Source organism: Protomyctophum parallelum (genome assembly GCF_964188405.1).
Source record: "Protomyctophum parallelum genome assembly, chromosome: 23".
NCBI lineage: Eukaryota > Metazoa > Chordata > Actinopteri > Myctophiformes > Myctophidae > Protomyctophum > Protomyctophum parallelum.
Genome location: NC_139715.1, coordinates 21,300,375 through 21,416,030, shown reverse-complemented (window position 1 = coordinate 21,416,030; position 115,656 = coordinate 21,300,375). Strand labels below are relative to the sequence as shown.

The following is a 115,656-nucleotide window of genomic DNA, read 5'->3' as shown; positions in this document are numbered from 1 at the left end:
TCATACTGTAGATCTACAGTATGAGTGGAGGTCCCATCATAGACTACTGTGGGTCCCATATGGGGCTAAGATCAGATAAACTTGGGCTACTTCTTGTTCATGAGGAAAATGCTTTATTCAGCTTAAAATGTGCAACACGTCTTATGCAAAGTGAAAACCACAGAATGACCTCGACCTCCCAGCAATGACGGGAAAAACTCATTATATTATCACTGTATTTCTGCGGTATGTGAGACGTGAAGTTTCACACGTTAGTCATATGGATTGCATAGGGTACCATTTTTTTATGTGGTGGGCAAGTGTGTGTGTGAGATGCCACAGGCATGTTTTTAATGCCAGTGTCAGCCAAGTGTGTGCAGCATTCAGGAAGTCAGACAGGGTGTATGGGGGTTTCAGAACACTGCTTGTGAAGTCAGACACTCCATTTGCTTGAAAAATAAATAAATAATAATTTAAAAAGGGTTAAAACATTTAAAACATGGTTCCAGTCAGTGGTACTCTATAACAGTGGTGTAAATTTACTTAAAGTATCATCTTATTTACATTTGTCAGTACTTTTACTTCTACTCCACTACACCTCAGTGGCAAATATTGTACTTTTACTCCACTACAATTATTTGAATTTTTTAGTTACCTTTTAGATTTGTATTATTATTACAAATCATACAGTAACCACTTCAGCGCCTCCTCCTCAGCTCCTGAGGCTGTTGTGCAGCAGTGGACTGGTTTATTCAACTCAAATTATGACATGTGCAACATGTCTTATGCAAAGTGAAAACCACAGAATGACCTCCCAGCAATAACTGAAGCACTTCCTCATTATATTATCACTGTGTTTCTGAGGTATGTGAGACGTGGTTGAAGTTTCACACGTTAGTATGGAATGCATACGGTACCATTTGAACGTGCATGGTGGGTGATTGTGGGTCAGAAGTTGTTTAGACTCTTTCAATGCAACATTTGCTGCAATCTACATTACAGTTCTTGTGTAGCTCAGAGCAGAGGAAGGAATGGTGCATTTGTATTTGTCCTTAGTCAGCAAGTCTGCATGGAAAATGCAATTTGTTTCTCTCCTGCAGTTGTGGAGTTTGTGTGCTGCAACAGAAGGTACAGTAATTAACTAATTATCGGTTATACTGCACAGATGATTTGTTATTTGTTGTTAACATACATACAGTATCTGTGGTAGATTTCCCAGTGCAATTTTGATTGACTCATGTTCTATTGTTTGCAGTGTCTCTTGTTAAAACCATTGGTGAAGAACCAGATGTCACTCCGATATGTGCCAATGAAACATTTGATGTCATCACAAGTATAATATGTACGATCACAACAAGGAGTGGAGGAGAAGAATGTCAACTGCGTTATAGCTATGAGACTGGGAATAACACTGAGAGTTCTTGTGACTCCAGGATCACACTGTTGAATCAGAATCAGAGAATGTTTCTACACCTCAACAAATTAACAACAGCAGATAATGGAAGCTATAACTGTGAGTGTGCATTCCATGGAGGAACACATTTTGTCAAACTCAACGTTACTGTGAACATTAAGTCCTTTTTTGGTATTTCCCAGACTACAGCGGCAGGTAATTTATGTTGTACATTCATTCACTTTTTGTCTTTACATTGTAAGATAATATCACATATTTCATGTTTATTCCAGAGCACTAGCATCAAATACAAGTGAAAAGTTTGGATCATTCCAAGGGTCTTGGATTGCCCATAAATGATGTTCATTCTATAAACCCTGTTTATAGGTCTTTATTGGTGTGATCTTTTGTTTAATAGTACCCACTGTGCATTTTAGACTGCAGCTAACAATGCCAACATAACAATAGCAGCAGTGATTACAGCTCACCTGAGCAAACCTTTGACATGTTCCCTGACTGAACATCGTCTGTTATGAATATGATCCTAGCTCATATGTTGCCATTGATGCCACATTGTTTAAACTGAAGCAGGATAAGGGATCTGTTTATCACTGTGACACCTTGGCTTTGGTTTACTAATGTATTTTCTATCGTACAGTTACAGGAGAGCATGCAGTGGATGATGCCGGTACTTCCCCCATCCCCATGTACATTCTTATATCACTGACGAGCATCACTGTCGTCATTGGAATTGCAGTTACCTTTGCTATCAGGAAAATCATCCATCGGTGAGAGTATTATATTCCAGCAAAAATGTGATAGTGAACTATATGCATAATAAATGTATATTTTATTTATGTTCAGTAGGAATAAAGTTATTTCAGCATTAGCTTTTAATTCTGATCAGCATTTTACTATATTATAGGGGATTTCCAAAAGGCCATATTGAAAGAAAAAAACAATTATCCTCATCATACAGTACATAGAAACTAAACATACAAAGAAGCAAGCCTTATACTGTACCAGCTGTCCTTGTATTTTAATACATTTAATGTAAATATTGTCAGAGTAAGGTCAGCACTAGGTCAGCTGGTGATCTTCATTCTGCTTTCTTCAGATCAACAACTGCTCAATTCTCCATCAAATTCAGAGGTCCTCACTCCTGGAATAGCTTACCAAACTTAGAGCATTCAGAGCAACTTTTACTATCAAACCTAAGTAATACATCTTAGCCACCCTGCTGTTCACAATTCATACTGCCTATTATTTATGTTTAATTATTATTGTTTGTCATTATTAATGTCATTATTGTTGTTGTATCACAATTATTATTACTTACATCGTTACTCCTATTATTATTAGTATTTTCATTATTAATATTGTCATTACTGTTTATTTCTATTTTGCTACTTTGTTGTTGTAGATATAGTCCCCATATATATTTATTGACAGCTTAATTCATGCTTGATTGTAGCATTTAGGAAGGCCACTCGACAAGTCCTTCTTGGTTTTTTTTGGCCTTTCCGGCACATCATGTTTTGATTTAGAAATGTATTTTCCTTCTTATCATGTTTTGAATTTTATGTGCAAAAAACAGGAGCATGGTAAAAATCCAGTAAAACAGCAAAAGAAACATGGTGAATGAAGATGAAAAATAAATTGTGTGGAAAGCAAGTTTTGATCACATCAGATCATAGACGTTGAGGATCAGGTTCATGCTTACTGCTGTAATATTTCACTTCCTGCTGTGGTTGTGAAAGATTAAACCTGTGTGCTTCAAAATGCTCTGTGCTGAACATAGCCAAAATGATATTTGTGACCCACTAATTCTAATTCACTCACTAATCTTTTGTCCAACAGAAAACAAAGACCACAGAGCCTCCAAAATGTGGTAATGCATAGAACTTTTCAACTCTTTTATGCTGTATAGGATGAATTAATAAAAATACTTGTGACTGCAGGTCGCATTTACTATGAAAACGTGCATTTCCCATCAGTTCGTCCATCCGTCACCCACCCCCTGCCTCTATATATGGTCATGCCTCGTGACATCACGTGACATAATCAGGGATGGAGATCCTCTTCGATGTCTCCCTTTTGACTGATACCTGTCCATTCAAACTCTAGACGGACCTGCCCCAAAGTTATTAGTGCAGCCGCGCCAAAATCTAGAATTCTCAACAGGCCCGAAAATTAAGCCCCAGCCCTACCTGGACCCTCCTCAAACCCTGTACACTCAAGACACTGCCCCCACTGCCACCCTTAAGCCCTAACCACACCAAAGGGTCAAGGCGGTTTTATCGCTGTCCCTGCGGTGTCTTGTTGCACGTTGACCCACGTTGACCCTAGTGATTCAACGCATGGAATTCAATGGCCAAAACCACACCAAAGGGTCGAGACGGTTTTAGCGTCAACTCCTTGCAACCGTTTGGACCCAAGGATTTGCAAGGTGACCCTTTGGTTTGGTTAGGGCTTTAGATCTCCATATATGGAACTGTCCTGTTCTGACATTCCATATGTTGATCTGACTTCATCAAACCCTGTACACTCAAGACACGCTCCATATATGGCCAGTACAGAATTAATTCCATATGTTGATCTGACCCCCCATGCCAAAGCGCCAGCAGTCGCCCAGCAGTCTGCAGTCACCCAGGCGGATGCGTGCACGCGACCTCTCCCCCATACAGTATACTGTATATGCGCAACAGATTATTGCAGCGGATGAGGAAAGGTTCAGCCGGTTGGGATGCCCAACAGGAAGTTACTGTAGTTATGTCAGCAGATGTTCTGGAATTATCATAATATAATGATTACTGGAAAGTGAAACCCCCTCTCCTAGCTCTCTCTCTCTCACTACTTATGCTTAATTGTAACTTACTGCATTTTAGTGGATACATTTTGTCGTGTAAATGGTAAATTTATATAACGCTTTTATCCAAAGCGCTTTACATAGATTGTGCATTGTGTACATTCACCCATTCGTACACCGGTGGCAGAGGAAACAATGCAAGGCACCAACCTGCAAATCGGGAGCAATTAGGCGTTCAGTGTCTTGCTCAAGGACACTTACTTAACTTACACTAACTCTGGGGGAGCCCAGGATCGAACTGGGACCTCACGGTTCCCATCATCAGGCCATTCTACCGGCCACTATACCCCGCCCTGAGACACAACTTGTATGCATGTAACCCATGTAAATACATTAGTTACACTATTGCTCTCTACATATGAGTAAATAAAGACTGCCGTTATAGCAAAGCTTGTTAGCCTAATACTTTCATGTCAGGGAGGGGTTTGGGTCACAGTGTCTGACCCTTGTCTGAAGGGAGGTCTCATGTTCTGACCTAATGAGCCTTATCTTTGTCTTTGCAGATGCCAGCGGATATTGAGCCGTACAGCACCTTCACACGGACAAACAACACGCTTTATTCAAACAGCTTCAGACAGACAAACAACATGCTTTATTCAACTGTCCAAGCTCATCCCGTCCAACCCCCAATTACCTGTTTGCCGGAAATCACACAATAATGCTGGATTTTGTACAGTGTCAAAGACTTATACTGTAGCAGTATTTATACATTATCCACTTCTTAAACTCTCTTCTAGACTTGGTAAACTGGACCTGAGTTGGCTCTGTAGCCTACTATGACAAAATCTCTTCATCAAACAAAAAATGCAATCTACAAGCTCACAACATGTTGCGCCGTGACATATTGTGAGCTTCTCTAGATTGCCTACTTTTGGCTAATGTTACCCCCAGATTATGGATGCATGGGGATTAAATGGTTACGACACTTTACAACCATGGGTTATATTATAGCACTGTGAAAAACATGAACTAATACTCTCCCTTTTTCTACAGCCAATGATCTTTCTCCTTATCAATACATTAATTTGGAGCTAGTGGTACCATCCTTCATCTTAGTATTTTTATTTTTACTGTGTTCTTATGGACTTTTTGTTGTTTTTACTATGATGATATTGAATTTTGTTGTTATTGTTCATGTCATGTCTATGAATTGATTGCATAGGCCAGGGCCTAAATGGATACAACACCGCAAGGACCGTTTTTTGGTGCTAGCCCATTTGGACTGAGTGTTTGACTAATAAACTATTCAATCAATCAATTCTTACTCAGATAAACATCACTTTTACCACAAAACAGCAGTCTTAATGCAATGCTGTGTGGTATGGCTAAAAGTTCCTCACTTTAGCTTGCAGCATTTTATTCACTTTATAGAATGATTTATAAATACTTTGGTTATTGCAGCCATAGCTTGGGAGACGATGTAGCAGTAGCACTCTTTTCCCCTTTCTCATCAACACACCAAACACATAAGAGCAAAATGCTCAACTTTCAGCAAATTGTGATTGGCTAGGTGTGATTTTTACTTTTTCAAAAATGTCTTGTACTTCTACTTCACTACATTTCAGGGGAAAATATTGTATTTCTTTAACTCCACTACAATTATTTGAAAACTGTATTTACTATTTACTTTGTAGAATTTGATTATTATTACAAAACATACATTAAACCTACCCTATCCTAATCTATCCTACCAGGACCTCTAGCACTGCCCAGGTATTCTATCCTATGACATCTAGTAACAGCTTGTTTATATCCTACCAGGTGTGTCACTAACCTTTAACCCTAACTCACAGAAATTACGTTTCCACCTACCATTACATAATCAACCTATGTTTTTCAGGCCAAGGACCCCCTAGCGTTGTGAGCTTGTAGATCTGCTATTCATTCTGAGGTTTACCTCAGAATAATGGGATGCTACAGTTGAAGTGGTTAATGTAAGAAAAGAGTTCCTATCACACAAACATTTGGCGGCCCCTGTGGTAACTCTGAGGACCCCCTATGGGTCCTGGACCCCTGCTGAAAACCCCTGCAGTACAGTATAGTAACTGACGTCACACCACTGGCTGGTTACTGAAAGCGAGATCCTGTTTAGACGTGTAGGCCTATATAATAAAAACAAAAACTGATGTCCAAACGTTGACTTCGTTTTGAATTAAGTGGTATTTATTTACCGTCACTCAGCAGGTTTAAACAACGACAAATTCAACAGCCTTTGTTCTCATGATAGGGATACAGTCAACAAACTGTTGCCTCTTTCTCTTCAGTACCTTGTTGCCCACTTCCTCATATAGACAGGGTACGTGTTGGCCTTGGCCTTGACCGTGACGTCAATTATAGAAATAAAAAGCATAGAAAAGAAATGGCTCTTACACCATGTTTCAAGTTAATCCTCTCTCTCTCTCTCTCTCTCTCCCACTTAGCATTTACTCTGCATGCAGCATTTGTATCTTGTATGTCCTCCACTTATGATATAGTATATACTTTACTTTCTAGCAGTGTAACTCAGGCCAATGACTCATTGTTTTTTTAAATCATGCCATACTTTTTCATCGTTTGCTTCTCGTTTTCTTTTTAATTCCTTGTGTGTCCTTTTTTTTGTCCAAGCATGTTCATGATTATTTTCTGTTTTTCTTCTAAGATAGTTGTTCCCTTTGAGTTATACATTTGATATACAACTGACTGCACAGTAGTATACTGTAGTTGATTGCTTATTTAGGGCGCGTTCGGAAATGCGCCGTGAACGCACTGGTGTGCTCTCTTGTCGTTCGTTTATTCAGTGCACTCAGTGCGTTGTCGTTCGAAAATCCAGTGCGCTGCACACCGGGTGTGCCGAGTGCACGCACTGAGCTGCTCAGTGTGAATGGTGTGTTGTAACTGGTCGTTCGTAAATAAGGCACACTGAACGCACTCTGTGACGTCACCGCCCACCACACTCAACAAACTGACCACATTCCCGGTGCGCATAGCCGAACGCGCCCTAAATTGCACCTGCTGCAGTGCCTTCTTAATTAGGCTTAGCTAGATTACCAACTCCTTGCAGCTGTAGGAAAGGTTTGTCAGGGCAGTTTATGACTTGAGTAACTTAACCTTTTCCACTGTGTGCGTTCCATTAAAAGTAAGTGATGTTCCTTTATTTTTATGTTAATGCAAGTTAATATAGGCCTATGCATCAGAATTCAATGTTTAAGACGATGCTGTACGTGTGACATGTGGTAAACTCAATGCTTTCTTTCTGGTCTGTATGCTTATAAATATAGAAAACCAAGACTCCAAGAGCCTGTAACCCCCTCCCCCTGTATTGTAGCCCAACATTTAGACTCTCATAGAGAGTTTTTCGATTCTGACGAGTCTACCACATGGCCTACCACAAGAAATAACTTTTTTTATTGATGCCCCACCGACGCCACCGTATGGCTGTGAATTGATCACAGCAGTTGATTCTCCAACCGTTTATCCGTAGTCGGGCAACGGCTCACCAGAGAGCTCCAAACCTCCTCCAGAGCAACATTAGTAACTTCCTCCTAGTTCTGGGGGATCCTACGGAGCCCCCTAGGGGACATTTCTAGGTAGATTATTTAAGAGATGGTGGTTTATGTTTTCTGGTATGGAAAAACATTTTAGATGTTGGCAGGAAAAAACAAGGCTATAACATTTTTCTTTTAGGAGATGGAAATGTTTTGAAAGGGGAAAGATCTTTTTTTTGGAGGGGATGACAATTTTCGAGGGGGTGACAAAAATAAATCAAGGCTGTGACTTTTTTTTTTAGGAGATGAAAATGTTTTTAAAGTGGAAAGATATGTTTTTTGGAGGGGATGACAATTTTTTTTTAGGAGATGGAAATGTTTTTAAAGTGGAAAGATATGTTTTTTGGAGGGGATGACAATTTTTTTTTAGGAGATGGAAATGTTTTTAAAGTGGAAAGATATGTTTTTTGGAGGGGATGACATTTTTTTTTAGGAGATGAAAATGTTTTGAAAGGGGAAAGATATATTTTTTTGAGGGGATGACAAATCTTTTTTAGGAGATGAAAATGTTTTTAAAGGGGAAATATATATTTTTTGGAGGGGATGACTTTTTTTTTTTTTCAAAGTTTTTTTTTTTTTTCAAAGTTTTTTTTTTTTCAAAGTTTGAAAAGAAAACTTGGAAGTGAAAAAAAAAAAAACTTTAACAAAAAAAAAAGTCATCCCCTCCAAAAAATATATATTTCCCCTTTAAAAACATTTTCATCTCCTAAAAAAGATTTGTCATCCCCTCAAAAAAATATATCTTTCCCCTTTCAAAACATTTTCATCTCCTAAAAAAAATTGTCATCCCCTCCAAAAAACATATCTTTCCACTTTAAAAACATTTTCATCTCCTAAAAAAAAAAGTCACAGCCTTGATTTATTTTTGTCACCCCCTCGAAAATTGTCATCCCCTCCAAAAAAAAGATCTTTCCCCTTTCAAAACATTTCCATCTCCTAAAAGAAAAATGTTATAGCCTTGTTTTTTCCTGCCAACATCTAAAATGTTTTTCCATACCAGAAAACATAAACCACCATCTCTTAAATAATCTACCTAGAAATGTCCCCTAGGGGGCTCCGTAGGATCCCGAGGCCAGTGAGTCGATGTGATTCCTCCAACTGCGCCTTGGTATGCCCTATATGTTCATGATTATTTTAGTGAATGTATAAACATGAGTTTATTATAACTCCAGCTAACCTAGCCTTTAGTTTAACTTATATCACCACCCATTATGATGTTGACACAAGACACTATTCTGAATTGCTAGACTAGAAGACTGAAAACGGCAAGTTTGGATGAAAAGGTGAGACGGAAGTTAGTCATACAGTGGCTGTAAATGTATTATGTTGGTATTAACATTGGACTGTTGTGGTTGATGATAACTGGTTTTCTATATAGCCTAAGGAAGCTATTCATTCTAAGAAGTAATGAACTAGAACGTGGTTCCCAAACCTTTTTGGCCGTGCACCCCCTATTACTTTCTGACCTACAGTAGCTGACGCACCCAGCTGAATATGGTGCATATCTATCTATCTATCTCTCTCTATCTATCTCTATCATAGGCTATATTCTGCATATACTTGCCATAATATAATATGGCATAATATATTTAAAACTAGAAAAAGTGCCCTTCTGGGCACAGGTCTCCACCAGGATAGGAATGTAGGGGAGTTGGCATACAAAGTTATCCACAGATCCGTGCAGTTAGAGGTGAAAACACTTTTCGGCCAGTTATAGCGCCACCTTGAGGCTGAGTTGAAATTGTTCATGTGGCATTTCGTCCTCGGCCTAGTGGGAATGTGGGTGCACAATTTCACGGAAATCACGCAATGTGTTCATGATTTGCAGCATTTTGTTTGAAACTGAGCACTCCTGTGAACTTTGGAAGCCAATCTTAACCAATCAGGATGGAGTCTGAGAAATCTGAAAGACCGGTTTCGTTGAATGGCTCTAGAGAGACTGTGTACCAATTTGCGTGATGTTTGGACAAAATCTGTAGGTGTACTGTGCAAAAACTTGTTTTGCACAAAGCGGCCTCCTGGTGGCGCTATAACAGGCCGTTCTGGAAAGTTTGGGGCAGAGGTTCATCGTTGGCAACCAGGGAGTGTGTGTACCAATTTGCGTGATGTTTGGACAAAATCTGTAGGTGTACTGTGCAAAAACTTGTTTTGCACAAAGCGGCCTCCTGGTGGCGCTATAACAGGCCGTTCTGGAAAGTTTGGGGCAGAGATTCATCGTTGGCATCCAGGGAGTGTGTGTGCAAAATTTGCCATCGACCGGGTTAACGGTGGCCGAGATTAGCTACTAACGGACACACGGACGGACGGACGGACACACAAACGGACGGACGGAGTGCGAAACATACTCTCCCCACATGCCTTCGGCCTGGTGGAGACAACAATAAAAAACAATTTATACCACTGCAAGTTGCTGTACTCTTGTCATCTACCCTACCATAAGGATAGGATAACATAAGGATATATGCAAAATAGGGCATTTGTGGGGCTATGGTATCATGAGGTGCATGCACAGTTGAAGAAACCTTGAATCACAAGTTGTCTCAAGACACTTTACAATACATTGTAGAGCAGAGAACCGACAGATCCCACCCTGAGCGGGAGAGAGAACGTTATAACAGACTTAACAGTGATGTGGTATATGAATGTTAAGATCAAATACAGTGTAGACTTGGTATATTATGGTAGCTGTCCATGGTCATGCTCTGTGAGGAGGCCAGGTCCACGGTCACACTCTTGATAGGCTCTATGAAGAGCACATAGTAACAAAATAAGAGACAGCATTTGAACATTGTACATTTATTTCTTTGTTTTAGCCTATTGTAGGACTATAGTTGTAATATCAGACGTATCAATTACAGAAGAGCTAGTCTCAAGACTGTGTAGAATCCATACATGACAGAGTTTAATAATCTTAAGGCTTGATGTAATTGTAATATAATGTGATAGTATCAATGGCGCTATATTTTATTGCAAGCCAATGGCACTATATTTTATTGCAGGCTAGTGCACCGCATTAAATTTCCTTTTATGACTGAAATACACATCAGTTAGTAGTTACCATAAGCAGCAGATGAAGAAACACAATTATATTGACCAGTTGCATAGCATCATAGCAGCAGCTGCATATCAGATCAGTCATGCTGCTAGTTCCATCATGTGTCATGACTGCTCTCTACTGGTGAAAACGTGAATTTATTTCTCAACTTCACTATGTTTATGTAAAGAGTCCAACATTTTGACTATGTTAATTGTGGTCTACCGTAAATGCAGATAAAAAATCTGACAATCACTGTTGGGATAGAGTCCCAGAAATATATTGATCTGTATCGTCCTCTGTCATCATCACTATCTAACCCTTCCATTATATGTGTCACCTTTGTGTTCTCCTCCATCAGGTCTGAAGTCTGACCCTCCAGAGTTCATGAAGAGACGCAACGCAGCAAGGCCAGGCAGGTAGAAACCTCCTCACCTCAGCTAAGTGAGGAAGAGGAGGAGAAGGAAGAAGATGAGGAGTGGACTCCTGGTCCGTCTGGTAATCCTACACTGTTACCACTCCCTGTATTTCCCTGCATTGATGATGGGACGTCATATAACAGTAGCTGTGCCCTCCAGGAAACTATACCCAGGATTAATTACACAGAAGATGAAGAATACTTCTGTAAGTATTTCTACCTCTGTCTTCTATTTTGTTTTTACCTTCATCTGTCCTGTCTTTTACTGTATTGAGGGAAGAGATATGAAAGATGTAGATGCATACTAGACGGACCACAGACTTATTATTAAAATATATAATCTATTAGAAACTGCAAAATATAAAAAATATAGACTTTGTTATGAGTAATTAATCACAAGATTAATAATAAAAGTAGAGATGGGTTAAATCACACATCACACACCACTTGCTCTCCCTAACCTATGGAACCCCTACCTGGAATTAATAATAATTTGGTCACTGGCTAAGGGCCGATTCATACTCCTATTTTAGAGCCGAATAAAAGTCGGTTTGGTGCTGAAGAGCCTACAATTTGACGTCATTTGAGGTTCGGGGGGGCGGGTACCGTCCTAAAGTCGGCTCTTCGGTGCTACTGAAAATTTCTGACGAGCCGAAATCATTTCGGCACTACAGCGCCGAAACAGCGGTAAAATAGGAGTATGAATCGGCCCTAAAGCAGTGACCACTCGTGAATCATAATCACTCACTTTGTTTTCACACCCATTAAAATTACAGATCAACACAGAGCTCTGTAAATCCCTGGGGATTGAGAGGAGCTATTGTACGCCATACCACCCCCAGACCAATGGGCTTGTGGAAAGAATGAATGGCACCAAAAGGCAAGTTATATTGGTTAAAATATGCAGCTATATCAATACACAGATGTTAATTAGCAATGTTAAATGTCCTCTACATGACATGACATTTAGCTTGAGAACTAAAAATCCCACCCGTGTGAACTGAGTGGTGCAACTCCCCTCTCCCCTGAGAAGGTAGAGAGATTGGCAGAGAAGGAGGTGATGAGTGAAGGACTGAAGGAGCAGGGGGGAGGTGTACAAAAAGGTCATCCACAATGTGCAGAAGTTCCAGGATAAAATCCGTAAGCAGAAACTTCAGGCGGGGCGCAAGGGAGGGAAGATGGAGAGTGACATGCTGGGTCCTATGCAAATGTAGTCAATTGAAGAGAAGAGTGTCATTCTGGTCCACAAACTGGGCACCCGAGTTGCCAATTTTGACCAGATAACACGTTACATCGAGCCAGAGGAAAGGATTCCAGCCAAGTTGCAGAAGCTTGGTTGCCCTTCTCCTCTGGCTTCGTGTTCCTCTACCCATCCACCTCCACCTTTCATTCCTGCAGAGTCCCCTTCCCCATGGAACAGCCTTCCCCCTGTGGTTGTTGGAGACATTACACCTAACAGTGTTCACACCTCCTCAGTATGTGACTGTAATCCCACAAAGCTCAAGGACTGTCATTCACCCAACATTCAGTTTACACATACTGTACGCCTGACTGAGTAGCTGCAGATCATTGATGGGCTCTTTCAATGTATTTTTCCCATAGCCTGTATCTGCTTAAGCTTAATAATCATTTTTTTTTAAATGATTGAAGTTGCCCCCCCAAGTAATTTTTTTGTGTGCACTGCAGGTCATAAATGCCTACATATGGTCACTGTCAGAGAAGGCCCAGGCCCCCCACCAACACATTGATGGTGGATTAATTTTACAATGACCTCAATATTGGAGGGAAAGTGTAAAACACTAAAAAAGGTAAGAAGGACCATTGTTATGCTTAATGCTTACAAACGAATAATGCTTAGTCCATCTTAACAAATGGAACGATTGCATGCAGGTGGACGTGACGGAGTACCACTCCTTGATTGGAGCTGTGTGTAAAGACAACCATTGGACTCTTGTTGTATGTAGCCTATTTTGTCCAAATACTCAATAATCAGCAGCAGCTGAAACGCTGTGAAAATTCCACCAGGTACGCCAATCCAACATTATGTATGTAATGCAATGATTTCAAGTGCTAGTTTGCTTATGTAGGTATTGTCCATTAAGTATGGATGGATTTAGTTGCACCACAAATCATTGTGAAAAGTAGATCAACACTTAATGGTTTCTCCTGATGCTTTTAGAGCCTTCATGAGGCAGAGGAAATTAAACATTTCTAGATGGACATGCGTCACTCCCCATCACCCACGCCAGATGGACTCCTCTTCGTGTGGGGTGTTAGTCTGCAAAGTAAGATGATTCCAACAAATTAGGCAATTTAGCAGACGCTCTACCAGAGCAACTTTCAGTGTATTCTCATGAACCCTATAATGGTAAACATTATATAAAAAAGTAACCTTATTATGAAGGTATGTTAATTCACCTGTAAATTTAAAGTGCACTGAAATAATCAATTCTTTGTTCAAGGCTGCAGTGGCAGACAACAGATCTACATTTTTCTGTTGACCCGGAACAGAATGAGGAAAGACATCGCCACTCATCTGGTTAACGGCTCTGGTAGGCTGCAATGTCACTTTATATCAACATAACCAAACAATTAAATGTACTGTATTAAATAGACATATCTTCAATAGATGACATGTCAGAGCTGTGCCACAGTTCTGGGGAGATGGACCGAGAGGCAGTTGATATCTGGTTATGAGGACTTTGAATGTTATCTTTCATGTATAAATAAAATGTATTTCCATTGAAATTGTTCTTCTTTCAGATTCAATGCCAAGTCTGTGATATGTGGTTCCACACGGCATGTGTTGGAAACCCCAACACAGAGGAGGACTATTGTTGTCCAAGATGTAGCACAGGTGATGGGGAGGCCACATAGTCACAACTCCTCCTCACCATGTAATGTTACAGGTTTGATGTTTAAATGGTCTAATTTGGAGCATTGTTTTTCTTTGCACGGCACTCTTATTTCATAATTTACCCTGGTCGATTGTTGTTCATGCCATTATTATCATCTTTTACTTTCTAGAGTGTCTGCCCTGAGATTGGGAGTTTGGGATCCAATCCAGAGTCATGCCAAAGACTATAAAAAGGGAACTCCCCCTGTCAGGTGTAAAGGAGCAACTTGGGCATGAAGGAAGCATGAGTTCAAGTCTGTTGCTCTCCCCATGTCCCCCATATATGGGGACTAGGTTGGCAGAGGGTGTGTAGAGCCCAGGATCACATTAGATCATTGACATGGTGAAAAATGGGTTACAAAATCGTGGGATAAAGAATTATATATTTCTAAAAAATGACTATAAAAATGGTACCCCAGTCAAACTTCCCCCTGCTCACTCATGCATTGAAGGAACCATAGAGCTCAGTTTGGGGCTCTCCCCAGGTTAGCAGATGGATAGCAGCACCCAGGATTACATCTTATAGGCAATTGGCACCCTGTGAAAAATGGGTTACAAATTTAATTAAATTAAATAAACAAATGTACCCCAGTGCCTGCCTATAGCTGTTGGTTACCAAGGCTACTCAGCCACTCAGGATAGGATTGCCTGCTAAATGGCCATGTAGTTGGTGCTACAATACTCAAATGTGCAATAAGTTATGTGCATCATGCTTCCATGCACTTGTCCCATTTAGACTACAGATTTCAGATTTGTATTGAAGGGATAGGCCATTTGAGGTTCTGGTACTTCAAAAGCATAACAGCCTGTGTGGCACTCAGGTATTTTTCTTATGAGTGTTGTGTACCGGTAGTAGCCTACTGCAAGAGAACAAGGACACTGGCCTCAGCATTAGTACAATGTCTCTTTGATTACACCTGCTTAACCTGGTACAACAGCTTATCTAAAAATACCAAAGATAAACTACAGACATCACAAAATAAACTAATGAGGGTAGTCCTTTATCTCTCCCCAAGAACCCACATTGGCGCTAACTGTTTGAGAATTAAACTGGCTCCCAGTGGAAGGCAGAATACAACAACTGAGACTCATTATGGTCTATACATTTTTAAAAGAACAATGCCCAAAATATTTTAAAGGTCACTTCCCGTATGTTAACCAGTTCCATAGTTTGAACACAAGGGCTAGTGTAGCTGATCTTAAATCACCAAACCTAAGACATAGGGTAGGTAGAAGCTCATTTAAGGGGTGGAGGATTGGAACAAAATCCCAAGGGAAATTAAATTTGCCCAGTCTTTGAACATTTAAAAAATATATATTGAAAAAGTGGCTGATGGGCAAGTTAGTATAGTGCTGTATATATCTATTTAGTTTATTGATCTATGATGGCCGGTTGTAAATTTCATTAGTATTGTAATGTTAGTACACATGTTGTTCTTATCATATGCTGTAACTATTTATTTATTTGGATCACAATGGAATTAAGTCCTCTGACTTTTTGTGCAATCCTGATAATTCTGTACTGCTCTTCTATGAATTATATCATGAATATATCAAAACAACGTTTGAATATGGTCTCCTTGTACATGTTGACACTCTGGAGTCGTTTTTTATGTGCAATGGTGTAATAACTTTGTATTTAGGGTTTATTCCTGGAGGCTGAGTAACCCTTGACAGTCCATGAGTAAGGCTATGGACCAGAGCTACATCCCTACCTGCTTTCTCTGCACCAAAAGACCAATATTATTAAGAAAAGATGTTAAGACCACTAAACTAAATAGAATAAAGTTTACCTTCAGAAAAAGCGTTGTTTATGGCTTCTAAATGTAGGTCTTTTAACTTTTAAATGTCTATGGAGTCACGTCAACGCCGCTAGGTCTGGAAAGGGGCGGGGAAGGGCTCCTGGACTGGTTGACTGTTGACAGTGACACCTCGCCACGCCCCCAAAACATATACACGGAAGTTATACCTACTGAGTAAAAACTACTTTCTGGTCTTTTAGTTGTCAGCCCATACATCCAAACAGAAAAGTCCTATTTGATTGCATTAAAATTACTTTAAACAACATTAAATTAACTTTGTCACTCGGTCTGCCATTCACTTTATGCATGCGCATACGGCATACCTGTTGTAACTTAATTTAGGTTACAGTTCATTTGTGTAATGGTTATATTGCATAACAGTTAAATGTGTTCATTGCATATTGTTATTATTATTACAGTTAAAAAGAGAATTGATTATAAACAAAAGAAGTCGATTTAATTCACAGTATGATTTATTTGATTGATATTGCTTAGGGGAGACGGGGGTAATGTGAGACACTGGGTAATGTGAGACACCCCCTGTATCACATGACCACAAGACATTTGTGTCATGTGACCATTATATGTTGAAGCCCCTCCCATTTCCTACCTGCCATGGAGGAGAGGACCTTATTGTGCTGTGGTAAGCATGTTTTTTTCACAAAAATATGTTTTTTGCATGTAAAAGTTAATTTTCTTGTCGTCAACATAATCAGCTGTTGTGTCAAAGCAAATTAATTCAGGTAGAAAAACTTAAATCATACATGTTGATGAACTACCATCATATACATCCATGAGATTGCTGCTAGCTGAAGATTAGCCTGAATTGCTAAAAGAGGTCCTGTTTACCAAAATGTGGGTGTGGGGTAAAGTGAGACAAATGCTCTGGGGTAAAGCGAGACACTGTCTCACATTACCCCACCATGAGGCACAAGTTAAGTTCAGTCTTAAACATATTTTAATCTAATATTACATTGCATATGTTTTATTTTCTATGTCATAAACATTGTAGAAAATGCCAAGATACACCAGAAAGACAACCTGGGGTGGAACCGCCCTTGTAGAGATTGAGAAGGCAGCCGCTGAGAGCAAGGCAGAAAAGAAGATAATACACCAGAAATATATGCACAATTGCACAAATTATCAGAAGAATCCTGGGAAACACGAAAGCATGGGAGAGACCCACATTTGCTATAAAGGAAAACGATGTGGCACATGTTCTGAAATGTGATGTGGCGAAGAAGCTGCCACAACCTAAACAGCGTGGAGGAACCACACAGAGAGAGCAAATCCTCACCTTTAGAAACCAGTGACTTCCAGGAAAGTCTGGATGGCAACCGAGGAAGGTCAGTGACGCTGGAGAGACAGCTGACCTCCAGGAAAGTCTGGCGGGGTAACAGGGGCCAGCAACCCCTGTCGCAGCACTCGCAAGAGGGCACCAAGCAAGCTACAGAACGTACAAATAAGCAATACCCCCAGAGTCTCCCGAGAGGAGGGGAGGAAGGGAGACCTGATAGGACAGATTCAACGACAACAACAATGCCAGTGACACCGACTCAGAGAAGGCTTCTTTGACTCAAATACACCAGAGTAAGGCTAAGTGTGGACACTGGACAAGGATGGACACATGCACACCGCACAGACGAACAGTGAGATGTAGGAGAACCCTAGGCATGAGGCAAACCATAGTCCTAGAGACCTCAGTGCCTGCAGTCCCCCAAGAACACACAAGGCCGAGGGAGCCTCCTGTTGGTTCAGGCATGACAGAAAGGACAGTGGGCGGATCTTCGGGGGGTTCCCTGGGCGAGGTGGTCGCTGGGGTGTGGTCAGCACTGGTTTGCTGCACCTGGCCAGCAGGTCACTGCGCTCCCTGTTGGCCGGGTGTGGCCAATGATATAGCTGGTTTCACCTCGGTGATGGCTGTGCCCGGGGCGCCCCTCCACAGATTTGTCTATAGCTGGGGGCATGGAGGAGAGGGGCAGTGACTTGGCCAAATCACTGCTGACCCGCCAACTGGAGAGTGTAGTTGTTGAGGGTTGAAACACTCTAAGACGTTTGGAGACCACCTGATAACCTCTCTTCCAGGCCAAGGCTTCATCCATTAGAAATGGATTATAATCACATCGTTGATGTATTTACAAACTGTAACCTTCAGGGCTGGAATGTAGAGTAGGCCTAGTTGTAGCTGTAGCTGTTCTAGCTGGTTCTGATGGTGCTGAGCCCCTACTAGCCTGCTCTAAGGGTCAAGTGTTCCAAACCCAATTGCTGTCTACTATGCTAAAGTGACACAGATACATTCCCGGTCTTAATGGGTTAAATGGGGGGAAACCTCGACCGAGAGAAACGTTTATCTCTTTTAGCAAATGTTGCTTTTTGTAGAGATGTGAATTGTGTGCGTGTGTGTTGTGTTCTAATCATTAAAATTAAAACATTTTGAATTACAGAATGTTGTCTTTGATTCTGTTCAGACTTACTTTCAAGTGTTTAGAAAGAAAATGTGGTTAATGACCAATTCCCATGATTCTGTTACTAGTCTGACATTAGTTTTGGAATGTGTGGTTGTCAAGCTAGCTGTCAGTGTTCTAACTGTTAAAACAAGTGTTTTTATGGTAGTTTTAAAGTGAAAAGAATAAGTGGTTCACTTTACCCCATTGATTTTGCTGGTCTGTCTCACTTTACCCCAGCCCTGGGGTAAAGTGAGACACCTGACCACTTTTTGTAAAACAATCATATTTTCACTGCCCCTTGTCTTGGATTCATTCTAATCATTTCCATTTTTAGGAAACATCCCAAATGAATGGGAAATATGTAAATTTGACTGATATATAATTTTAGCTCGCCTACAGGGGAGCAAATGTAAAAAAGTGTCTCACATTACCCCCGTCTCCCCTACTAAGAAACTCTCCTCGGCTCCGCCCCCAGCGAGGAGGAGAGGAGGAGGAGAGGATTCTATGCGAGGACAGAGTGGTGGTCGAATTTTCCTCTGGAATCGGAATGTACTACGCTGTCATTTCAAAGCGACGGCACAATCCGCGATCACTAATGACGTGTATCAATCTATTTTTTACAGTCTATGGTATCAATTCAATTCAATTCAAAGGGCTTTATTGGCATGGGAAAACATACGTTGCCAAAGCAAAAGTGGTGTCACACAGCTGGATCATCGAACAGAGCCGTACAGTGCAGAATAGACAATTCATCATTTTGTAACCGAGGCCAATGTGTATGTATTGGTAACATGTGCAAGGCAAGGCTATTTATTCCTGAAATAGTGAATAAGCGCCAGGATGCGCACACGTATAAATCACCCCCCCCCCCCTCTCCGACAGTCAGTCCTCCTCCGCGGTCTTTGCAAATAACGGACACTATAATAGGAATTAGGTATAGTCTCTCTGACTTACATATTCAGTTCAGTCCACTGTCCACATATAAATAAATATTTTTTTCATTTTTGTCACCGTCATTCATAGCAGTCTGTGCATTCAGGCATGCACAGAGATAAATTAACTATAGCTTTTGAGGTGCGCACAATATAGCCGGCATAATTTATATATCCTACTTTTATTATGCTTATATCACACAACGCAATAAAGCCAGTGGCTTGTTGTGGTCCTTTCACTTTCACATAAGTAGGCTAGATAGGCTACTTTATCATTCTGAAGCTCTATTCATTCAGCGAAAATGTGTCTCTTCAACAAACAGTTGAACAGTGCGTGCATGTGTGTGTTGGCCGTTGGGTCGGCGACTTCAGCCAGTCAGCCGGCCGGCAGCTAGTGGATGGGGGGGGGGGGGTGCACAGTATCGGGTTTCATCAGTGTTTTCTGTGCCACATGTGGAGGAGGCGGACTTATGTCACTGGAGAAGGAAAAAAAACATGTACACGTGATGCGGAAATCCGCTGCGAGGAGACAAAATACCCCACCGAGCCTGCACCTGATGTACACTCGCTCTATGCGGTCTCGGAGAGCTCACTCGGCTCCTCCACTCGACTCTCCTCTCCTCCTCGATGGAGCGCTTTAACAATCGGAACGTTAACCATTTCCGGGTCACGCTGGAATGACCCCGAGTGACCGAGTGGGAGTGAGCGAGTGTCCGAGATTTTGGGTATTGGAATTTAGCTAATAGCTAAATTCCAATACCCAAAATCTCGGACGGAGAAGAAAGAAAAGTCTCAGCCTAGTTTGCCGTATTAGCCATTGACTAACCAAACTAATCCATTGCATTTTTTTCTGTACCATTTCTTTTGCCTATACAAAATTCAAGCATTCTAGTACCAGCCGACGTCCTCTTATGTTCATTTTGACCGTATTTTAATCTACAATACCCTCTATAGTGACTGCGGTGAAAGGGCAAAATTAAGTTTGAATTTCAAACATTCTTCAAACCTCCAGAGAGAAATGGTTCATCTTCTCATAATCACGCGGATACAGTTTGCTGTTTTTCTACTGGTAGGCTTATCAGAAGGTAGGCGAACTGAATGACACAGACGCTTACACATAAATGTATACCGGTATGTAAAATGTTGTGTTAATGTCATATTTGTATAAGATTACACTGAGTGCCTCTGACTTTGTATTTAAGGTGAGACACTACAGGTGAATAGGGGAAAAAAGTTAAATAATAGCTATCACAATGAAACTTATCCAGTTGATTACTTATATTAAAACTAAGATTTTTTGTATTACAAGTTTTCTGAAATTATATGTTTAAATATGCAAATTAGGCATTATATGCGCTAATTTGCATACCTTTCGGGACGATAAATCTGAAGATCGGATAAAGCCAGGTTCAAAATTATCATTTAATTTTGTTGACACATTAGAGACAAAGAAAATTACAGATGGGATTTTAGATATCTCTAATTATCACTCCACAAATCAGAAAATAGTGTCAACAGGCATAAAAAAAAACAATTTTCGGCATGTTTTTAGGTATAAAATGTGAAGGCTGTGAATCTCTCTGTAAATTTCTGCGGAATATAGTTATGAATAAGACTGGAACGTTTGGTGTATGTGAGTTCAACTGAAGTGGAGATTCTTTGTCCCAGGTATGAGGAAAACTCATTTTGAGAAAACGGCCTTTAAAAGACGCGTATTCAGGGCGGAGTCACCACCAAGTTGTGATTTGCTCTCGTTCACTGCAATGCAATTTGCGGCATTTCCAAAACAATATTGCGCAGAGTAGCGATTATCAAACGTATTTGCAATGCCATACGTTGAAAGATCTGTTGCCCGTGGACAAGGCACGCTACCTCCGCAAGTTAGATATTATCGGCATAGTTTGTCCGTAGGCCTATGTGATTAAGGATTGGAAAAAGTTGCATTGGCAGCCATAGAAAATTCTGCCCAGGGTAAAAAAATAACCCGGATGTGACGTTTTTGGGCGTTCCTGTCTTGCTCCGTGTCAGTGGAATGGTCTGGACCCTTAGAGTATAACTCTATGTCTGGACCATCATGGTCTGGACCTTATAGTATACTCTATGGCAGTGGCGGAAGGTTCCTATAACGGCAGTGGGTGCAGCCACGCATATTTGCGCTGCGGCTGGCTGCTATTAGCTCTTAAAAGAGCCGTTGTGTTGTGTTATTATTTTGCCAGTGGGTTCTTCTGCTCCTGTGCACCCCCGGAGTTGACGCCACTGCTCTATGGTCTGGACCTTGTATGGTCTGGACTGGACCTCGAGCTGACTGTGGTCTGATCCAAATATGGTCACTTCCTTTGTACCAACAACCAATCATGAAAATAGAGATGGTGGATTTTCTCCCAGAAAAACGAGCTGTCATTGGCTAAAATAAACTATCAAAATAAACATCAAAATCTGTATTTTTTAATGTTTATTTTGCTACCATGTTGCGGGAAAACAACCCAAACATTGTATTATGCTAAATGCCATGGACAATGACAATATATTTATTAAGACTTCACTTATTTAACAATGTGTGTATGTGTGTATTCCCTTTTTTTTAACTCGAAAATATTTCTCGGCGAGAATGCGATATGCATAATAAGTATTGAGTACTATGTTCATGTTGTGTTTACATGTTTAGATGTTATTAATAATCAGGGGGGGCACACAACCGATGCGCCAGTGCGCATACGTCGTCAAAATGTTTTGCGTAGATCAAATGCATGCAAGGCGCATTTGCGCACCCAACAGCTGAGACAGTTATGTAGAGAAATCTGACAGGCATTCTAAAGGAACTCAGATGTGATGTTAATGTTCTGTAAGTAGACTTAGAAATAAAAACTAGTGTTGACTAATCATTCATTACGTGTGTGTGTGTGTGTGTGTGTGTGTGTGTGTGTGTGTGTGTGTGTGTGTGTGTGTGTGTGTGTGTGTGTGTGCAAAGTACCAAAAACACTTATCTTTGTAGCCTGTACCTAAGATGACAGATCGACTCGCACAGATGAGCACAATTAGGTTACATTTGGTAATTAATAATTATACAACATGGGCGCTGTTGTAGAAAATGACAGCTGTCGGTTGTACACTAGCAATGACACTTGTGTAAGATAGTGCCCTAAAAGTTGATGCCCTGCCCAATCTTGGCATGCATCTATGGTTGGATGCTGGGGAACTGGACGATACATTAAAGTGGCCAACTTTGGAGATTGTGTGGTTCATCATCTTACACACACACACACACATGCATCTCGTATGCAAATTATTTATGTTATACATTGCATGCACTTATAACTGTCACCTTCTCCACATACTAGGTCTGTCGGAGATAATACGAACACAAGATCTTGTAATGGCCTTGGTGGGAGAGGAGGCCCGTTTCACCTGCCAACTCACACAATCCAAGAACGTCCTTCAAGTTACTTGGCAGAAAATAACTCCAGGAGGAACAGAGGATGTTGCCACCTGTAGCAAACGTTTTGGCACCCATATCAACCCTCCCTTTCAGGGGAAAGTGGAGTTTGTAGACACAGGACTGCAGAATAGTACCATAGTGCTCAAGAATGTGACCAAAGCAGACAAGTGCTGCTACAGGTGTTTATTTAATGCCTACCCCGAAGGAGCCATCTATACAAAAACCTGTCTCACAGTTTATGGTAAGAACTTTGTGGTCCTTTGTATGTGTGCCCTTGTTTTTCATGTATGTAAAAATGACATGGATACAAAGGGGGTTAGGAGTTGGCGAGTAAATGTACAAAAGGCCTGTCCTCACAATTAAGAAAATGTGAAATGAAATTGAATTCCTATCAAATGTTTGAAAAATGTTTTCGTTTTCCAGAGCAACCTGAACTCACATTACGCGTCACAAAATCTAATGGCACAGAGCAAATGGTTGTGTCCTGCTCGGCTGTGTCCCGTCCCGCTCCGACAGTTATACTGGAGGTACCCAGGCATGAAGGATCTTCAAACTACTCCAGCGTCCATGCAGCCAACGCTGACGGTACCGTCACAGTGAACAGCACTGTCACGTTGGAAAGGTTCTGCTTCTGCAGTAACACCAAGCAGGTCCAGGTCCGCTGTGTGGTGCGGCTCCACTCCGGGGTTTCCAAGGAAGTGTCCATGGTCATTTATTCTGATAAACAAGCTCCATGTGGTGGTGAGTGAGAGATGTGTTTTTTCCACTATTTGATTTAACCACATGAACCATAGCGTCCTTATTCTAGGGTGAACATTCGGCTAAGGGGCGCCCGCTGGCCAAGTGGTCCAGGCTCATGCCACATAGGCTCTGGCCTGACAGCGCGTCGCGTGTTTGAGTCCCGTTCATGACGGCCTTTGCTGCATGTCTTTCCCCTTCTCTCTCCCTCTTTTCGGTCTATCTCCACTTGTAACTTGTAATCAATAAAGGCCAAAAGTAGGAGTATGAGTTCACAGTGGGATGCAAGACAACATCTTGTGAGCTTGTAGATCTGCTATTTTTTGCAGAAGAGATTTGGTGTAGACTAGAGACACCAGTCGACAGAGTATAGGGTTTAAGACAAGTGGTTAAGGTTCTAGGTCAATAACATAGGTTCATGGACGGTTAGTGACCTTCCTTTGCTATTTACTGTAGTGTAGCTGAATGGATTGTCAGATAGATAGATAATGTTACTAATTGCTCTATGATATGTACTTTCTTTTCCCAGGTGTGTTTGAGAAATCTGAAGCAGATAAGAGTGGTTTCAGTAAGTTCTTGTTCATCAGTGTGTTCGTTGATCTCGAGTGTTTTCATTGTAGGACATAAACATTCCTCCATATTTTCCCCCACAGTAATGGGTTTTGTCTCTGTTGCTGCCTTTGTTGTTGGACTCATCGTAGTTGGAGTTGTCTTCAGATATCAACAACAAGCAACAAGGTAACATTCTATGAGAGTTTTAGCTCAGCCAAGCCTGAGATGGTTTCTGAACATTACGTGGCTAACCTGTTGGGTTTTCTAATTTCTCTTTTAGGAGGATCAATGACCCTGAAAATAAACAGACACTACAAACAAACAAGACAAACAAACAACAACAAGAGTAAGACAAATTCTTACTGTCTGTCTGTCCGTCCATTGGTCTACTATACACACTTTGCATTTTGGTGTATTCGTTAAATCCTGGTCATCAGCAACTGATAAATTCATCACATGAACAAATATTAGCTGGACTAATGACATCACCCACTGCAAGATGTGAACAATTGAAGCCAGAGATGATATACTCTCTTTGCTAACTGTTACAATCATATAGACCGGCCGAATACACATTAGCTTTCTATTTTCAAACAGATTCACATCACTTGCCTCGCATGGAATTGAACTTTGATGAACATTTGTGACCGTACCCTAAGACTAAGTCTAAAGCTAGTTGGTGGGCTTGTTGTGGTTCTGCTGGTGATTGACTTGTTGCAGTCCAGTGAAGATAAAGCCTGTTAGCTGCAAACAATTTGATAGGTGGGCTGCAAACGGGTATAGGCTGCAAACAATTTGATCGGTAGATCATTATTATAAATGCATACAGTACAACCTACAGTACTGCAGCTCAGTAACTAACAAAATAACTAAAACTATAATAATAATAATAATAATAATAAAAACATAAAATAAAAGTTTTTGTGTGCTTACAAAACAAACTAAAATCAGAGAGAAATGTCCTTAGTTTTAGTCTTTATTATCTTTAAAAATAGTGAAAATAGCCGATCTACAAGATCATAGCACGTCTTCTCACAAAGTGAGCTAATTAGTCTCGTGTATAGTTTTGGGGGTGCTGTGTCATTAGTCAGAAGGTTCATTGTTCCGAAATTACTATCCCTATCTCTAACCCTAACCTAAACCTAACCGCAAGCACGGGAGCAAACCTAAACCTAACCGCAAGCACGGGAGCAGTGCATGTTTGGACTAACGGGACTTCGGATCTATGGGTAGTTCCCTTTTGGGATGGACTGAAAACTACTTTACCATCTTTGTCCTGAAGATTCTGTGTTCACAGTCACATTTCCCCTTCACTGCTGACCTGATATGCAAATGAATTCAACTTCTCATGCATGAAATAGATGAGGTGGTGGTTTATTAAGTTTTGGAACAGTTTTAACTTTAATGCCTCCCTCCCTTTTTAGGACAAAGGAGCCTTTATTCCCACAAGATGAGATTCGGCAACGTCCAAGTCCAAGTCCAAAGACCCATGTCCAAAGTCCAAAGTCCAAACTAGACAATGTCAAGATCAACTTGAGCAGCAGCTTTTACTGAGAGCAGCAGTGTTGTGGTAATAATCCACTAAATTCGAACAATACTTTGTATTCTTTATCCAAGTTTTATCAGTGTTGTGTAGGTGGTCTTTTTTTAACTATATCTTTTTGATCTAAACTGGAATTTTAATGTCTGGATCTGGATTGAGCCCTTGCTTGAGCCCAGCTACCTCATGGGTGAGGCCCAGGCTCATTGTTAGCCTTGGTTAGCCTGCTGCCACCAGGTTTCACCTAGGCAGCCTTCGCATTCAAACACCAGGCACTAAAACAGCCTGCAGCCAGTCAACACCAGGCTCCGCAAGCAGCCAGGCTACCACAGGGCAGGACTTCAGCAGCCAGGCAACATCAGGCTCCACTAGGCCTCCAGCAGCAAGGGTACTTCAGGCCTCCAGCAGGCAGGCTACCCCAGGGCAGCCCTCCAGCTGCCAGGCAACATGCAGTCCCCACAAGGCCTAAAACAGCCAGGCTACACCAGGCCTCCAGAAGCAAGGCTACCCCAGGGCAGGCCTACAGGTGCCAGGCAACATCGGGCTCCACAAGGCCTCCAGCAGCCACACATCACCAGGCTCCACCTGACAGGGATCTGTTTGACTCTGCATAAAACATAAGAGATTTTGTGTAGTGGGGAAACTGAACAGACCAAGTACCGAGCAGATCAACTAAGTATTAGTTTGCAAAGTTTCTGTGTTTGTGTGTGTGTGTGTAAAGTACAGTGTCTGTGTGTGGAACTAACATTTCCAAACCAACTGCAGTTCCACAACTCCTCACAAGAGGTCAGACTTAACATTTCCTCCAGGAGTCATTTGGAAGTAGGGTCCATAGGGTCTGGACATGACAAAAGTATCACAGGTGGTGAGTTGGGATTTTTCTCAGTTCTCTAGTTTCTGACAATCCTTGACTACAAAGTGAAAGAGGTTATTTTAACAAACTACACCAGCTGCCACTAATTAGCTCCACAATGTATTAATGAAATCACCTGAATCGTATTGGGTTGGACTCCCATATAGTTGCTCGGCACCAAATGAACATGTAAAGTCTCCTTTGTGTCTCCATAGGGAACCACTGCTGCTCATGCACCTTATATATTGTCTTAGGTACTGAAATTGTATTTTGTGGAAAAGAGACCCCTTGGTTGTACAGCTGTAAAGCCTGTAAATAAACAAAGAGACGGCTGTACCATTGTGAAAATGCTTGTGAATGTCTGAAACTCCTTGTATTTTAAATAAGATAAGAGCTGTGCCGTCTGTGAAACAAGCTTCTAAATATCTGAAACGTACCCTTTACTTGTACTTTTTGTGGCAAAAGCGCTCTAAACTTTCTTCTTTTCCTTTCTTTGTTTTATGTACAAAAACGAATTTCACCCACTTTTTTACTTGTAATTTACTCATAATTGAATTAATAAATGTTCTGAAATACTGCCCAGGTGTGTCTGATGTTGAACCAACTACACCACACAGACGTAGCCTACCTATTTTTGTTAGAATTCTTGTTAGAATCTTACTTGAAAGATATATTTAGATTGATTAAGCACATTTGCAGTGACACAATGATAAAATGACTGTCAGAAGTTATAGTTATTTTTTATTAGTGAGAAAAAAGAGTACTCAGTTTCTTGTTGTTCAATGTTCTTGGTTTTACATATATTAGGGTACATGTACAGAATATGCGTTTGAAAAACGAATTACTAATGTCAACAAAGTCCACACCCATAACACCAGAGGGAGTTCAACAAACCATGTGCAATCCAGATTAGGCACAAACAAGGGACTAAATTCATTTCACTCCTATGCCACCCCGTAAAATCTGAATCCCCACCGCCCACCCCTTTTCCCCTGTTTCTTTTACCTCCTCTATGGTGGGCCCTATTGTAAACAAGTGTGGCTTTATGGTGTCGTCCACTCACAGTTAACAGTTTTTGTATTGAGTTGTATTTGAAATGTAGGCTACTGTAATTCTGTAAACTGTTAATAAATGAATCAATCAATTGCAATTCCGCAACTCGCCACAAGAGGCCACACTTGACATTTCCTCAGGTAGGAGCAAGTTATGTTTAGGAGTAGGATCACACATCCAGTTGTTTTTTTGAAAATTTGATTGAAATATTTATTAACAGTTTGTAGAATTTACAGTACATTTTAAGCACAAACTCAATACAAAGACTGTCAACTGTGAGTGGACGACCCAATTAAGCATTACACTTGTTTACAACAGGGTCCACATTGTTCAATTCATCAAAACATTTAAAGACATACAAACATTTAGAGACATACAAATAGACATTTCTATGTAGCTAAAGAACAGAACAGTAATTCATCATAATGGGAAGCAAAAAAGGGAAAAGATACAATATACATGGGAAAATGGGGGGGGTGGGGGGGATTCAGATTTTACAGAGGCCAGTTTCGAATTGCAGCCATCCGTAGGTGCCCTTTGAGAGCGGTTTTGAAGGAGTCAAGGGATTCACATGTCTTAATGACTGTTGGTAGGGCGTTACACATTTTGGTGGCATAGGAGCGAAAATAATTTGTCAAGCACTGCCAGACGAGGAGCACTGATTTACCCACAGACACGCATTGACGCATAATTATATTATCGTTATATATTTTAACAATTTTATAGTCTTCCATTGGACTCTATCGGTAACCTCCTACTTGAAGCATGGATTGTTATTTGTTATTCTTCCGTAGCCTATAGCAGTGCATTCTGAAGGTTTTAAAAGAAGATCTTTCACATGGGTATTGGGTAAGTATTGACAGTTGGCGACGTCTGTTGAGTTGAGTTTGAGTTTTCAAACTTTCATAACTTTTATCTATGTATTTTATTATTTATTATTAAATATTATTATTATTTATTTATTATATTATTTGTTTATTTACACTGATAAAACGCTCGGAAAGAATTGCAAGTGGTGATATAGTTAAGTTTCATGCTCATTTCCAAATTCCAGAACAACCATCCACGTGTAGGCTACTTTCTATATTTAGTTGATGCTCTCATGTTGTGTTTTGCTCTTTCTTGTTATATTTTTGCTCTTACTTTAAAGCACTTTGAACTGCACTGTCTGAAATGTGCTATATAAAAAAGATTGATTGAAGGAACCATAGAGCTCAGTTTTGGGCTCTCCCCAGGTTAGCAGATGGATAGTAGCGCCCAGGATTACATCTTATAGGCAATTGGCACCCTGTGAAAAATGGGTTACAAATTAAATTAAATTAAATAAACAAAAATTGTACCCCCAGTGCCTGCCTATAGCTGTTGGTTAACAAGGCTACTCAGCCACTCAGGATAGGATTGCCTGCTAAATGGCCATGTAGTTGGTGCTACAATACTCAAATGTGCAATAATGCGTTCTGTGCATCATGCTTCCATGCACTTGTCCCATTTAGACTACAGATTTCAGATTTGTATTGAAGGGATAGGCCCTTTGAGGTTCTGGTACTTCAAAAGCATAACAGCCTGTGTGGCACTCAGGTATTTTTCATGAGTGTTGTGTACCGGTAGTAGCCTACTGCAAGAGAACAACGTTTGAATATGGTCTCCTTGTACATGTTGACACCCTGGAGTCGTTTTTTATGTGCAATGGTGTAATAACTTTGTATTTAGGGTTTCTTCCTGGAGGCTGAACCCTTGACAGTCCATGAGTAATGGACCAGAGCTACATCCCTACCTGCTTTCTCTGCACTAAAACACCAATATTATGAAGAAAACCAGATGTTAAGACCACTAAACCAAATAGAATAAAGTTTACCTTCAGAAAAAGCGTTGTTTATGGCTTCTAAATGTAGGTCTTTTAACATGGCTGTGAGATAGGCATATCAGCTTACCTTTATAGCCTACTTTCACTTTCAACACTGGACTGGTTGACTGTTGACACCTTGGTTGACGCACGAGTGCGTGCGCACCAATCTCCACGCCCCCAAACAACTTTGTTTGAATGAGCCATTCTCTGGAGGTTTGAACAATGTTTGAATTTCAAACGTCTAGCCCTGGTCCAGGGCTTACAGAGAGAGACTCGCTGTAAGCCCTGTACCAGGGCAATTCAAACCTCCAGAGAGAAATGGTTCATCTTCTCATAATCACACGGACGCAGTTTGCTGTTTTTATACTGGTAGGCTTATCAGAAGGTAGGTGAACTGAATGACACAGACGCTTACACATAAATGTATACCGGTGTATCCGATTTGGATGAAATCAGATCAAAATGAAATGACGTTATCCGTCGCCGTGGAAACGGCAGATGTTCTAACGGCGACAGAATGCGTAGCTGTCCTCGCAAATGCCACTTTTTTTCTTTCACAATGCCAACACATACCCAATCCGTTATCCGATCCGATTCTTGGGCAGACGGACACTCACATTGCGATAGCGGCAGATCAGTATAAGCCTGGGACCGAGGCTACTCAGGCTAGCCGTATGTTTTGTTGTTATTAAAACAGGAAGACAACCCCGTCTTCCTGTGACTGTCTATCTACAAACAATACTATAGCCTGGCTACATTTTAGAAATGCACCTATCACCATTGTTGGAGTAGCCTATAGTATGCAGCCCATGTAATGCGTAAGCAGCGTAACAATAAACGCATCGATGAATGAATGAATAAATAAATAAACGTTTGTTTCTGACGGGGTTCGAACTTTCTCCTCCGTTTGTCGGCATAAAGTTCCCCAGTCATGGAGCGTATGCCTACTACATTGAGCCATTCTAGCCATGACATTTTGTAATCATAATCAAATCATAGGTTATAAAAGAAGCCATCACAACTCAAAACGAACTGGGAACTAGATCAACTTGAAATCTCTTTCGTCACACCGATTTCCAAAACGGCTGTTTAATAAGCCTACAGAATTGTTTTTAACATCACCATCTCACCATCATCACCTATATAAGTTCACCTTATGGTAATTCATGTTATACAGGCCACATAGAAGTAGTAAATATGATGCATGATAGGTTAAAGTAACAATTTCTTTATAACATGACCTAAATATGCCCAAAAGCTACACTGACGTGACTTGGTCAGTCAATGTGCTCCAAATTATCAAAGCGAATGGTGTTAATGTTTCAGTTTCACACATAATATTCTGCCCATTTAAAGCGTCAAAATAAACGCATCATGAACGGATGACTGAATAAATAAATAAATAAATAATTGTCAACATCTCACAGGATTCGAACTCCTCCCAATGTCAGCAGGAGCACACCAGTCTGAAGCATAGCCCAGTGTGCCATTATGTGCACTTCATCTCTGAACAGTAAATAACTCATAGAGTACAAATCCAGTTATCACAACTCAAAACAACAGAATAGATTAACTTGAGATATCAACACCACTGAATGACTGAGGCCCCTGGCTCCTCTGTCTATAGGCCTACCTTTATTCCTTCTATCCCAATTTTATTTGGTCTTTGGCATCGTTTTTGTTTTCAAAAAGCAAGATTCTGTAGGCTACCATGTTTTTTTAAATATTTTATTTGTTCTCACTTTCTGATTGATTGATTGATTGAAATATTTATTTAACAGTTTGCAGAAACTCTGTCGTCGATCCTAAGCCATTCCAGCCTGTCAATGGGCAGGGGTGAGGTGGGTTCTAGGGGTGAGGCCAAGTAGGAGCCTGACCTGTTTTGGGAAGTCTGGAGCCTAGTTTGGCTGAATGTGTCATTTCCAACTCTATTGTCGGCGCATGGAAACTAAGGGCTACTAATATATACTATTCTCTGCCTATCGGGACGTAACTCGGACGGCGCTGAGTCGGGTCTGGTGGCCGTCGCAACGCTCGGCACGGCGACTCGCTCGGCTAGCGCCTCGCTCGGCGGTGCCTCACGTGGCTCAAGGCCACCAGACACGGCGCGCCTCCGTCATTGACATCAGTGACATTATCACATACTGAAACACTGAGTATGCCAGTATACCCATATTGGCCCTGTTGAGGTGCCGATAACAGATAGTGTGTATAGAATGGCGCACGTTGCTTCTGACTGGTGCACAGGTGCTGACAGTTCAAAACTTCGAATCCCATGATGAGAGCCTTTTATTTATATTCATCCATCCGTTGATGCGTTTATTTTGACGCTTTAAATGGGCAGAATATTGTGTGTGAAACTGAAACATTAGCACCATTCGCTTTGATAATTTGGAGCACATTGACTGACCAAGTCACGTCAGTGTAATGTGGCTTTTGGGCATATTTAGGTCATGTTATAAAGAAATTGTTACTTTAACCTATCATGCATCATATTTACTATTTCTATGTGGCCTGTATAACATTAATTACCATAAGGTGAACTTATATAGGTGATGATGGTGAGATGGTGATGTTAAAAACAATCTGTAGGCTTATTAAACAGTTTTGGAAATCGGTGTGAATCTGCTGAGATTTCAAGTTGATTCAATTCCCAGTTCGTTTTGAGTTGTGATGGCTGCTTTTATAACCTATGATTTGATTACGATTACAAATTGTCATGGCTAGAATGGCTCACTGTAGTAGGCATATGCTCCATGACTGGGGAACTTTATGCCGACAAACGGAGGACCAAGTTCGAACCCCGTCAGAAAAAAACATTCATTTATTTACGGTATGTATTTATTCTTTCATCGATGCGTTTATATTGACGCATTACATGGGCTGCATAGTTAATGTATGTGACACATATGTTTACTCATAGTTGCATTTATAAAACGAATTGTTGTACATAGACAGTCACAGGAAGAAGAGTGTCTTCCTGTTTCTCAACAACAATCACAACAACAAAATACAGGGCTAAAGGGTGTGCAACCACAACGCAATGTGAGTGTCCGTCCGTCTCCCCGACGCTTCTTAATCCAAACCAGAATCAGATCGGTATGTTTTGATAAGTTGGCATTGACGAGGACAGCTACGCAGTGTAGGGTCCGTGTAGGACCACAATGGAACATCGGCCGTTACTAGGACGACGGAGACGCCATTTCAAGTTGATCTGGTTTCACGTTAATCTTTGTCACCGGTATGTAAAATGTTGTGTTAATGTCATATTTGTATAAGATTACACTGAGTGCCTCTGACTTTGTATTCAACTAGCCTTATAAGTTATAACTGCTGCAATAGACATGTCAATATTGTCAATGTAAAATGACAAAGCAGCAAAACCCAGACCGATTGGGGAAAAAACCCAAACATTGTATTATGCTAAATGCCATGGACAATGACAATATATTTAATAAGACTTCACTTATTTAACAGTGTGTGTGTGTGTGTGTGTGTGTGTGTTCCCTTTTTTTAACTCGAAAATATTTCTCGGCGAGAATGCTATATGCATAATAAGAGTACTATGTTCATGTTGTGTTTACATCTTTAGATGTTATTAATAATCAGGGGGGCACACAACCGATGCGCCAGTGCGCATACGTCGTCAAAATGTTTTGCGTAGATCAAATGCATGCAAGGCGCATTTGCGCACCAACAGCTGAGGCAGTTATGTAGAGAAATCTGACAGGCATTCTAAAGGAACTCAGATGTGATGTTAATGTTCTGTAAGTAGACTTGGAAATAAAACTAGTGTTGACTAATCATTCATTACAGGCATGTGGCTCTTATTTTGAAGAGGAAGTTATGCATGGTGTGTGTACGTGTGTGTGTGTGTGTGTGTGTGTGTGTGTGTGTGTGTGTGTGTGTGTGCAAAGTACCAAAAACACTTATCTTTGTAGTCTGTACCTAAGATGACAGACTCACCTTATTTTAAGACCAACTTGCACAGATGAGCACAATTAGGTTACATTTGGTAATTAATAATTATACAACATGGGCGCTGTTGTAGAAAATGACAGCTGTGTCGGTTGTACACTAGCAATGACACTTGTGTAAGATAGTGCCCTAAAAGTTGATGCCCTGCCCAATCTTGGCATGCATCTATGGTTGGATGCTGGGGAACTGGACGATACATTAAAGTGGCCAACTTTGGAGATTGTGTGGTTCATCATCTTACACACACACACACACACACACACACATGCATCTCGTATGCAAATTATTTATGTTATACATTGCATGCACTTATAACTGTCACCTTCTCCACATAGGTCTGTCAGAGATAATACGAACACAAGATCCTGTAATGGCCTTGGTGGGAGAGGAGGCCCGTTTCACCTGCCAACTCACACAATCCAAGAACGTCCTTCAAGTTACTTGGCAGAAAATAACCCCAGGAGGAACAGAGGATGTTGCCACCTGTAACAAACGTTTTGGCACCAAGATCAACCCTCCCTTTCAGGGGAAAGTGGAGTTTGTAGACACAGGACTGCAGAATAGTACCATAGTGCTCAAGAATGTGACCAAAGCAGACAAGTGCTGCTACAGGTGTTTATTTAATGCCTACCCCGAAGGAGCCATCTATACAAAAACCTGTCTCACAGTTTATGGTAAGAACTTTGTGGTCCTTTGTATGTGTGCCCTTGTTTTTCATGTATGTAAAAATGACATGGATACAAAGGGGGTTAGGAGTTGGCGAGTAAATGTACAAAAGGCCTGTCCTCACAATTAAGAAAATGTGAAATTAAATTGAATTCCTATCAAATGTTTTTCAGAGCAACCTGAACTCACATTACGCGTCACAAAATCTAATGGCACAGAGCAAATGGTTGTGTCCTGCTCGGCTGTGTCCCGTCCCGCTCCGACAGTTATACTGGAGGTACCCAGGCATGAAGGATCTTCAAACTACTCCAGCGTCCATGCAGCCAACGCTGACGGTACCGTCACAGTGAACAGCACTGTCACGTTGGAAAGGTTCTGCTTCTGCAGTAACACCAAGCAGGTCCAGGTCCGCTGTGTGGTGCGGCTCCACTCCGGGGTTTCCAAGGAAGTGCTGATAAATTCTGATAAACAAGCTCCATGTGGTGGTGAGTGAGAGATGTGTTTTTTCCACTATTTGATTTAACCACATGAACCATAGCGTCCTTATTCTAGGGTGAACATTCGGCTAAGGGACGCCCGCTGGCCAAGTGGTCCAGGCTCATGCCACATAGGCTCTGGCCTGACAGCGCGTCGCGTGTTTGAGTCCCGTTCATGACGGCCTTTGCTGCATGTCTTTCCCCTTCTCTCTCCCTCTTTTCGGTCTATCTCCACTTGTAACTTGTAATCAATAAAGGCCAAAAGTAGGAGTATGAGTTCACAGTGGGTTGCAAGACAACATCTTGTGAGCTTGTAGATCTGCTATTTTTTGCAGAAGAGATTTGGTGTAGACTAGAGACACCAGTCGACAGAGTATAGGGTTTAAGACAAGTGGTTAAGGTTCTAGGTCAATAACATAGGTTCATGGACGGTTAGTGACCTTCCTTTGCTATTTACTGTAGTGTAGCTGAATGGATTGTCAGATAGATAGATAATGTTACTAATTGCTCTATGATACTTTCTTTTCCCAGGTGTGATTGAGAAATCTGAAGCAGATAAGAGTGGTTTCAGTAAGTTCTTGTTCATCAGTGTGTTCGTTGATCTCGAGTGTTTTCATTGTAGGACATAAACATTCCTCATATTTTCCCCCACAGAAATGGGTTTTTTCTCTGTTGCTGCCTTTGTTGTTGGACTCATCGTAGTTGGTGTTGGATTTCATGTCTTCAGATATCAACAACAAGCAACAAGGTAACATTCTATGAGAGTTTTAGCTCAGCCAAGCCTGAGATGGTTTCTGAACATTACGTGGCTAACCTGTTGGGGTTTCTAATTTCTCTTTTAGGAGGATCAATGACCCTGAAAATAAACAGACACTACAAACAAACAAGACAAACAAACAACAACAAGAGTAAGACAAATTCTTACTGTCTGTCTATCCGTCCATTGGTCTACTATACACACTTTGCATTTTGGTGTATTCGTTAAATCCTGGTCATCAGCAACTGATAAATTCATCACATGAACAAATATTAGCTGGACTAATGACATCACCCACTGCAAGATGTGAACAATTGAAGCCAGAGATGATATACTCTCTTTGCTAACTGTTACAATCATATAGACCGGCCGAATACACATTAGCTTTCAATTTTGTAGTCTATTTTGAAACAGATTCACATCACTTGCCTCGCATGGAATTGAACTTTGATGAACATTTGTGACCGTACCCTAAGACTAAGTCTAAAGCTAGTTGGTGGGCTTGTTGTGGTTCTGCTGGTGATTGACTTGTTGCAGTCCAGTGAAGATAAAGCCTGTTAGCTGCAAACAATTTGATAGGTGGGCTGCAAACGGGTATAGGCTGCAAACAATTTGATCGGTAGATCATTATTATAAATGCATACAGTACAACCTACAGTACTGCAGCTCAGTAACTAACAAAATAACTAAAACTATAATAATAATAATAATAATAAAAACATCAAATAAAAGTGTTTTGTGTGCTTACAAAACAAACTAAAATCAGAGAGAAATGTCCTTAGTTTTAGTCTTTATTATCTTTAAAAATAGTGAAAATAGCCGATCTACAAGATCATAGCACGTCTTCTCACAAAGTGAGCTAATTAGTCTCGTGTATAGTTTTGGGATGGACTGAAAACTACTTTACCATCTTTGTCCTGAAGATTCTGTGTTCACAGTCACATTTCCCCTTCACTGCTGACCTGATATGCAAATGAATTCAACTTCTCATGCATGAAATAGATGAGGTGGTGGTTTATTAAGTTTTGGAACAGTTTTAACTTTAATGCCTCCCTCCCTTTTTAGGACAAAGGAGCCTTTATTCCCACAAAATGAGATTCGGCAACGTCCAACTCCAAGTCCGAAGACCAATGTCCAAAGTCCAAAGTCCAAACTAGAAAATGTCAAGATCAATTTGAGCAGCATGCGCTTTGACTGAGAGCAGCAGTGTTGTGGTAATAATCCACTAAATTCGAACAATACTTTGTATTTTTTTATCCAAGTTTTATCAGTGTAGGTGGTCTTTTTTTAACTATATCTTTTTGATCTAAACTGGAATTTTAATGTCTGGATCTGGATTGAGCCCTTGCTTGAGCCCAGCTACCTCATGGGTGAGGCCCAGGCTCATTGTTAGCCTTGGTTAGCCTGCTGCCACCAGGTTTCACCTAGGCAGCCTTCGCATTCAAACACCAGGCACTAAAACAGCCTGCAGCCAGTCAACACCAGGCTCCGCAAGCAGCCAGGCTACCACAGGGCAGGACTTCAGCAGCAAGGCTACTTCAGGCCTCCAGCAGGCAGGCTACCCCAGGGCAGCCCTCCAGCTGCCAGGCAACATGCAGTCCCCACAAGGCCTAAAACAGCCAGGCTACACCAGGCCTCCAGAAGCAAGGCTACCAGGGCAGGCCTACAGGCCAGACAAGGTGCTTCAGGCTCCACTAGGCCTCCACCTGCCAGGCAACATCAGGCTACACTAGGCCTCCAGCAGCAAGGCTACACCAGGCCTCCATCAGGCAGGCTACCCCAGGGCAGGCCTCCAGCTGCCAGGCAACATCGGGCTCCACAAGGCCTCCAGCAGCCACACATCACCAGGCTCCACCTGACAGGGATCTGTTTGACTCTGCATAAAACATAAGAGATGTTGTGTAGTGGGGAAACTGAACAGACCAAGTACAGAGCAGATCAACTAAGTATTAGTTTGCAAAGTTTCTGTGTTTGTGTGTGTGTGGAAAGTACAGTGTCTGTGTGTGGAACTAACATTTCCAAACCAACTGCAGTTCCACAACTCCTCACAAGAGGTCAGACTTAACATTTCCTCCAGGAGTCATTTGGAAGTAGGGTCCATAGGGTCTGGACATGACAAAAGTATCACAGGTGGTGAGTTGGGATTTTTCTCAGTTCTCTAGTTTCTGACAATCCTTGACTACAAAGTGAAAGGGGTTATTTTAACAAACTACACCAGCTGCCACTAATTAGCTCCACAATGTATTAATGAAATCACCTGAATTGTATTGGGTTGGACTCCCATATAGTTGCTCGGCACCAAATGAACACGCAAAGTCTCCTTTGTGTCTCCATAGGGAACCACTGCTGCTCACGCACCTTATATATTGTCTTAGGTACTGTTATGAAAAGACCCCTTGGTTGTACAGCTGTAAAGCCTGTAAATAAACAAAGAGACGGCTGTGCCATTGTGAAAATGCTTGTGAATATCTGAAACTCCTTGTATTGTAAATAAGATAAGAGCTGTGCCGTCTGTGAAACAAGCTTCTAAATATCTGAAACGTACCCTTTACTTGTACTTTTTGTGGCAAAAGCGCTCTAAACTTTCTTCTTTTCCTTTCTTTGTTTTATGTACAAAAACGAATTTCACCCACTTTTTTACTTGTTTGCATTCATAATTTGTCTATTAATAAATGTTCTGAAATACTGCCCAGGTGTGTCTGATGTTGAACCAACTACACCACACAGACGTAGCCTACCTATTTCTGTTAGAATTCTTGTTAGAATCTTACTTGAAAGATATTTTTAGATTGATTAAGCACATTTGCAGTGACACAATGGTAAAATTACTGTCAGAAGTTATAGTCCCCTTTTTATTAGTGAGAAAAAAGAGGAAAGGAAATTTAACAGGCGTATGCAACTTGTTTGAATCCAGATTCCAGGCTATCGTAAAAGTCCAAATTAAAAACAATAAAACCATTGGCTTGTAGCCTATCACTTTCTAGCCCGATTCCCTCCTAAGGCCCTTATAGCTCTGACCCCCAGTGGTGTCAAGTAGAGCAGTTAGAACATTTACTTTTTAGGTATTTGTACTTTACTTGAGTATCTTTTCACACAGTAGCCTACTGAGACAGACTTTACAACAACTGGTCCACACTCCACAGGAAGAATAGTTAAAGTACTGGGGTTGAGTACTCAGTTTCTTGTTGTTCAATGTTCTTGGTTTTATACATACATTACAGGGTACATGTACGGAAAATGTATTTGAAAAACGAATTACTATTAAATGTCAACAAAGTTCACAACCACAACACCAGAGGGAGTTCAACAAACCATGTGCAATCCAGATTAGGCACAAACAAGGGACTAAATTCATTTCAGCGAACGCCCTACCAACAGTCATTAAGACATGCAAATCCCTTGACTCCTTAAAAAAAAACCCACCGCCCACCCTCCCCCCTCACTGTTTCTTTTACCTCCTCTATGGTGGGCCCACTGGGCCCTATTGTAAACAAGTGTTGCTTTATGGTGTCGTCCACTCACAATTAACAGTTTTTGTATTGAGTTGTATTTAAAATGTAGGCTACTGTAATTCTGTAAAGTGTAAACTGTTAATAAATTAATCAATCAATTGCAATTCCGCAACTCGCCACAAGAGGCCACACTTGACATTTCCTCGGGTAGGAGCAAGTTATGTTTAGGAGTAGGATCACACATCCAGTTGTCAAGCACTGCCAGACGAGGAGCACTGATTTACCCACAGACACGCATTGACGCATAATTATATTATCGTTATATATTTTAACAATTTCTTCCATTGGACTCTATCGGTAACCTCCCTACTTGAAGCATGGATTGTTATTCTTCCGTAGCCTAGCAGTGCATTCTGAAGGTTTTAAAAGAAGATCTTTCACATGGGTAAGTATTGATTGGCGACGTCTGTTATGAGTTTTATAACTTTTATCTATGTATTTTATTTTATTTGTTTATTTGTTTATTTACACTGATAAAACGCTCCGAAAGATTTGCAAGTGGTGATATAGTTAAGTTTCATGCTCATTTCCAAATTCCAGAACAACCATCCACGTGTAGGCTACTTTCTATATTCTGCAGGATTTCATTCAAAGAAATGCTGCAGTCATGATAATTGTGTTAAACCAGCTGGCTGGAAATGCAATTACCTGAACACTTTTTGTCTGCCTGAGCTACAGCCTATACGGTTCCCAAACCTTTTCATGTCAATTGTCAAGGACCCCAAAATTGACACTAATTAGCCCGCGGACCCCCATTTGAAAAGATATGCCAAGGACCCCCATGAGAGGCTCTATCAGTGATTCTCAAGCCGTTTAATTTCAATGACCCTCAGTTTGACATATACATTAGTCATTATAGTGTAGCCTACAGACCCCCATTTTGGCCTTTCTATCTCTGGGACCCCCAATTTATATTGTAAAATCAATGTTAATTTAACTCTGAGAGTGTAGCCTACAACCATAATTTGGTTCCATTGGTTCTCTATCAGAGCTACAGAGTACAGACCCATAAGTCCATTTGGTTCCATTTGTACACTCTCAGAGTTACAGTCCCATAAAGGGCCCATTTGGTTCCTAACTATCATTAGCTGGGGGGACCCCTGCTACTCCCTCAAGGACCCCTGGGGTCCCCGGACCCCACTTTGGGAACCACTGGCCTATACATTTCAGGTGTGTCTCATTTTGAACCCACAGCAGTCCCACAACCTGCTCGAATGTCAAGTTATTGGAGTGTTGATAAATCACGTTTACACTGTCTGTCAGGATGAAAGAGTGCATGGTCGTAGTGGAACTTGTGGAAGAAAAGAAGAAAGGTAATTGAGCCCGCATGAAATACGTGAGCACAGGCGGCTTGTTATTTGAATCCTGAGGGTTAACATTGTAAAAGTCCAAATAAAAATAACCTCTTTGGTTTGGTTCTTTTCACTTTCTCAATGTCAGTCCAATAAATACAGTCAATGTCAGTCAACCACTCACTTTATGCCTCATCCTGTGGTTTATTGCGTCTGAGACGAGTCTGACCCATTACTGCTATAGCTTTTTTTCCTACTCTGGTAAACATAGAAGTTACCATTTGTTAGGATGTATTATTCAAAAGTTGTCGGGAAAACAACTATTGTGGGACATACAGTAATTTCAATAGAACAGTTTTCTAACTGTGGTCCACGGACCCCCAGGGGTCATTGAAGTGGTTATTAATAACTATCCACAAGTATGTATGACCTATATGCAAGACAAGTTGTAGCTAGTTGTTTAGATAAGGGCAGACTTCATAATAATACAAATGTGGATAAAGACCTTAAAAGAACATCCAAATCCATGGTCCGTTTGTGGGTCCATGACTTAAAATATATAGGCATAGCCTACAATATGATGAATGCAACTGAGTACAATTTATCTTTCCCAGTGGTCTTTAATGTGGGACCACCACCACCACCCCCTCTCTGAAACAAGTGCCTTTTCCCGGCATACAGGAGCTTTACCACATGTGATGTTTTTATAGCCACTCAACCACTCGGCTCTGTACTCTCAGCACATGCATGCTGTGCTGCCTGGTTGTAGTTTCTCATATAATCCACACACATGTTCATCATACACATATTATATACTAGGTATAGTAGTCTAGCATGCTGTACTGTATGTGTGATCATTACAGTGACTAATGAAGATGTCTTCTCATATATCTTGCAACATGTTTGTGGTGGGTGGATGGATTGTGAAACCTTCAGGTGTCTGTCTAGACATCAAAGAGGTCGGCTGTTGCCTGCCAGGTTATTGTGTGGGCCTTTCTAGGCAGGGTGCATGAGGCGCCCCAGGTGAAAAACAGAACCTATTGTTGTTGTTGACACATCACATTGCCATGGAAATAACGTCTTGGATTGAGAAAACATGTTGGTTTGTGTGGTGTGTATGTATGGTCACTTTCAGATCTCTTCTTCCTCAAATGCTCAAAGGTACAGTGACGGCAGTAGTTGGTGGATAAGGGAGTGTTAGTCATTCACCCTGTATGCCCAGGGCTCCTTTACGTATCCAGTGTCCTCAGTGTTATTGTCCAAGACCATGTACCCTATGATCATCACATTAAGGTTAACAAGCTTTAAGTAGTGGCTTGTTGTCTCAAAAGTGTAGACTGCCAGACAGTGGACACTATGAATGTTGTCACTACCAATGTCATCTCCTTGTTTGTGTCTCTCACCACAGGAGCCAGTGTCTCGGCCAGAGGGATGAGGCTACTACGACTGGAATAGCCAAAAGTGTCCCCCAGTCATAACACTGAGCAACAACAGACAGGGTAATGCGATGTCTCTGTTCTTTTAGGTTCCTCCCTACTCGCATAAAGCGATTCAAATCCTGTTGTGGACATTCAAGGGATTGTTTTTGTTAAACCGCAACAATATGTCTCTGTTTGCAGACAGTCTGGATGTGATAGAGGGAGAGAGCCGGTGACCTCGCTGGAAATCTGCCATGTGTGGATCTGCCTCGTCTGTGGATCTGCTGCTGTGCATAGTGGGAATGATCGCCTCCGCAACGCAAGGTGTTGTGAGCATGAAACAACCTCCCTTCTTCAAAATGACACCTTTTCAGGAATCAACTACTTGATTGATTGATGGATTGATAGATCATTTGTAGGATTGCAGAATGGGTATAGTTCAAGAGGATAAAACCAGAAAAAGCACTAAGACTTGTTTACTTGTTAGTGTGTGTGTGTGTGTGTGTGTGTGGGGCGCGCATAGGCAGACTGTCGCGCACATGTGGAGGTGGAGGTGGAGCTTCTTTTCCATCCACCAGCTGTCTGAAAACTGTGCGCAGCTGCTGTGCGCAACCGAAAACGTACGCGACAGTGTGCCTCCGCTGTCTGTGTGTGTGAGAGAGACACGGCTTGGCCTGTTGTAGCGCCACCATGAGGCTGATTTGAAAACTGTCAAGTGGCATTTCTTCCAAATCCTAGTGGGAATATGCATGCACAGTTTCACCACAATCGGACGCTGCATTGAGTAGTTGTGGCGATTTGTACAAAGCGGGCTACTCCTGAAAAGTTTAGAAGCCAATCGTAGCCAATGAGGTTGGATTATTAGAAATCAAACAAACCCGTCTCGATCACATGACTATAGAGAGCATGTGTACCAATTTGCGTGAAATTTGGATAAAATCTGAAGGAGTAATAGGCTATTAGAAAATGTGTTTTACATATGTCGGCCTGGTGGAGACAATAAAAGAGAAAAAACATCATTACACGGTTAAAGTAAGCCGTATACCCAGTGCCGTCTCCAGGCACGAATAAGCAGGAGGCATACTTTTTTCCAAAGGGGGCACTTTATCTTTCATTTTTTTTCAATATGTACAGTATAACAAATATTAGCCTTATTAACACAGTGATGCATTAAAAAATAGGCTACAATTATGCAGCAGCACCTACAAAAAACAAACAAATACAATTATGTTAAGCAATTCATTTGAAGTTGAACATGTATATATTTATAATAATCATGAAGAACTTATAGATTTAACATTTGTAATACATAAATATTGGTTGGGTACTACTGGCCAATCTGGACTGGAGGGGCACAAAGTCCATTCTGGGGGGACAATGTCCCCCGATGCCCTGCAGCCCCCCTGTAGAGACACCTCATACCTTTGTACGACGGCGTCGGTGTTAGTGTTGACGAAATAGACGATTTACAAGCTGCGCAACGCATGGTCCGCACAATTAACCTGGCTAATAAGCCAGACTCAAATCACACTGTCGTGTGGTATTTGAGTCTGGAGATGCTGTGTATGGATCTTGTTTCCCGGGGGGTGGGTTCAAACATTTTCTCTTTGACGCAATTGGTCAGAGCTACTGTCAGTCAAAGGTCTCAAGCATTGAACGTCACTGTACCAAAGCCCGCCCATATTGCATACTGTGTCCCGATTGGCCACACCAGTTCTCTGGTGTAGGAAATGGGCGTACAATTGAGCCTCTCCAGACCGTAATCCGCCGGCAGGCAATGTTTTTTTGCCAACGGCTGATTCGGTCTGGCTTATTAGCCAGGCTCCCGCACAATGACGACAGAGTAAATGAAGCATAGGCCTATAGGGAATAAGCTATTTTTGCGAAACTTCGCCTATGAGTGACATGACAATAGGGATGTCAGGGGTGTTTAAATTGCGAAGGGGGAACGGCCCCAGTGTTCGATTGCAAACTATTTGGATAGATTGGATGGATGAAAATCAGTTTGCGATGTTGTATGTTGACTATATATTTAATTGTTATTGTGTGTGTGTGTGTGTGTGTGTGTGCGCACGTGTCTGTATGTATCAGGTGAGGTTACAGCTCCCGCCAGCCTGAGTGCCATCGTGGGCCTCCCGTTCACACTCGGCTGCAACGTCTCGACGGGGCCGCGCGACGCGGTGCGCCAGGTGCGCTGGCTGGACGCGCGAGGCCGGGTCCTCCTGGTGTACAGGCCCGGCGAGCCTGTCCACGTCACCGCGCAGCAGCCGGGCGTGGAGCTCGTCGCGTCCGGCGGCGACAGGAGCGCCATAACCGTCGGGCGGGCGCAACCCAGCGACGAGGGCTGCTACCGCTGCCTGTTTGATGTTTATCCCAGTGGCGTGCAGGAGGGGAAGACCTGTCTGAGAATCACCAGTATGGTTCTCTACTCCTCTTTATCTCTCTCTCTCCCTTTTTCCACCGGGGTTGAACCGGTTCAGTTATTCTTCCCCTGCCTAATATTGAACCAGTTCAGAGTGTTTCCACTGAAAACAACAATTGGTTCGGAACTGGAACCAAATAATGGCCGCCGGTTTCGTGAAAGCGCCACGGTTCCAATAATCTAGAACGGAACCGGTTCTAGAACCAAAGTAATTTTGGTGGAAAAGGGGCCTCTCTGTCTTTGTTTCTCTCCGTCTCTCTCTCGCTGTCTTTCTTTCTCTCTGTCTGCCTGTCTCTTGCTGTCTCTGTCTTTCTCCCTTTGTCTCTCTCTCTCTCATTCCTGAGGTAAAGCTATACAGTACAGTGCATAATATTAATTCTTGATCAGATCTGTTTTAAACCTGCGATCTGGATCTTTTATTTAATTTGAATGAATTCAGCTTTATTTCAACCAGTGGTTAGAGGTGGTCCCAATAGAGCGTCGCAGTCCCGCCCCCTACCAGGGCCCAGGAAATTATTCTCCGTTCATTTTCCTCATAGATATTTCAAAAAGTATTTATTTAAAGACGTTTACACTGCGGACAAATCCAACTCTTGTCGTGACAAATCATGACAACAAACACAATTTTTTGGGCCGAACAAATAATTAGAAAGAAGAAAGAAACGGCAGGTTACAACACATTTTTTGTTGTTTTTCTTCTTTGTCATTATTTGTTTGGTCCAAAATATTGTGTTTGTTGTGAGTTGTCACGACTCGAGTTGGCTTTGTCCGCGGCGTAACCGTCTTTAAATAAATACCTTTTGAAATGTCTATGGGAAAAATGCATTGGGAATAATTTTCTGGGCCTGGCGTCATCATGAAAGGGGGCGGGACTGCGACGCTCTATACTCTTCTGAACCTCTGAGCCTATCTATCGCCTGAATAAGCAGACGATATAGAGCGTCGCAGTCCCTCCCCCTTTCAGAACAACGAGTGGCCCAGGAAATGAATCCCAATGCATTTTTCCCATAAGCATTTCGTAACGTATTTATTTAAAGACCTTTTAAGCGTCGTACGAAGCCAACTCTTGTCGTGACAAATCATGACAACACACACAATATTTTAGAAGAAGAAAAACAACAAAAAATGTGTTGTAACCTGCCGTTTTTTTCTACTTTCGAATTCTTTGTTTGGCCCGAAAAATTGTGTTTGTTGTCATGTTTTGTCACGACAAGAGTTGGCTTAAAAGGTCTTTAAATAAATACGTTACGAAATGCCTATGGGAAAAATGCATTGGGATTCATTTCCTGGGCCACTCGTTGTTCTGAAAGGGGGAGGGACTGCGACGCTCTATACACTGTAAACTCTTAGAAGAGTGGTAGACGTTTGGACATGTGTGACGTCACAAACACAAACTATGTGGTTCTCACTCACTCTTCAATTAGAAAAAGAGAACCAATTATAGGACTCCTATACATATACTCCACATTACTGCACTTACTTGCAGCTCAAAAGTGAACTTTTGTTCTCTATTCCATAAGGGTGACTGCTCCCGAGTCTTGAGAGATTGTTTATTATTTTGTGGAAGTCATGTACTGTAGTTCCAACGGCCTCAACTCCCTCTTAGTTCAGCTGATTGCATCTGTCACTGAGTCTTGGCAAGTTGTGTAGCCTGCAGCAGGGTCAAAGAAAATGTTCCCTCAGGCATGCAGCCTCCCAGAATGCCTTGAGAAACAGGAAATGGTGGGTTGAGGTCTGACTTCTCAGGCCGGTGGGAGGTTAAAATTCACCCTGCGTGTGCTATGACATCCTGTTATCCATAGACACACACACACGCATGCACACGATGCACGCTAGCACACACGCATGCACGCACTCATTCACTCACTCTCTCTAGGTGCACTTGCTCTCTAGGGGCACTTGTCCACATTGCTGCCATCATTCGCACAATCACAAACACACGGTTATTCAAATTATGTAAATTATCACACCACATTTCTCTTTGACTCTCACATGCCTGCCTTTGACAATATTTTATTAAAAAGATTATTCCCTCTATCAGGCCAGGGGAAGGCAGTTTAGAGACCAGGATTACTGCATGTTTTTTGTGAGGGTACCTACGGGGTTCTCAACGTTTTTGACCCCCGAAAATGCTTTGTCCATGTCTCGCAACCCCAGCCCTGCCCCCCTCCCCACCACCAATGCAAATTGACCGCTACAATAACCTTAATAATAGTTAAATAAATACTGAAACCAGATATAATCATTAAGGAAAGTTTATGCATGCACTATGTATACTCTAAATTTCCATTTTCCAGCCATTCAATTCATTTTCTTTTAATAATTTGGGGATCCCCCAAAATAATTTGGGTTGCGGCCCCCAGGTTGAGAACCCCTGCCCTAGGGGACACGGGAGAACATTCAAACTCCACACAGAAAGGCCCTTTCACCAACCCCACCTCGGGTATGACGTGGAGGAGAAAACACACCCCCACAGCGTCCCCAGCGGGAATCGAACCCAGGAGCTGTGAGGCGACAGCACTACTGACTGTGCCACCGTGCCCCCCATCTTTAACCTCACCCTTCTCCATCTGCAGCCGAAGTGGAGACCGACGGCAATCAGACGGCCGTCAGCGGGGAGCGCGTTACGCTGCCCTGCCGCTACGGCCTGCCCGAGAGGGTGAAGCAGGTGCTGTGGAGGAAGACGGCCGAGCAGGGGGACACGAGCAGCGTGGCCCACTACGCCAAGCAGGGACACCCGGACGTGGACGAGGCCTTCCGGGCGCGGGTGACCCTGAGCCGCTCCCTCAGCGACACCCGGCTGAGCATCAGGCCCGTCAGGACAGAGGACGAGGGCTGCTACACCTGCGAGTTCCACACCTACCCGGAAGGCACCCGCAGCGGCACCACCTGCCTCTCCGTCTACGGTGAGTTCCACACCTTCACCACCTGCCTCTCCGTCTACGGTGAGTTCCACACCTTCACCACAGGTGTGTGCACGTTTATAGCCACTTGTGTGTATGACGAATACTCTGGACAATTACAAAAATAATCTGGGGTTATTTTGATGTCGATTTTGGTGATTTTGATGATCTTCAATAGTGATCTAATTATTCTTTATTGAAATCAACGCAAAATCATAGATACAAATAATTTATGCCACTCGAGACTTGGAGTGATATCTCCAAGTGGACCTATTGTATTCAGGGTGGAATATGTAGCCTAGCTATTTTCTTACTGCCTGCCCAGGGTTACGTATCTTTGTACTGTCCCTCTCTGACAATATTTTCTGGGTGATCTTGAGTCACAAATGATAAAAAGGACAGAAAGCAGGAAGGAAATGCTGCGAATTCAGTGAGGTGTGTGTGCTTGCGTGCATGCATCCGTGTGTGTGTGTGTGTGTGTGTGTGTGTGTGTGTGTGTGCACGTGCGACTGTTTGTGCGCGCCCTGTGCACATATCTCTGTGTCTCTGTCTCTCTCTGTGCAGTGTACACTCACAGTCGCACACGTTTGTATACATGCGTGTGTGTGTGTGTGTGTGTGTGTGTGTACATGTGTGTGTGTGTGTGTGTGTGTGTACATGTGTGTGTGCACACCAGATTTGGCACAGGAAAGGGAGGGTCTGTGTATAAACAATCAACTAGTGCTCTGACCTGCTGGAGACACTGCATTGAGCTGTGTGTCCCAACGCAGCACTTAACCCCCCAGCCCTCTGCACTTCCACTGCTGCCACTGTGCTGCAGATAAGAAGAAACAAACTTAAAGGACCAATCCCAAAGTCCTGTGGACTGTGGTCATTTCACAATAATTATTGCACATTATTATTTTATTTATTTACATTTCACCAACAGACAGTTTCTCAGTTTCTGGTTTAAATAAACAACATACACAATGCAAGACTATATATTTAAAATGTAATAAAGCTGAGTAAGTAGCAGCAATAGGAGTGGTAGACAAGTTTGACATGTATTAGTATTTATTATTATATTTATGTTTAGGAACACTGTTGAATTGTATACATGTGTTCTAAATAGTTCCAAAGGACACTGCTTTCTATTGAAAACATATTGTCTAATGCTAGGATGCATGCTGCATATATATACGCCTCATGAAATGATGAGGTTACAGTCAATGTCTAATGATTGATGGATTCTTTTAAGCAACCCCAATTTAAACTGATATTTAGAGTGCTCTTTCTCTTCTGTATCAAGACCTAAATCTGTGAAAAATACACATCCAACAGCCAACAGTGTAAGTGATTTATTTAATTTTGTATAGTTGGAATGCATAAACCCATCAATCATACAAATACGTTTGTTAGAAACAATAAAAGGTGAAACAAAACCAAAGTCCTGCATGAGCACAGAGTGATAATACAGGCTGAGGAAGGATTGTCGCAGAGGGGAAAGGGGTGATTAGTTTGCGTGAAAGCCCAGCTGGGGAAGAGTGGTTCACTGTTCTAGTCACAAGCCCTCCGTGCGTACATGCGTACATGCACTAATGCATTCCTAGTCTACTATGTCCAAAAACCTAGACACACACACATCTATGAAAACAACATAAAAGCAGTTATTCCGCTGCTGTCTGGTTGAACAGGGTCTCTTTTCCGTTTGTCCAGAAAGGGTATGTGTCACAGTGTCTGACCGACAAACAGACGGACGGACAGACAGTGGGCTATGTGTCTTCATTCATGTCCTTACGTCATGAAGGCAGAGGAACACGTCTTTGTCGTCTGAGAACAGTGAATGACTTCTTCCAAATGTCTTCCAAATCTTGACAGTTTTCTGAAAAACCTATGTGTCTATATCAGTGGTTCTCAAACTGTATTGTATTGTATTTGGCCGCCGACCTCCATCTAAAAATATATTGTTCCAGGGACCTCCCAGAAGCAAAGATTTGAGTTAAAAACGTTGGGAAAGGATATATATTCAAAGATTTGCACACATTTGCAAGTTTTTTCAAAAATAGCTGATCTACAAGCTCCTTAGCGCGGCACTCGGTGATGCACTATGAACTTGTAGATCTGCTATTTTTCAACATTCAGAATGTTTCTCAGTGTAAACGTGAATGATGATGGGGGCCCAAACAAGAACACCATTCTTCTGGTGCGTAGTGAGTGAACTAGTAGATCTGCTATCTTTTTTTAAAGATATTGTGAAACTATTAAATAGGTGTCAGTTAAAGGAGATACTTTCCCACACTGATCGAGACCAACTGCATTCAAAACATTGACCATTCATACGTATGGGTAAAAGCTAATAAAAAGAGCCACCAAATCTACATGGAACACAAATCCAAATCCTAACTAAAAACCTCTTTCCTCTGCCTTAGTGCTGCCCAAACCAGAGTTGACCACGGTGACCTTGCCCTCCGGGGTCGTCGAGGCCAACTGCACGGCCCAGTCGCGTCCGGCGGCCGAGCTGACGTGGAGCGTGGAGGGTGAGAACCGTACGCTGGGACCACCCGTCACCTCCGCCTACGACCAGGGCGACGGGACCACCCTGGTGACCAGCACGCTGCTGTTCCACGCCGGGCCGCTCGGCGACCTGGCGGTCAAATGCATCGTTCACCACCAGGGCCTGGAGAAACCCATCTCTGTGGCACTCAATACTGACGGTGAGGGGCTGTAATGATGCGCAGGTTGTTTTTGTTTTTAAAGATATTTTGGGTGGCGCCCGGAACTAGTGTCAAGCTAACGGTCACTGTGCTGCCAACTCAGGGCAAAGCCACGAAACGCAAGAATTACAATTTAGGCATTTAGCAGACGTAGTTATCCAGAGCAACTTACAGTCAGCAAGAACAACACATGGTAATACATCATATACATAGAAATAGTCATCAAGATACTAGTCATCAAGCCAAGATACTAACATCAGTCTAACTGTAAAATATCTGTAAAATGAAACTATAAGTATACACTATAGAGTGCTATGTCTACATCTAAATTACATACTGTAAGTTTAGCCTTTGCATACGTCTGTAAGGTCGTCGAGGGTAGTGCAAATGCATACGGCAAGTGCTGCGGGCTAAGATGGAGTCTGAAGTGGTGGGCTTTCAGATTATACGGCGGAAGAGTCTGCAGTTCTGATTGCAATGGGAAGTTCATTCCATAGTTTTAGAGCTAGAAGGGAGAAGAGTCGCACCACCTATACGTAGATGCACGGCAGCTCGGCAGCTTAGCTAACGGCATTGTAGAGCTCAAGGCAAGACCCTGATGTTAAATAGGAGAGGAGAGTATGGAGGGCAGCGATTCAGCAGTCCCGAGTTTGTGTGTTGGCTATAGACCGCACTCTCGCATGGCATCGGGGGCTTCATTGATATTCCACAGTGAAGATTGAAAAGGAACAGAGGAGAGAGTCAGGGAGCGACATGCAGCCACTACCACACGGCTCACTTAGAGCTCACTTAGACAACTTTAGTTTTTCATGTTTCATGTTTCAAGGTTCATGTTTTAGGTTGTTATTAGAGAAAATAAAAGATGGGTGTTAATTTCTTTTCATTTGATGCTTCCTTTCGTTTTAGGGATTTTAACTGTTTTTGGCATTCGAGCATAGGGCTAAATATGTAAATATTTAATAAATAATAATAAATATTATGGCGATTTCTTTTTTTATTATTTACTATAGTCCTAATAGACCTCGGGAAATTACATCTGGCCACAGAAGATCACAGGATCTACTGAATGTGAAGGAGGCCTACTGGGGTGAAGCCACACTGTGGGGTCGATTATGCAAGTGGAACAATATTACATATAATATTACAGTTTTATGAGCTGGGGGCGTGTGGTATGTCATATTGCAATTTTGGGCATGTTAAGAAGCGCTTTTGACACCCCGCGGAGTGCGCAAAACGGCCTTGAATTAGTCATGGGTGTGTTTAAGGCGTGTTTGAGACGTACCCAATCAACATGTCCGTACTATTCTATTTACCAGTCAGCTGATGTCACATACGGAATGGCACTTTGGGGATCGTGGTATTACATTTCTTCAGGCTGGCACCATAGAAGACATGACATGACTTTGTCACATTTGGGTTAATTATTCCTATTGCACTGCATGCTATCACCTTTATGCCTCAAAAGAACAGACCCACCTATACCTTTCAGATCGGAATGGAACTGCGAGTAGATAGCAGCATATTGGCAAATTGGCAATCCATGCGTAATGTTCCCAGAATCGTCTAACCCCCGAACATGCAAGTTCGTTTGATATTGTTTAATTCGATAACGATAGAACCATGCACCATACAGCGAATGAAAGCAAGATTCCTAAGGAATATGGAGATTTTTACATTTAATAAAACGGTTGAGAAATGAGAGAACCATGAGTGTTTATAGGCTAAAATCAACGTTTTTTTATGAAAGACAAACGGGCTGTGAACTTGAAGAGCTCAATCACCATCCCGACACGGAAGAAATATAGCCTAGTGCATGCAACACTGTTGCACTTGCACACAGTAGCCTACACACGCTCTTTATTTGTTTCTATTGAAAAACACCAGTAAAATAACGTTTATTATATTTTATTTCATTCAAGTCACGACGAAGGAATGAGTTGAATGCGTGCTGCGTAATGCTGTGGCCCTGATGGTATGGTCTTCGCTGAGTTCGCTCGTAGCATTTTATTGAAGAAGACTTGAATCGGGTGTGATACAGCATATGAAAGCAAACTTCCCACGGATTATGGAGATGTTTTTATTTATTTTTAAGGTTGAGAAATGAAAGAATTATGGCCGTTTCTAATCTCAACATTAAAAAAAAAAAGACGCAAAACGAGGCTGTTGCCATGTCTCATAGAAACAAGTAAATCGGTCTATAAAAATAAGCGCATATAACAGGGGTCTGTAACCTATTTTAAATGAAGTGCCATGATAGTGAGTCTGCCATATCCAGATAATTTTTTAATGACACCACATTAAAATAATGTTAAATATGTTCTTGCACATTGTTATAATGATCATTATATATATCCCCCTGCAGTCAGAGTTCATAGTTTTAATGAATGAATGTGATGCATTGTGAGCTGGTATAGATCTGCTATTTTCAAAAGTAATCTTGGAATTCTTTTATTTAATTTTTGGATTAGCCGTCCTTAGTTGGGCAAATGCATTCATCTGGGGATCCTTGACATGGGAATGTGCTGTGTGAGGATCACTGGTTTAAACAACATTAGGAGAAAAGCCCAAATAACCACTTTAGAAACAAGAAAAGCAACCACAAAATAGTACAACTACCAATATTTACAAGCAACTTTACAGAAAAAGAAGCCGCTTATAATAAACAGACATGGCAACACTCTACCAGCCTCCCAGAGCCGCTCAAGTGTAAAATCAAACAGTGCTTGTTGCGTTTATGAGGTGGTCAGACCCACGTCTAATCGTTATGCGCTGAGTGTCTTTAGGTCAAGGGGCTTAATAGCAAATTGCGCAAAGCGAAAATAATTAACATATGGACACTCCCACAATGCTAAAATATTCAGGAACGCCGTATGCCATAATGTGTGTGCGTTCAACACGGGCCGAGTGCGTTCAACACGGGCCGATATGCCTTTCATAATACGAATGTGCGCAGAGCGAGGCCAATTTATGTATTACCATAGGTAAAACGCACCTTCAAAATCTAGGCCTGTGTGTCATAGGCTCAAAATGTCAGTTTGACACATTCAGTAGATCCCGTGATTTTTTGTGGCCAGATGTAATTTCCTGGGGTCTAGTAGGACTAGTAAATAATAAAAATACAAAATAAAAATATGCTCGAATGCCCCCACCCCCTGTCAAAAACAGCTAAAATCCCTAAAACGAAAGGAAGCAGCAAATGAAAAATAATTAACACTCATCTTTTACTTTCTCTCATAACAACCTAAAACATCAACCTTGGTTTAAAAAAACTAAAGTTGTCCTTTAACCACTCTGCTATCAGCGACCCCAGTAATGACGCCAGATACTTTTTTGGATATATTGTGTGTATTTTTGTTTACTGCAAAGTGCAACTGCAAGCTGCAACTGCAACTGCATGTTGACCTGGCTCTAAAAATTGTCCATCTGTGTTAAGATGTTGTTAACATGAGTATATCTTGTACTTGACTCTAACCTCTTACTGTAAGTCATGCTTTTTCCATCTGAAGTTGAAGAATGAAAGGTTCTTACTCCCATACAAGTGGATTGTCAGCTATTTTAGTCCATGGTCATTGTGGTTTGCTAATGTTACAAAGTACAAGAATAGAAATAATACCGTTTATAATGACATGGGAAAAGCACTATACTGCCAAACCATGTATTCTAGTAGTCAGGCATGTTTTGCTTCCTTTACTGTGTAGGTAAAAGATTACCAGTAACACTTCTACTACTTACGTGTGTGTGTGTGTGTGTGTGTGTGTGTGTGTGTGTGTGTGTGTGTGTTGCAGTGGGACCAGCGTTAGTCGTCCTTCTGACGGTGTGCGGGATAGCAGCCGTTTTCCTGCTGTGTCTATGTGTCTGTCTCTGCAAGTGCTTCATCTGCACCGACGGTAAGTAGTCGACTGCTGCAATAACACTTGTAACTAACCACTTACAAATCCTCTAGTCTAGACCAGGGGTTTTCAACAGGTGGTCCGTGGACCACTGGTGGTCCATGGAGGTATTGCATGTGGTCCCTGACCATGCATTTTGTAATGTAGGATTTGTTGATTTAATTTTCTTTCCACTAGTTGAGAAACAGTGAACTGAATGACCTGCATGGTGACCTATGATGACCGACCGTCCATGTAGTCATTTACGGACACGTTGGAGGTCAAGAAATTCAACAGAAAAAGGGAGTTACTATTCTTTTTCAAACTCTATATCAATAATGCTTCTGTGAAAAAAACCAATAAACAAAGTTATAAAAAAAAAAGAAAAAAAAAGAAAAGGGAGTTACAGTCTCAAGAGGGAGATGTGCACCGCATTGTCTGGTTGAGTCATTATAATTTGGAAATCATTAGTAGTCATTTCGGACCATTGGTTGAGAAACAGTGGGGTGCATAGCAGGTGTTACAAAAGCAATAATCAGCCCATATCCCCACCCAACACAACAGTCGTCCCCAGGTTGATGCTAAGTCAGGGTGGTGGTCCCTCGTTCACAATCGGTTGAAAACCCCTGCTCTAGACTAATAAAACAGACCTGAGTCGGCTCTGTACTTTGACCATTCTTCCCCCATCTAAACCAAATCTCCTTTCCAAAAACTGACGATCTTCAAGCTCACAGGCAGCGCTAGTGTGTAGCCCTGTTTGGACCATATCCACTACTGTGAGAGTGAACACTTCTAGACAGCCTATTATAAATATCATCCACCTGAGCACTAGCCTCAATGAAAATGAATACACAATCACTGACCAAACATATTACCAAAGCCCTCAAGTTATATTCAAAACAAAATAATATTGAGCATAAGTGTTTTCTGAAACCTATAGAGGTGGAGGCCATATTTGTCAATCTTACACAACCTGCCAAAATTGAGATACAGGAATACATAACAAATAAATAACACATAAAAATAGTGCCACTTGGTATAGTTCATATAATAATAGCACATAACATGTAAACATAGGCTTAACTTTCTGCACAAATACAACAGTAATATACAGAAAATACTATCTCAGTATCTCGGGGGAGGGAGGGGAGGGGGACGACGACGACACTTCATTTTACAGTACAGTAGTTACAATGCCACCTCTGATGTTGGCCAAGTTGTAAGTGTCTTGTCATCACTCTTAATGATATACAGTATATTTACTACAGAGCAAATCCTCTGAGATGTCTGCTTTGGCTTAGTATTAGCTAGAATACATATACTTCAAGTTGAGAAAGTCCACATGAGGTACTGTAGGAAGGAGAAGTGTGTCATCATGGGATATCAAAAGAGGTTGAAGTTCAGTGCAGTGTGTGCCTGTGTCAGACTGACGGTAAAGGAGAGCGTGACTCGACCGTCCGTGTGAAAACAGAAGCATATAAAATCTCACACTTGTTTCATAGTAGACTCAAGGGGGAAACTTGTCGGAAAAAACACGGCTTCTTTCCAGTGCGCAGAGTGAGATGGGGAGCGACACTTTATGTGTGTCACATGCACACATAGACATCAATGGGGGCTTCAGCCCCTGCCCCTTTACCCGACTGTAAAAAAATAAGTGTCCTCTCCAGAGCATGAATACAGCATTTACTATGGTGAACGAAATGCAAAATGCCTCCCACTTTCCTTTCCATGCCGTACCCGATGTCATGTTTTTTCCAAACTCTCCTGAACTCGAACCATAGACTGTAAAAAATATGGACAAAGCGTTCCCCGGGTCTAACATGAACGTAAAATGAAGCCTGTAATAATATGCTAATTCCTGATGTAAGTCGCCATCTTTGGTACCAGCTGGCCATTGGCTGGCTCCGTTTTGTATACCAGCTGGTCATTGGCTGCCCAGACAACGAGGCGGGACTTCCCCCCTTCTTCTCCGTTGGTTTTTATTTTGACTCGAGTGGGAGGGGAATCCCGATCATAGACTGTAATGGTAGCCACGCCCCTCAGAACATACGCGATGGTTTTTTTTCTTTATGGTCATTTTTTTAATTAATGGGACCATAATTTTCCAAAAAGAATATTATGACATTAGAAATGAGACTTTAAACTAGTGACTGGAAGAAGAAAGTATTCATGACCATGTTTATTAAGGTAATACAGTCTAGGTGAAGTTGGGCCAAAATACATGGGCCTCTATGGAGCTATGGGGCTTTTTGGGTCCGGTCCAGCGCCACAACAGGCCATTATATGAACTACCGATTTCAAATGAGGCTTCACGAAATATCTGGCTGACTGCCCCCCTGACTCGAACGCAGCATTTAGCGTCTAAAGAAATTGTCCTCTGTGTGGAAATCCATGTCGTCATCTCCAGTAGCTAAAGAGTGCAGGGTCACGCCCCGAAAATAGCTGATCTACAAGCTCTCAACGCATTTTGACCTTGTAGATCCGCTATTTTTGCAATGTTTTGGGGTAATTGCCTTTTTTAGGGAACTTCAGTCCTTGCCTTTCTAACATCCTCTGCACGTCCCTGTGTGTCAACGTCGCTTGCATGACTCAGCTTAACACCTCCTAACACCTTCCCCTACAATCCTGTCCACTTGGTTGGAGGTGTCATGGAGACCGCCTGGTGCCAGCACAGTGTACCCTGGCATGTGGAGCGCAGCCCAGATTGTTCTGCCCACCCAGTCTGTCTGTCCACGTACACACACACAAGGAAAACAAACCTACTGTAGCACGCCATTGAAAGCACATTTGGCTAACGCTGGTATTTTCGTTGGCCAAAGACTAGTCGTGCCAGCAAAGGAAGAACAACACAGAGTTGAAGGTCTTGTGGAATCGGGGTCGGGATTGTCCCACGGGCGATTACTTTATCTCCTGACCTGTTTCTGAAGAATGTTTAAAGGACCCATACGGACATCATTGTCTACAATTTACAATTTGGCAAACATTCTTATCCAGAGTGAAGTGAAGTGATATATTTAAAGCTTCAGCCATACAGTACATACCATGCCGTTTCTGTTAATGGCTTTATTTTTAAGATTCGACTTTGAACCTTTACATTTAGTTTGCAAATCACTTTTTTTCTCAAAGGAATATTTCTGGCTGAACTTTCAAAATCAATCTGCACTTCCAAATGCATAAAAATGCCCCAGACTTTCATAATAATAATAATAATAATAACCAGTAAGACGCCCTGAGGGCGAGAAGTGACCTTGCCCTAAAGGCCCAAGGCCGAGGTCACGTGTTTTATAGTCAATACATACATTTTGTAATAATTCGTAATTGCTTTATTAAGTGAGCTGTTGTAATTACATTTCTACAGAGTTATTTGGCGCACTTGCGCCAAGTGCCTCAGGTTTATAAATACACAAACCCTCAAGTCATCATCATGAAATATCGTCACTCAAACCATGGGTCTAAATTAGAGTTTCCACATTCATGTTGCTCTTTCTTATCTGTGTTTTCTTAAAACGGTGAGAAAGTTGAGGGGCAGACGTCTGAGGGAAGGTAGTTAAATGGTGCTTTTGATTTGTGCTTCTCGCGCTAGTCATGAGACATTGAAGGACGTTCTTGACAGTCCAGGCATTGTGCTCGGGGGTGATTTATTGTTGTGTTCGGCTGTACCAATGGTTTGTTAAGAGTTACTGTCACATTTATGTGTGGGAGTGTGAATACATTGCAGCGGTTTCAGTGGATACATCCTGACAATTGGTGGGATTCAGAAATACGTTGGAATAGGAATTTGAGCCGCCTCCTACTGCTATTCTTGGATTTATACCCAAAGTATAGACTACCATTTTGTCATTTTCCCTGATATACTGTACAATATATTTTCTCTCCCATTCAGATCTCTACTCCTCTGTCAGACATCTGGGATCGACCAGTGTGTGGTCACCTTAATGTTGTCGTAGACGCTATTTTCATATTGTTGCATAAATATTGTTCAGTGTGATATGGTCAAAGTCTTTGACCATATCACACTGAACAATATTTATGCTATATGACCACCTTTTTCCCATTACACAGTGTGACATGTCAGTGCCATTACCTCTCTCCTCCTTTTCTTTCATATTTGACCCCTATTCTCTTCGCCCTTCATCTTCTCTCTCCCTGCATGGCATTCTCATGATTCTGCGGCGCTGATCTCCTCAACTTCTCCTTCAATTCCCTCCCTTTTTTCCTTCGCTGCCTGTGTGGGAGTCCTGAGCAGAATAACAAGTGTGTCTGCTGATTGTCCTGTGTGAGCCTATAGCGCCCAGCAGAAAGGAGCCCGTCTCCTATGCAGTGGTAATGCTGTCATTTTGGAGGCAGACACACACACATTTGGGCCTTGGAAGGGCGGTAGAGGAGGGGTCCATGCTCACAGTATGTAGGCCTACTGTACACAGTGACACGGACACACTCAATGTGTCTTTCTGTCTCAAGCACTAAAACGCTTTCTTATGCATGCAGTTGAGTACACAGTCTCACTCATGCACATAGTAAAGGTCTTTGAATAAACGCGCTATAGAAAATGCAGACCTTTTGCCATTTAACGCTTCTGGTCTTGGACCAAATCTCACAAGCACCCTCTCCACTGTGTCTCTCACAGAGACTTCCTACTGTCTCAAACATACTGTATGTACCAGTAGCTGACCGGTTTGGGCATTGAATGACAGCATAACCACAATGCCAGCATAACCACAATGGAGTACGGACATCTTTCCCTCAACTCTCCAACTAGCATTTATGTCTCTACACGGTCCTGTCATCTGAAAATGCTACCATGGAATACCACTAGTACCAGTGGTCCAGAGGACTGGAAGTTGGGGTTTGGAACCACTTATTTAGCCTCTATTGCAATGTAGATCGCCTCAGTAAGTCTGTCAACAGTCGGAAGAGTTGTGATGTCTGCGGCAAGTGTGGAGCCACAACCCAGGCCACACGTAGGCTTCTGTGTGGTTCCTACTTTAGCAGTGGATGCACCCTGCCTCTGCCTGCCTGCCTGCAGTCACAGTTGGGAAATGGGACAGGAGAACCAACTGGGGTTGTTCCAGTAAAATATACTCCTTGTCTATTTGTGTCTCCGCAGTGTGTGGTTGTATGTTTCTATAACGGGGTCCAAGTGACTACACACAACTCACTGAAACATACAGACATTGTCATTGACACACGGCCACGCCGCCACAGTGGTGAGAAGTTCAACAGAAATCCATTCTGTTTTTTTCTGAAGGAAAAAAAATAAACCATTTTCTTTTAATCTGTAAAACCACAGGAAGTGAGGGGAGTAGCCTCATACTGCCTGCCATGGAAACACTTTCAGAACAATTACATTCAGACGGTGCAGGAGGGGGCGGGGCCACCCCTAATATGATCTGTAGTAAGAAAGCAGCTTTTATCAACTGTGACTGATGGCCAAGGTCATGCCATACCTCCCACCCAAACAGCTGGAGATAACAATTCAGGCTTTCATATCCTCCAGACTGGACTACTGTAAAAAGCGAGAACACATAACTCCAGTTTTAGCTGCACTGCACTGGCTCCCTGCCACTTTTAGAATAGTTTTTTCAGATTATTTTATTCACCTATAAATCCCTGCACGGCCTGGCCCCTTTATATGTGTCAGAACCTTTGGAGCCCTATAAACTCACAGAGGGCACTGAGGGCAGCTACAGTAACAAGCTGCTCTAGGTTCCCGAAACCAACCTGAGGAGTAGGGCCGACCGCGTCTTTGCTGCTGCTGCTCTATAGACTGGGGAACAGCCTGCATGCCCCTCTATATGAAAAGTGCCAACTCTATTGAGTCTTTTTAAATCCCTTCTTAAAACACACTTTTATTCCATGGTTTTAAACCACACTCAGTATTTGTGTTGTGATCTGTTTGTTGTATGTGATGTTGCACTTTTGTTGTTGTTGCACTTGCATTGTTTTTTGTTCTCACCCTGTACAGCACTTTGGTCAATTTCGATGGTTGTAAATGTGCTTTATGAATAACGTTTGATTTTATTTGACAATGTGGTAAAAGGATCTGAGAAGTTTACTTTTTCTCTTGAGTCAACCACGCAACATGCATATGGTATCTACAGTAGCACTTGTTGAAAGATTCTATGTTAACACAGATGGGAGACACATCTGTTTGTTACAAAGATCTTTCAGAGAGAGGCTGTAAGTGTCACTTACTTACTTACTTAGGCCTTTAAATTCCCTGAGGAACATCGGCCATTGACGAGGCTCCTCCATCCCCTTCGGTCTTGTGCCCTCCGCTCCAGTTGTTGCCATGACAGCCCTTGTGCCTTCATCTCCTGCTCTGTGGTTCTTCTCTAGGTGGATCTAGGCCTTCCTCTCTTCTTCTTGCCTTGCGGGTTTCATGTTAATGCATGTTTTGTGATTGATCTGTTGTGTCTTCGCAGTGTGTGTCCTATCTATGTCCATTTCCTCCTCCTGATCTGTGTGTTTCTATCGTGTCTTGTGTAGCGAGGTCCCACAGGTTGGCATTGGAGATTGTGTTGGGCCAGTAGACTCCTAGGAGGCAGCGGTTGAAGAATGTCTGTATTTTATTGAGTATGTTGGTAGTCATCTTCCAGGTTTCAGGGTGGATTTGACATTTGTGTTGAGCAGACATTTAGCAGACACGCTCAAGGTAATACATGAAATGCATAGAAATAGTCATCTAGGATCATAAGCAAACCAATAACCTATCGTCTGTCTAACTGTAGACAGACGATAGGTAACTATAGGATGCCAGATCAATCAACAATGATCTGTCTACATAACATGCTATCTAAATTAAATTTTTAGCTTTTGCTTTAATATTAGAGAGTATACAAGTCGACGATATCATTATAATAGTATTGGGTGTAAGTATTTAAAATTTTGCAGCATGGAAAGTCAGAAACAGAAATATGAACTTACTTTAGTTTTCATATAATATAGGAATATAGTCATTTGAGTTCCAAGAGCAATTCTTGAGAATTGTATTTTTTGCGTTGAATTTTACGGTCTCTGCATGCTGCCATACAGCCAGTTCCACTCCTACACTCCTGTAATTGCTTTCAGCTCCACATGTTGAGTGTGGTTTAGTGGTACACATTTAAGCGAACTACCACTAAATAACTCACGTTGCTGCCACATGTACACAGAGGTGTGGCTGCTGGGCTCTTTGGTGTTATTTGCTGAGGAATTCCCGTTATGCCTTGTGATGCTTGGCATGTGGTCTGTGTAGGTGTTTGAATGCGCACGCACAAACATACAAGCACGCACACACTGCACTGATGAAATGTCATGGGCACCCGGTCCGGAAAAGGGTGCCACTGGCTGGAAGGACACAGGTTGGACAGGACATGGATATGGACTGCAAATAGTGTATAATCTCAAGTGGTGGTCTTGGATCCGGGCTGCAGTATGGTTGGTCGACTGACTAACACCCTGGTTCCCAAACAGTGGGTCGGGAGACTCGGGACCCATTTGTGGATCGCAAACACATTTTTATGGGTCCCCTTATTTTTTTGTTTCCAACATTTTGTTTTTAATTATTATTATTTTGAAACATTGTCAAAATACTCCAAAAAAGCATTTTTCATGAATTGAAAACAAATTCAATGATTTGTAATCATTGAATTAATCATCAGTAATTTAAAGAAATCAAAGACAAATAGAAGAAATTCCATAAATTAGAAAACAAATGTTAAAGTACTAGTGAGCTCATGCTCATTATGCGATATGAAACAACGCATTGTGAGCTTGTAGATCTGCTCTTTTCACTAGTTTCTCTTTTGTGTCACAGGCTAAAAGGTTTGGGAACCACTGGCACTAACAGACCCACCCAGCCACTCATTCACTCAATCACTCTGCCTCTCTCTCTCTCTCTCTCTCTCTCTCTCTCTCCCCCTCATCTTTTCTGCTTGTCACACACACACATTGAATGTCTGTTCCTCTTTTATACGTGTCCTCTCCTGCCCCCCCTGTCCCCCTGTCTCATTCCAGACTGAGCGGTGTTGTTCCCGCCCGGTGACCCTGGCTGCCCGGCCCGCCTGTCTGTCTGTCTGTCTGCTTTGATGGCTGTCCAGCAGCACAGCTCTGTTCTGTTGTCCACTCCTGACCTAGCTGCTCACTACCATGGGCTCAGCGGAACAGTCCCAACAACAGAACCCGTCAACCCCCAACATTATTGGTTCCCCTCTTCCCAGAATCCCAGCTATGGGTGTTCGAGTCTGTACAACCATCGTCCAATTGTCTGCAACTGAGTTGTAAACACGAATGTACATGCAAATGTTCCAATGTTATTGATAGACAAGGCACTTGTGTGTTCAGGTATGTAACTTTTATGCATATTTAAGACTGGGTGAAAAGACTTGCAGACTGGCCGTACTTCAAGCCGTACTTCTTTCGATAAACTAGGCCTATAAAACAAGACAATAGGAGAAGCTAAAATAAAATCACTCCTATAGTGTTACATTTTACGTTGCGTTTAGTTACGTCAATTACTTGTGTAATTCAGCTATGGTTGGATTTGTTTTATGTTAACACTTCCGAGAATGAGAAAGTGGTCAGTGAGAGGGGGGAGATATTACCCTGGCGCAGCCACACTTCACCCGCCCCTATTGCATATGCTGCTATGCATATGCCCCGAGGCAGCCCAGCGCAGTGGTACATTAGTATCGCAACGCGAGGCTAGGGAGATATAGTAAGTACATGTAACATGAGGTATGTTTTTTTTTTGTCTTTGCTATAGTAAGCTGTAGACTGTTTTAATCTGCAGAATGGTTTAAGTTGCAGACTGGTTCTAGTAGAGATTATTGGAGATGTTATGTTTGGGTTACTTCACTGTGTACTGTGTAGGACTGTAGGTGGAAGATTACCAGTAACCCTTCTATAACTGTGTGTGTGTGTGTGTGTGTGTTTACAGTATTGAACTGTAGGGATTCAATGTTAACAATTTATAAAGACATCAGTATGACAACTCACTGTGAAGCTTATTGTTAATTTCTCTAGGATGGTGGAGGTAGAGCCTATATATAAAATGATCCAATGGGAAAAGTCAAGAACATATTCATTACTTTTTAAAAGTACTCCATAAAGGTAGGACACTTAAACCCTTTGATTACATGTAGGGACTGTATGACCCCCAGGGTCTGTGGATGACCCCAGCAGTGCAACTTTCTGATTTATAATCTACCACACTAGTACAATCATATCTAAAAAGCTAATCTAAAATACTTAACATTGAGATAGAGTTGGATATTATGTCAGAGCTGGCCAAAAAACACTTATTTTTTACATAACTCGTGTCATGTTTGGACGGTTTAGTACATATTGCTTTGTAAAGTTTTACAAACGTGTTTTCCAAAACTACACTCAGAGATATATTGGAACTGACACATTTTCTTTTAACAGTACAAAGGAAACTCATTCACCCAGTCCACTTCCATAACCGGCCGCACTCGATGACTGCCATTGTTAAAACGTTTGGCTCCTATGAACAGCACAGCTTTGTGAACAAAAAGAAAAACCTCATTATGAATGATATATTGTACACAGTAAAATCCTCAGTGTTCATTTTATGGGTCCATTTGGTTCAATTTGTACACTCGATTCCATTGAGTTACAAATGGATAAATGAACACTGGGGATTTTGCTGTGTATGATTTACGTCACTTCATTGTGTTAAATGGTTTAAAGTTCCAAAATAGTCTCGCACAAACAGACACAGACACCCAGTTTCACACTTATAGTCCCAGGTGATTTTCGTCTGAGTCAGCCAAGGGTCAATGAGAAACGTCACGTGATTGCAAAATAAACTGCTCACAGTGGTGGAAAGTAATGTCATTACTTAGTTTAAATACTTCTACTCCACGACATCTCAGAAGGAATTATGCTGCTTTTTACTCCTTGTATTTTTGTTTTGTTTTTTTCCTGCCAAGAGACAAATCATGTTTTTGTTTTACTTCTGAATGTAGCCTAGGTCCTAGGAAACCCGCTCTCCAAATATTAAACATATTTTTTGACCTTGACAAAAGCCTGTGGCACAGTCTCAAAGACAGGAAAGGGACAAAGGAAAGTTTCCTTTGTCCCTTGGAGCAGGGAGTAGCCACACACTAGTTATTTAAATTATTGTTATAAAAGCAAATATTTCAACTAATAATGAAAAGCCACCTTTGCCTGACACTTATCTGGCGGAAACCGCCAACAGTGTTTTGATTTATATTATTATCATAAATAACAGTGGGTGACACAGTCTGTCATGGGGTGCGCACCAGTGATTGATTGGCTTGTCGAGTCAGCCACGTGAACACAAAGGTCCCTGGTTTGATTCCAGTTGGAGACCTGTGTTGCTTGTCCTTATATTATCTCTGCCCTCAGCTTCCTGTATCTACATTGTCATGTCTAAATCAAGCAAATACTGACAAAAATAAACCGTTTAAAATAATTAATAATAATATTTCCAGGGATAGAGGTTCATGTCCTTCTGTAAGATAGTGGCATTTAACTCTAAATGTGTACAGGTTTGACCTTATCTGAGTCACTGTAAGGGTACATTTGTACACACTCCGAGTCACAAATGGGTGATTTATCACTGAGGATGTTACAATGCAGAAAGTATTCACTGCAGGATACTGGGATGATACCTTTCTAATTGGGAAAGGTATTATATTTCTTGATATGAGACAGAAACCATGTGATGATAAAATTGCCTTTGGAAAACTTCCAACCCATGATTTAAGAATATTTGAATGAGTTTGTGATAATAACCACACAGGCAAGTAGTTACCTTTGAGTGTTTCATTCCACTAGATGGCAGTATATATCATACTGTGGTGTGGTGTACCACAGCCTGTACAATTAAAGCTGTGGTTCTTTTGTTTTGGGGAATGGCTCAGGTCATATTTACACAATGTTAACATGTTTACATCTTGCATGCTGTTTGAGACAATACAGACAAACTTACAGAATGTAACTTTCCAAATCAACACATACCGAGTCAGTAATTCAGAGGTTGGTTTCAAATGAAAGCATTTTGATTATCTTGGTAAGCACGTCAATACGAACCTGTGTTGTTATTCAGAGTGGTTAACTTAGCACTTTTCATGGATGCCTTTTTTTTAGATGGTGCGATTGAATTTATTTAAAACTTTTATTAAAATGCTTCATTCACAAAATCCTTACCGAACTTCACCCCCTTCAATTTGGAATTTAAGATGCTCCTCAGATCAGAAAGAAAGAAAGAAAAACTGTTACACAATAGTATGAATCCTCTGTCCCTGAACCTTCTAATTAATGTCATTGTTGTAATGTATTTTTTGTCTTGTTTTGTTTTTATTTTCTGCAACATACTGTATATGGTTCTATATGGGGCTATCATCCACAGTTTGTCGAAAGAAATCACACAGGACTCTACACAAGCACTTCAACAGTATACGGCACAAAGAGAAAACTGAGAACTGTCAAAGGTAACTCCAACAAGTCTTGCTAACAATCCTGTGTACAATCCTGTGTAGAGGAAGTTAGGGATTTCCAACTGAAAAACATCACATTATTTGAGTTGGAAATCCTCTTTTTGGCGAGCGATGTGGTCATAGGCTGTACGATAAAGTGAAAATTAACCCACGCGTATTGCTGCATACACTGAAGTCTCCTCTGTAGGCCTTGGGGGCCGCACGTGTACACCTGTGATCTGGTGATTCAGCGCAACATACAGCAGAGAGCTCTCCTCTTCATCATTTCCTCCTGTCTCCTCCCCTTGCTCTGCCTGTTTCCTGTTGGTGTGTAGATGTGGTCATCATGGTCCCTCCCTGACGCTGTTGTTGAGTGAAGGGTGGCCGTCTCCAGGGATGTCTGCTGCTGGGAAGGCCGTCGAAGCAGGGCGTTGTCATAGGTACATGCGGGGGCTCTGCTGGGCAAGGACTCATGGGGACTCAGGGAGTGAGACTTTGTCTTGGGTGAGGTTGGATTCTTCTGATTTGAAGTGGTGGCTGGTGGGACACGCGTGTGGAGGACAAGTACTGTAAACCAAAACGTCTACGTTTAAAGAAGCAAAACTAAATGAGGTGGCTTTAAAGGAACAAGAAACTGAACGTTTTATAGGTCATGTGAATATATAAATGTTTTATGATACCTGATTCTCAGTTTGTTCCTTTTTCATTTGTTTCCCTGCATGATGATGGACAAAACACATTGTCATGAGGTGTACAGTAATCACTTTACATTTTCAGAACCACAATCATGTCTGTAGATGGAGAATGAAGTCTTACTGTGTGTCGTTAGAGAGGGACCATCAACAATGCACTGAATTGAGTGCAGAAAAGCCAATGCCTAAAACATATCTCCTATTGCTCATTTGAGAGTTTAGCCTTATGGTGGTTGTCAGGCATGGGGCAACCCGTGCCCTATAGCAGTATCTGAACATTTTCAACTGAAAGTGTTTTAAAGGTGTATTTATTTATTGACACTGTGGGGAAATGTGATTATTTGTGGAGACACCTGTCTCTGCTCTGCAGTGCTGGCAATCCCATTGATTGGAATGGGCCAAGCGCTGTAGAGGAGGAGGGGTGTACAGTATGTTGTGTTTATATCATTGTTTTGACTTCGTTATTTGTGAACGAATTGGCACCTGGAGAACATTCTGGAATACATTTAACTTCAATATGTCCTGATGTAATTGTGTAAAATAAGTTATTATAAGAGTTACCAATTAGCAATCAGGTGATGGTTTGCCTCACCTGCTTAAAAGGTGTGGCAGGGAGTTCAGTCCTTGCTTGAGACTAGAGTGACAACATCCAGGGGAGAGCTACTGCAGGGCCTTTGTATTTATAAGGTTTTCCCTGTTTATAGTTTCTTAAGTTCCTGGTTTGTTTCATTTTCTTTAGTTTTCAAGTTGGAGTAGTTGGAGTGTTGTTTTGGCCAGTCCTTATTTTTTTAACTATTATTTTTGCCTGGCGGGCTACTAGTCTGTGAAATAACCTGCACTGGAGAGGTAAATAACATACAAAACCTGCATCCTGGGACTTTTTGGAGCCTTGGCCACTCGGCCAACTTTACAGTGGTCGCAGGGTAACCAAAATCAGAAGGTTGGGAGTACGAATGTACACATCGAATGTCATGGAAATCGGGTCATAACCTTTTGAGATATGTTGGTCACAGGGAAACGCACACGTTGGGGCTTAAAAAAAGTTTGATGGAAGTAATGAAGTAATGAATAATGTATGAGCTGGGAGTTTGATAATGCGTTTCTCTGTAGAACTTCTTAAATAAGGCTTCACTTAAGAAGTAAACTTGTGACAGATAACTGTGCTGTGTTCTGACTCTTAGTGTGACTTGGGTCTATTTGGAGCATCTTACCTTTGCAACCTCACATTGACAGGACAGATACAATTATCACTATGATGACAAACCCCACAATGCCAGCCGAGGGATACACATACTTCCGCATTATGTCCACAAACTCTTGAGTTTACTCTTGATTCTGTAATGAGAAGAAATAAAACACATTGAATTAAATTAAAATGCAATACTGAAAACACTTTTAGGTTCATTTATTATACTTTGTACAACAAAGTGTTATTTGTGGATTTATACTTTGTACCACAGTATATTTAGCCATATATTCATCAAATACTAGAAAATTATTGAATGCTACAGTAGGCTATGTATTTTATATAACACCCCTTGTACTGCAACAAGGATGTAGGAATGCGGGAAAATGTGAGAACCTTCTGATGTACTTGATGTGTTGTTCCTCAAAACTATCTGGAATACATGAAAGAAAGAAAATGTAAGAAAATAAGGGAAATGTAATGTCTGCAGGGACTTTCTTCCACCCTGACAAATAAAACCAAAAAGCTTTGATTATTTATCTATTCTATAGTACATCAGTGATAGGTGGAATTTCCTGTGGCAGACTAGTACATTTAAGAGTTAAATAAGAGTGTGTGGAAATAAATAACACTTACCAGATACTATTGCAACTAAAGAGACATTAATCAAATGACTGATGGAGTCTCCACCCTGACAGTAATACAGCCTGGAGTCGCTTGTGCTGTTATGTTGTCAAAATGCAGATAAAAAAACCCTCTTGAATTTGTCTCTTGCTCCCACTTAGTGTGAATGTGAGTACTGTTGTGAATGATGGTTGATTCTTTGCTGTACCACCAGGACATCACTGGTGGTGTATTGTTGCAGAAGTCCACAGCACAGTTAATCCTCAGTGGGCTCCCTGGTGAAACTCTATAGACTGTTGCGACGTACTTTAATGTCCGGCGCACAATCAATATCTTCACCTGTATTGGGACGATATGATACAATGTATTAGTATTACTCTACACTAAATACTCTACGCGAGTACTCTACTCTTCATAAATACTCTACACGGAACAGTTTCTGTATCCCATACTAGTTTAAAAGTACTTTAGCATTTCATTGTGACATTTTTTATCACAGTCAGGATGATCCTGATCTACATGTGGAGAAAATGATGACAATGTGTGTATCATTGTGTCATCACTGTATAATATGTATTCTTTAATCGGGTAACAAAAAGGGGTTTCACCGATTTACCTCGTGGCCCACCCATGTCTATACATGTTGGAGTGATAGATACATGAAAAGAGAGAACCGACATGCACATCCCAACACAAGTTTGGGCAGGTGCTGAGCAGCGAATAGTAGCCTATAGAGAAGAATAGGCTAAATGATTCACTCGGATAGTGAGGGCTCCAATCCCCAGATTCGGCACAAACAAGGGACTAAATTATTTTCGCTCCTATGCCACCAAAATGTGGAACACCCTACCAACAGTCATTAAGATATGCGAATCCCTTGACTCCTTCAAATCCGCTCTAAAAGGGAACCTTTGCAATTCGAAAAGGGCCCTGTATAATCTGAATCCCCCCCCCCCCTTTCCCCCCTCACTGTATACGTTTCTTTTCCCTTTTTACCTCCTTTATGATGAAATCCTGTTCTGTTCTTTGACTATATAGAAGTGTATTTGTAAGTCTCTAAATGTTTTGATGAATTGAACATGGTGGACCCTCTTGTAAACAAGTGTAATGCTTAATTTGGTCGTCCACTCACAGTTAACAGTCTTTGTATTGAGTTTGTGCTTGAAATGTACTGTAATTCTGCAAACTGTTAATAAATATTTCAATCAATCAATCAATGCTTTTATAGAATCTAAAGCATCTGTCGCATTGGAGCCCTCAGTGTTGCAAGCACCACGTTTATTTATTCTTCTCTGTCATGTTTCAAACTCTCAAAGTTTGTAACTATAACCCTTATGCATACAGTACGGATCAAAAGGATCCTGGATTAAGTACAGTTCATATTCAGGCAGTAATAGGAGAAATATGTAATAATGAACGACTTACTCTGGACGTCCAAGCTCAGAAGGAGCACAATAAATGAGATGGATTGTGCACGCATGACGGTGAAGCTGAGATGGTTCCTTGTGTTGTCTCCTCAGCTCTGTGCCCCCTCTCTGTCTGACAAGTGACAGAACTGCAACAGAAACACCAAGACAGACACAGTTACACATATGATGTTCCGCAAATCATGCCTTCCTCTCTTGTTCCTCTCTTTGTTGTACTAGGTGAAACCAACAATCACATGCTTTCTTCTTGAATGATACTGCGTGCTGCCTCCATCCCCCCTTCTCTCTAATGTAAGTACAGTGTTGCAGGTGAGTAGCATAGGTTGTTCGTTGTTACCTGGTGCTGCTGGTAGTTATACATACATGACCAAAAGTCAGTGGTGGTCACTCACTGGTTAAAGTCATGGCGAGTCATCTGCGAGCAGCAAAGAAAGACCCGGCCGTCACCCGTGGTTATTAATTAAGTAATGAAAGTATGTATGCCTACTAGTTGGCCAAGTTTCACATCATCTGCTAATTAAAAGCAAACATCAAATTCTTTCTGATCTGAGGAGCATCTTAAATTGAAGGGGGTGAAGTTCGGTAAGGATTTTGTGAATGAAGCATTTTAATAAAACTTAAAATCACACCATCTAAAAATATGAATCCCACCCACCCACCCACCCAAATGGTGGACCCAATTGTAAACAAGTGTAATATGCTTTATGTTTATGGTGTCGTCCACAGTTAACAGTTTTTGTATAGAGTTGTGCTTGAAATGTACTGTAATTGTGCAAACTTAATAAATACTTCAATCAATCATCTTCTGGATTACTAATAACACATTATCCTGTCTTTAGAGTAAAATAATAAAGCCGGATAAAATTATCCGGCACAGCCTGTGTCCTCCGTGAGGAGGAAGCCCTGGCAACAACCCTCGGTGAGGCCTTTAGGAGGGCCATGCAGCACCATGGAACCGCAGCACCGACCCTGCGGAACCATTGCCCACCACTCCTGAATGAACTGTCTGGTGCTGGGAGTCTGGGACTCTGGTGCAACGCACAGGTCCTCGCTCTACTCCTGGTGAGAGCTAGCGTGGTCTGAGAGAGAGCAGGAGTGGACCTGGTGAGACGTAGGAGGGGCCCGGACCTAAGGCCCGGACAGGAGACAACCCACAGAGCCTAGTCCCTCCATGTGCCAGAAGTGTACCTCCCACCCAGAGTCCCAGCCCTGGCAGAGTAGTTCTGAATAGTTCCAACGGGTAAGGTTGTGTGCCCCTGGTTTTTCCCTAGTGGGACCGATTGAGGGTAGCTAGCTACTGGGACGTACTTGATCACTCCTGGCTGTGTCGCCTGAGTGAGGGGTATGATGTTGAGGGACCTGAAACCCCGTTGACATCAGGATACATCACTGAGGATACGTCCCAGGTGCATCCATGCGATGTTTTTTAGTTATAATTAAATCATTCCAAATTTTAATTCGCGAACTGCGCGTCGTTGACGTCGACAGCAACGTAACGTGCCTAGTGTGTGACGAGTGAGTGACGAGTCACGACGGGCCGAAAATGGCGGAATACCTGGCATCCATTTTCGGCACAGAGAAAGACAAGTAAGTTTAACAAATTCAACATTTTATTCAATTATCGGCGCGCACAGAACAACCCGCAGAACGCGAACGCGTAGTTTACATTTTTTTACGTAGCCCGGTAGCCCTCTGGGGACATCATGTGTGCATATTCTCACTGCATTGTGTTCACAACCACCCTGCAGGGCTGCTAGCATGCTAGCGTGATGCTAACGCATTTGAATGAAACACACAGGAAGAGCAATGCGTGCGTGCGAATTAATTAGCTACAAACAATGCGATTTGGTTTATTCGTCTGCCCTTAAATAATTGATATGGCAGTGAGTCATTAATTTCCAAGATAACGGTAAACATTGCAACTTGTGCATGTAATTTGTTGACTGTTAGCTTAGCTCGTTAGCCACAGCCAGCCCAGTGTGCTGTGGTGGTGTGTGTTTTGTTTGGACCGGTGGAGTGCAGGCGTGCAGCCAGCAAAAAGGCACGTTTTGTGATATCAGTTATTTCCCCTCGAAACGACCATATTTATAAATGATTAATGCATAAAAAATCCATAGCGATAAACATGGAATGATGCGAATAACCAAATATTGTGCAAATATTAGCTTGTAGCCTTGTACTATTTGTTGTTGAAGTCACACGTGTTGGGATCCATCCCTGTGTGCACCGTGTAGCGCTCACTTTAACATGACATGTCATGTTACTTAGAAATAGTAAGTATAATTTAGTGAATCTTGAATGTATAAAAGAAATAGCCAATTTGATAGTTTGTCATAATGTATACTTACTTATAGTTTATAGTTTTCGCGATGGGGGAACCAAAGGGGGGTTGAGGGGTGTTGCTGCACGATTCTTGCTCACGAATCGATAACAATTATTTCCCATGAAAATATGTATTGTGTTAAGTCTGTAGTTGCTGAACATTACTACATTCAAAATGTGGCACCTGGAGCCAACTACTGTGGCTTTCAACAGTCAACATCAAAGTGCTCTACCTCTCAAAGTCTTGCTCTTGTAGTAAAAACATAATTGTAACTAACATAGGTGTCTGAATCTTCTAGATCTCGATCTTTTTTCGATTCATATTGTGCATCTCAATTCTCGACAATACGGTTCCAGCAAAAGACACTATATGAGTTAACTGATACATTGATTTAAATCTTTCTGCCCTCAGGGTCAATTGTTCCTTCTACTTCAAAATTGGAGCATGCCGACATGGTGATCGCTGCTCCCGATTGCACAACAAGCCAACATTCAGCCAGGTGAGTTTCACAATACCATATTATTCAATTGTATTACAATGTTAAATGTTGACTTTTACATTATCCCAACATTTAAACATTATTTTAAACTAAAATTGCAGATTTTTGCATGAACTCGACTGACTACAGTTTTGTGTTTCTAGAAAACATAAGGTTGTTGAAGTTCTCTTTTGTACATATTTGTAAGTTTTAGTTTGTATACTTATGTACTCTTAGGGGCAGCGGTGGCCGAACGGTTTACGGAGCGGTCTTGATATCAGAAGGTCGCTAGTTCGTATCTCCGGACCGGCACGTTAAAATTACCACCGCTGAAGTGCCCTTGAGCAAGGCATTGAACCCCTACCATGAAATGTTCTATGAGCAGGGCCTGGCTGTAAACAAGTTCTTGAGATTAGTCAAGTTACCCTGGGTAAACATGGTAACTTTGCTTTGCTTTCTAGTGTGAATGACTTTAGCTAAATGCACTCAAACTCTTTAATACAAGACATATTTAACTGTGTGTTGCCTTTCAGGTCCCATGTTGGCCGTCATCAACTTAATTCATCTTGTGCTTTTGTTCTCTTTCAGTGAAGTCTCACTTCTAACATGGGAGGAGGAGGTTTACTGTTCTATTGAGAGAATTCATGCCTTTCCGGATAAAAATCACTTTCTTTGAAGATATTGTTATTTCATTATATCGACTACCCCACAAATACCTACACTACATGAAACGCAGGAGCTCACTTCCAAATAACCTCTGCCACTTTGTCCACAGTACCAAAGACAATTATATTGATTCTGTTTGAAATCATTCTTCACTACCGTCTATCAGCATCTCCGTTGCTAGGAGATAAACCTGAAATGGTCCGTCCGTAAAGTAAAAAAAGAATCCCCTTGTTTACTTCCAACGTTAGCTGAAATCATAAAACCCATTTTATCTCTGATTCCTTTCCCAGATTGCGTTAAAAAATGTAGCTTTATTCACACTGCTCATAAGTAAAGCGTCACTGGTCGCGGTTACAAAACTCATGCAGGATCGCTATCATCGCTTAGCTTTTCTTTAACTTCTTCTTTAAACGGACACAGACTGAAATAATTCTGGCAGTCAATGAGTTTAATGAATGGACCAATAAACAACATGTAACTGCGCATATACAGCAGGTGACGCATACAATCTTTCCGTTTTTAAACAATAAACATCCACTTAATTAATTTACACTTAAAATAAATTTAGAAGGGTGTTGGCTTAACCCTTAATTGTACCACAGACAAACCAGAGTCTGCTGGATCACATTTTTAAAGTTAATGCAGACATTGCACTAGTGTAAGGCTCCGGCACAGGGGTAGCAGCCAATCTGACACAGACAGAACAAAGTGCTGAGCTTGATTTTCATCCAGCAGCCCTTTCTGACAGTGTGTTTCTATTCTTCCCTCTGCAGACCATCTTGATTCAATACATCTACCATAATCCCCAAAACAGTGCACAGACGGCCGACGCCTCTCGCTGTAAGTCCAAAGATTTGTTAGCATATGGAGTGTAGAAGTCCACTCCCCCCCCCCCCCCGCGCCCCTCAGTAGGGAAGGGTATTTCCATCAACTTCACGATCAATACACATCACGATACAGAGGCCACGATACTTGATACGGATACACGTTGATTTTGAATAATGACCGCGTGTCCTTATTGCAGATGTTTTAACCCTAACCCTAACCCTTGACTAAAAATGTAAAGTTTCCAAATCAAAATTTAAAACATTTATATAAAAAGCAAGGAAAAAAATTAAATGTTTTGATGGATAAATACAAAAGATTTAATCATATATTGTAACTGCTGCATCACACGCAGCATTTCCTACCGTATCGATATGGTACTGTACTATTAATTGAAGCCACCCCTACTTCTCAGTTCTAAAATGTAGATCATCAAGCCCCAAATTTGTTTCCGTGCACACACAAGACTTACTGCATACCTGCCAAATTTCTCAAAGCAAAGATCCCAGACCAGTCCTCAAAACTGCTATTATTTGCATTATCTTATGTCTGTGTTGTAGTAAATACAGTTAAATTATATAATTTAATATATTCAACTTACATAAACTTAAGATCAGAGCCCTCGCATAGTGTTTGTGTGGCCGGAGCTCTGGGATGTGAATGGCATCAGACATTTACCATGAGCCAAATAATGTTACATGAAGCTTCAGGCTTGTGACATTTTCCAATTCCAATCTAAGGTCGCATTCACACCTGTAGTTCGGTAGACACGGTGCGATTGGGGGGTGAAGTTGCATCATAAGTAATAGTTAGGACGTAAAGTGAGGGTAACGTGGATGCAGGGGGTGTGTCGGGGACTAGACGTGTGTGCTCGCGCGCTTGCAATTGCAGATAGCTACAACTACCAACTGTTTTTGTAAAGTAGCTGCTAGCCTACATACAAAAATAAACCTGGCCGCGACCAGTATTCATGTTGTATCACTGTTGGGCGTGAACAGTGTTTGTTGCGCATAGCCTGTCACACAGGTCGGTGAGGGATGTGCCGTGGAGTCTCTTTTTTTTTGCTCTGTTGTGCTGACGCTTGACTTCTGTTTCCAAACGGGGATCCTAGAATTGGCCATACTTCTCACCTTTGGAGCCCAGACTTAAGACTATTATGCATCCATTAGAAAAGAAAGCTGTCAAACCGTTTTTTCTGGATTTGGGGTTTCATGACCAATAAGTATTATTAGTCTATGGTTATTAACCCATATAATGTAATACTATACGTGTCTCATTCGGTAATGGCAAGAGCCGTTAAGTCCATCTTCATGCATCTATATTGCAGTTCATTATTGAACGATATTCAATCGGCATAAGGTCACATAAACCTGACTCTCGGTCAACTACTGTTGAAACCACTTGATGGCTGGAAAGTGTTATTTTTCCCAAAAAAGTTTGTCTTGGGTCAGATCACAAAAGGTCATATAATTACTCTTGAGGTGAAGGATTGGCCATTTCTCGGATCCCTGTGATTGCAGTGCAGATGTCCCGACAGAATTCACCCAAAATAATGCACTTTCTCTTTCAGCGTTTTGTACAGAACAGCTGGTTATGTTGAATCAATCAGATCACCATCTGATTGATTGATTTTAACTTTTTTGTTTAATATCTAATTAAAACTAGTTCCCCATGCTCCCTGCCCAAACTCTATCATGTTTTGTTTGATTTGTCTCACAAAAGTGTACGTTTTGTATTTCAGACCATTGCCCTCTTGAACATTTACCGTAACCCTCAAAACTCTGCCCAGTCTGCCGATGGTTTACACTGTAAGTTGTCCCCCCTTCATATACAGGACTGTGGCATCGACTGCATTTAACCACATTCAAACTTATTTTAATTTTACAAATGTATTACTCAACATTTTTATAAAATGTCCAAAAATGGCAGATCTACAAGCATCACGGCATCGTGACATGATGTTGATACAGTATTATTTACTACAGACATTATTTCAATCGGTTTCCAAACTTTCCACCTGTAGCTTTCTAGAAAAGACTCAAATAAGTTGTCAGTGATATTATCAATGTAACAGTCACAGCTAAGTTTTGTCTCTGGAAAGTTAGTGAGTTTACTCACACCCAGCCACTGCAGCCAGCCACCAGCCTAATATTGTAAACTGTATCTATGGCAGCTAAATCAATTTACCAGCCACTTTACTAAACCTTAACAACTGCAGGTCATAGACCTACACTGTATAGCCTGTGCTATTCTAATTGACTAGTAAAATGTTGAATAGGGACTTGCATGTTAGCAAGTTAATAGAACATGTTTACCATTATGGCCAGTGGGCAAATACTGTTGATTTTCTGCCCTGGTTGCTGCTTATCTATCTGTCAGAGCTTTGACTAGAGGTTTTGTTGACGTGCGTTGCAGGTGCTGTCAGTGATGTCGAGATGCAAGAGCATTACGACGAGTTCTTCGAGGTGAGTGACCTTTTGTGCTTTTAATTTTTCTGTGATATCATGCCACACATTCACTTCCACACATTATTTTGTCTGTATGTCTAACCCAGCCCTGCCCTAATGGGGTGCCTGGAACACTATGACGTTTGCCAGTGTTGACCAAAGCCCTGATGCTGCAAGAATCCTGTATTGGTTTAACAGTGATTATTTACCCAGCAGGACAGGGCATTTTATTGAGACAGCCAGTACCCTTTCAGTTACATGGCTGGATTATAAGGTTTTCTACCCGGGCCTAGAAAATAATAGAAAACTTGGTTCAGCTGTGTCTTGCTCAAAGACACTTCGACACTAAACCAGAGGGAGCCAGGGATTGAACTGAGAACCGTATGACTCACAAGAGGCCATACCTCCTGAGCTACTGCCGCCCCTCCTCTTTTTCACATCCATCAGAGAAGATGTCTCAGTTTGCAGAAGCAGGTTAGAGAGTGATACAAAGAGCTGGCAAACATTGGCTTTTTCATAAACAACCTCCAATAAAAACACAATGGAAACCTCAATGTCAATATGAAGAAAGAAAATTCTTAACGAGCATGAAGTAGTATTCTTAATCCTCAGTAATTTATTGCTACGTAATCTGAACCCGATGCGCAGCACAGCACAAATATACATAATAGATTTATTTTAGAGAGTGCTCCGGTAAAGCTGAAAATTGTGGCTTTGACCTTAATGCAGTGCTACTTGTCAACCAGTAGGTGTCCTACCCAATCACAATGTCTACTACATTTCACAATGGAAGAGTAGAGAGACCACCTCCAACCACTGCAGATGTGCATACTACCATATAGAAGATTGGTTAAAGTTTTTATTATTATTAGACAAACCGTTCACACAAAATCCCACTGGCACAGCAGTGCATAGATTGTCCGTCAGTGGTCATCTGTAGTTTGCCTGCCAGCAATAGTATCTGGGTGGTGGCTCAGGGGTAGAGTGGCTGGATGGGAACCGCAAGGTTGCCAGTTCGAACACAGGCTTCCCCAGAGTTGGTGTCGAAGTGTCCTTGAGCAAGACACTGAACCCCTAATTGCTCCTGAAGTGCAGGTTGGTGCCTTGCATGGTTTCCTCTGTGGTGTGTGTGTGAGAAGGCGCTATATAAATGCACCATTTACCATTTATCTGTCTCTTCAACCTGGTGGTCCTGTGGTTGCAAAGGAAGCAACCCTGTCTTCTGCTTGAGCTATATACAGTACACTAATTGAAATAACCCATGACTGTAACCTTGTGCCTTGAGCTCAATATGAACTGTAAACCATCATATTTTGGAAATGTGTTCAGTCAGTCTTTGATGAGGCTCAGGCTAGATGGATACAAACTTGCACTTGGCCAGCAATATTAGCCTGGCTAATAAGCCAGACTCAAATCACACAGGCAATTTTTTTTGCCAACGGCTGATTCGGTCTGGTTTATTAGCCAGGCTACAGCAATATGGCTGTTACTATTACACATTTAAATTGAGGATTAATTGTCACACAAATAGTTCTCTCACACAGACATTACCCTCCAAAAAGAAAACCCATGGCATACATATAATGTACAGAAAACAAATCAATTTACATGCTTAAATTCCCATTATCTAATGTACATATTTAACCTTCTTGGCCACAGTGAGTAATGTTTGGATTGATTCCGTCTTGCCCTAGCACTGCAGATTGGTCCATGTTAACATTTTATTAAATATAAGCTCTGTGTTGCAGCTTTGAAACGTTTAATTTGCATTAGGTCCCATGTTCCTATTTCTGTTCTCTGGACCCTCATCATTGCACAATAATTTGCATTTTAGACATTTTCCAAGGATTTTTTTATTCAGCTTGCTCTCTACTACTACTACACAGGAAGTCTTCACGGAGATGGAAGAGAAATATGGCGAGGTGGAGGAGATGAACGTCTGCGACAACCTGGGCGACCATTTAGTGGGAAACGTCTACGTTAAGGTAAGGTTGCTGTTGGAACTAGTGAACTAGAATGTGACAACCATTTTGAACGTATATAAATGCGAGTCCTAAATGTTAACTTGAAATGTGTAGCCGATATGACCTGTAGCTCCATCCATAGCCGAACTTAATTATTTAGCAACTTGTGGTGTGTGTAGTTCCGCAGAGAAGAGGATGCAGAGAAGGCAGTCATGGACCTGAACAATCGCTGGTTCAACGGACAGCCGATTCACTCGGAGCTCTCGCCAGTCACTGACTTCAGGGAAGCCTGTTGCCGCCAGTATGAAATGGGGTGAGCGTTGCATATTTTCTACACCACCTCTGGCAGGTTCTAGAATCTAGAACATCATAGAATCAATCGCGCAACAGCCATTATCTGTCGATCAAAAAGCAGTTTATCAAGGCAGGTCAGGATCTCATGTGTAAATCTCGCTAGCATGAATCGCTTGGTGATTGATGGGAGTCCCGTGAACTGGCCTGGCTATAATCTGTTCTGTCACTTAGCAGTAGGAATAATGCTCTATATGCATCCAACCGTTCTATGTTTAGCTGGGACGCCGCTGCACTTCTGGTCGCCAGCAGACCCATTGCTAGTGAACGTACAGTTGGTCGTCTTGATTCGACCAACTTGATAATCGCTTGATTATTTGATGTTGTGGATTTTCATAGTTTGTATTATTTGTGTGGAGGTGTTGACAATGATGACATGAGTTAAAAACGTCTTAAAATCTCCTTTTAAAAACAGCAGCTCTTTCAGTGGTAACACTGCTCTCTCTCGCGCACACACATGTGCAAGGTGCAAACACATCTTTGGTGCAACCACTCCCTTACGGAGCTGTGTGGGTGGGTGGCTGGCTGGCTGGGTGGGTCTGAGCATGAAAACAGCACAAAAACAGCATGGTTGTTTTTCACCACCTGTGCGCAACCTAACAAACACACACACACACACACACACACACACATATTAACTGTATATATGGTGATTTCTGGTCTGCCAGTACAGTACAGTACAGTAGAGGGACCCCCTCACGGTAACTGTCATTTCTCAACCGTTTCGGACGCGGGGCGGCACGCCGGAATCGGGCCGGCACCCTGGGTGCGTTCCTGTGGGTCTGGAACTTCGGCCCCCCACCCCCACACGGAGTTGCACCACTAACTTCACACCGGTGTGATTTTTAAATCATGATGTGGGCCAACCAAAATACATGGGTCTAAAATATCAAACACTTTGTATGTCCACTATCAATGAGTCGAACGGAAGTGCAGTGGCGGCCCAAGCTGAACGCGTAAGGGTTGGATGCATATAGCCCATTCAGTCCCGTGGGAGATGTGTTTTTGTTTGTTCTCTTCAGTTTCTCAGGTCACGCCTGATATGTAGGTCAGAGAAGGCACACATGGCTGAAGGTGAACATTTCTCACCGGGTTTAAACGTTAACACCAGACCAGCTAGTTTGTTTGATTATGTACATTTGAACTGATAAAATGCCCAGTGCAAAAGATCTGAAAGAAAAAACCTGTCCTGTTGCACGTCGGCCCAAGTAATTCAACTGGTTCAATTCAATGGCTCAAACCACACCAATGGGGTGCCACTCGCCATGCATCTACTTGCAACCGTCTGGTGGCAAGGAGTTGCATGGCGAGTTGGCAACCCTTTGGTGTGGTTTGGGCTGAAAGACGAAAAGAAAGTGGAGAGGAGGCTTCACTTCCTTCCGCTTTATCATTTACTCATTAAAACAATTGAGAATCACTGTTAGTTCCTGATAATAACATCCTTCTGTCCTGTCTATCCTCCTTACTTTCTTGGTCTGTACTGACCATCAATCAATCAATCGTCAATGTTCATTCACAGAGAGTGCACCCGAGGCGGCTTCTGTAACTTCATGCACCTCAAACCTATTTCCCGGGAACTCCGCAGGGAGTTGTATGGACGTCGCAGGAAAAGGTAAGAGAGGCTCCTAGAAGTCAATCTGTGTCAATCTTGTGTTCTCTGTTCATCCGTTTGTGTTGTGCACACTCAGTGTGTTGCATGCAAAGCTCTTTTGGCTATGCAATATTGAAAACTTGAATGATTAGTTTACGATGATTAGTTTACAAGCTAACTTAATTCATTATTTGAATGCCACAGACGAAAAACTGTCCAAGTCCAGACTATTTATCCATAATGTATAAATGATAGATAAGGTGTCAGGACAACGAGGCCTTTTCGTGGAGGGGTCAGAATGAAATTTGGACTTTTGTTTGTTTTTCGTCTGTGGTACTTTTGACCAAATATAAAAAATAATCCTGTTAAAAGACTAAAAGATAAGGATTTAACAAACTCATAACACCTCATCTACACTGCCAGCGATGCGAGTGAATGATGAAATCATTAGAATAAATGTTTGTCAATGAGACGGTCCTGACGTCGTCCACCCCTCCTATATTCACTCGCGGAGTTTATTTGAGCGAGGTTTCACGGCCCCAAACACTTATTGGTGGAGATCTACTTCTGCCTGTGTAATGTGTAGCATTTTGGAAGTAACTCATTTTCTTCTTCATGTTTCATCATCATCAGGCACCGCTCTCGTTCGCGTTCCCGCGAACGTCGCTCGCGATCCAGGGACCGCGGGCGAGGAGGCGGAGGAGGAGGAGGAGGAGGAGGAGGAGGTGGTGGTGGTGGAGGAGGAGGAGCAGGAGGAGGAGGAGCAGGAGCAGGAGCAGGTGGCGGTGGCGGACGGGACCGAGAGAAGAGGAGATCAAGGGACCGAGAACGTTCCGGAAGATTCTGAAACCCAGCCAAAATGTATCCCAGTGTCCTACCAACCCCCCCCCCCCCCCCCCCCTGCCTTTTCCTTTAACTTAGGAGTGATAAATAATTTGGTGAATTGTTCAGTGTTTGTTTTCTTTTGAACCTGTACCCTGCCCACTTTTTTTAAGACAAACTTGTGTCGCTTTTGGAATAAAAAGCAAATTTGTTAATCTGCATTCGTTCCTTTTTGAGCGCGATTGGATGGCATTCCGTTTGCAAAGTAATGCTTCTCGAAATGACTGAGACCAGACGAATGTGTTCTAGTGCTAATCATGACAGTTTAGACTGCCATCTCATCATACTGTTTCTGTTTTTTGTTTTTCTATTTTTTGTGCATGTTTTTATATACATTACTTCAATTAACTGATCTCTACAATTTTTAAAAGCCATTAAAGCCTTTGGAATATTGAATTATTATTTACAATGCAAATTGTTCCTTTGTTTTAAACGCCTTTATTGGATATCATTGCTGTCGGACTTGGGAGGAAACCGCCTAACTCAATTTTTTTTAACGTTTTTGATTTTTGTATTTTTTTGCATTTAAATCTGCTAACCTTATGGTTAAACAAATATTGAACCAATGGAAAGTATTAAAGTGCTTTGGACAAAACCTCTTAACCCCACAAACTGTCTGCCAAGACAGTTAACTCCACCACCTCTCACTTCGATGAGGCAGTATTGCTTTGTTTTCTTAATTTCCTGAAAAATGAACGTTTTGGAGTTTCTTCCTGACAACAGATTATATATATTTTTAATATAAATGCTTGGTTTTTATGTTTATGCCCTTGTTTTCTCCAAAACCCTCTGCCCAAAGTGACATCAATTCAACCTTGTTATTGGTTGAGGACTTATGGACGCCCTCTCTTCAGCCAATGAGAGCGTGTTTTAAGCTGGCTTGGTTTCCTAACCACTGCACTGTAAAAGTCAGTCAGGACTCGTCATATCTTTCTTTCACAGAAGTTGTCATATTGGTCTCAGCTCAGGACCACTTTTCTAGGCATCGCTTTTGCACCGTTTGGAAACATTTGTGTAGATTAATAGGTGAGTGACATCCTTGTCAAGTTGTACATTGCTTTTCTGATTTAGACGAGAATAATGCATCGTAACCAAATTGGTTCATCTCTAAATGTGAGGATGTTACAAATTGTTTGGCACTGTGCTCTGCTATCCATTAGAAAGTAGAAACGGCGTTTTTTTTCTTTTTTTCCCAACAAGTATTTCCAACGTTTTCATCATGAACGAATTGACCTTTCGAAGGAATAAAGGCCATTTTAAAGCGAATACCAATACAGTACAATTGATTTAAGTATCAAGTTAAGGTGTTATGCATAGTGAGGTAAAGGGAAAAAAACGTTTTAATACAACTTTCGAGCTTTCGAGTTACGGTAGACTAGTCAGTAGTCATTATTAAATGATTTCCAAGATTGGTGTTTTGGTGAAAATTGTAACTTATTTTTAAAGAACAATTAAGCTGGCCACGACGCACGTGCGTTGCGTTCCCATAATGGGTTTGCAGATGTTTGCTTTTTCGTGCGGATTCCTGCTGTGCATAATCTCACTTCTCACCAGCTATTTGTTATGGCTGAATGAATATCCAAGCAGATGCTGTATACACAACTGACTGATCCTCATGGGGCCTCCTCCGCATGATTGACACCTTATTGCGAGAAATTGGTTTGGTGTTTACGGAATATAATGTTTTGAGGTGCGCCAGCCCCTCCTATATACACAGGTTTAATGTTTGTCTTTAGTTCAATGTTTGTTTCGTAAACGCCATTGACAATGAAGGGAAAATGTACGTCATAATGTGCCTCATTACGTCATATTGTCTCTTTATTTTTAATGGCGTTTGTGTTGGCACCGTTTGTTTCACATCAACTAATCAACATGAGTTAATATATTAGCGCCCCTCACTTCACACGGGTGTGATTTTTTATTTTAATAACCATAAAGGTTTGGTGGTGACAGATGGTGGGGCACTAAAGCCGCCAATGTAGCCTACTGACCCTCTGAAGAGTTTGAATAAAGCAACATCTTTTTAGTAGGGGTACAGGCGTTTTGGGGTTCTCAAAATGCATTTTGTGCTCGCCTCAAACACAGAGATTTGTGACTCTTTTAGAAAAAGGGGCCTCAAATAGATTGGAGATATACATTTTTATTTATTTAGATGGGGCCCCTGAATCTGAGGTCCCATGTTGGATTTCTTTAAAATGTAGGGGCATTGCAATGGGCCTGGAGGAGTCCTGGACTAAACTACGCCTCATTGATAACTAGCTCTGGTCCATAGCCTTCTACTGGGGCAGAATCGTAGAAGCAGTAGAAGGCTATGGACCAGAGCTACCCATGTACCTGTCTTCACACTTCAGCCCCCTGACTGTTTGAGGTCCCATGTTGGATTTGTTTTAGGGATCGGAAAGCTAAATATTATATAGCTAAATATATAAAATCGACATTGATCGACATCAACATCGATCGACATTGACATCGATCGACATTGACATTGACATCGACATTGAGCGACATTGACATCGAGCGACATTGACATCGACACCAACATCGAGCGACATCGATCGACATTGAGCGACATCGATTGACATTCGACATCGTGTGTATACAGCATTAGTGAAGGAAGGGTAGTCTCAGTCTGAGTCAGAGGGTGTCACGAATCACGATGCATGGGCCCTTTGCTTAGGGAGACTAATCGGTTAACTATTAATAGGTTGAGTGACGTTGATGTCAAGGTCACTAAGGGTCCGGGCAAACATTTAGAGCTGTTTTCTCAGTGACATCAATCTTTAAGTAGAGTCTAAGGGCTATATCTTGCCTTACCGCTTATCCCTAAATATTTGCCATTTGTTACTACAAGCTCACAACGTGAATAGTAAAAAAGGGGTAAGGGGTCGGGTGGCACAAGATAGGGCCCCAAGTATGTTGTCAACAACAGCAATACTAGTATTTCCCACCATGTTCTTGGAAACTGGCCTTCAGTCTCTCAGATTTCAATCTGATGTAACATGGACCCAGTTTTTCTTTACTCTGCCGCAAAACATATTTTTCGGTTGATTTGAGTCGAGTGGATGTTTAATTTGACAACATCTTTGAATGAAAAGTTACTCAAATAAATGTTATTGGGCAGTTAAAAAGGTTAAAGGTTTAGTTTGTTACTCATAATCATTGCAGACACTTTGCTCTTCTTTGAAGGTGCTGTGTTCATGGGCCCTACTTCAACATATTACATTGTGTGTGTGTGTGTAACAACATAGTTGACTGTGGTATAAAGTTAAATTAACCAACATTCAATTAACTTAATTTGACGATGATAGACAGAGAATAGCAGAAGAGATACTCTCCTTCCCCTTTTTGTTTTGTCCAAATCACACTTTCTAATCGTTGTTGTCTTAAGGTGTGAGCAGCAGGGCAGTGGTCACTGGTCAAGGACTCGGGGTGGGAGTGGAGAGTGTGTAAACAATGTACTACCCACATGGCCTCAGATGACCGTAACACTTTTGTTTATTTGTTGATTTGCCCATAGAAATGATTAGGGATGTTAATAGTTAAAGGTAGGGTAAGTGATTTTCTTTGGTTAGAATAAGTGTTAAAAAGATCTATATATTGTCATAGTACTCATTGCTATAGACTATAGAGTGTTTGTTTAGTAAGTAGGAGTCTCCATGTTACTTTTTATTAAACATAATATGCATTTTCAGGACGGGATACCAATTTTAATTACATTTTAATTAGTATAGTGAATGGACTGAACGCAGTCAGGAAGTGGAATTGTATGTTATGTAATGAGCAAACAAAATTGGAACGGAACACAATAAAAAGTAAGCTGATAAATGGCTACTCTCTCCTTATTGGCTGAACTTTTGTCACCTACCTGAAAACAACATTTTCTGTTTAGTAAAGAGCTGAACAAGCACTCTAGCAATGATTATTATAAGTGATTTAACCTTTTAACAAAAATAATAATAATTTAACCTACCTTTAATCGTTAATCGATTTATTATTTGTTAAGAATAAATTCTTCAATTCAACTTAACAGTTAACAATGAATCGAAATCAATATCTGCGAGGAAAAGATGACTTGAGTAGTTAATTAGTCCGATGGTTGCAAGTCGATTTGTACACTCGGTGTGACATTGAATGACACCAGACTGTAAAAGCTTGTGCTTCTTTCACATGGTCTAAAACAGTTGACCATTCATTCACCTCTGCCTGTGACCAGGTGAGCCATGCCTGCTGCCCCATCCTCCAAAGAAACCAGCGTCAACAAGGGCCTCGTGTGCCCTCACGCCAAGCTGAGGGAGAGCATTCTCCCTCTGAAGCAGGGTCTGGACAAGCTGACTGCCTTGGAGGAAGGCGAAGAGGCAGAGCATGGACCCATTCAGCTCAACAGAGGAGGCGGCTGCACCACTGCTGGGGAGAGGAAGTGGATCCGCCCCGACCTGCCCAGCCGCTGTACATGGAGGCTGGGGGGGCCGAACACCGACTCCCCCCACCGTCACCCACCCAAGTAAGATACGATTGACATTGGCTACCAGCCACATTGGCAAGTAGCTAGATGTTTTATTCCTGTCGTCTAGCAAATAATTGAAATTGGCTATTGATTTTTTTAAATATACAGCATGTGGCTGATCTCAAATTATTATTCATATTTATGTACAAACATTTCACATGTACAGGTAAAGAAAGAAAAGCAGGTGCGCTTCCTCTGGATACTGGCCTTGGTTAAGGCAGTGGGTGCTCAGCTTTAAACCAACAAAGTGGAAAAAGCGACATTCCAAAATAAAATATGAAATACTGGCTCAGATGCAATTTCTCACATTTTATTGAGAACGCTAACACGTTTCGGCGACAGCCTTCTGCAGAGCAGATTAAAAAATTGATCTGTACATCAAACAAACATCTCAATATAGATTATTAAATGAACCAAACAAGTAAATGAATGTATACGAATCCCCTCAATAAACTGCAATGTCTGAAATATACAATACCTTACAGTATATGGCTTGAAACATACAGGATAATCTACCCTTCTTCTTCACAGACCTCCTGCAACAAAGATCCTTCCCAACATCCTGCATAGAATTGGAGATACTCCTTTGGTACGCATCAACAAGATCCCCCAAGCCTTCGGCCTCAAATGTGAAATATGTAAGTCTACACTTGAATAGAATAGTCTGACAAGAAACTCTAGAGAGGAAAAAGAAGCTATTATGTAAATAAAGACAGTGGTTGAAGACAGTGTTCCAGTAGGGAGTCATATACATTTGGGAATCGGTGAGGTGGGATTTTGACGGCTTGTTTCTAGTCAATGTTTCAAAGGAATGTTTCCAGAATCACTTACGAATGGTTTTAAGCACAAATTAATCGTAACCTTTTTTGTATATGGGGCATCTGGGTGGTGTACTACCACCACACATATACCCAGGTTCAATTCCTGTCTGCAGCGCATCCAGCTTAGCTGGAGGCTCCAGCAGCGGTTCCCAAACATTTGTGGGTCCCAGACACATTTTTATGGGTCCCTTTATGTTTTTAACTATTATTATTATTTCAAAACATTTTCAAAAAACATTCACAAAAAAAGCTAAACTTTCTATGGATTAAAAACAAATTCTATGATTATTTTCAGTAATTTCATGAAGAAATAAAAGAAACATCTAAGACATTCTACAAATTTGAACAAATATTTAAGAAATAATGAAAATAGCTGATCTACAAGCTCACAATGTGGCGCAAAGTGACGCATTGTGAGCTTGTAGATCCACCACCATCTGGCTCCGCTCTGGCGGAGTCAGGTTACCCCAGAAAAAGGTTGGCACTAACAGGGGCCACAATTAAGGGTATTTAGCAGTGACTAAATGTGGGGGGAAAAGTGAGGGGAAACAACCAATAAAACCATTTTGTATCCTTCCGTTTGCACAGTTGCAAAATGTGAGTACTTTAATGCTGGCGGCAGTGTAAAAGACAGAATCAGTCTAAGGATGGTGGAGGATGCTGAGAGAGCCGGTATACTGAAACCCGGAGACACCATTATAGAGCCCACGTCAGGAAATACAGGTAATACACTGAAAGGTGATGGTGTTAAGACCATAGGTAACCCATTCTGGGCGTGAACCCCTTTTGGTGTTTTAAATAAGTGTTATGTTATACTTTAGCTATTGAAAAATAGCAGATCTACAAGCTCGTAGTGCGCTACGAGCTTGTAGGTCTGCTATTTTCGATAAATCGTGAAAATGCGGCACAAATCTTTGAATATATATTCTTTCAGAAGACTTATTTTTTTATTTCGACGTCAGTCCTAAATGGTAAATTCACAGCGCACTGTGTTCGTTTCAGGCATCGGATTGGCTCTGGCTGCAGCTGTGAAAGGCTATCGCTGTATCATTGTCATGCCTGAGAAAATGAGCATGGAGAAGGTGAGTGAGTTCTCCACCAAGGCTACAATGTTAGTACCACCCCATCAATGTTCTTTTAAATCAAAGCAGACATTTTTCCCCTTTTTTGCCCTGTCTTCTGCACTGGAATTTAATCTTTCTGTTTTGTTTTAACTTCCTCTTATTTTTAAGGCCTGGGCCATGGTTCAGTGGTCCAGGCATCTTGGCTGGTAATCCAGTCTGGCAGTGTGCCGCGGGCTCGATTCACGATGGCCTTTACTGCATGTCACCTCCCCATCTCTCTCCCCATTTCCTGTCAGCCTACTGTCTGTCTCTCCATAAAAAATATAAAATAAAAGCCAAAAAAAACAAAACATTTAAATGACCATTTAATTTATAATATATTTAGTTTGTGTCTTAATGCATCATGTTTTGTGTAAAGCACTTTGAATTGCCTTGTTGTTGATATATGCTATACAAATTTAACTTTAACTCTTTAACTTTAACTGACAACCGTTTGATTTCTGTTTGTTTTGTCCTCACAAAGGTTGACGTCTTGAGAGCCCTCGGAGCTGAGATCGTCCGAACCCCCACCAGCGCTCGTTTTGATTCGCCAGAGTCTCATGTGGGCGTGGCCTGGCGACTTAAGAACGAAATCCCCAACTCACACATCCTGGACCAGTATCGTAACCCTAGCAACCCCCTGGCACACTATGACACCACAGCTGAAGAGATTCTGCAGCAGTGTGAGGGTGAGAATGATTTAGTTTTTAAATAATAGGAGGTAGTGGTTAGTTAGTGTTCGTTGTTTCTCTCTGGATGGAACCACACATCTTGGCTTTCACTCATTAGACTCAATTAGAGTCAATTTAGACTCATTTGGAGTCTCAGAGCCTTACTCCCTTATACCTTATTCTTACTATTTAAAAAAAACTTTTTTAATAATTTGAATAGCCATTCTACAAGCTCACAGTGTGTCAATGTAGATCGGTTACTATTATGTTTTTCAAAATAGTAAAAATAAGTTTAGGGATAAGGGGTAAGGCACTTACGAAAATATAGGGCCCTAAAGTTCCACACAGTGACAGCAAACGTTGGTGATAAAGGAGGTGTCTTTGGTTATAACTAAGACTGCCACGAGATAGATATTCCTGGGTCACAAACGAAGAATAACTTTAATAGAGGAATAATGTGTTCTTCAATACATGTGAGTGCTGATGTTATGTTAATAGACTGTAAATTGTGATCCAGGTGTTAAAAAATAAATAGAATTAGTACATTCAGACTAAAACATTTCCCACACTATAACGTCTATTGTTCTCTGCCGCAGGGCTGTGACCTTGACCCTTACGTTACTCTTTAAAGAAAATGACAGTGATGTGATGTATGACAGCATTTTCTGATTGGAGGTAGCTGTAAAAGGTGAGCTAACACACATTTACCTGCCCTCTTGCCGTCCAAACCCAGGTAAAGTGGACATGCTGGTGGCAGGAGCTGGCACTGGGGGTACCATCAGTGGTATCGCCCGAAAATTGAAGGAAAGATGCCCCAACATAAAGGTTTGAAATGTAAAACGGAAAGTAATGCCCAGTGACCAAGACAGGGTTTTAAAGAGGATAGAGTACAATATGTTTGAAGTTGATAGCCAGTTGATAGCCAGTCTGGACTAGGAAGGTCTAGAACCTTCTCATGAACCTGATGAATCGTCCGCTGTAGTCTGAAAACTCACCTCTTCAGACTCCATCTTCGCCTGTAGGGCCGTAGCACTTGCACTAGCCTCGACGACCTCACAGGAGTACATGCAAATGCTAAACTTGTGTCATTTAGATAGCATTTTATGTAGACATAGCACTCTATAGTGTACTATACTCACAGCTTCACTGTACACAGATATTCTACTCTTAGACAGATCTTGACGGTTCTTACAGTAGCTTTCTTATGATTCTTGATTACTATAACTAGATGTATTTGATGTATTTACCATGTGTTGTTCTTGCTTACTGTATACTGCTCTGGATTAAGAGCTTCTGCTAAAATGTTGAGCGATGGTTGTGTGTTGTGTCCAGATTGTTGGTGTAGACCCAGAGGGCTCCATCCTGGCTGAACCCGAGGAGCTGAACAGAACCGCAGTGGAGGGCATTGGCTATGAAGTGGAGGGCATTGGCTATGATTTTGTCCCCACCGTGTTGGACAGATCGGTGAGCTTCAGCCAGGGATCCACTTAAAAAACATTGCTTCAATGAGGAGCACAGTGTGCAAGTCTATTCTTATAAATCGTTGCTGTCGGGCAAGAAACCTATTTACATATTTTAACGTTTTATTTTCTTTCTTCTCGTAAATGAACGCCCTACTTGATCATACTGCACTGCAGCATCACACAGAAGTAGCAGCTCTGTAAGCTCTAAATGAGGCGTGAAGCGACGCATTTTGAGATGGTTGATCTTCTACTTTAGGTGTTTTTTTATTTGATTCCTGAAAAGTAACAGTTTTAAAATTGACATAATGAGGTTCAAAGTATAAACATTTATGGTACGATGGAATGCTGTGTGTTGTTGTGCAACACTAACAAGTTAAATACTGATATCTCATTAAGACCTGAGACCAGATTCTACATCATGACAGTTTTCTGAAAAACTGTTTCTATAGCAGTGGTTCTCAAACTATTTCATGTCAAGGACTCAATTTAACTCAAAATTATATGTATCCGCCCGCCAACCCCATCTGAAAATATGTTGTTCCAGGGACCCCCCCAGAAGCAAAAATTTGAGTTAAAAACGTTTGGTATCAAAAGATATATATAAGATTTTCACACGTTTTCATGATTTTTCAAGTTTAAAATAATGGTTAAAATCGTTAAAAGCTAAGGTGACACAGATGCGTTCTGGGTAATAATGGGTTAAACATCACACATAAAAACAACCTCAATTAATGGTTAATAGCATACCTTACTGCTACATAACATAATAAGAATAATGATCTTTCTTTCATCCACTGCTGTGATTGTCCAGGTAGTGGACACCTGGTACAAGTCCAACGATGAGGACTCCTTCAACATGTCTCGTATGCTGATTAGAGATGAGGGCCTTCTGTGTGGTACGTACGTACATTCACGTTTTACAGGCTCAGTGAGTAACTTACACTGCACTTATATTACATTTTACTACATCTACACAAAGACCTGGCTAATCTCTTATCTCTGTCTCATCAATAACTTTATCATTTTGGTGCGTGCGTGCGTGCGTGCGTGCGTGCGTGCGTGCGTGCGTGCGTGTGTGTGTGCGTGTCAGGTGGCAGTTCGGGGACTGCTATGGCAGCAGCAGTGAGAATGGCCGAAGAGCTGAAGGAGGGTCAGCGCTGCGTGGTCATCCTGCCAGACTCCATCCGTAACTACATGTAAGACACCACAACAACACAGCCCCTTTCTAATATATGCTATGTAAAAATCACAGGAAGTCATAATGTCCAACAGTATATACAGTATGTCACTCACAGTAAATGTAGGAAAATGGAAAATGTGATTAATGATCGACTGGTTATTGGTTAACCTCACGTCATCAGGCTTTCCACCTCGGAGGAAAGCCTGGTCTGTGTTACTAAATCACTGTGTAATCCGGTGGTTTCCTGCCTGATGACTACAAATCAGTGACTACAACATGAATTACCATCCGCTCCCGACCGGTTCATAAACCCGAAAACCGAAAAGGAATGCTTCCCTGCAGGCTATCGACTAGTCAACCCACTGGGGAGACAAATGGATGAGGACAAAAGGACAGACAGACAGAAGGAACAGAGGGGTCTTCATTTTATAGACAGATTATTGGATTGTAGAGACACAGAGGGACCCCTACTGGCCACTACAATTATTGCATAATTATCTTCTCTTCAGTACTAGGCAGTATTGTTTAATTCCTTCCTGGCTCACTTTGTAAATGTAAATAGAATATAGGGTGACGCTGAGCTCTTCCCCCTCTCTGTTTATCCAGGTCCAAGTTTCTGAGTGACAAGTGGATGTTCCAGAAGGGATTTCTAAGGGAGGAGGACATAATGGTGACCAAACCCTGGTGCGTATACATCTACGTTTATATACAGTGAGAGTGACTGATGCAGTTCAACCCTAACGTCCCTATTCTGGGGCTAAAACATTCAACAAAAACAATTGGTTAAAAACCCTATACTTTGTTGATCGGATTCCCAAGGGCTCTATCCAGATTCCCAAGGAGTCTATACTAGGCCCCCCTCCCGTCTTCCAAAAGTAGCTTATTTTCACAGAATGTTAGACCCATAATAGGGATGCTAGGGTTCATGTGGTTAATGGTGTCTTGTCGGTCCCTCCCTCAGGTGGTGGAACCTGAAGCTGCAGGGTTTATACCTGTCGGCCCCCCTCACCGTTCTGCCCACCGTCACCTGTCAGAAGACCATCAAGATCCTCAAGGAGAAAGGCTTCGACCAGGCTCCTGTTGTGGACGACGCAGGGTGAGAGAGAGAGAGAGAGAGAGAGAGAGAGAGAGGAAGAGGGAGAGAGAGAGAGAGAGGAGAGAGAGAGAGAGAGAGAGGGGGGGAGGGGGAGGGGGAGGTGAAGTAATAATGTGAGAAAGTAGAGAGAGTGTGAGAGGTTATGACTGAGTGAGAGTAAACTAAAGTTTTAATCTGGGACACATTACCAAAATGTATTGGTAGGTCATGTATTAAGAAGACTGGTGTTTCTGTGTGTGTGTGTGTGTGTGTGTGTGTGTGTGTGTGTGTGTGTGTGTGTGTGTGTGTGTGTGTGCGTGTGTGCGTGTGTGCGTGCGCATAGGCGGATCCTTGGGATGGTGACCTTAGGGAACATGTTGGCGTCTGTTCTGGCTGGGAAGGTGATGCCGTCAGATACCGTCAGCAAGGTTCTCTACAAGCAATTCAGAAAGGTCAGACATTGACCCCTCTGCCACTTCACTGTCACAGCTGACTGTGAAGTCGAATTAAATCAGTTATGCCAGATGGGAAATGTGAAATTATCGTACCGGAGTCTTACAATTGTCGTATTTGAAAGAAAACTATCGTACACAGGCTGAAAAAGGGAATTCACAGGTGTAAATGTGTAAATACGGTATGTAAATATGTAATGTGTAACGGCTCTGATCAGGCTCTGCCAGTGGACCTAATGAGCCCAAGTCCCCTCAACTGTGCAATTTCCAGCCTGTGCCTCAGCCAATGGATTGCCATGGCAACCACACACCTGCCAACTGATTACTTAACCAGTCCACTTTTCTGTTTGCACTCTTCAGGCACAGGCAGACAGACAGATACAGAGATCTCCATATACAGTATGGGCACAAAAGGGACACAGACAGATAGTTAAAACGGGTGCTATGACAAGTTGACAACAGGTATTATTAGGTTCCTAAGTTGCATCGTTCTCAAGTAGGCCGGTGGCTGACGGGCACGTACAGGTCTAGTTTTGTTAAATGCCATAATATGCTGTAAAGATAGCCACCTCCTGCATGTTAATGAACTGCTCCGCCTGTAGGGGGCAGGCACATGACAGAGATCATATATCTGTTTAAAAACAGACTGAGCCAACATATTCTCTAAGTCTAAGACATGGCTGATCTACATCAGTGGTTTTCAAATTGGTCCGGGGAGTCCGGGGACCATCAGTGGTCCTTGAGTTTTGTTAAACATCTGCATTACTTCATTTACAGGAAGTTTACACGATTAGAGAACGTAAAATAATTGCTATTTTTATAAATGTTTGCCTGTTATCTCAAAACAAAACAAAATATTCTAAGTTTTGGTACTGCAAGGTTAAATATCATCAAATGGTGGTCCGTGGCTCAAATGCTAAATAAATAATGGGCCTTGATATGAAAAAGGTTGAAAACCATTGATCTAACGTTCAGCTTACCTCCCTCCTCCTCAGATCCGTCTTACCGACCACCTGGGGAAACTGTCCCGCATCCTGGAGACCGACCACTTTGCCCTGGTGGTACACGAACAGATCCAGTGTACGTACTGTACAACAATGCAACATTTACACATTCAAAGACACAGTTGGATGAGCAGAAAGATGAATATGAAAATTCTGGAAATAAAATAAATATCAAGGCTATTAGGCTTAATACAGGTTTCCTATTTCTGCTTCTGTTTCCTATTTTATTATCCCTCCTCCATCGTACTTATCTTTCTGTGCCTATCTTTCCTTCTACCAGACTTGACGGACGGCTCTACCAGTCTGAAGCAAATGGTGTTTGGCGTGGTGACAGCCATCGACCTGCTCAACTTTGTCACAGCTAGGGAAAGGAGAGAGAGGTTCGTATCCGAGTGTGGCGAGGACTTTTGACCGATCCAACATGACACTAATAGCGTATTTGATTTGTGCAAGCACACAAACACACATGGACAAGTTGTGCCTCTTTTTTCGATAAATGTTTTGATTTCAATGGGGTTTTTTTGTTAAGTTTTTATTAAGCATTTTTCATTTTCATTACAAATCCCCCATCGCCCCACCCTCCCCAAGGTTCCAATTATCATTGCAACAAGAAAAGACATTTCCTCAGTTAGTTCGACATTTTACAATATATCATATGATTTCAATGTTTGACGTCCTTGTGTAAAAGGGATTTTTACCAATACCGTATGTTACAATGCGTAATGAATTGACTTGTGATGTGGTGACTCAATGTTGGGATGAAAATCTAATGTTTTCTATTTTCTAAAAAAAATCTTTTTTGAAAGTCTTACTTTTTTACTGGAGCACTTACTGTATATTCTTAAAAACACTACTGCATTGCTCTTATCTTTTTATTTAACTCTTCTTACTAACTTATTCAATAATGCAATAATGGAAATGGGTTGTTTGCTCTGTTATACCAATATGGAATAATTTTGAGTGAGATGTATTATGTTTGTGATTTATATTATTATTGTAATTATTGTGTTAATAAGTTATTTTTATTTTTTAAGTGTTACATATAGCTCTATATTCCAATAGTAATCATTGCTATAGAGAGTTTGTTTGGTAACAGGGGTCTCAGTGTCTCTCCTGCTCTTTAACCAAAATCGAAATTTAAAAAGATGTCTTCTATTCTGTCTTCTGTTTTCAATAGCTAAAGTATAACAATGCTTAAAACACCAAAAAGAGTTCCCGTCATAAATGGGTCAATAAACATAAAATGCATTTTCAGGTCGGGATACCAATTTGATCCAATCAGGAGAGCGAACCCATACAGGACACAAGATAAACAAGGGAAATTGAGCAGACACAATTATAACTGGAAAAGTCTAAAAGCTGATAAAAGGGTTCTCTCTCCTAAAATGGTTGAAATCTGTGACCCACCTGAACATATACTGTATTTTCTGTTTAGCAAAGAGCTGTTTACTGAACAAACACTATATCAACGATTACTATCAAAATATAGAGCTTTAGCTTTTAACAAAATACTTTTCATGGAAAATATCACATACAATACTTAATATATAGGTGAGCTAATGCTTATGTGCAAGAGGAATTAGGCTTATTGGAGGTTAGATTTAAATGAGAGAGGAGGTTAGTTGAACAAGAGTAGAACGAAACAGTGTTATTGATATTGGAAAATCTAGACAGTATTTTTAAGAAGAGGAATCTGATCTGAGAGAAGCTCTAAAAGAATATTATTATCATTATGCCAATAAATTCAATGTAACTACACAATGACCTCTGCCATGCTTGAATATGTCGGTTGAAAACCAACATAAGAAATACAACAAGAAGTGGAGTTATATTTTCATTACCCTGAAAGGGAGGGTTGATCTTGATTCTAAAACATGTGTTACTGGTGGCAACATCCTCTGTCCCTCCTGGTATTATTTTCTGCCATGTAACTTGAAGTTACATGGCAGGTGGGTTGGCAGGTGAAACGAGCCTCCTCTCCCATAGGATACAGACACAGGTCCCATAGGACCTGTGTCTGTATCATCTCTGATAGACGATTGGTGGAGGAGGTGTCGTTTGACTATGGTGCATAGTTCATACAAAGAACTAGAATGGAGCGTTATACATTTTTTTACACTTTGAATTTGGAAGCAGATTCACTAAAGTTTTTTTGTGCACAAGGTCCAGGTTAATTTGGACTATTTGTCATCAAACAATGCCATGCATGTCTGTTTTTCATCCAACAATGATTTAACCATTAGTTAATGTAATACCGGTATGTACATAAAAGTTCATTTAACCTACCTTCTGAGAATAGTATAGAAAAAAAAAGTGTGAGCAAGATGAACCATTTCTGTTCAATGATATATTTATTTTAGCCAGGTCACAGGTACAACCTGGCTATACTGTCGATGTTGAGGTGAGTGACTAGTGAGAACCTGGTGGACACTTTTTCATGATCGGCTGCTTCTAGCGCCTCTAAGCCAATGGGAGATAAAACCCATAGTGAGCTTGCTGCACCTGCCAGTTATGACGTGAGTCCTTCTTGTTTAATGAAACACGGTTACTAATTTGTATCCTGATGCAAAGTACTAGGGAGTGCTTCATGCAAGAATAAGGCCTCTTTATACTTTAGGTGTTAAGGTGACCACCGAAACTGTGGTTAGTAAAAACAGAGACATGTGTTTGGGTGAGCGGTGAATCGCTTAACACTGCGGCGTGATGTCATGTTGTGAAAATGTTCAATCAATCAATACAAAGGGCCTTAAAACAAGGCTCCAGACTCCAGACCACCTCACCCATGCCCATTTTGGGTATGGGATAGAATGGCTATTAGGGTTGACGACAGAGTACAGCAACAGCATCTTGCAATGGGCCTGGTCTACAAGATTCACTACATCACCAAGATACCCATGTACCATGTCAAAATACTTCCTTAATGTCAATGAAGTCCACACTCACAACACCAGAGGGAGTTCAACAAACCACGCGCAACCCAGATCCGGCTCAAACAAGGGATTCAATTAATTTAGCTCCTATGCCACGGAAATGTGGGACGCCCTACCAACAGTCATTAAGAAATGTGAATCCCTCCACCCACCCACACTGTAGACATGGTTTTCCCTTTTTTACTTTCTTTATATGATGATTTCCTGTTTCTTCATAGAAGTGTATATGTACGCCTTTAATTGTGATGATGAATTGAAAATGGTGAACCCTGATGTAAATAAGTCTTGTGCTTTTCACAACGTTTTTCTTTTTGTATTGACTTTTGTATTGATTTGTGCTTTAGTTTGATTCTACATACTGTGAAATCAATCAATCAATCAATCAATCAATCAATCAATCAATCAATCAATCAATCAATCAATCAATCAAAGATATTACTCCAGTAGATGGCGGCATTTCAACGACTATGAAGTTACAAACGCCATGAAAACCAAAACAAGAAGTCGAAGAAGACAACAGAAAGCAGGGCTCCGTCTTTGGCTCCGTCTTTTGAGCTAATTTAGAACTTCCTGTCTGAGAGCTAGCTAATTTAAGACATCTGGTTGCCTTCAGAATAAAATAAGGTTATTTAATTAATAATTATTACATTACATTATTAGTATTATTATTACATTACAGTTATTGTAAAGACACAGATTATGTTTCTGTGTAAAAATAAGTAATTAAATAACATCAAAAAGTTATCTAAATGGATAAATGCTATTCACTGGAGTGAATATTCTATTATATTCTAAAAACGACTTATAAATCCTAAAGCCTTGTCTATACTTCACTGTGCAACGGTCCTATGCTGGACAATAGCAGATATGCAAACTCACAGCACATCTCATTCAAGACACTGAACTTGCAGATCTGCCATTTTTGAACACACTATAAAGTTAACCATTTATCATGCTGCTCTACGTGGCACTGCATTCTGTGACATTAAACCAAATGGCATTTTCCACTCTATGACACTACTGTTCTACATTTTTGTCTAATAAAATAGGCTATTAATTGAATCAATCAAACTGCATTAACTAACAGAGATAGGCCTACTACTAACCAAGCTATCCATGTCAACATGCTCTATAGGAGTCTCAATAACAGGTATAAGTAACGTTTAATGTTTAGTAATTTTAATGTAGCAGAAGAGGCCATTCATTGAACAGAGTTTTGCACAATTTTAACATCCCAGATCGATTGAAATATGAATCTACTGTGCTGTGCTACACCATGATATATTAAGAGTACAATAACATTCCATTGTGAATAAAAACGTATTAACCACAGTGTAATGCTAAAGGTTTCATCACAGGGCTGTCTGCTTCATGTAATATCATTAAAAGTGTTGTTGGTGACAGTTATATGAGTTGGAAGCATTAAGACCCATTTTAACCCTCAATGGCTTCCTTTCTGACAAATAACGTTATTGTAAAAAAAAAAAAAGAGATTCACGCGTTCATATGTAGCTATTTTGCATTAGAAGCGGATGGGACCAAGGGACCCGGATGTAACGTAGGGGCAATATGACGCGGTTAAATCTCGCGGGCGTGGCCTCACACCGGAAGGAAGTGCCGCCGCCCTCAAATACGGAAGAGACGCGTGGAGGTAGGTTTGGTCAGTGTTTGTTTGGAAGTGCCACGTCACCATCGGTCTTCGGAGCAAGTAAGTGATAAATGTTATTTAATACTTAACGCTGTTGTTGTTTGTGTGTTCAAACGTCTATCACTTGAAGTTACTTGTTATGATGTTTATATATGATGTTTGTACGAAACTGTAAAACAGTGTTTCAGTAGCCGAATGGTTAGTGTCGAAGGTTTATAAACAACTATGCCCGGCCTCAATGTTTACTAACCGTCGACAGTACCCACTCGACTACCGAAACACGGCTTTAAAGAGTAGTATTTACATATCTAAACACAACAAGTAACTTCAAAAGTGATAACATGTTTGAGCCACGGACCACCATTTCACATTAATAGACTCTCACAATGGTGGTCAGTGGCTCAAATGGGTCTGAGAGACTAGATGGCCTCAAATGTTGGTCCGTGGCTCAAACGCTGAATAAATAATCGACTAGAGGTGAGAAGAGTATTGTCTGGTAGGTAAAAGGACAAACATTCTGTGAAAATTGGCACGAAGCAACAAACATTCTTTGAAATTGGTGGGAAACGATCCCGGGCACTCATGTTAACAAAGCTCAGTCACTAACCACTATCGCTATGCTACAATCAGCATTATAAAATCCAAGGATCAAAAGTAGCAATCTTCTACATTCTCTAATTGTGTAGTTTTTTGGAAATTAAGCAGATGCTTAACAACAATTGAACTATTGAGAGTGTAAAGATCTACTATTGGGGTCAATTTGGTTACCTAAATTAAATTGCTCTGTATTGTGACAGTAATCATTGCTATAGAGTGTGTGTTCAGTAACAGTGTTAAATAGCTCTATAGTGTGACAGTAATCATTGCTATAGTGTGTGTTCAGTAACAGTGTTAAATAGCTCTATAGTGTGACAGTAATCATTGCTATAGTGTGTGTTCAGTAACAGTGTTAAATAGCTCTATAGTGTGACAGTAATCATTGCTATAGTGTGTGTTCAGTAACAGTGTTAAATAGCTCTATATTGTGACAAAATCATTGCTATAGTGTTTGTTCAGTAACAGAGGTCTCCCGGTCTCTCCAGTTTTTTGTTAAACACAGTCCCATAGTAACGTAGCCCTCCAAGCAGAACCCAAATGCTACTGAAGTTTCTGACATTTGTTCGACCCAGTGCATTGGGTCCTGTTCCTCGTCGTCCATGCCACCTGATTAAAACATTTACTGGCTCGTGTTTACATGTTAAAACGCCTCCCCGCGCTGTTTGACGATATTCTTCAGTATGAGGCTTTCTGAATATGTAAAGTATAAGTACACATACATACCTTTGCGAATATCTCCTGTGGCGCGGAAGCCGTTAAGTATTTTTAATATATGTTTGCCCGATTTGGAAGCTTGGATTCTTCTTGTTTATTGACACCTCATTGTACCGCCTATCTGGCTAGCTAGTGGCGCTATAGCTATGACACAGCAGATCAGAGGCAGGGACGTAGCCTCACAAGCCAACCGCACACCGGGAGGCGGTACAATAAACGGTAAACAAACAAGAAGAAATAAAGCGACCAAATCGGTCAAACAAAGATTAAAAATACTTAACGGCTTCCGCGCCACAGGAGATATTCGCACCGGGATGTATAGCTACTTAAAGTTACCGAATTCAGAATAACTCAAGGAAAATAATGGCGTCACATGCCGCGGGGCCTATTTTAGAGAGAATCTCCACATCCACATTTAGGAATTTCCATACGAAAATACAGTAGCGAGCAGGGACCCAACGTTAAACTCAACAAAATATCAAAAAAGTTTTACGTAGGGTCCCGAAAGGGGCTAATAGTAACGGTACCTCTCATTCAGTCCCATTCACTCCCATTCACTTTTATTCACTCCCATTCAGTCACATAGTAACAGTACACCCCATTCAGTCCCATTCACTCTCATCGTATCAGTCCCATAGTAACAGTACCTCCCATTCACTCCCATTCACTCAAATAGTATCAGTCCCATAGTAACAATACCTCCCATTCACTCCCATCCACTCCCATGCACTCCCATAGTATCAGTCCCATAGTAACAGTACCTCCCTTTCACTCCCATTCACTCCCATAGTATCAGTAACTCCCATTATCTTGCAACACAGCAGCCAAGTATATGCAGAACACATATACACGCATTTGACACAAACAACAAGACAATTTACATACATAAAGACATGAAGACAAGAGCAATATCCACCGCTTAGATTATCCTGTGGCTACTACAACTCCTGATTAAACCCTTTTCTATTTATTAAAGAGCTGGAGAGACAGGAATATTCCTGTTACTGAACACACACTATAGCAATTATTACTGTCACAATAACTTTGTACTTTTGCTACTGATGTTTGTGTGCAACATTTGAGCTGGTGTCAAGTCACCTTAATTCAAGTGATAGATTATATACAGGGGCATGCCATATGGTCTACCTGCACAGCCTTTGTGATTACTGGTAGATCACGATGTACCTTTTGGGCACCCCTGCAATACAGGATTCCTGTCCAGAATTGTTTTTTATTAAATATAGAGGGTTTAAGTGTAGGGTTTGTCATGTTGGTGTTCTCTATAACTTTTCGTCCTGGGCATGACGTTAAACTGTCCAGTGTAACTCCAAGTTACATGGGGTGGGTATGGTTTGAGAGTTTGTGATGCTCAGTTCTTTTTTTGCGTCTCGGTTCCTCAGGTGGAAGCTGCATAGTTGGGTTTTTGATGGGTTGGGTTTCAAGTGGCTGGTCGTTTGTTTAGATATTGAAAAGGAGGGGGGCGAGCGCGCTACCTTGTGGGAGGCCGTTCTTTTCGGCTTTCCATTTACTCCTCTGGTCATTTAACTGAACATAGAAGCGCCTGTTGTTGAGGAGGCTTTTCCTGACCATTGTGCGGTGTTGGACAGTGTCGTAGGCAGCAGAGAGATCTCTGAATGCTGCTCCAGTTATTTGTTTCCCCTCAAACCCATCCTCAATGTGTTGGGTGAGGTTGAGCTCTGTCCAGCACAGGAGCGGCTGGGACGGAAACCAGCTTGGTCTTTAGTCAGCTTGGTATCTATGAGTGGCAACAAGGCGTTGGAGTAGCAGCTTCTCATATAGCCTTGTAGGTGATGCAGAGGGAAATGGGTCGGTAGCTCTTTGTGGATAATGGGTCTATGCCAGGTTTAGGGATTGCAACCACGTTGGCCTTTTCCCAGACAGAAGGGATGGTTTTCTGTGCTATGCATGTGTTCAGCATCCCCACAAGCCAGGTCTTTGCGTTGGGTCCCAGGTGCTGTAACATTTCTGCCAGTAGGTCATCAATCCCTGCTGCTTTTCCGGGTTTCAACTTTCCCATTGCAGTTTCAAGTTCTTCTAGGTCGAAGGGTTTGGTTTGAGGGCTGGCTGATTGTGGTTGGTCTGATACCACTGTGCGATGGTATTCTCCTGTGGGTCGGTGGCGGTCTTGGTCACAACTGGTGGCCAACAGTTGTAACCAACACCGCCACCGACCCACATAGAATACCATCGCACAGTGGTATCAGACCAACCACAATCAGCCAGCCCTCAAACCAAACCCTTCGACTTAGAAGAACGTGAAACTGCAATGGGAAAGTTGAAACCCGGAAAAGCAGCAGGGATTGATGGCATACTGGCAGAAATGATACAGCACCTGGGACCTATCGCAAGGACCTGGCTTGTGGGGATGCTGAACACATGCATAGCACAGAAAACCATCCCTTCTGTTTGGAAAAAGGCTGGAGTAGTTGCAATCCCTAAACCTGGCAAAGACCCATTATCCCCGAAGAGCTACCGACCCATTTCCCTCCTCTGCATCACCTACAAGCTCTATGAGAGGCACTACAATTTCTGAACAGACTATATTTACATCAATATGTCTGGGTCCCCACCTACTCACTCAGGGTTGACGTGTCACACCTGCAGTGATGGGAGGGGCACCAAAATGTGGTATTTTGATTGTTTAATGGGGGCACTCCCTTAGTATAAAAGTGTATGTTTTGTGTACACATGACCTGATGAAGATCAAATGGATCGAAACGCTGTCAGTATTTCAACAAAGAACGTCTTTCTTATACCTGTGGTGTGCGGGCTCCATCCAATACCTACACCAGTTGTGATGCAACAGAGTTTGCTGTGACCGTTGTGAATTATGGGTGGTGTGGTTTTTGCCAAGACGGTGGATTGTGGCCCATGCCTTCCTGCTGTTATTTGACATGTTGGTGTTCTCTATATCTTTTCGTCCTGGGCATGACGTTAAACTGTTCCGTTCGAGAGGACCAGCGACCCTCGAATGTAAACGGCCACGAAAGGAAATTATGTGTGTGTGAGGTGTTCTCTATAGGTTGGGTTTCAGGTGGTTGTATTGTAGTAGCTTGACATTTCTTGGAGGGCACTTTCAAGGACAGACTCAATCTTCTGGAAGTCTGCTTGTTGGGTCGTAATGCAGAGGTTGTCGGCGTAGATGAAACGCTGGCATTAGGCATTGGGTAGTGGCTGGTCGTTTGTGTAGATATTGAAAAGGAGGGGGCGAGCACGCTACCTTGTTGGAGGCCGTTCTTTTGGGCTTTCCATTTACTCCTCTGGTCATTTAACTGGACATAGAAGCGCCTGTTGTTGAGGAGGCTTTTCCTGACCATTGTGCGGTGTTGGACAGTGTCGTAGGCAGCAGAGAGATCTCTGAATGCTGCTCCAGTTATTTGTTTCCCCTCAAACCCATCCTCAATGTGTTGGGTGAGGTTGAGCTCTGTCCAGCACAGGAGCGGCTGGGACGGAAACCAGCTTGGTCTTTAGTCAGCTTGGTATCTATGAGTGGCAACAAGGCGTTGGAGTAGCAGCTTCTCATATAGCCTTGTAGGTGATGCAGAGGGAAATGGGTCGGTAGCTCTTTGTGGATAATGGGTCTTTGCCAGGTTTAGGGATTGCAACCACTTTGGCCTTTTCCCAGACAGAAGGGATGGTTTTCTGTGCTATGCATGTGTTCAGCATCCCCACAAGCCAGGTCTTTGCGTTGGGTCCCAGGTGCTGTAACATTTCTGCCAGTAGGTCATCAATCCCTGCTGCTTTTCCGGGTTTCAACTTAACCATTGCAGTTTCAAGTTCTTCTAGGTCGAAGGGTGTGGTTTGAGGGCTGGCTGATTGTGGTTGGTCTGATACCACTGTGCGATGGTATTCTCCTGTGGGTCGGTGGCGGTCTTGGTCACAACTGGTGGCCAACAGTTGTAACCAACACCGCCACCGACCCACATAGAATACCATCGCACAGTGGTATCAGACCAACCTCAATCAGCCAGCCCTCAAACCAAACCCTTCGACTTAGAAGAACGTGAAACTGCAATGGGAAAGTTGAAACCCGGAAAAGCAGCAGGGATTGATGGCATACTGGCAGAAATGATACAGCACCTGGGACCTATCGCAAGGACCTGGCTTGTGGGGATGCTGAACACATGCATAGCACAGAAAACCATCCCTTCTGTTTGGAAAAAGGCTGGAGTAGTTGCAATCCCTAAACCTGGCAAAGACCCATTATCCCCGAAGAGCTACCGACCCATTTCCCTCCTCTGCATCACCTACAAGCTCTATGAGAGGCACTACAATTTCTGAACAGACTATATTTACATCAATATGTCTGGGTCCCCACCTACTCACTCAGGGTTGACGTGTCACACCTGCAGTGATGGGAGGGGCACCAAAATGTGGTATTTTGATTGTTTAATGGGGGCACTCCCTTAGTATAAAAGTGTATGTTTTGTGTACACATGACCTGATGAAGATCAAATGGATCGAAACGCTGTCAGTATTTCAACAAAGAACGTCTTTCTTATACCTGTGGTGTGCGGGCTCCATCCAATACCTACACCAGTTGTGATGCAACAGAGTTTGCTGTGACCGTTGTGAATTATGGGTGGTGTGGTTTTTGCCAAGACGGTGGATTGTGGCCCATGCCTTCCTGCTGTTATTTGACATGTTGGTGTTCTCTATATCTTTTCGTCCTGGGCATGACGTTAAACTGTTCCGTTCGAGAGGACCAGCGACCCTCGAATGTAAACGGCCACGAAAGGAAATTATGTGTGTGTGAGGTGTTCTCTATAGGTTGGGTTTCAGGTGGTTGTATTGTAGTAGCTTGACATTTCTTGGAGGGCACTTTCAAGGACAGACTCAATCTTCTGGAAGTCTGCTTGTTGGGTCGTAATGCAGAGGTTGTCGGCGTAGATGAAACGCTGGCATTAGGCATTGGGTAGTGGCTGGTCGTTTGTGTAGATATTGAAAAGGAGGGGGGCGAGCACGCTACCTTGTTGGAGGCCGTTCTTTTGGGCTTTCCATTTACTCCTCTGGTCATTTAACTGGACATAGAAGCGCCTGTTGTTGAGGAGGCTTTTCCTGACCATTGTGCGGTGTTGGACAGTGTCGTAGGCAGCAGAGAGATCTCTGAATGCTGCTCCAGTTATTTGTTTCCCCTCAAACCCATCCTCAATGTGTTGGGTGAGGTTGAGCTCTGTCCAGCACAGGAGCGGCTGGGACGGAAACCAGCTTGGTCTTTAGTCAGCTTGGTATCTATGAGTGGCAACAAGGCGTTGGAGTAGCAGCTTCTCATATAGCCTTGTAGGTGATGCAGAGGGAAATGGGTCGGTAGCTCTTTGTGGATAATGGGTCTTTGCCAGGTTTAGGGATTGCAACCACTTTGGCCTTTTCCCAGACAGAAGGGATGGTTTTCTGTGCTATGCATGTGTTCAGCATCCCCACAAGCCAGGTCTTTGCGTTGGGTCCCAGGTGCTGTAACATTTCTGCCAGTAGGTCATCAATCCCTGCTGCTTTTCCGGGTTTCAACTTTCCCATTGCAGTTTCAAGTTCTTCTAGGTCGAAGGGTTTGGTTTGAGGGCTGGCTGATTGTGGTTGGTCTGATACCACTGTGCGATGGTATTCTCCTGTGGGTCGGTGGCGGTCTTGGTCACAACTGGTGGCCAACAGTTGTAACCAACACCGCCACCGACCCACATAGAATACCATCGCACAGTGGTATCAGACCAACCACAATCAGCCAGCCCTCAAACCAAACCCTTCGACTTAGAAGAACGTGAAACTGCAATGGGAAAGTTGAAACCCGGAAAAGCAGCAGGGATTTATGGCATACTTGCAGAAATGATACAGCACCTGGGACCTATCGCAAGGACCTGGCTTGTGGGGATGCTGAACACATGCATAGCACAGAAAACCATCCCTTCTGTTTGGAAAAAGGCTGGAGTAGTTGCAATCCCTAAACCTGGCAAAGACCCATTATCCCCGAAGAGCTACCGACCCATTTCCCTCCTCTGCATCACGTCTTTCTTATACCTGTGGTGTGCGGGCTCCATCCAATACCTACACCAGTTGTGATGCAACAGAGTTTGCTGTGACCGTTGTGAATTATGGGTGGTGTGGTCTTTGCCAAGACGGTGGATTGTGGCCCATGCCTTCCTGCTGTTATTTGTCATTATGGTGTTCTCTATATCTTTTCGTCCTGGGCATGACGTTAAACTGTTCCGTTCGAGAGGACCGGCGACCCTCGAATGTAAACGGCCACGAAAGGAAACTGTGTGTGTGAGGTGTTCTCTATCATTTCATTCCAGACTTCACTGTCTATCTCCTGTGTTTTCCATTCATCTTGAGCGTTACACAGTCGTCTGATGTGCGGGGGGAGGTGCCGGCTAGCGCATAAAGGCACGGACGGGACAGGTGTTGTCTTGACCCATCCCGTGATGATGCGACAGGTGTCATTTAGGGCTGTGTCGACCAATTTGGTGTGACGTGATCGGCTCCAGCTTGAGCAGGCATACTCTGCTGTAGAGAAAGACAGGGCCATGGCAGTTGCACGGATTGTTTGTGGGTCTGCGCCCCACTTGGGAGTTCACTAGTTTTCACAGGATGTTATTGTGGGTGTTGACCGTGGCTTTTGTGTTCTCCAGGTGTTTTTTTGAAGAAGAGTGTCCTGTCCAGTGTAACTCCAAGATACATGGGGTGGGTATGGTTGGAGAGTTTGTGACCATCCCAAGTGACGCTCAGTTCTTTTCTCGCGTCTCGGTTCCTCAGGTGGAAGCTGCATAGTTGGGGTTGTGTGTCTTTCTTTTTCTGTCTTTCTTTCTTAGGACGGAGATCAAGGTAGACGCCATAGGAAGGCTCAACACTAGCCGATGCCCCTAGAGATCCATCCCAAAGCTTCCCTCAGGGAGCACAGCAAGCCAGCTAGCCAGCAAGCCTGCCCAGTCAGCCAACGCAGCCAGTCAGCTCCGCCAGTCAGCCAGTGTAGAAAGTCAGGCTGCCAAGCCAGAGCATATCAGCCCTTGCAGTCAGCCATTGCAGCCATACCAGCCTTGCTCAGTCAGCTCAGCCAGGCCTCTCTTGAGGCCTGGCTCTCTGTCTGCCTGGCCCGGTCTGCCCTGCCCTGCCTTGCAGCAACAGAACCAGCCTTTCTGGAAAGCCAGCCAGCTCAGAATGCGAGCTGAGCAAGCCAGTGCAGCAGCAAGCCCAGACTAGGTTACCGCAGCCTTACTGTGCAGCCACAGCCACTCAGTCTAGACCAGCAGGAGCTGGCCAGGCTCCAACCCTTGCAGCGCAGCCTTAGGCCGGACAGTCCCCCTGCCTGCACTTTGTTGCCTTCCTGGCCTGTCTGCCTGCCTAGGCGCCTCGGTCTTCCTGTCTGTCTGCCTTGGCCTGCCAGTCTGAAACTGGTTTAGACTAACTGCGTGCTTGCCAGCTGCGCTGGCTTGCTGAGCTCGTATTCTGAGCTGGCTGGCTTGCCAGCAAGGCTGGTTCTGTTGCTGCAAGGCAGGGCGGGGCAGACCGGGCCAGGCAGACAGAGAGCCAGGCCTCGAGAGAGGCCTGGCTGAGCTGACTGAGCAAGGCTGGTATGGCTACAATGGTTGACTGCAAGGGCTGATGTGTGCTGGCTTGGCAGCCTGACTTTCTACACTGGCTGACTGGCGGAGCTGGCTGGCTGCGTTGGCTGACTGTGCGGGCTTGCTGGCTAGCTGGCTTGCTGGACTCCCTGAGGGAAGCTTTGGGATGGATCTCTAGGGGCATCGGCTTGTGTTGAGCCTTCCAACGGCGTCTACCTTGATCTTCGTCCTAAGAAAGAAAGACAGAAAAAGAAACACACACACAAACTCAACTATGCAGCTTCCACATGAGGAAGGCAGGCAGGCACGCAGGCAGGCACAAGCTGCCTGCGTGCTTGCTTCGCCCTCCAGTTGCTGCTCCAGTTATTTGTTTTCCCTCAAACCCATCCTCAATGTGTTGGGTGAGGTTGAGCTCTGTCCAGCACAGGACGGGACGGAAACCAGCTTGGTCTTTAGTCAGCTTGGTGTCTATGAGTGGTATGAGGCGTTGGAGTAGCAGCCTCTCTTGTAGGTGATGCAGAGGAGGGAAATGGGTCGGTAGCTCTTTGAGGATGATGGGTCTTTGCCAGGTTTGGGGATTGCAACCACTTTGGCTTTTCTCCAGACAGAAGGGATGGTTTTCTGTGCCATGCATGTGTTCAGCATCCCCACGAGCCAGGTCTTTGCGTTAGGTTCCAGGTGCTGTATAATTTCTGCCAGTATGTCATCAATCCCTGCTGCTTTTCCGGGTTTCAACTTTCCCATTGCAGTTTTGAGTTCTTCTAGGTCGAAGGGTTTGGTTTGAGGGCTGGCTGATTGTGGTTGGTCTGATACCACTGTGCGATGGTATTCTCCTGTGGGTCGTGGCGGTGTTGGTTACGACTGTTGGCCACCAGTTGTGATGCAACAGAGTTCGCTGTGACCGTTGTGAATTATGGGTGGCTCCCTGAGGTCCTTGATCGCCATTGGGTCCAACAGTGGTCATTGAAGCGTGCACACACATGCACACATGCACCTACACACACAGGGGCACATGCGTATGCACACCTGGACCTTTAAATGAACAACAACACAAAAACTAAGGCACTGGTGTCGGACTTCTGGTTTACCGGAACGGGGTTCAACTCCCTGCAGTGCCCTGCTCAATGTGTTGTATTTCATTCATTGGTCCATGGTCTCAGGTCATTGAGCGGCGCGCTATAGTGTGCGATTCTTCATCATTGTTGAGGATTTTTTAAAGGTGAAAATCAAGGAAAAGCAAAAGGCTATAGTCCATGGTCACGGACCGCATACTGGTCAAGGTCATTTATACTGGTGAAGATCATTTACTAGTCTTCTAAAGGTCATTTATACTGGTGAAGATCATTTACTAGTCTTCTAAAGGTCATTTATACTGGTCAAGGTCAATTACTAGTCTCATGAAGGTAATTTATACTGGTCACAGTCATATACTGGTCACGGTCATTTCTACTGGTGAAGGTCATTTATACTGGTCAAGGTCATTTGTACTTGTCAAGGTCATTTATACTGGTCAAGGTCATTTACTAGTCTTATTGAAGGTAATTTATACTGCTCAAGGTCATTGATATTGGTCAAGGTCATTAAGTGGCACGCTATAGTGCGCGATTCTTCATCATTGTTGAGGATTTGAAAAAAGGTTAAATTGCAGAAAAGCGAAAGGCTAAAGTCCATGGTCACGGAGGGCATACTATAGTATGTTGTTTTTCTTTTTTTTGGTGGTGTGCGGGCTCCATCCAATAACTACACCAGTTGTGATGCAATAGAGTTTGCTGTGACCGTTGTGAATTATGGGTGGTGTGGTCTTTGCCAAGACGGTGGATTGTGGCCCATGCCTTCCTGCTGTTATTTGTCATGTTGGTGTTCTCTATATCTTTTCATCCTGGGCATGACGTTAAACTGTTCCGTTCGAGAGGACCGGCGACCCTCGAATGTAAACAGGTGTTGGGACAGGGTCAGGTGTTGTCTTGATGCATCCTATGATGATGCCACAGGTGTCATTTAGGGCTGTGTCGACCAATTTGGTGTGACGGGATAGGCTTGTAGGTGATGCAGAGGAGGGAAATGGGTCGGTAGCTCTTTGGGGATAATGGGTCTTTGCCAGGTTTAGGGATTGCAACCACTTTGGCCTTTTTCCAGACAGAAGGGATGGTTTTCTGTGCTATGCATGTGTTCAGCATCCCCACAAGCCAGGTCTTTCCGTTAGGTCCCAGGTGCTGTATCATTTCTGCTAGTAGGTCATCAATCCCTGCTGCTTTTCCGGGTTTCAACTTTCCCATTGCAGTTTCACGTTCTTCTAGGTCGAAGGGTTTGGTTTGAAGGCTGGCTGATTGTGGTTGGTCTGATACCACTGTGCGATGGTATTCTCCTGTGGGTTGGTGGCGGTCTTGGTCACAACTGGTGGCCAACAGTTGTAACCAACACCGCCACCGACCCACATAGAATACCATCGCACAGTGGTATCAGACCAACCATAATCAGCCATCACTCAAACCAAACCCTTCGACCTAGAAGAACTTGAAACTGCAATGGGAAAGTTGAAACCCGGAAAAGCAGCAGGGATTGATGACCTACTGGCAGAAATGATACAGCACCTGGGACCTAACTCAAGGCCCTGGCTTGTGGGGATGCTGAACACATGCACAGCACAGAAAACCACCCCTTCTGTCTGGAAAAAGGCCAAAGTGGTTGCAATCCCTAAACCTGGCAAAGACCCATTATCCCCGAAGAGCTACCGACCCATTTCCCTCCTCTGCATCACGTCTTTCTTATACCTGTGGTGTGCGGGCTCCATCCAATACCTACACTAGTTGTGATGCAACAGAATTTGCTGTGACCGTTGTGAATTATGGGTGGTGTGGTCTTTGCCAAGACGGTGGATTGTGGCCCATGCCTTCCTGCTGTTATTTGTCATTTGTCATTATGGTGTTCTCTATATCTTTTCGTCCTGGGCATGACGTTAAACTGTTCCGTTTGAGAGGACCGGCGACCCTCGAATGTAAACAGCCACGAAAGGAAACTGTGTGTGTGAGGTGTTCTCTATCATTTCATTCCAGACTTCACTGTCTATCTCCTGTGTTTTCCATTCATCTTGAGCGTTACACAGTCGTCTGATGTGCGGGGGGAGGTGCCGGCTAGCGCATAAAGGCACGGACGGGACAGGTGTTTTCTTGACCCATCCCGTGATGATGCGACAGGTGTCATTTAGGGCTGTGTCGACCAATTTGGTGTGACGTGATCGGCTCCAGCTTGAGCAGGAATACTCTGCTGTAGAGAAAGACAGGGCCATGGCAGTTGCACGGATTGTTTGTGGGTCTGCGCCCCACTTGGGAGTTCACTAGTTTTCACAGGATGTTATTGTGGGTGTTGACCGTGGCTTTTGTGTTCTCCAGGTGTTTTTTTGAAGAAGAGTGTCCTGTCCAGTGTAACTCCAAGATACATGGGGTGGGTATGGTTGGAGAGTTTGTGACCATCCCAAGTGACGCTCAGTTCTTTTCTCGCGTCTCGGTTCCTCAGGTGGAAGCTGCATAGTTGGGTTTGTGTGTCTTTCTTTTTCTGTCTTTCTTTCTTAGGACGGAGATCAAGGTAGACGCCATAGGAAGGCTCAACACTAGCCGATGCCCCTAGAGATCCATCCCAAAGCTTCCCTCAGGGAGCACAGCAAGCCAGCTAGCCAGCAAGCCTGCCCAGTCAGCCAACGCAGCCAGTCAGCTCCGCCAGTCAGCCAGTGTAGAAAGTCAGGCTGCCAAGCCAGAGCATATCAGCCCTTGCAGTCAGCCATTGCAGCCATACCAGCCTTGCTCAGTCAGCTCAGCCAGGCCTCTCTTGAGGCCTGGCTCTCTGTCTGCCTGGCCCGGTCTGCCCTGCCCTGCCTTGCAGCAACAGAACCAGCCTTTCTGGAAAGCCAGCCAGCTCAGAATGCGAGCTGAGCAAGCCAGTGCAGCAGCAAGCCCAGACTAGGTTACCGCAGCCTTACTGTGCAGCCACAGCCACTCAGTCTAGACCAGCAGGAGCTGGCCAGGCTCCAACCCTTGCAGCGCAGCCTTAGGCCGGACAGTCCCCCTGCCTGCACTTTGTTGCCTTCCTGGCCTGTCTGCCTGCCTAGGCGCCTCGGTCTTCCTGTCTGTCTGCCTTGGCCTGCCAGTCTGAAACTGGTTTAGACTAACTGTGTGCTTGCCAGCTGCGCTGGCTTGCTGAGCTCGTATTCTGAGCTGGCTGGCTTGCCAGCAAGGCTGGTTCTGTTGCTGCAAGGCAGGGCGGGGCAGACCGGGCCAGGCAGACAGAGAGCCAGGCCTCGAGAGAGGCCTGGCTGAGCTGACTGAGCAAGGCTGGTATGGCTACAATGGTTGACTGCAAGGGCTGATGTGCGCTGGCTTGGCAGCCTGACTTTCTACACTGGCTGACTGGCGGAGCTGGCTGGCTGCGTTGGCTGACTGGGCGGGCTTGCTGGCTAGCTGGCTTGCTGGACTCCCTGAGGGAAGCTTTGGGATGGATCTCTAGGGGCATCGGCTTGTGTTGAGCCTTCCAACGGCGTCTACCTTGATCTTCGTCCTAAGAAAGAAAGACAGAAAAAGAAACACACACACAAACTCAACTATGCAGCTTCCACATGAGGAAGGCAGGCAGGCACGCAGGCAGGCACAAGCTGCCTGCGTGCTTGCTTCGCCCTCCAGTTGCTGCTCCAGTTATTTGTTTTCCCTCAAACCCATCCTCAATGTGTTGGGTGAGGTTGAGCTCTGTCCAGCACAGGACGGGACGGAAACCAGCTTGGTCTTTAGTCAGCTTGGTGTCTATGAGTGGTATGAGGCGTTGGAGTAGCAGCCTCTCTTGTAGGTGATGCAGAGGAGGGAAATGGGTCGGTAGCTCTTTGAGGATGATGGGTCTTTGCCAGGTTTGGGGATTGCAACCACTTTGGCTTTTCTCCAGACAGAAGGGATGGTTTTCTGTGCCATGCATGTGTTCAGCATCCCCACGAGCCAGGTCTTTGCGTTAGGTTCCAGGTGCTGTATAATTTCTGCCAGTATGTCATCAATCCCTGCTGCTTTTCCGGGTTTCAACTTTCCCATTGCAGTTTTGAGTTCTTCTAGGTCGAAGGGTTTGGTTTGAGGGCTGGCTGATTGTGGTTGGTCTGATACCACTGTGCGATGGTATTCTCCTGTGGGTCGTGGCGGTGTTGGTTACGACTGTTGGCCACCAGTTGTGATGCAACAGAGTTCGCTGTGACTGTTGTGAATTATGGGTGGCTCCCTGAGGTCCTTGATCGCCATTGGGTCCAACAGTGGTCATTGAAGCGTGCACACACATGCACACATGCACCTACACACACAGGGGCACATGCGTATGCACACCTGGACCTTTAAATGAACAACAACACAAAAACTAAGGCACTGGTGTCGGACTTCTGGTTTACCGGAACGGGGTTCAACTCCCTGCAGTGCCCTGCTCAATGTGTTGTATTTCATTCATTGGTCCATGGTCTCAGGTCATTGAGCGGCGCGCTATAGTGTGCGATTCTTCATCATTGTTGAGGATTTTTTAAAGGTGAAAATCAAGGAAAAGCAAAAGGCTATAGTCCATGGTCACGGACCGCATACTGGTCAAGGTCATTTATACTGGTGAAGATCATTTACTAGTCTTCTAAAGGTAATTTATACTGGTGAAGATCATTTACTAGTCTTCTAAAGGTCATTTATACTGGTCAAGGTCAATTACTAGTCTCATGAAGGTAATTTATACTGGTCAGTCATATACTGGTCACGGTCATTTCTACTGGTGAAGGTCATTTATACTGGTCAAGGTCATTTGTACTTGTCAAGGTCATTTATACTGGTCAAGGTCATTTACTAGTCTTATTGAAGGTAATTTATACTGCTCAAGGTCATTGATATTGGTCAAGGTCATTAAGTGGCACGCTATAGTGCGCGATTCTTCATCATTGTTGAGGATTTGAAAAAAGGTTAAATTGCAGAAAAGCGAAAGGCTAAAGTCCATGGTCACGGAGGGCATACTATAGTATGTTGTTTTTCTTTTTTTTGGTGGTGTGCGGGCTCCATCCAATAACTACACCAGTTGTGATGCAATAGAGTTTGCTGTGACCGTTGTGAATTATGGGTGGTGTGGTCTTTGCCAAGACGGTGGATTGTGGCCCATGCCTTCCTGCTGTTATTTGTCATGTTGGTGTTCTCTATATCTTTTCGTCCTGGGCATGACGTTAAACTGTTCCGTTCGAGAGGACCGGCGACCCTCGAATGTAAACAGGTGTTGGGACAGGGTCAGGTGTTGTCTTGATGCATCCTATGATGATGCCACGGGTGTCATTTAGGGCTGTGTCGACCAATTTGGTGTGACGGGATAGGCTTGTAGGTGATGCAGAGGTGGGAAATGGGTCGGTAGCTCTTTGGGGATAATGGGTCTTTGCCAGGTTTAGGGATTGCAACCACTTTGGCCTTTTTCCAGACAGAAGGGATGGTTTTCTGTGCTATGCATGTGTTCAGCATCCCCACAAGCCAGGTCTTTCCGTTAGGTCCCAGGTGCTGTATAATTTCTGCTAGTAGGTCATCAATCCCTGCTGCTTTTCCGGGTTTCAACTTTCCCATTGCAGTTTCACGTTCTTCTAGGTCGAAGGGTTTGGTTTGAAGGCTGGCTGATTGTGGTTGGTCTGATACCACTGTGCGATGGTATTCTCCTGTGGGTTGGTGGCGGTCTTGGTCACAACTGGTGGCCAACAGTTGTAACCAACACCGCCACCGACCCACATAGAATACCATCGCACAGTGGTATCAGACCAACCATAATCAGCCATCACTCAAACCAAACCCTTCGACCTAGAAGAACTTGAAACTGCAATGGGAAAGTTGAAACCCGGAAAAGCAGCAGGGATTGATGACCTACTGGCAGAAATGATACAGCACCTGGGACCTAACTCAAGGCCCTGGCTTGTGGGGATGCTGAACACATGCACAGCACAGAAAACCACCCCTTCTGTCTGGAAAAAGGCCAAAGTGGTTGCAATCCCTAAACCTGGCAAAGACCCATTATCCCCGAAGAGCTACCGACCCATTTCCCTCCTCTGCATCACGTCTTTCTTATACCTGTGGTGTGCGGGCTCCATCCAATACCTACACTAGTTGTGATGCAACAGAATTTGCTGTGACCGTTGTGAATTATGGGTGGTGTGGTCTTTGCCAAGACGGTGGATTGTGGCCCATGCCTTCCTGCTGTTATTTGTCATTTGTCATTATGGTGTTCTCTATATCTTTTCGTCCTGGGCATGACGTTAAACTGTTCCGTTTGAGAGGACCGGCGACCCTCGAATGTAAACAGCCACGAAAGGAAACTGTGTGAGTGAGGTGTTCTCTATCATTTCATTCCAGACTTCACTGTCTATCTCCTGTGTTTTCCATTCATCTTGAGCGTTACACAGTCGTCTGATGTGCGGGGGGAGGTGCCGGCTAGCGCATAAAGGCACGGGCGGGACAGGTGTTTTCTTGACCCATCCCGTGATGATGCGACAGGTGTCATTTAGGGCTGTGTCGACCAATTTGGTGTGACGTGATCGGCTCCAGCTTGAGCAGGAATACTCTGCTATAGAGAAAGACAGGGCCATGGCAGTTGCACGGATTGTTTGTGGGTCTGCGCCCCACTTGGGAGTTCACTAGTTTTCACAGGATGTTATTGTGGGTGTTGACTGTGGCTTTTGTGTTCTCCAGGTGTTTTTTTTGAAGAAGAGTGTCCTGTCCAGTGTAACTCCAAGATACATGGGGTGGGTATGGTTGGAGAGTTTGTGACCATCCCAAGTGACGCTCAGTTCTTTTCTTGCGTCTCGGTTCCTCAGGTGGAAGCTGCATAGTTGGGTTTGTGTGTGTCTTTCTTTTTCTGTCTTTCTTTCTTAGGACGGAGATCAAGGTAGACGCCATAGGAAGGCTCAACACTAGCCGATGCCCCTAGAGATCCATCCCAAAGCTTCCCTCAGGGAGCACAGCAAGCCAGCTAGCCAGCAAGCCTGCCCAGTCAGCCAACGCAGCCAGTCAGCTCCGCCAGTCAGCCAGTGTAGAAAGTCAGGCTGCCAAGCCAGAGCATATCAGCCCTTGCAGTCAGCCATTGCAGCCATACCAGCCTTGCTCAGTCAGCTCAGCCAGGCCTCTCTTGAGGCCTGGCTCTCTGTCTGCCTGGCCCGGTCTGCCCTGCCCTGCCTTGCAGCAACAGAACCAGCCTTTCTGGAAAGCCAGCCAGCTCAGAATGCGAGCTGAGCAAGCCAGTGCAGCAGCAAGCCCAGACTAGGTTACCGCAGCCTTACTGTGCAGCCACAGCCACTCAGTCTAGACCAGCAGGAGCTGGCCAGGCTCCAACCCTTGCAGCGCAGCCTTAGGCCGGACAGTCCCCCTGCCTGCACTTTGTTGCCTTCCTGGCCTGTCTGCCTGCCTAGGCGCCTCGGTCTTCCTGTCTGTCTGCCTTGGCCTGCCAGTCTGAAACTGGTTTAGACTAACTGCGTGCTTGCCAGCTGCGCTGGCTTGCTGAGCTCGTATTCTGAGCTGGCTGGCTTGCCAGCAAGGCTGGTTCTGTTGCTGCAAGGCAGGGCGGGGCAGACCGGGCCAGGCAGACAGAGAGCCAGGCCTCGAGAGAGGCCTGGCTGAGCTGACTGAGCAAGGCTGGTATGGCTACAATGGTTGACTGCAAGGGCTGATGTGCGCTGGCTTGGCAGCCTGACTTTCTACACTGGCTGACTGGCGGAGCTGGCTGGCTGCGTTGGCTGACTGGGCGGGCTTGCTGGCTAGCTGGCTTGCTGGACTCCCTGAGGGAAGCTTTGGGATGGATCTCTAGGGGCATCGGCTTGTGTTGAGCCTTCCAACGGCGTCTACCTTGATCTTCATCCTAAGAAAGAAAGACAGAAAAAGAAAGACACACACAAACTCAACTACGCAGCTTCCACATGAGGAAGGCAGGCAGGCACGCACGCAGGCAGGCAGGCACAAGCTGCCTGCGTGCTTGCTTCGCCCTCCAGTTGCTGCTCCAGTTATTTGTTTTCCCTCAAACCCATCCTCAATGTGTTGGGTGAGGTTGAGCTCTGTCCAGCACAGGAGCGGCCGGGACGGAAACCAGCTTGGTCTTTAGTCAGTTTGGTGTCTATGAGTGGCATGAGGCGTTGGAGTAGCAGCCTCTTGTAGGTGATGCAGAGGAGGGAAATGGGTCGGTAGCTCTTTGGGGATGATGGGTCTTTGCCAGGTTTAGGGATTGCAACCACTTTGGCCGTTCTCCAGACAGAAGGGATGGTTTTCTGTGCCATGCATGTATTCAGCATCCCTACGAGCCAGGTCTTTGCGTTAGGTTCCAGGTGCTGTATAATTTCTGCCAGTATGTCATCAATCCCTGCTGCTTTTCCGGGTTTCAACTTTCCCATTGCAGTTTCGAGTTCTTCTAGGTCGAAGGGTTTGGTTTGAGGGCTGGCTGATTGTGGTTGGTCTGATACCACTGTGCGATGGTATTCTCCTGTGGGTCGGTGGCGGTGTTGGTTACGACTGTTGGCCACCAGTTGTGATGCAACGCTGTGACCGTTGTGAATTATGGGTGGCTCCCTGAGGTCCTTGATCCCCATGGGGTCCAACAGTGGTCATTGAAGCGTGCACAGACATGCACAAATGCACCTACACACGCACAGGCGCACATGCGTATGCACACCTGGACCTGTAAATGAACAACAACACAAAAACTAAGGCACTGGTGTCGGA

The 115,656-nt window shown here is 42.8% G+C and overlaps 5 protein-coding genes and 2 long non-coding RNA genes across 8 annotated transcripts; 6 read left to right on the top strand and 1 right to left on the bottom strand.

The window, feature by feature from the left end:
* Positions 1-933: 933 nt before the first annotated feature.
* On the top strand, positions 934-5,020 carry LOC310854269. Its single transcript, XR_014568889.1, has 5 exons — positions 934-1,107; positions 1,235-1,588; positions 2,031-2,160; positions 3,233-3,263; positions 4,745-5,020. It is a non-coding gene; the product is annotated as an uncharacterized lncRNA (long non-coding RNA).
* A 17,793-nt stretch (positions 5,021-22,813) lies between these two features.
* LOC310853955 (uncharacterized protein) lies at positions 22,814-25,574 on the top strand (the record flags this gene model as incomplete). The annotated part of the gene is made up of 6 exons (XM_083758429.1): positions 22,814-22,971; positions 23,154-23,471; positions 23,998-24,036; positions 24,122-24,206; positions 24,301-24,366; positions 25,445-25,574. Exons 2-6 carry the CDS (start codon positions 23,204-23,206, stop codon positions 25,572-25,574), a joined length of 588 nt encoding a protein of 195 aa, XP_083614555.1. The 5' UTR covers positions 22,814-22,971; positions 23,154-23,203.
* Positions 25,575-28,130: 2,556 nt separating this feature from the next.
* On the top strand, positions 28,131-62,562 carry LOC310854048 (OX-2 membrane glycoprotein-like). Its single transcript, XM_083758526.1, has 9 exons — positions 28,131-28,238; positions 39,018-39,086; positions 41,402-41,492; positions 41,613-41,735; positions 43,503-43,826; positions 46,410-46,739; positions 49,145-49,429; positions 53,215-53,316; positions 61,297-62,562. The coding sequence occupies exons 4-9, from the start codon at positions 41,666-41,668 to the stop codon at positions 61,299-61,301; spliced, it is 1,116 nt and encodes a 371-aa protein (XP_083614652.1). The 5' UTR covers positions 28,131-28,238; positions 39,018-39,086; positions 41,402-41,492; positions 41,613-41,665; the 3' UTR covers positions 61,302-62,562.
* LOC310853954 (nectin-1-like) lies at positions 29,603-36,387 on the top strand (the record flags this gene model as incomplete). Its single annotated transcript, XM_083758428.1, has 7 exons — positions 29,603-29,697; positions 33,626-33,964; positions 34,130-34,441; positions 34,964-35,002; positions 35,087-35,180; positions 35,275-35,340; positions 36,255-36,387. Exons 1-7 carry the CDS (start codon positions 29,631-29,633, stop codon positions 36,385-36,387), a joined length of 1,050 nt encoding a protein of 349 aa, XP_083614554.1. The 5' UTR covers positions 29,603-29,630.
* On the top strand, positions 51,178-80,360 carry LOC310854050 (splicing factor U2AF 35 kDa subunit-like). 2 transcript variants are annotated; one of them, XM_083758530.1, is made up of 8 exons: positions 51,178-51,181; positions 71,410-71,496; positions 74,708-74,774; positions 75,382-75,431; positions 77,300-77,398; positions 77,557-77,690; positions 79,248-79,340; positions 79,953-80,360. In XM_083758530.1, exons 4-8 carry the CDS (start codon positions 75,402-75,404, stop codon positions 80,164-80,166), a joined length of 570 nt encoding a protein of 189 aa, XP_083614656.1. In that variant the 5' UTR covers positions 51,178-51,181; positions 71,410-71,496; positions 74,708-74,774; positions 75,382-75,401; the 3' UTR covers positions 80,167-80,360. The 2 variants fall into 2 exon arrangements, with proteins under 2 accessions (XP_083614656.1, XP_083614655.1); XM_083758529.1 differs by lacking the exon at positions 51,178-51,181 and adding an exon at positions 70,103-70,261 and having other exon boundaries at positions 71,409-71,496.
* Positions 64,346-66,774, bottom strand: LOC310853838. Its single transcript, XR_014568844.1, has 3 exons — positions 66,649-66,774; positions 65,426-65,460; positions 64,346-65,282 (listed from the first exon to the last, which is right to left on the bottom strand). It is a non-coding gene; the product is annotated as an uncharacterized lncRNA (long non-coding RNA).
* Positions 80,361-80,490: 130 nt separating the features above from the next.
* cbsa (cystathionine beta-synthase a) lies at positions 80,491-93,629 on the top strand. Its single transcript, XM_083758525.1, has 15 exons — positions 80,491-81,227; positions 84,415-84,702; positions 85,237-85,343; positions 86,115-86,249; positions 86,529-86,608; positions 87,114-87,318; positions 88,034-88,125; positions 88,633-88,764; positions 89,575-89,659; positions 89,854-89,959; positions 90,550-90,627; positions 90,905-91,039; positions 91,362-91,470; positions 92,466-92,550; positions 92,755-93,629. Exons 2-15 carry the CDS (start codon positions 84,422-84,424, stop codon positions 92,883-92,885), a joined length of 1,761 nt encoding a protein of 586 aa, XP_083614651.1. The 5' UTR covers positions 80,491-81,227; positions 84,415-84,421; the 3' UTR covers positions 92,886-93,629.
* Positions 93,630-115,656: the final 22,027 nt, after the last annotated feature.

Coding starts and splice junctions, on each gene's coding strand:
- LOC310854050 (XM_083758529.1), top strand. CDS start 70,218: ATGGCGGAATACCTGGCATCCATTTTCGGCACAGAGAAAGACAA. Junction 75,432..77,299: donor ATTACGACGAGTTCTTCGAG/GTGAGTGACCTT, acceptor ACTACTACACAG/GAAGTCTTCACGGAGATGGA. Junction 79,341..79,952: donor TATGGACGTCGCAGGAAAAG/GTAAGAGAGGCT, acceptor CATCATCATCAG/GCACCGCTCTCGTTCGCGTT.
- LOC310854048 (XM_083758526.1), top strand. CDS start 41,666: ATGTGTGGATCTGCCTCGTCTGTGGATCTGCTGCTGTGCATAGTGGGA. Junction 46,740..49,144: donor CACCTGCCTCTCCGTCTACG/GTGAGTTCCACA, acceptor CCTCTGCCTTAG/TGCTGCCCAAACCAGAGTTG. Junction 49,430..53,214: donor TGTGGCACTCAATACTGACG/GTGAGGGGCTGT, acceptor TGTGTGTTGCAG/TGGGACCAGCGTTAGTCGTC.
- cbsa (XM_083758525.1), top strand. CDS start 84,422: ATGCCTGCTGCCCCATCCTCCAAAGAAACCAGCGTCAACAAGGGCCTC. Junction 84,703..85,236: donor CCCCACCGTCACCCACCCAA/GTAAGATACGAT, acceptor TCTTCTTCACAG/ACCTCCTGCAACAAAGATCC. Junction 90,628..90,904: donor ATAATGGTGACCAAACCCTG/GTGCGTATACAT, acceptor TCCCTCCCTCAG/GTGGTGGAACCTGAAGCTGC.